Source organism: Manacus vitellinus, unplaced genomic scaffold (genome assembly GCF_001715985.3).
Source record: "Manacus vitellinus isolate BGI_N305 unplaced genomic scaffold, ASM171598v3 scaffold_16_pilon, whole genome shotgun sequence".
Taxonomy (NCBI): domain Eukaryota; kingdom Metazoa; phylum Chordata; class Aves; order Passeriformes; family Pipridae; genus Manacus; species Manacus vitellinus.
The window spans coordinates 8,133-115,040 of NW_021939189.1; the positions used below are offsets into that span (position 1 = coordinate 8,133).

General features: G+C 41.4%; 3 protein-coding genes across 3 annotated transcripts; 1 reads left to right on the top strand and 2 right to left on the bottom strand.

Moving 5' to 3' along the window:
* Positions 1-2,434: 2,434 nt before the first annotated feature.
* IQGAP1 (IQ motif containing GTPase activating protein 1) lies at positions 2,435-56,277 on the bottom strand. Its single transcript, XM_018069559.2, has 38 exons — positions 56,178-56,277; positions 53,936-54,035; positions 40,541-40,697; positions 40,095-40,172; positions 38,403-38,479; positions 36,972-37,039; positions 35,893-36,006; positions 35,330-35,508; positions 34,564-34,654; positions 33,881-34,044; positions 32,714-32,798; positions 31,496-31,659; positions 30,966-31,126; positions 30,297-30,421; positions 26,307-26,470; positions 23,523-23,613; positions 23,019-23,186; positions 22,510-22,652; positions 21,999-22,169; positions 20,865-20,948; positions 20,695-20,766; positions 20,533-20,602; positions 19,573-19,781; positions 18,748-18,903; positions 18,367-18,530; positions 17,365-17,589; positions 15,977-16,117; positions 15,802-15,886; positions 13,367-13,599; positions 12,486-12,618; positions 12,038-12,140; positions 10,928-11,063; positions 9,582-9,669; positions 8,940-9,152; positions 7,730-7,896; positions 5,992-6,114; positions 5,015-5,123; positions 2,435-3,468 (listed from the first exon to the last, which is right to left on the bottom strand). The coding sequence occupies exons 1-38, from the start codon at positions 56,227-56,229 to the stop codon at positions 3,355-3,357; spliced, it is 4,977 nt and encodes a 1,658-aa protein (XP_017925048.1). The 5' UTR covers positions 56,230-56,277; the 3' UTR covers positions 2,435-3,354.
* A 5,904-nt stretch (positions 56,278-62,181) lies between these two features.
* On the top strand, positions 62,182-75,780 carry TUBGCP4 (tubulin gamma complex associated protein 4; the record flags this gene model as incomplete). The annotated part of the gene is made up of 18 exons (XM_029958753.1): positions 62,182-62,249; positions 62,370-62,502; positions 63,102-63,224; positions 63,614-63,667; positions 64,119-64,175; positions 64,698-64,777; positions 65,468-65,669; positions 67,666-67,831; positions 68,952-69,076; positions 69,757-69,807; positions 70,184-70,289; positions 70,632-70,739; positions 70,980-71,118; positions 71,588-71,765; positions 72,670-72,804; positions 73,941-74,057; positions 74,482-74,621; positions 74,908-75,780. Coding segments are annotated over 18 exons (1,995 nt in total), but the record flags the coding sequence as incomplete, so codon positions are not given.
* A 1,262-nt stretch (positions 75,781-77,042) lies between these two features.
* On the bottom strand, positions 77,043-101,587 carry TP53BP1 (tumor protein p53 binding protein 1). Its single transcript, XM_025894815.1, has 21 exons — positions 101,450-101,587; positions 100,493-100,613; positions 100,075-100,166; positions 98,834-99,012; positions 96,530-97,784; positions 92,972-93,091; positions 92,117-92,353; positions 91,049-91,106; positions 89,748-89,840; positions 88,106-88,607; positions 86,970-87,122; positions 83,818-84,113; positions 83,321-83,497; positions 82,709-83,130; positions 82,387-82,578; positions 81,698-81,901; positions 80,924-81,136; positions 80,232-80,326; positions 79,044-79,243; positions 78,112-78,257; positions 77,043-77,383 (listed from the first exon to the last, which is right to left on the bottom strand). The coding sequence occupies exons 1-21, from the start codon at positions 101,472-101,474 to the stop codon at positions 77,196-77,198; spliced, it is 4,968 nt and encodes a 1,655-aa protein (XP_025750600.1). The 5' UTR covers positions 101,475-101,587; the 3' UTR covers positions 77,043-77,195.
* Positions 101,588-106,908: the final 5,321 nt, after the last annotated feature.

Sequence of the window (106,908 nt, forward strand, 5' to 3'; positions counted from 1 at the left end):
TGTTCCTCAACTGAAGAAATTCACGTATTTGTTCCTCAGCTGAAGAAATTACGTATCTGGAGCAATCTAAGTGCTTATTTTACCTCTTCAGAAGTCTGGCCAAAGTCCCATGGGCAAAAGAATACCAATTTTTCACAGTATACCAATAGAAACTTGAACAGATTTAATACATTACTCTTCAGACAACAGTTGAACAAATTAACCATTATGAACCGCTAGAGCTGCCCAGAGAGACCCTGCCCACCCCCAGGCCCCGAGAGCAAGTGCCCTCGGACTTCACCACGGTTTCCCCGCGGTTACCTGGCACTTGCTCCCAGCACGTTCCACAGAACAAGTTAAACTGCCCTGGACAGCAGCACGTTGCTTTAATAATACCGCTGGCATATGTACTTTCCCCCTCAAAAAAGAGGGCTCTGCTAGACAACCCCCCCAAAAGGTTGAAATCCCTTCCACCCTGCTCCTGTCCCGGAGGCCAGCGGCTGCCCCGTGGCACAAGGGCAGCGTACCCAAGGATGGCGCCTCGCCTCCCACTCAGGCTCTCCTCCGTTCCTGCACCCTAGCAGCGCCAGGAGATTTCTCCTCCCTTCCCCGGGGCGCTGCTGCAGGGACATCCCCCCGAAAGGCTGCAGGACAGGCTGTACCGGGATGAGAATCTGGGCTCCCAGACCCACGCAACAGCTCCGGCCCTCGTGCCACTGCTGCCCCTCCCGCTCGCTCAGCCAGTGGAGCTGAAAGAGTAACTGAAAAAACAACCCGTAATCTCAGTAACTCACTTTATAGTAAAAACGTGTGCCTCTGCTTACATACGTCTAGCCGACAGTAAAGCCACCGCGCATGCGCGAGTTTTTGCCATATTGCCAGAGCTTACCACATGATTGGTTGCTTCATCGCAAGCAACTGCGCATGCGCGGGTGCGGTGGGGTTAGGGTCTGAGCGTCTTTTTATTTGGGCTTTTTTTTAATATGCGGTGTCGCTCTCAGTGCGCAGGTGGCACCAGCGTGTCGTTAAACATGCACAGTACCTCACGTTCACCACCAGTTGGCAGCAGCGATTTCAGTTCCAGCCGAGATCCCAGACTCGGTGTGTGACAACAGTGAGAGCGGGCAGAAAAACCACTCCAAATACACAAAGCTGTTTCTATTTCCTTCATATCCATCACCTTTTGTCACATTTTCAAGCCCTTTATTTTCAAGAAAAGTTATTTATAAGAAAAGTTATATTTGCATTTTGAAACCCTATGAAATCTATATGCAAAATTTTTTATACTGTCTTGTATACATATTTTATTTTAAAATCTTTTTTATAGAAAATTATTTTTCAATATACAGAAACACGAGAAACATTACAGTTTTTAATATTTTTTGCACACACATCTCCATGAATCTTCAAGCATTTTTGGGCTGTAACCTCCCTTTTTTGGGAGAATCCTATATGAACCCCTCATCCCCCACTCACCTCACTCGTTTGGGGCATCATCTCCCGCTCAGGCTTCCGCTCCACCATGTTCATCCTCCATCCCCAGTCCCCGCTGACCCTGGGCTCTCCCCTCAGCCAGCCCTCACTGCTGCACCCACAGGACACCCACTTGGAGAAAGAGCCATAAGCCCTCAGACACAGGGGCTGCCTCTCATCCCTGCATGCTGAACGCCTCCAGGAATTGCCCTCCAGCTGCTCCTGCCCAGGAAAGGGCAGCAAGGAGAGCTCGGCCAGCAGGAAAACAGGGAGGAAAGAGGCAACCAAAACCAAACAAAAGCAAACAAACAAACAAAAAACCCTTCCCCCCCAAAACAAAGCAAGAACTTTATCCCATTTCAAACCTCTTTGTCAGATTTCAGTGGAAATACACTTCTGACCTATCTCTGTTTCAGATGATCTGGACCATAAAGATCTTTCTCGGGTATGGCAAGTAATTTTTGTTACAGGGTTGGACCACATATGCACCAACACCAGAATATGTTTAAATACAGTCTAAACACCATCAAATTGAAATAAATATTTCCTTCCCAGAGGACCGCAGAAGAATTATACTCAGTGATACAGCCATTCCAAACACTAGGAGTGTCTTTCGTGAGAAAAAAAAGATCTAAGCTGAAACAACTGGTTCAGTGTTACTAATCTGAACAAGTAACATAAGTGACCTATGAATAACTTTAAATTTGCAATTGAGAAATATGTCCCTTAAAAACAAAAGTTGAGAAATAAATTGGGGGAAGAGCTGAAGCAAATGATGAATTTAAAGATCAGATGATTTTTTTTTTTTAAGAGTCTCTGCATTTTTATTGGATATAGCAGAACAGCCAGCACCACCACCATGGTGAAAAAAAAACAAACAAAACCCCTGCAAAGTAATAAAAGAAACAGGAACTTCAGTACAGTTGGAAAAAATTAACTTTTTAAAAGGCTAATCTATTTGAGAGTCTTCCTTCGACAAGTCTGCAGGTAGAGCCTAATGTTTATTGCATCAGACACAGATATATAGAACATTGCTCTAAACTGGAAAACAAAAGTTATTTTTACATTTCAAATGCTTTGCAAGCAACATTAAAAGTTAACATGTCTCAAGAAACTTTTTAAGCTTCCTTCCCTTCCCCAAGAAGCTTCTTTTTATCTGTAAGCACTAGTAAATACATTCCACGATACCTCCACTTAAGCGGCCACTTGTAAATTATTACAGTGTGATAAACAGAAGCAAGTCAAGAAAAATGAGACACTGAAGCTGTTCTATGTGGCTGTAGTACATAATCAGGACTAGTTCAGTAACTATTTATGACACCTACTGATTCCCCCAGTCGCAGTAGTTCTATCTTGGCAAGTGGCCGCTGCCATCTCTACCAATGCCAGCTCACAAACAAATGGAGTAACCTGAACCTCAAGCATGTTTTATTTTGGTCATTGCTGCTTGAGAATAATTGGAACCCAAATACAACCTGCAACCCTTTTTTTGCCTTCAGGAAGAGGCAAACAGACCACTTTTGGTCTTAGTGCCAAACAGGCACTAAGAATTCAACTTTCACAAAGCACACAATTAGTCAAATAAAGCATACAAATGCCCTAAGTATATTCTAGTATTAGTTTAATCCCTAACCCCATGTAAAAATACATTCTAGAATAACCTCTTTAAAGGGATCTTCAAAGTTGAAGATAAAGATTATAAATAAAAAGGAAATCAACTCCCTGCAGACTCAATCAGGGCTGTCAATTCACAAGAGGTTCTTAGTCCTCCTTCATGATACATTTGATATATTTATAGCACAGCATGGGCATATACTGAATACATAGCTACATCATTAGAAGTTGTACGTGCAGGTTTCTATTCGTTTCCCCTTTCGCAGAGGAGTTGCCAGCAGAAGTTGGTTACTTCCCATAAAATTTCTTATTCAGAAGAAAGATCAGAAGATTGACATTCACTTTTGCTCTGTCGAACAACTTCATGACAGCAACACCTTCATACTGCAGCTGCAAAAGATCCTGCCAAAGGGAATATCTTAATGAGTGAGGAATCCTCAAGAGCTTGTAGAGAATACAAAAGACCCTGTAGTACTGTAGGATCTTGAGGAGTATCTATCAAAAACTACATGGCATAAAACAGAAAAACAAGAGATTCATTAAAGATCCACTCTTAGTGGGTGAAAAATAAAGTCATTCTAAGGCATTTAAGATCTTCATTTTTTTAAGCTGTGTTTGCTAAAAAAAAAAATTATGAAAGACAGCAGAAATAGAAGACCATTCTAAGAAAGCCAAACTTCACATATAGCCATCTCCAGCCTTTTCATTTGCACAGTAGCCATAAAGTTGTTGTAATATCTGGAAAGGGTGTGCCTAGTTGTGTCATGTACCCATGAAACATTACGACATTCCACAGTGTCACTTTCTAAAAGTTTTAGTTGTCAGACATCTCAGGAAGGTGGCTTAGAGCACTTCAGTCTAGGGCAGCAAAAGAAATGGCATCTCTGTCACTATGTATACGATGCCGATCCAATCTCTCGAGTGTTTATGTAGGCAGTATTTCCAGTTATACTTTGCTTTGTCAGCAATGCACCTGCACTGATTTATCTCAGCAATTAATTTCTTTCAGCAATCCCGATCTTGCAGGGAAACATGGTGGGTAGGGTGCGGATATGTGTGTGATGTCAAATCCCTCATTGCTGTCCTCTCGGAACATCAAATTTATCTGGAAAGCAGTGCTACAAAGGCACAGTGGTATAGTAAACCATGTGCCCCAAAGGCGAGTGACCTTAGGTAGGCAGCCCCATGAACCAAGAAGTTCATGACCAGCTCTGACAAATTAGGAACTGGAATGGACCAGGGGAATCCTCAAAGCACACAACAGGTGAGAGGCAGCTCTCTGTCCCAGCAGCCAGTTAGGTGACACAAACTAACTGCAATGCAAGGTGTTTCTGCACACAATCTGTTTCAAGACACCTGAGGTATACACAATTAATAAACCTAATGACAACCCAGATGGGTAGGGGATGGGTGAAGATAGAAATGCAAGAAGGGGACAAAGACATCAGGCATAACATACTGGCATGAGAGAAAGAATGAGGAACCATTTGGGAAAAGGTCAGTTGGCATACCTGTTCTAGTAGCCTGGCCTAAGTAACGGTTGAGGACACCTAAGAACTGTAAAGTATCTGATATGTGTAGGGTAGCCAGAAAGAATACCAATACATGATGACTGGCTGAAGCCATCACACCCAAGCCCAGCTGACCACTGCCAGAGACTCCCAATCTTTCTGCTGTAGCAGGAAAAAGTTGAAAATGAAAGTGTTTGTTTTGTGTGTGTACATGTAAATGTAACTAAGAATACAGTCTGACATCAGGTTTTCATTAGTGAAAGAAACAAAAAACAGCTTGAGTCCCCCATATGTGCTGCATCTGTTTCGCCTGCAACAAATGGGTTATTCTTGGAAGCATCTTTCAGACTGTTCAGGTTGAAACATGTCATTGCTATTTTCATGAAGAGTCTGGCAAGGGGAACTTACATGCTAGTATTAAATAGGACAGTTCTTACCTGATAATGTAACATAAAGGTTTCCATTTGTACCCCCATGAATTTTGCTTTTACCTCAAAATCTCCTACTTCTTCTGTCGGGCTTATTTCAAAGATCACATTTTTAAACCTATAAAATTTGAGAAATGAAAAATCACAGGGAGAGACTATATGAGATGAAACCTGAAGATAATTTTCTAACAATTCTACTCTTAACTCTTTATTCTATATTCCCATTTGGAATGAGACTGTAAAAGCCAACCAGACTCAATACAACAATGAATGGAAGCCTAACAGATTCTATGTCTGCTAGATCACAACTTCACACAAGCGTAGCAGGATTTAGTATTTAGCTTGTGTAGTCTAAACAGTCTACTTTAGTGCTGCATATATTCATGCCTCATTTAGTACACAGAGTACATTATAAAAAAATTGAAAAATTTTTCAATTTGGGTGGAAAAAATTCTAGTAACAGGCAGCTTCTCTATTTTCCATAGAAGATATACCAACTTCCAAAGGCTAGCAAAATACAGCTGGAGAAACTCAAGCTCGCATTTAAGCTGATTTTTGAACAGTGAAAGCTAGTAGCGATAGTAGCAATTCTCCTAAGAAGGTAATCTTCCATGACCGTGGGGGTGACTGAGAAGGGGTGGGTGGGAAGAGGATGTCATGTTTAAATCCCATTATATTTCTCAATCAACGAACTGCTTTGCTTCAGTCAGAAAAAGAAAACTAAAAAGTGATCATTATGCAAGGTTTCTTGGCCCTAGGATGCCAGCCTAGATCATCAGAACAATTTCTTCAGCAACAATGCTAAAATTCCAACAACAAAACTGCAAGACAGTCTGACACAATCTCAAACAGATCCCCGAATTTCTGTTTCTCAGCTATCAGCACCTAGACTAGTTCTAAGAAATAGATAAGAATTCAACATACCTATTTTCCTCTTCCTCCAAGAAAAGTTATTTAGCTCTAAAGAGTCTTAAAAAGATACTCACTGGTTACCTTGCAGGTCCTCAATCTCTAAAAGTACTCCCTTCTCATGAAGTCTAGCTGCTGTATATTTTAGAGAAATCTTTTTACTGTTTTTGCCTTTCATCTCATGAGGTTTCTTGGAGACTCTGGGGGAAAAAGAAAAAATAAAACAGCCAAATAAGAAGGTCAAACAAGTAAAGAGATTTTGAACAACAAACATTTAATCCTATTTGAAGGAAGGGATAGAATCAGTATAGCTAATGAACTGTGACTAATGCAGATGATAGATGATTATGTATTTATACTAGTGAATTTATTTACAAAGCACTTGTAGCACAGATCAGACCTTTGATTTTCCACTATTAACCAATAATATGCTACAGGAGACGAAAAATAATATTAAAAAAACCAAAATCCTTCAAAAACATAACCACATGGTAATTCATAAAAAGCAGTACCATCTATCATCAGGCAAAAGGGGATCTAGTGACAACTGACATGGAGAAAGCTGAGATTACTCAACAACTATCTTGCCTCAGTTGTCACTGGCAATTACTCTTTTCACATTCCCGCATTTCACAGCACTTTCCTTTTTTTCCCCCAGAAAATCTCAATTGTCTAGCACTATAACTGATTGCATTTGGCATAAAAGAGAGGACAATCTGTAATCAATGGTTTATTTGTATGTAACTACGTTATTTTCATTCCCTGTTCCTAAAACGGACAGGCTGGTCAAGCAGCATGTGCATTATCTGGGTAACCTGCTTCATAGCCACTGGACTCTCTACATTCTCTTCTCCCTGACGGACCAAAAAGTCTTTCAGGTTTGTCTTTTTGATGCCATTCATGGCATCGGCCTCTCCCTGTATTTTCCTACTGCTGCTGAGACCCTTTCCCTAAAACTATCACTGTGGTAAAAGAGTTTGGCTGATGACCTTTGAGCAGACGGCATTACGATTCTTCTTAGCAACACGTGCTTTCTGAAAGAAGCACTTCTAGGGCCATGGAACCACCCACTGTAAATCATCAGGTTCAAGACCATCTAAGGAACCTGGAGGCGCAAAAGTCCATGGGCCCTGATGAGATGTACCTTTGAGTCCTGAGGGAAGTGGCAGAGGAAGTGGATAAGCCACTGTGCATCATATTTGAGAAAACGTGGCAGTCCAGTGAAGTTCCCACTGACTGGAAAAGGCAAATAAGGAACACCTAGTGCACTACAGGCCAGTCTGCCTCACCTCTGTGACTGGTAGATTCTCCTGGAAACTATGCTAAGACACATGGAAAACGAGGAGGTGACTGATGACAGCCACTATGCCTTCACTCAGGTGCTTGGTAAATTTGGTGGCCTTCTATGACAGGTTACAGCATTTGTGGATGAGGGAAGAGTGACTGACACCATCTGTCTGGATTTGTGAAAAGCATTTGACACTCTGCCGCACGACATCCTTGTGTCTAGATTGGAGAGATGCGGATCTGATGGATGGACCACTTGATGGATAAGGACTCAACCAGATAGTTGCACTCAAAGAATTGCAGTCAACAACTTCTCTGTGAGGGTGGCGAGGCCTTGGCACAGGTTGCCCAGAGAAGCTGTGGCTGCCCCATCCTTGGAAGTGTTCAAGACCAGGTTGGACAGGGCTTGGGGCAACCTGGTCTAGTGGAAGTTGTCCCTGCTCATGGCAGGGGGATTAGAATGAGGTGGTCTTTAAGGTCCCTTCCAACCCAAACCATCCTGTGATTATATGGTTCCCAGATACTTACTTGCCCTTGCTGGCCAGGTTATCCAAGCAGGTTTTTATGTAACTTTTGTAATAATCTACTTGTTCCCCATAAAATGTAGCTTTGGAGTTCAAGGCACTGTATGTCTGCTGCAGCTTCACCAGCTCCGCCTTTCTTCTCTGCCGGTATCTACGCTGATTTCTGATGTCCTACACCACAGAGAAAGACAGGCAGAGACTTTAACAGTCATTTGAGCTCTCCAGTTGCTCAGGCCCAGAGCACAGAGTATTTGAAACACACCGTTTGATTTTGCTTAGTCTTGCTTCATGCTACAAGCCTCATTTTAGGAGTCAGAGCTGCTTCTCTGTGATGACTATTTGTGGAACTAACCAACTAGTAGTACAACACAGCAGTACATTTGAACCTTTTGTTGCTTGCTCAAACTTCAATGCTGTCCTAGTTGCAATGACTAGAGTGGGCACCGACAGCACATGATATAAAGGAAAGCAGCATTTTTGTCACCACTGGGTAGGGAAACTATCTTACAAATCATGACTATAACCATAGCAGCACACAGACTTGGTTTTTTTTGTTAGTCAGTCACTAAGCATCAGTTCTCTTAATATCTGAACAAAAAATACCATGTATTTGTCGACTCCTATTTTAATTTTTGATATGTATTATCCATAGTATGATTAATTCTAATCAGATCCCGAAAGGCAATTATTTAGTTGGTTTACTTACGTAACATTTCCCAAATAGTTTTCCAGTAAACATGTGATATAAAATACATTGTCACCGTAGCAATGTACAACAGTATTGGATTTTTCCTTAGCTCCCCCCTACTTAGCATTCAGGTATTCTTGAATGGGTACATTTAAATAAAAATAACAGATAAGATGTCTTAAAGTTATGGGCAAAACTTCCTTAGGTGAACAAGTTTGTAAAGGTACTACTTCAAATGGCAAAAAGGAGCAGAGAAAAAGACCATCCATCAGGACTTCCCCTCCGGGCTATTAAGCTTTTCCTTAAAGTACCTGAGAACCTGGCAAGACAGTCATTTAAGAGAACAGAAACGTCCTATAAAGGACTTCCCAGATGCCAAAGAGGTGGAAATGTTGCAACAAAAGGTAGGTTTGAACTAGCTACTACAAACTTTACTCCTCCTGAAAACTCAGGCCAGTTTCACAACACTGCAAGCTGTGGGGAAATTCCATTATGATTACTAGGAAACCACCAAATGGTATACTACCTTTGCAATGTCATTGATTAGTTCCTGGTATTTATTTTTGGCATTCACTGTCCCCAGTTCTGTCAACTTCTTCAGGCCCGCCTTGATTTTATCTTTTTTTTCTTGAAGATTCAAGTTGCCATCTTCCTTTACAGAGACAGATTTTTTCATCTTATCAGGAGTCTTAGCATCACGAATGGCGCGTTTCTGCATAGCTCTATGATGGTCCGCTTCCTAGAAGAAAAACCCAGAAAATTACAAAGTTCATAAGCAGATCGGTTTTAAGGTAACAAAGAAGCAGAAGCAGATTCTCTAACCTCAAGCAAAACATAGGACAAAGAGTTTTGCTCTGTGACTCCTGTACTGACCCCAATGAATGCATTTTGATGAACATATTCCACACATGGGAACCAGCAGAAGCCTACCTGCCTTCTAAAACGGTCTTCTAGATAAACACATTCTAGTAACTATCGGAGGAGTAAGATTCACATGTACAGTTTACTTCCATTATATACCCTCCTTATTGTTATTACACCCTACTCCACCATCAGTGGAGACAGCTTCACTGCAACACATAAATGGAGATTCCTATGTATACCCACATATATCTAGATAGATGGCAATTTTCTAGTCTAAAACTAATGCAGATAAACAACTTCATACTTGCTCTGAGGTAGCTGAAGTTTCCAAGATTTCAGTCAGCGTCTCCCCTGGTTGGAAGCGGATTACATCAACAATTAAACGTTTTGTGCTGCAAAGAAATCAAGAATAGGAGAAAAAACTTTAAATTGAAAGACCGTCAATACTGTTCTATTCTGCAACAATACCAATGTTATTGATTTACCTAAAGTCAGATTAACACTGGATGAGCACTCAGGTAGTCTTAGGCTAGATCAGACTTTTTTGACAGTGAATCACTGGAAACCGGTTCCCTGAAAGGTTCCTCTATGTAATACATAAAGGTTTGCTCTTAGGTACTCCCACATATTCCAAGGTAACCCCAGTACTGCCATGTGGACTGCAGAAGCTGCATCAAGGTGAAAGATAAAGGAGGTAGCAGTCACGGCGAATTTGTACAACCAGAAAAGGTCTATACTATTATCCAGGCAGAAGTGCACTTCAGTGCTTTATAATAGGTGTCAAAAAACACAAAAGGGTTATTTTCTTATATGCATGGTAACAGAGACAAAGCAGATCCCTGACTCCAATCTGGCGATAGACAGGGTCATTCCTTGATCTCAGCTGGTATATAATCACAGTCAGTGGATACTCTGAGGCACTTCTGTCCTTGAGCCACACAATGAAATCAAATAGCTTCTTCAGTACTTTGCCATCAGGTTGGAATTATTTCTGACATCACACAAAGTGCATCACACACACACCTTTCTCATCATCCACAACTTAATGACTACCAGTGCATCTGGTAAATCTTCACTTTTGAAATCAATGTCATCTTCTTCCAGTGGGTAGGAAAATACTGATGTATCTTTTAAGAAGCCCAGTTAAAGTTATTTTTGGAGACAAAATTTTCTTCTGGGAGATCATTATTCTGTCTAGGTCAAGGGCAAGCTGACCTGAAGAATTTTCAATTAAACTATCTAGCATCTGAGCAGGAATGCATCAGTGGGTAAATATGCATCTGAATGTCAGGTCACTGCTCTATACATCTCAGCAATAGGGATTTGCTTAAAATTTGCAAAGAGTCAATATTAGTACAAAGTTCTCCAGAATAAAGAGTCTGGCAATTATTAAGTCCCTGACAGTCCATTGCTCTCTTTCCATTAGACTAATAACATCAATATTTCTCAAAAAGGCCATTAGTCTTCATCTATTAAGTCATGCCACAGCATTGAAAAGGATATGGCTACAAGCTCGGTGTATTTGGAGTAACAGTCCCACTTTTGTTTAAATTATGCCTCATTTATCTTCTTTTCACGTGCAGATTAACTGTGAAAGTTCTGGTTCCTCGTTCTTTTGAGAAACATATCAGATAGTTAACCCTTACTTACTTCAACAGAATTGTCCTTGCATCCACCTCTGCATTCTCATCACCAGGAACATCAAATTTGTTAGTGAGTGTGAGAGAAACCTCAGTCTTTGCTAGCATTTCCCTGCTGGGGTCATTAACATTGCCAGACCCTTCCCCTGCCAAGCAGAAAGAGTTTACAGATTAAATCACATTCTTTACATTCTTGACTGCTAGGGCTTTGTAATTTTTCCCTATATTACAGATTAGAGAAAAACTAGACTGCTTCCTGTACTATCAAAAGGACACTATAAAAGCCAAAACTAACTTTTTAAGACATCATCTTGAACACGTTACAGACTTTTTCTTAACAAATCTGAAAGAACGTTACTGAGAAGAGTAGCTGAACTGCCAAGAATCTTTTCGAAATAAAAATATAGTGACACGCCTATGTCCATGTCCTCCTTAGAATGAATCTTCCAAGCTAAGAGCAAAGTCCTTGTTGGTAACTAAGCTTGTAATCTTCTACTAAACAAAGTAAGCTATCCTGTCAAAAAGAAATTTTCCTGCTCTAACTTGCACCAGAACAGTTATTAGGAAGTTTCCCCCTGTTTCTTACAAGGCTGCAGAAAGATTAAACTCTGACATATTAACAACAGCAATAGAATGCACACAGGAGAAATTAAATGAGAAAGGAGGGCAAGTTCTAGCTAAACCCAAGGTCTAGGTTTGCTCAGATAACACTTGTTATGTTCTGTTCTTTGCCAGTGCCTGGAAGAAAATGTGCTAGCAATGACTCCTTTAAAAGGTTCCAACCTTTTTCATCAAGCGACTTCAAGGTGTTTGCTGTCAAAGCATCCTCTCCAAAAACTATGCCTGTTTGCCTCCCTCCTCCCTACTAGATTTCAAACTTCAAATAGCTGCAACGTAGTAATCAAGGTGAGGTGAGGGGGGTGGGGAGAAGAGAAAGAACCCCTGGTTTTTTCAGGGTAATAAATTCTGCCGAGAGAATATGCTGCAACAAATCTGCTGCTGATTTTTAGAGCGCGTCCTCCCAAACGACCTGTGATGATTGCTTATACAGTTTCTTTACTGCACTTTAAGTCATTTAAGGTAATAACATGTATTTCTTAAGTAAAATAAACTAGACCACCTATTAAGGACTCAATTGTAGGAACCTCTCCGAGATCGTCCAGCAGCTCGTGAATCGGATCATTGTGCTCAGGAGCAATTGCATCTTGATGGTCTAAGAGCAACTAGATAAACAGAAAAAACAATTATGTTGTTAACAGTACATCCTTTTCTAGACAGTAAAATTTCATTACTCTAAGCTAATATCTTTTAGAAAAAAAATCTTATTTCACTAAACTCCAAAGCATCAACATTCAAAGCTGTGCCAATATCACACACTTAAATGATTTCAAAAGAAACTTAGTGAAGCCATAATAAATTACTTGATTCTATAAATCAACAAGCTCTCACCACTACAAATCGAGACAACTTTCAGCCTTATATTCAGTAACTTTGTGCTTCAGCCAGAAGTAGTATTTTCTTTGTAAGCACTGCTTATAAAGAGTAACTTGTGACTAATGTATACTTACAGTGTGTGTATTGATGATTTCACCAATAGAAATATAAATAACCGGTTTAGTGAGAGTCACCAGGTCAGAATATTCATCAATATTAAACTTATCCTGCAATTCAGGAACCTCACAGGCAGCCTGAAAAAAACGTCTTCAAAACAAAGGAGAGAAGAACAGCATGACACTAAGCGTGATGTGATGTATCAAGAGCATTAACTCCCCATGACCATCTCAAGTATAGTCTCTCCTCTTTAAACTATGGCACATTAGGACCCACTACAGTTTGTCACCTTTAGTTTAACACATTAGAACCAACCTAGCAAATTTAATTATTGATATTGGCCATGTTGACATTTGCGCATTTTCCGTATTGACAGGGCTGGTCTATAGCTTCAGTCACCTTGTTCACACATCCTCGTGCTCCCGTCGCATTATCACCCCTTGCCCCTAGCAACCTCTGGCTACTTCCAAAACATGAGAGGTATAAGATGACAACTCTTGAACAAAAGATCGCTTCAACTACATGAAGAGATAAATGCACCACTAGATTTTAATGTGGAACCAGGGTTCGCATGGGACATAAGAATGTATGTCCATGCTGGTTGTCCATGTCCAAAGTACCACAATAAGTAAGTGCAAAAGCAACCTTTATTCTGGAAGCTCTTAAATCGAAACACTGGACTTTGCAATCCCATTAACATACAAGGTATTGCTCATAAATTCCACGTACATGTTTTATCTGCCATTGTCAATGATGTTTATGGCAGTGAAATCTCTTATTTTCAACAGACATTTGACAGAGATAGAATCTATTATATTCAAAATTTATAATTTTCCCTTAATACTTCCAACGTTACCCTCTGCCAAACTTCCCAACTTAATTAGCTAAGGTCTAATACCTGAATTTCTGGTATGACTGCAACAGGTATTCATTAATGATGCTTAGATGAGCATTGTCTCCCATGAACATCTTATTGGATGCAGCATGCTGCAACATCTTTGCAATGGAACCAAGGTTTCTACGTTGATCTGTGGTCAGCTGACCTCCAGCTGAAAGGTCAATGATGTCAAATGCATCTGGTGCGACAATGGCTGGATTCATGTAGCGATAATAGAGTAAGTTGCCAACAATCTGGGAAAAGTTGAGTAGAGAAGAAATGCATCAATAAACAATAGTACAGGACGCAACTGGATTTTAGTGAAACTAATCTGTGCTTTGATAAAATTATTTTCTCATAAGCCAGAAGACCCTTTCCCATACAAAGGTTCTGCTGTGCTGCTGTATAGAAACACATACCATCCCAAAGAATCTACAGTGTAAAAAAAAATATCATTAAGATGCAATAGGACGGTCAACACAAAAAGGAAAGACTGAGCACTGCTAGTCGCAGGACAATACAGCAGCAGATATTCCTACGCGTAAAGGTCTAGAACTTAAACTTATAAAAATGTATGGATAGGAGATATTAAAAGTTACCAATGGACTACTGATAAGAGCATGAGACAGTCTGTCAGGAGAATTAAATGTAACTGAGTTAGTCAAAGAGAGGGCAGAATGATCACAGTATAGAGGAATCTGATAATGCAGTTTCAATATGGAGCAAGAGCTAATACTTAGAGGAGCGTGCAGCATTGGCTGCCATCTCTGACAAAGAAAAAAGGCTGAGGAAGAATGGTAGACCAAGAAGTTAAACTGAGGAAATTACTTTCCATTTGTTCTCCAAAGCCCTTTTCTCTTTCAGAATAATTCTTCTATAAGCCGCAACATATTCAGGGACAGACCCCCCAGTTAGTGAGTAACCAAGAAAACATTTTATCCAGAGATAAGGAACTCAGAAGTACAGAAGATGAATGGCATTTGACACTTCAAAAATCCAATTTACCTAGTCAAATGTGAGCAGCAATAAATTTCAAGGAACTGCAGATAAAGATTATCACATTATCCATATGCTCACAAAGATAATTCTAACCTGTATTTGATATTTAGCCAAAAGTAATTCCAGCAATGAAACAGGAATTAACCCAACATGCTGATTTACAGCGATAGTTCTCACATCACATGCTCATTTGCAGAAGAAGGTCACTGAATCTTGGCTTCACCTGCTTGCCATGTGACTTAAATGTACAGAAGAGATTGGGGTCTGAACAAACAGCTGAAAACACAGAAAAAAAATCCAGCTGTTGCTAAGCAGTCCCAGAAATTAACAACTGTTTTCAGTGAGGTCATGTTTTTCACAACTGTTTCATGCAAGCCTCTGCTGTACTCTCACAGATTATGCCATGGGACGGTAACAGTCAAAGCTGTTTACTACTAGTAATAAGAAAATACATCTGTGAAAGAAACTGAATTAATAACTTTCAAACTTGCAGGGCAAAAAGAACAGTATATCACATGGGTATCTTTGGTTGCCAAAAAAAATCTAAAAGTAGTTATTGCACAAAACTGCAGTTTTGACTTTCATATGGACAGTTACATTGTTTCCACGAGGATTAACAAAAACCGCAGTTTTCCACCTAAATTTACAGATGGAAGAAATTAATTCACCTGCATAGAAAGAACCGATGTCTCAAAATGGGAAAGCACAGAACTAGAAGAGAGAAGAAAACAGCATTCAGATTGGTAATTATTTTATAATGAAGTAAAGGCAGAGAAGTTTAAAGAGACGTTTCAAGTATTCTAAGAACCAAACTTTGTTTTATTAAAAAGTAAAGCATTCATGGGCACAAAGGCCTTCACAACTACTAAAAGTCATAAAACCAAAGAAATTTCAATGAAAATCCCAAAGCTATACCCATCTGAGAGCACCTTCTATTAGGATCCTTTTAGTTCTCAAAATTAACTGAAATGCAAAATACAAAACTGACTAGATATCACGGGAAGTGACTCTCTACATACTGCTGTCAAACTATCCTAGAGCGTTACAGAGGGGAATTAGGAATATCAGAATTTTGCATATAGACTTTTTGACTTGTCTCATTAAGGAAGGAGCAGCTGGCTGTGATCATACTAGTAAAGCCAAGGTTTACTTTCTAGGAGCAACAGTAACCCAAGTCAAGAAACCAAAAGGATCAAATGACCAAGATGTTTAAAGCAAAGCAAAAGCAACAGGATACCGCCTTCGAAACAATGTACTATATCTCGAGTGATGTATATGAAGCTAACATCAATATCCTGATGTGAAATATTTTCTGTCTGTAGAGGTAAATAAATGAGCTTTATACAGGTTTACATGCACTCCTCTCCACACATATAGCCAAGAAGAGAAAAGAATGGGATGCGTTTGCCACAGCCAATTTGGATGACAATTATTCACAAGGGTGTTCAGATCCTCACCTTCAGAAGCTCATCCTCGCCAGCATCAGGAAACTTCTCATGCAGGGAGTCTTTCAGGACCTTAGCAATGAAACGCATTCCATAACTTTGAGAGAAAGAAAAGGTCAAGTCAGACTGCTGCAAGCAGGAACCCGCCAACAACTCAAGGATAATACTGTGGGTACATCAGACTCACGGGATTTTGTCCACTGAACTAACTATGGCAGACAGGAACTTGTCTGTCACTGTCCTCATGTTTCTGATTGAGGCATCCAGGCGCGTCCTCACCTCTTCGTGACTTAGTGCTTGTTCAGACGTAACATCGTACGGCAGTTTGCTATTTGAAAAAGTCAAACATAAAGGTGAATATTACTCAGGCTAGCATGTTTCAAGAATTTATAGCCTGACACAGAAACAAGTTTATATTCACTGACAAGAGCTGCGCATTGCCCTTTTAGGCACTGTGAGAAACAAAATTTTTTCCTTTTACTCCCTTTACTTTCCCTTGCAATGGTCACTGCGACAAAAGGCCCAGCTAACTCAAAAGCGAATCTTTCTTACAGCACGCACACTAGGCAAAAAAAGCACCAACTGTAACACACAGTGGTACTTCAGACTGCAAACAGGTGAAAAAGAAAGCTACACATTTGAGTATTAAGATGATAAAAACCTGGACACAAGTAGAACCTAGAACAGCATCCATAAAATCAATATAACATGAGATTGGTGGGAAAGTGTACCAAATTAATCGTTATATTTTTTTCAATCAGTTGAAACTACCGCATAGAATTCCAGTGAACACAGATGGACAAAGCTGACAATTCATAAAAGCATATCCTAAATCTCATGTACAGAGAAGAATCTGAACACACATCTTCGCCTACATTTTTAACATGTCCAGAATTTTGCACAAAGTGTACAAAGATATATGACTGCAGATATGCTTCAAATGGAGAAATTCACTCATCTGTATGGTTTTTGCTTTTTTTTTTTTTAAAGTATGTTAAAAAAAAACAATAACACAATAGAAACCTCCAGTTCTAGCAAATCACAAGCATTGGAAGAAAAAGAAACCAAAATGACACAAAATCATGTAGCACAATGCAATTGTCATCAATGGCCAATATTAACTAGAAAGATTTCAGGACTAAGAGAATTGAAATGTCATGCTTTTTGCCAGCAAAAGAGGTTTTGTTGGTTTGAAAATAGTACCTGTTTGCAAAGGCTATATATATGACATGAACACAGACTGATGTGAAGAGATTCTCAAATACCTTTTCTTACTATGAATTCTTTTAGGTTAGAAGGCATCTCATAGCTAACTATCAAGTCAACATAGGAGAACACCAAAGAGCATTTCTTCTTCCATCTCCTAATGACATTCCCTTTCAATACTGTCGCAGCACCATCACCGCAGTATGATCTTTAGAATCCTTGGATGAAAGCCATCTTGAGGAGACTAAAAGCCAGTATCAGTTGGACAGATGCATGCAACGGAGCGAAGTATGGTTTTGAATGATTAACCAAGCAATGCAAAGCAGCTAAGCAATGTTTAGAAAAATACAGTATTAGCAGGTCCCATACCTGGCCTCTCCAGTTTGAGACTCCATCTGGTTAACCCACGACTTGTAAATATCCACCGGATCAGTTTTGATATTAAGTGATTTGTCATCAATTATTTCCTTCACAACCGGTCCCAGGATCTGCCTCAAGGCATTCTGACCGCGAGCACCACGGTTGAAACTTACCACCATCTTAATAACAGTAGGATTCCCAGTCACAATTTCATGTATCTGGTCTACTTTTGATCTGAAGAAGAAAGAATCTACGTGAAATATGAGGTATGCATAACTCTGTCAGTGCCTACATCTCCCTGGACTACTAATCCAAGCATGAATTTAAGGGCAAAAAAAAAAAAATCTTCTTTAGAAGTTGTTATTTGTTTCAGGGTATATACCATCTTCAAGCTTTAAAAGCATTCCCAAAAATACTTAAAGAGTAGTTCCTCAAAAATTTCATTGAGCATTCTTCCTCACAGCAAGTTATGCTGCTCTGCATTGTAAAGAACTGAAGTCATATAACACTGAGCTCCTAAGGCCTAACCAATCTAACAAAATATGTCTGAAGACAGCCTGAGTTTCTAACAATGACAGGAAATAGAAATGCCAAATATTAAAGCCTCTTGTTTTCAGACTCCTCATCAGCTTTTGGGAACCCAAAAAGCTTGGATTTAGCTCTCTCCCTAGCTTGTAAAGCCTGAGTTTGCAGTTTGTTGGAGGTGTTTATAATCAGACACCAGAGAATTGAGATTAGACTGAATTTTAGCATGACTGCATCAGATCAAAAGTAGCTGCCATGTTGAGCAGTGAAGTCTTGACTGAAGTAAAAAGCCCTCATCCTCAATGGACATACTCGATTCTTCTGATATAGACTACACTAAGAGATATGAAATGGGGAGAGGACAGTGAAAGGACAGATTAGCATTATCTGCATATTAGCACGAGACTTAACATGAAAACTGCCTCAATTTGAGAAATTGCCAAAACTGATTCAACAGCAAGAATGCGCTATATTGCTACCACATACTTGATCTCTTCCTGCAGTGCTGTTTGGAAAAGTCGTAACAACAAGTATTCCTCTCTTTGATTGGATGCGTAGTTATACAGCGTGAAGATGACAGAATCCATGAACTTTGTGGATTTGTTTTGAGGCATCTGAAAAATCAGCTTGGCCAAGTAGGTTGGGTTAGTCTACAACAACAAGAAAAATTACTTAGTATGCATGTCCCCATCAGTGTTGCCAAAAACTAAGGTAGTTCAAAACAGTTGCCAGTTGAACTTCATGACCTTAAAGGTATTTTCCAACCTTAACGGTTCTATGAAAACTACAGTGCATAAGCAAAGACTGTGCTAAGACACATAAGCCTCTATGACAAGAGGTTACTGAGTGGCGTACAAAGTTTCTTACCTGAAGTAGGTAGAACAGATGCTGATAGGCTTCCAGCTTTTCTCTCTTCTCTTTGCTCAATGCTTTCAAACCTCCTCTTTGTTTGTTCAGCATCATCATGTCAGAGAGCTGTTCCTTGTTCTTCTTGGTAAGTTTTTTGCTGTGAGAAACAACATCCTGGAAAGAAAGAATAGGTATAGATTCCACTCTAAGAAGTTTCTAACAGGCAATATTGGAAAACAGTTGCATCTGAGAGTCCACTTCTCTTGGATGTAGAAAGGCAGGGTCAAGGTATGCCTGGGGCTATTAAAGTGAAGCATTATTTGCTAAGGCAGCAGTTTCTCTGGGCTTACAACTTAAAACCCCTGTTCCATACTTAGTTGGTTCACTGCCTCTACATACTCAGACGGCAATGGCATTTTTCACTGCAAGCATCAGTCAAGCGCTGCAGCTTCCTTCCAAGATAAATTTTGGTACACCAATGGGGATTTTGCATAGGGAGAAGCCTACTGTAATGAAATCCAGGACCACACAAAGGAGCAACAAAACAGAGTTATCAAAGCGTTCAAACACAAAATCTGTTGCATTTATTAGATCAAGAAAGTCTGGTATTTGCCTTTTTTAGCTTCAGGTCTTGCTTCTTCTCCTCCTACAGTTTTTTTTCTAGGGATGCATACTAAATTAGTGGAATGGACTAAGAATCTATTGGGAGTAAAAACTGCAAGTCTGGGGCAATGTTTTCTACTGGGTTTGAGCAACTGACATCTGCAGCCAGAAGCTCTCCAGGCTAACTACCACTGGGCTCAATTCAATCTGTAGCTGGTCTCCCATAAGCACATTTCTTACCTGCAATGTAATTTTGTTTTTCACTAGCAGCCCAATTTTGATGTCCATGAGATTGAGGTCATTTTCCAATTGCTGATTGGATCGGATCAAGGTTACAACTTCCTCACGCAGTTTCATTAGCTCAAGCTCCTCCTGAAAATCTTGGTCACTCTGGTCGAGCAAATGGACAAATTTCCGAACCACAGTCATAGGTGGGTTTTCAGCATTAACTAAAAACAGGCAAAAAAAAAGAAACATCAAGGGATGGCAAACAGAAGTAAATATATGCCTTATCTATGTTCAAACAGCACATCAAGGAGCATCCAGAACTAAATTAGTACCAGTAAGTCTAAACAGCTTCTGACATTTTTTCATTTCTTGTTTAGGAAAATCATAAGAGAAGCAAAGAAGAACAAAGTCAGTATCAGCAGAGGCTAAGTCCACACTGTCAAAGCTAACTGCAAACCTATACTTCTAGATATCAGCAGAAAAAGCAACAGCTAGAATCAAGTTTTCCTTCAGCCTCAAGAACTACCTACTTTCTGCACTGCCCTACCAAAGGTTCATCCCAATCACTCCTCAAAACTGTCTTGATGTTATAGATCACACAACCAACATCATGTTAGTTGACGAGAAGTTTGACGTGACCCAGCAATGTGCACTTGCAGCCTAGAAAGCCAACTGCATCCTGGGCTGCATCAAAAGCAGCATGGCCAGCAAGTCAAGGCAGGTGATTCTCTCCCTCTACTCCGCTCTCGCAAGACCCAACCTGGAACACTGCGTTCAGCTCTGAGGCCCTCAACGTAAGAAGGATGTGGAGCTGCTGGAGTCCGGAGGAGAGCTACAAAGATGATCAGAGAGCTAGACCATCTCTCCTATGGAGACAGGCTGAGAAAGCTGAGGAATCTCTTTTATGATTCTATGATCCCTCGCAAACAGAGATTCGAGGCACATCAGTTTTATCCTCTTGACAATACTTACTGAGGGTTTTGTAGTCTTCTCGTGCTTTGTTCGCTCGGATGAAGGCCTGGATTTTTACAACATCATTTATCTAGGATTTAAAAAACAAAAAAGCACTTGACATCATTCTGGAAAGAGTACAAAAGTCAGGTGCAGAATACATTTAACAAGATAGCCTCTTACATGGTTTCTGAAATACTGCAGACGATCTCTGTAACGTCTTCTGGCTTGATACATCCTGGTCATTGATTGAATCTATTAAAGGGTAACCAAAACACTCAGATAGAAACTTTTCTTACAGAGTTCACTACCCAAAAGATTTACCAAAAAAGTCAGCAGGGTCCCCGCACTACCTTTACTACTTGGTCCTTTTGTGCTCGCAGGTAATCCAAACGGCTTTGATATGCCTTCCTTTGCTTGTAGCCGCGCCACTGAGACTGAAAACAAAACAGGTACGCTCACTTTACTTTTCTAATTAAGGAGAAGTAGTTACAAATCTGAGTTTCTTTCTGTTCCTCAGCTTCTGACTTCCCTTTTGGTTAAATAAAACATGAGGGAGACATGCTTGTCTTATCAAGAGATACATTCTGTGAGGCATTTAACTATTTTCCCAACTGCAATCATGAGAGACTTGAAACTACCCCATGAAGATTCTGGGCCTTCTGAAACACAGTTAGGGATCAAGGATATAACAAAACAGTCAATTTGACAGAAACTGTTCTATAAGAGGATCACGTGTTACATGTTGCAGCCGGTGAGAACAGGGATGTAACATTTTAAGCCTTCAGAGCAGATTACTGCTATCCACACTTGGAAGAGAAGTTAGGCAAAGGGTTGGACTACACTTAAAGGGACAGAGTGTTATTTTAATGAGCTAGGAGTGGGTTTGGAGGTTTTGTTAAACATACAGGCAGAGGATGTGTTACTTAGGCAGAAACAAACAAACATACACTGTTCAAATAATAAAATGGTAATAGGGTGCAAAGCAACTATTTCATTTGCGTGCATTTCAGTTACGACACCACAGAAAGGGGGTTTTTGTTGCTGTCCTGTAAATGAGCCCAATCTCATATGGAATTATCCCATTATATCTTTCAGGTCCCTCAGTCCTCCAAATCCCTGGACAAATTTGAAGAGAACAATCTTACTGAATACTGAAAACCACTGTTTCTCTTGAATTCGTGACGAATTACAACAGCAATGCATCTCATAGTATTATCACTATCAAGACATGCAACACACTTCATATTGCCCTATTTCCAAAACACTGAAATTTGTTAAAAAAAAATAGGTAAAGCTTCCTCAAGTAAGTTTTTATCTCTCCAATCCTGTGTGAGAAGATTTTACTGACTATATATGACACATAAAAGCAAATAATATACCAAAGCTCACTGGAAAAGGAAATGCCTTTAGATAATTTACAAAATGAGGCAAAGACAATTGTGTGCAGAGAACAAGTTTCAAACATAATTAAAGGATATCATTACCTGAATGCAAGTGATTGCTGGGACTTGTTTCTTCAAAAAATTCATTCTTGAGTTGAATTCCTGGCGAACAAGATACCCTCGACAGCAAGCCTGAAGTTTCATAATCAGGTTCTCATTGGCCAGCCACAACTGCTCTCGGTTGTATGCTGCAGTGACTCCAGATATGGTGCTCTGAATTCATGTTATGATAGGAAGAAGAGTTAGAAAAAGAAAACGGAGATACAAAAAGAAAGATGCTACATGAGCTTTCCACTTTGTGCTTACAAGAAACTTCAAAGCTGTCTTTCAAAAAAACAGTGACACTGTACTCTTTCAGTGACAGGATAAATTTTTCTGAAATGGGACAAGAAGTTCTGAACACACAATCTGACGATGCCCAGCAAATCAAATGAGTTACTAAGCTTGTTAACGTGACTATGGTATTGAAACATTCTATCTCAGAGCTGCATTAAGGGTGGGAATGATAAGAATGTCAACTTTTCAGAGAAAGGGCATTTGTTATCTACCCTACCTGTATTTCCTCTCGTGACAGCTGTATGTCATTTTGCAAAAATTCTGCTGGTTCATCCCATCCTCCCTCTTTGGTCCGCAGGTTATGATAGTAATGATAGCCTCCTCTCACCCAGTGTTTCACCCATTCACTGCCATTGCCTCCTAAGAGCAGAAACTGCAGTGTCAGTCTCAAAACTAGACAAGTGTCTTACCTCTCATGCATATAAATGTTACAACTAGGAAATCCACATTACAGATGCTTCTTTCTCCAAGCAAAAGAAGTGATGTTTCCAAGTCCCTAATGACCTCATATGAGAACTACCTAAACACAACACATTCTACAAGTGGAGAACATTATACTATCTATTCACACACTTTTTTGGAAAAAAAAAATTAGTTCACAAAGCATCCACAATTGCCACCTATTACACAAGACTTCTTCCCCAGGGGCTTTTTTACCTCCAGTTCCAATTCTGCATACAATAATCTTGAATTTATTTCGCTAACAGTAGGCTACTGAAGGTGTACCTGCTGCCATTTTTCTTCTCTTGACTTCTGACAGCTCTCGCTGGTACGTCTGAGCACATTCTGGAGTGACTCCATATAGTCCCACATCAGGTGAACGCAAGGTACTCAGGGTCTGGCTAACATCACCATGATCTACTGCTTCATTAATGGCCAGAATTCCTAAGGAGACTTGGATAACACCAGGAAGCAGGTTAGCTTGGCATTCATGGGCTCAGTGACTCACAGCAAACACACACTGGCAGAACAGAGTAAGGCAATGTGAACACACTCTTATAGTTGGGGTGCTTGTGTGCTACACAAATAAGTCTATATAAATACAAAATATAAATAAAAAACAATCAGACAACTTGCAGTATAGAGGCCTCTTCAGTACAGAGTGTCCAACCATATGGGGTACTGCACTTGAAAGTATGTAATTTGTGTGCCCCAAATTCCAGTATGGTGCTGATTTACCATCAGAATTTCTCAACACACAAAGTAACAATAGTGTGTGATAATACTTACATCTCTCAGACTCCTCTGTGTCCTTGTTAGCCTTATGAATCCCATCCTGAATTTCATCTAGCCAAAGTACAGCTGTTTCATCCTGTGTGTCCTGAAGAGAATAGAACAAGAAAAATATACACAGTGTGGGGAGAGAAGTATCACTATTTTTGCAAAGTAAAATACTCCATGCTCAACAATAGCCAATAGAGTAGTTACCCATATCAGAGGGAATAAGAAGTATTTCAGTCTTCCAATACAAGGATATCATGCACATTTCGTATCACAGGATATCTCTGTGACTAGCAGACTACTATGGCATTACCAAACTCAATACTTGCTCCCAGTCAAAAACTCTTTTCAGGAAATAGAATGAAGAAGAAATTCTATCAATGGAATCACTCTGATAAGCAGAGAGAACACAAGGCCAGGGACTCGGTACTGGTCAGTCCTAAAGCCATACTAGCTAGGAGGACATGATTTCCCAAGAAGTTAGTCCTTCAACAGAACATGACTACACAGAGCTGCCAATGCACATCTGTGTGCAGAAACTAAAAACTTTTTGGGTAAGTAATGTCATATCAGGCTGCTCTTGTCCCTGCCCACAAAAGTTCACAAGCTTGTACAAACTAGCAGAGCAAAAAAGCATTGCATGTATCGTAGGTGGGTGGACACACACAGCAGTCAAAGCCATGTTTTAAGTCTTTATTTTAACAGATTGCTTGTCAAGGAGCAGTGATCACACAGTATCCTGTATTTTTGGCTGGGAAATCCAATGAGCTCATGTTACATGAAGAAATTTGAGACGAGGAAAGAGACAAGTGTTTAGCAAGTCTCAAAATATATATAAAGAACAATGACCTAGCAGTTGCCAAGCATAAGCTTTTCTCCACCCACTGGTGTTTCCTGTAGGTAACTACTGAAAGAAATGCTAAGATGCAACTGCCACCCCTCTGATAGCTCTCCTCGTACAAACAGAACACAGGAAACATTTAGTTCTGGTGCGGAATAATAATCACTCTGCACAAAAGAACCACTACTTACAATGTTCAAGAGCTTTAAGGCCAGACTGAAAATGAACATTCCCTTACATGCCCTCCATATTTTTCCCACTGTTCTGGCAAGTTTGAAACTAACTTGTTTAAATGATACTTCATTCAAGAGCTTAACATGACTTTCACAGGCAGATTTCATCTGAAAGCCAGATAGTCCCACAAGAGTATCAGCAATAGCAAAAGTCCTGTCCAGGGAGTGGGGGAGAATAATCGCTGTAACTGTACTGTACTGTGTACCAGCAGAAGTCAACCCAAACACTACCAAAACCATCCAGTGCTTGTCTACAGTTTTACTGTTGCAAGGCTTTCTGCAAGGTACACAGAGTGTAACATACTACAAGGTCTACTGCATTTTTTCTCTCTCTCCTCATCACAAAAGAAACATGTATCATACAGCGCTCCCCATTCACCTAAACAATTGAACAATGTTGAGGTGAAGTACAATCCCTCTCAGCCCCGAGGTATAGAAATCACTAGTTCATAACAGTTGACATCAGATGATAATTACTTTCCCCACATTGTTACTTTATAATATGATCTTTCTATTTTGGAAATTTCTGCCATGCTGCTGGAACAAGCTCTTTACTTGTTTTATGTCTAAATAAGGTAATTTCACGCCAACTGAGAAGTTACCAGCACACCCTGGCACAAGTTTAAGCACACACTAAAAAGAGTTCATTATTTTATTCTGACTCAGCGGGAGGAAATGCTTCAGCACAAAATGGGTTCCTGAGAAACATTAACCCTGTCAAGGTCCTTGGGAGAGCTGCTTAATGATTTTCATTAGAAATGCATACAGTTTTCAGCTACTGCCATCACGTGGGTTTACCTGTAGTCAAAAACAAACAAACAAAAAGTGTTCAGGACAATCCAGATCTTAGTCTCTACACAAAATCGTGCATTGCTACTAGAGCGAAGAAGTCCACAGCAGAAAAAAGAAAACTAAACACTCTCAAGCCACTGAAACCACAGACGTCTGCTACTTCTTTGTAAATAGCGGAGAAAAAAAACTCAGTGTCCTATCCCTACTACTCAAAAATTAGTTGAGTACACACAGGCACACTCCTCATCACCTTTCTTAAACCTGTAAGATGAAACTTGCTCTTCCTCTCTTCATCTCCACCTTTCATTTAGTAAAAGCTGCAACTATGTACAAGCAGGTAGAAGTCCTTGGTTAATGACAACTACTGCTCAAAAAAATCATAAGCTATTAAGTGTCACAGGCATCAGCATACATTTTGCTAGTAGCATGTATGTTGCTTCACGTGTTTTTTCTAATTTATCACTTAACAGATTTTTCCACTTTCAGAAACTTTCTTTTTGCCATATATAACTATGCCTATGACATTTAATAAAGAACATTAGAAAAAAATACTTCAGCTTGCAGGAAACTTGCATTCAGAAGTTCAGTACTCCTGGAATGAACATGGTCTCCTTGCAGAAACACATGATACTAGTTTTCCACAAACAAAACAAATATCTCACTGAGGACCCAGGATTAGCTGTAATAAGCCACCACATGCACTTAATATCCTTACACCTATCTCCAGAGTTCATGAAGATTCATACTGTTAGCTGCAAATCTCTTTCTCTAATACAGAAAGATCCAAACTGATCAGGTAAGATCAGCTGAAGGTATGCAGAATGCCATCTCTCCACTGCCAGTTTTGATTCCTGATTTTCAAGACCAGTAAGAATCCCATTACACATATGTAAAGGTCTTTCAAGAGGTCCATTTAACTACACTCACCTGTGCTTTCTCTCGCTTGGCTCGAAGCAGCGTATCCTGATAATGCTGTGCTACCTTTGGGGCTACACCCTCCAATTTTGCTGCAGGAATCTGTAAGGCTTGAATAGTCTTCTTGCTGTCCCCTTCATCCAGAGCTTCATTGATAAGACCAATTGCCAAAATCCCTAGGGAGGAAGGCATAGGGAGAGAAAGACAAAGTTCCATTTTTGGTCAACAATAACTGCTTCAGAAGAAAAGTGCGGTTAGTTCTTCCTAAACCAAGTATCAGCCAAGAACCGCAATATTTTTAACAGAAAACATTATTTACTAGTAAAGAAAGCAAGACTATTTCTCCACCTTAAAGTAGTCATAATTCCTGGGCACGGCAATTAAAAAAATAAAGTTAAAAAGAAAAAAATCATTCAGGGAAACCACAGGCAGGGACAAAATTGAGTCCTCAGACACACAGTTCCGAGCCACTAGAAGAGAATTATCAAAGCCCGAATGGCCAGAGTTTACAATATTCCAAGGTTCTGGCTTATCCAGAAAGAAATTTTCACAGGAAGCTAAAGATTTGCATGGAATATCATTTAAAAACACGATAACTTCATATTTTAGAAAACTCTTTTATTAAGGATGTATATAGTATTAGCTGTATCATCAGAGATGTGGATGCATCTTACAGTTAGCTAAATGCAAACAGTACATCATACATGTCCTATCTACAGCAACAATCTCCTGCAAACCACAAAATAACTCAGGTTGAGATGGATCCTAGATTTATCTACTTCAATTCCCTGCTTAAAGAAGGATCCAATCATGGTTTGATCTCAGAACAGAGAGATCTTTTAGAAAAAAGAAAGGACTCAGTGTGAGGATTTCCAGCTTCGGTTATTGTATTCAAAGATTTGTGATTCTTCCGCAAAAGAAAGACTCACAAAACAGAAGATTATGCAAAAACTAGAACATCTTAGGAAAGTGATTACATTTGGACGGAGTAGAGATCAGAGAAAAATACATGTTGAGGACATCGCAAGAACCGTATCGCTAAAATGATAGCATCGTTCCTACCAAAAACCAGATATGATAACTTAGGAAAGGGCATAGAACCTCAGTAGTAAATCTCTTTGATTAGTTTGCTAATGTGGACATGGCATATTCCATGGAAGAGCAATATGTTACAGCTCTTCACTGGAAAGCATTTTTTAATTTGACACTATTTACAAGCATAGTGGAAATGAAAAATATATATGGTCACATATCTTGAGGACCTTCTCAGACTAATTTAACTTATTCATAGAGAGGGGATAAAAAGTATCTTTGCATAAGGGCATATATGAAACAGGCCAAGGAATTAAGAAATTCCCCAGAAGAAAAATTTATCTCATTATAGGATTTTCTGCACTTTTTTTTACAGCATAAGGAGTGTTAAAAGGAACAGGATGTTGGGACTGCATAAACTATTAGAACTGCACTGTGATCTCTTACATACTATGAACATAGCACCGGTGTGTGCATTCACAGTGTGGGTCCCTGTTTGTGTGGTTTTAACAAATCTGCTCATGTGACCGAAACAGGAAACCTAGTGTCTATCTGGGGAAGCAGCAAACAAGTTAACCAAGACAGGAGGCTTTTAATTTAAAATTTAACCCTCTCTAGAGTATAAGCTTTCCAAGGTGAAACACCAGTCACCAAGCATACAACAAGGAGTGGCAGAAGACACCTGCTTGTCTCAGTGCAAAACATAAACTTCAGCATCACCTCCACACTCACACTTGTGACAAATCTCTCCTGCCTTACAATGCAAGGCTTTGAGCTAAATATTACACAGATGGCTTGAAAACAAGTGATACCCAGGAGGTTTTCAGTACTGGTCATCAACAAAAGTTAAGATCCCTTAATGAAACTGAGAAAAAAACCAGAAAATTAAAACCATCTGAAACAGAACCTCAGAAGGATCTACCTAAGAATTGTTTAATTCTGCTATTTTTAAGGACTCCTTTATCTCTGCTCTGGATTTTAAATCAACTAATACTGCATTAGAAAAAGAAGAATTATTCATATTTTCTGTTTTGCTGAAATGTTCATAATTACACTAAGTTCCAGTCTTTTATCACTGCTAAAAGACATTTATTAACATAAATACTACTGAAAAATAGAAATTTAAAAAATGTAGGGCTAGAGGCATAGAAGTTAGGTTAACAGTCACAATTTTCAGCTTGCATCAGTAATTTCTTTCCTTCACGAGTACTTAAGTTTTGCTACTCGCACTTGCTGCATAGAACAGACATTAGAGATCATCTAGTTCCAAGCTCTTCTGCCATGGGCAGGGACACGTTCTGCTAGACTAGGTTGCTCCAAGCCCCGTCCAGCCTGGCACTGTACATGTATGTATACACTACACCTCTTCCTGTTCTCTTCAATATAGGGCTACTGACCAAATGCCTGTGAGTGCAATGCATTAGTGGTGATTCCTGGATCACACCTTTTACATAAATACAAAGAAACAGGTGTCCATGCTCCAGGTCAATAAGCCCTGCAGCGGAGTACTGGGCAGTGTGAATTGCAGTGCACGACACACACGGTAGATCTGAAAGATTAACTCTCCCGGTGAGAGCTCAAATGCTCCCCACACCCAGAGAGCTAGAGTCTCACCAGTGAGCTGTGTTGGACGCTTGTAACTTCTGAGGGATTTTGCACATCTTCCAGTAGGGGATTTTCTTTTGCACTTTACCAATATTTCATATCAAAAGGCAACAACTGTGCAAGCATACTCTTCTTTTACCAGTCAGAATGTCAGCTAGCAGTCATTTCAGCTTTTATAATACTGGTTTTAACAGCAAGAAGGCATACATACATAATGTTAAAACCAGTATTATAACAGCTTCTAATGTTCTGATGGAACTAACAGTAAGCAAAGTAACGAACCTACTAAAAGATCAGCATTTCCCATTACAACCCTAACTTGAGATTTAGGTCCCAGTATCTGGAACTTAGAATTTGAATGGCACCAAACTGATAATATGTTCTTTGAAAAAGCTGTATCAAATGTTTTAAGCAAAAACAATAAGTAGCTGTGGAACAGAATGCATTTCAGAATAAACTTTCTTGGGTATCTGTTGATTTATCACTGAATATAAGTAACTGAAAAAGCTTGTTTATTTGGTGCAGTATTTGTAATACTGATCTTCAAAGAAGCTGTAATTTGGAAGTAGTGTTACCACAGCCAGGAGTTAAAGGACTGAGAACAAGACCTGGAAATAAACTCATCTTTCTGTTGTTCATTCAAGCTTCTCATCCACTATAGAAATGCATCTAGTATCATTACAGACCTGAAAGTCATCAACAAAAGGTGAATAGCTTATCTTGCATATGCAGGTCAAACTATCCACAGATAAAGAGTAGAGGATCTTGGACTGAGGCTGTGGAACTTCCACTAAATACTGCGAAGGTAAAAAGGCCAAAGCACATTCAAAAGAAGGAATAAAAGGAAGAAGAGGAAAATCTGAACAGGGCAAAGTTGCAGTCAAAGAGAGAATAAGACTTCAAGAAAAATATCTTCTACTGAACGCAGCAAATTAGGAAGGAGGATTGAGCACTCCGAGTTGTAGCATGGGCTACAACTAACTGAGAGATTTTGGTAACACTAGCTTTCACTAAATTTGGGGGATTGAAACAAAATTAGAAGATTCTAGACAAATCCTAGACACTGACATCAGAAAACGCATTTTCAATCCAAAAAAGGGTTGAAATTTACACTGGAAGGATTAATAAACAGTTTTGAGATATTGACTTCAATACCACAAACACTCCTGATTGCCTGCAGTCCTGCAATCAAGACTTCTGTATCACAGACCACCAAGTCTTGTTCAGAAATAAGACCTTTCTAGACATCTAACATATTGACACAACTGTAAGTCAGTCAATAACTTTTTGTATTGACATGCACCTAATTTTAGCACTCCTTATAAGCTAGGATCAGTCTAGCATGAATTGAGCAGAAAAACTTACTTTCATGTTCTTCATGCACAACTTTGTTCACATGATCAACACATGACTGGATATCATTCCACGTGATAAATTCATTTCCTTTTGCATTTGTTTGAGCCTTCAGCTTCATCAAATCATCGATGTATCTGTCAAAAAACAAAACCCAAACCCAATAAACATCACATCACATCACAACAAGTTAGCCAGGGAACACATGACACAGCATGAGAATTGGTACACAAAGTGGGAGAGGTAACATGAGGGTTGAAACTAGAACAAATATGAAAAGGGGGAGAAAGAGGAAAGGCTGTGTGCAGGATGCTCAGCCCAAATGTGAAGTAGGTTCAAACAAACAAAATTGCCAAATAGAGAAAAGCACTAAAACACTGAATAACAGTCCAGGGCAAAGAAAATAGTGAGTGAGCTGGTGTAAGAATTAGTGACAACCTAATGGTATCACAATGGGGCTTTCATGTGAAATCCATGAGAAAGCATTGAGTGACAGCACAGAACTCAGACCAGTAAGAAATAGTAATTGCAAAAACAAGATGCAGGAGATAAGGGATTAAATCAATACTGTAATAAATAATGTAGAAACAATGTAAAATGTAAGAGAACAGAAGAAAAAATTCATGAAGTCACAGAATATAAGCAACATCAAGAACATATATGATTCCTTGAAATATCCACCTCTGTGAGTTCTCATCCTCAATGTTTGTAAGCCCTGTGACAGGACTGCTCAGTTGTTTCCACACTGTATTCACATCCCCTGAATCCAAAGCCCTATTAATCAGGGCCACAGAAGACAGCATCTCAACAGCAACAGACAGTTCTGGATGGGTGAGGTTACCCTGCATACAAAGAGGACAGCAAATTAATTCTCTGTGCCCTATACAAACTACTGCCGCAAATAGAAAACAACAGAGTAGCTGTCAAAACAGACATGTTACAAAGCAAAGGGACAACCTTTATGACAATGAAGCAGAAAGGTGAGTATCGTAAACAAAGCTAGAACACCAAGTAAGAGATTAAAGCGGAACCTTACAGGGCCAAGTAGCTCAAGATTTAGGGATTAAGCCACATCAGAATAGACTGAACACCAAAGCAGTTCCATGAAGACTCAAGACAAGTTTGTTCCAGAGAATGCATTTAACAGAACAGACAAGGTACACCCGGTGACCCATGCCAACTTCCAGAAATAAAGAGAAGGTGATACTTACTTCAGGGCTCTGTTGCTGTAAGGTAGCCAGCTCCCTTTGGTAAAGATCTGCAGCAAATGCATAAACCTCTGGTAACTGGGCCTCTGGATTCATCATTTCTGCCACAGTCTTCTCAGCATCACCCATTCGAATTGCTGAATTAATTCTGGCTACTGCTGCCAGTTCTAGAAGTTCAAAGAGCATACAGAATAAGGCAGGGAGATAGTTCAGACCCCCATAGTAACAGCATTTTCATCCTACTCAGATACTTAACTAGAAAAAGAATAATACCCCTAACTGTGGAGAAAGTGTCAAGCTTTCTGATCCATTAATCCCCGGTTAGTCTTCTGTTACTGAAGACAATTAAATACACAACGCTCACGTTTAACACTTGTTCACCTTTTTGTCTGGTTATCAAAGGACTGTTTTACCATTTCAGTACTGCGATAGTAAGAAGTCCCATTGCAAATTTTTGGATGGGTGAATAGTACCAACTTTCTCTTCCTGTTCACATCTACCCTGATCAAGGCAGTAAGAGGCACTCCATAGTGGGTACACCCTGTCTAACTTCAAATGGCACAGTAGGTAAACAAACACAGACCTCCATGCTGAACAAGTAAGGTACTTCAAAGGCAGACAGATACTTAATTCAGCATTCACTATTTTCCCTTTGTATTCTAAACCCTCTCTCCTCAAATCTCTAGTAGAGTCCTTTCTACCTATCACAGACTGAATTGCTCCTGCACAGCCAGAGTGCTGCATGGTCCCAGAACCATCAATCAAAAATAAGTCAGCCATCATGATCTGCATTTTCTTTGCATCCTGATATTCAGAAAAAAGTTGAAGGTTCTGCAGCTCAAATCAAGGAAGATTTATGTGAATGGTCAGCACATAATCTAGCTTTCACACCTCTTGGAGCAATCCAGATTTTCTTCACTGATCCGCAGCACAAAAATTCATGCAAGCATTCTCTAAAAAGCGGTTATTTAAGGTGGAAGCAAAAATTCCATGTTTCTTATATTTCAAATTATATGCTGTTATCTCCAGCCACATTGTAACAGCTGGATAAAAGATACTACAAATCATTAGGGCAACCATCTCTCTAATGTTCTTAGCAGCTGTAAAGTACTTAAAGAACATTTGTATTGACCACTCATAATAGACCCAAATACTGTGCTGTCTCATTCTTTTGATCACACCCATGGTCACTTTGCTGCAATAATTCCTGCTGATCCTCACTTTGCTGGTACTGTTGTGCTGCCCTGTTAGCAGCATCCACTCCCAACTGCAACTCTTCCTTCTGCAGAGGACCTGTAAGGCCAGCCTAAAGAAAAAAGAAATATAAACCATGAGGTTGAAATGATGTCACCTTATTCACTTCAAATACCTCAATAAAAATACTCTGCTTTAACTTAAAATATTCTAATGCAATATAGCTTCTGCAAACAAAGAATGCCACATATGTAAGGAAGCCAGAAATTACTCTCCAGATTCTCAATTAAGATGCTCAAAGACCCCATGTGTACAACCTGACCCCTCTTATATTAGAAGTGCAGTCTCATGAACATAACAATTAAAAGCAAGACCCAGCTTCCAAAATTATAAAATATTTAAAACAAAGGTCATAACTTTGTGGGAAAAGACTCCCCATACATGAGCTGCATGCTGATGTGAAATTTGTGTAGTTTGCCATGAAGAGACCTGTTAACTAAAATTCCGTTTTACCTCTGAGCAACTAAAGAGTTAGCAAGACATCAAAATGGACAACACGCAGCTTTGGCTTACACATACACGCTTCCTGGATTATATGGTACCACACAAGTACAAAAAGAACGTGAGACGGAGTCACCAGGGAGCAAGAGGGTTTGAATAACTTGGGCAGAATCATGAAATCATTTAGGTTGGAAAAGACCCCTAAAATCATTGAGTCCAACTGTACACCTAACACTGCCAAGTCCACCACTAAATCGTGTCCCCTAAGCGCCACGCCTACAAGTGGTGTATGGTCATATTCTCCACAGTGAAAGTAGCTTATGCTTATCTGATAGGTGTTTACAAAACACAAACATCCACATTATTTGGACACTGACAATAGTAAAATGAGGGAGGACACACCTTAATTATAACAGTTGTATACACACACAAGTTAGTATTTTAAGGTTTGGTCAAAGTATTTTAGTTATATATACACACACATACAAACATTATATTGGCCTTTCACATGCAGACATAAAACCTAAATGGAGATATGCTTACTGAATGCTTCCATCTCTCAGCACTAATTTTTTCTAACCAACACTAAACTGCAATGCAGGTATATAGCAAGTGATTAGTACACAGTGGTACAGTGAAAGGCAGAGGCAGGCAAAAACTTAACAAATCAGGGTAATCTACACTTTTCCATACCTCCTGTTTCTGTTGCCTATCACTCAAAAACTGCTTGAAATACCAGTCATAATTTTCTCGTAGCAATCCTCGGAGTCCCAGGGCTGGTGTTGCCAAAGCTTCATACAGTGCTAATGCATCTCCTCGTTCCAAAGCTAGGTCAATCTTTGATAAGGCTGCATGTGCTAGCAACAGTAAAAGAGTTTTGAGAGAAACGTGAAATGAGGAAGTCCCGTGGTTTATGTAACCTACTGCTCAGAAAGAAATACCCTTAGACTTGATAAGATAGCAAGCTAGGTATCAAATGGAAGACTTCCAGAGTCAATTACGAAGCAGGACTTGAAAAACGGTCTGATGGTTGGAAATAGCATGCATTATTCAAGATGAAGAACTGGAGGGGCCAGCAACATGGACGACCCATTTCCAAAAGGAAGGGTAACAGAAATCAGAGTAAATTAAACTTACAACTATGTACTAATAATGAGTAAAAACAAACAAAAATAAAAACACCCTCCCTCCCCCCCAAAAAAAACAAAACCAAAAACAACCACACAACCAACCAACCAACCAAAAAAAAAACTAAGTATCTCACAAAAACAGGGGAGCTGCCTTTAAATTTGGTCAGCATTACAGAAAAAGAGGAGCACAGATATAGTTTTGAAGTACTATTTTAATTAAGACTATTACTTTAACGTGATACCTACTGTTCACTTTATTGATGTTTCCCTGAATCTCAGCTTGAGTCAGAAGTTCTTCATACACATCTCTCTCTCTATCTGAACTTTCTGAGGCAATCTGAAGATGAAATAAAAACTAATCAGCGCTTCTACAGCTCCCATTGCCCTCACAGATATTCTAATTGAAAAAGTCAGGGAGGAAAACTATTTACCTATATAGAGCTTGTGATAGGTCACAGACAGGCTACCTCTACGCTTCCAAAAAAAAGCCCTATATGTAAACACATCTAAAGTAACTATAGTCAAACTCCGATACAAACAGCCCAGAAACACCTTATTTCAATGTTATGCCTCTATATGAACACACAGTAGAGCTCCAGAACATGGAAAGCAGTATACAGAGCTAGGCTTGCATTATACAGTGTTCTAAAACAACATGGTTCACTTCCAAGAGCATCAGTCAATTTTGCTCATTTCTTTGTTAGGAAAACACATCTATACTGTGTGAAAACAGAGGGATGCATCCCCAGCATAAAAAGGATTAAATGAAATCCGTATCTATGTGGCCCATATTTCAGACAGCTAAACAAACTAACACAGTCAACTGCTGCCTGTCTCCTATAATAAGAAGACAGGTTACTGGGGAACATACTAGAATACCACCAGGAGTAAGTCCACCTAACACTATACATACAGGACCGTAACACACATTCTGTGAATTCCCCCTATTTTACACTGCAATACAAAATAGCAATGCATGCAAATAGACGGCTTGAAAGAAGAACTGAGCTACCCTATTTTTAGCATTCTCCATCTTGTCTTGCTTTGCTCTGTAGAGTGTGTCTTGGTAAGTGGATTCCAGTTGATCATCGAGATTTATTAGCATGGCATTAGGGTTCTTCATTGCCATAAGAGTGTCAGCTGGAACCTGACGGTCAATTGCTTCATTAATGGCAATGACAGCAGCATGTACTGAAAAACAAGTCACAGTCTACCAGTTAGTACCAAACAAATCAGCTTTGTTAAAAATTGAGAACTTATTTGAAAAGAGCAGAAGAATTATCTGGAAACTAATTGGAAAGCAAAAGAATTAACAAAGTACCTCTCATTTCATCATGGCTTTGTGTTCCAGAAAAAAAACAACAGCCTGCTTTCTAGTTATGATACTTTAAGTAGTTGAATCATGTTTCAGAAAGAAGAAAAAAAAATACAGAAGAGAAAGAACAAAAAGATCTTCCCGGTCTTCCAAAAGGCCTATCAAAAGGACTGTACTAGACTTGAAACAGGGAGCATTAAAACCAACACTTAATTGATCTGCTGATTTGAATAATCAAACAAAACACTATTTTTCCTTACATGCTGCTTCATCCACAGAAAGCTCATTTGCTAGAATTCCTCCAATCTTGCTGAAGGCAGGCATCTGAATACCATACTTCTCCAGTTCAAGTCTCATATTACTGATTTCCTCCTCTGAAATATACATTAAAACAGTGTTACACAGGCTTAAATACATTAGCACTGCTATACTATTTGCTGCTAAAAAAAATTAAGATAACTACAACAGACTGCAATTACCATTTAAATAATACTTTGAATATCATTCAGTAAGTGAAACAAATAAATGAAAACTAGTAAGACACTTTGCACACTTTCCTAAAATCTACATTTTTTTCCCAGAGACTCATATGGGAATATTCTGTAGTCTTTCTCACTAGAAAACAACACAAGACTCTCATGAGGAGCTGGAAACAGACTCCATTCTGAGGTACCTCAGCTGTGGTTGCCAGCAGGAAAATGCACAGGCAGTAGTTTAGGATTTTCTTTTTCCCCACAGAGAGACTACAGTGAGAAAAGTGAATGGAGGGTACCAAGATACGCTAGGAAATAAAGTTTATATACCTTTTAAATCTGATGCGTGCCCTCAGGCAAGAACGTCACTAATGCAAGACACAGAATTTGACACTTTTGCAAAAATTAAGGAAGTGAAACCTTGAAGAGGCATGTGAACATGACACTTTGTGCTGGCATCTCCTGCAGCCGATCAGCTGGCAAATGCTTCTTCAGCTGATGGCACCTCTAGTTTAAACTGTCACAGGAGGTCAGAACTGCTTACCAAGTTCAAAACTGAAAACTCCCAAGAGGATGGATGCAAGGCTTAAGCATCTTACAACAGTGACATTGTCACAACAAAAAAAGTTACGACATTGTCATTTGCAAAAGTAGTGATTAGTGAACTGATGGCTATAGCTGCCTGGTTCAGAAGCATCCAAATCAAACCTTCTTCCTAAATTACTAGAAGTCCTCATAGCCATTAATGTTTAATTTAATTTGCATTTAGGGTATCAACAGTAACAATCAGTTCAACAACTGATCTAGTAGGGTATGAGATAAAGGCAGCACAGGAGTGTTGGGGGTTTTTTGTTTGTTTTTTTTACCTGTGAAGTCTACCTTGCCATATAAATCCTGAATCTGGGGGGCAAGACCCAGTTTGAAAAGGTACAGGCTAGAAAAGAAAATAAGCAAATAATTAGAACTAGTAATATTTCTGTGTGGTTCTGACAATGATACAACTTTAGAACAGATTCAAGGACAAGTAAGCCAATGTAACAGCTGGTAATCATCAAGTGGGTGAGCTGACTCCCCTCTTCCCCCCTCAGCTGAACATAACTGGCCCACCACTCTGAAGTCTTCAGGGAATTACAGAATGGTTGAGGCCAGAAAGGCACTCTCAAGTTTGTCTTGTTTGAGCTCCCTTTTCAAACCAGGTCATGTTGGATCAAGTTCCCCAGGATCATGTCCAGATGGCTTTTGAGTATTGCCAGCGGTGGAGACCCCCAAACATTCCAGGGCAATTTGTGCCCCTCCTTGGTCACCCTCACAGTAAACAAAGTGTTTCCTGATGTTGAGAGGAACTCTTCTGTGGTTCAGATTGTGCCAGCTGCCTCTTGTCATGTCATGGGACATCATCGAGAAGAGCCTGGCTTCACATCTTTGCATCCTCCCTTCAGATAGCTGCACACATTGCTGAGATTGCCACGGCCCCATCTGTTATCTACACTGAATAGTCCCAACTCTCCCAGCCTTTCCTGAAGGCGATCCTTCTTTCAACTCTCTGCAGCATGCTCCTGTCCCTCTTATGCTGGGGAGCCCAGAACTGGACACAGGATTGCAGGTGTGGTCTCATCAATAGCGAGTAAGGGGGAAGTATTCACTAAGCTGATCTGGTTTATTAAAATGAGGTTAATGTATTCACCTAGGCCTCACAAGAAACGTAACTGTTACAAAGAAGGGATGAATCCATACAGCTAAGTACAGATGGGACTGAGAAAAGTGAAGCAACTCCTCTAATTTTTGCCTGTCATGCCAGCTCAGCACGATCACAGAATCACATAAAGGCTTGGGTTGCAAGGGACCTTAGAGATCATCTAATTCCAACCCAGCCCCCTGCCATGGGCAGGGACACCTTCCACTATCCCAGGTTGCTCCAAACTCCATCCAACCTGGCCTTGAACACTTTCAGGGACGAGGCAGCCACAGCTTCTCTGGCAACCTGTGCCAGTGCCTCACTATCTTCTTGGTTAAAGAATGTCTAGCTCTAATTGAGAGGGTGAGAGGGTGAGAACTGGAATGGAAAGGCAGAAGTCACAACATACTTGACTGATTCTTTTTTCTTCGGCATCTCATTTGGCCACTGCCCAAGACAAAATACTGGCTTCATGGATCTTTGCTCTCACCTGGCAATATTGTTCTGTTAGAAAATTTGCCTTCATCTAGCCTTCAGTTCAGCTCTCTCTCCTCTCACCTTTCAGCTTTGCAGAAAGATTTCAGAAGCAATCAGATTTTCTGTCTGGTAAGGTATGCCTTACCTGAGTGCATGAATACAATAGATACAGCGTGGCATGTTCTTGCGATCATAGATATCTGTAGTTTCTGGGTAGAATATCTAAAGACAAAACAAGGTTAGCAGCCTGAATGATATTCACTCTACATAGCCAAATCATATCAGTCCAATTCTTCTGCACTACAGTAATGAAACAGCCCACGAAACAAAACTCTTCAAGCTTCTCTGCCCTGGACCAATGTTTCTCCTACCTGAAGTGCCAATCCTGCCTTTTGTTTCTAACACCCACACCCAAAACAGAGCTCCCCTTTTCCTGCCAAGTTCTACACATGTGAATAGGTAGACCCTTTCTTCTGTGTGTGCATCAAGATACTGGGTCGTGACTTTGGTGAAAGACAAGAGATGAAAAAAATAATTACAGCAGAAAAGAGATTGTTTGGATTAAATGGGATTGAAAAGCAAGAGAAGAGATAGTTTCAAAGGGAAACGCAGACCAGCACTGAGGTGCTCTGCATACTACATTTTCAGTTACCTGGACCCAAAAGCTTTCAGACGGTGTCAAACACAAACGTCTTCAAAGTTTAACAAAAGGGGTTAATACTGGAAGTCACAATTAATTCAGAAGTACTGAAAAGATACATTATTTTCTAGCTATTGGAAGGTTCCTTGCTGTTGCCTATGAGCACAAAATAGCATTGCTCTTTCTGTAAAGACAAGAGCAACTGGAGGACCCTCAATTCCACAGCATCAGTTCCCTGGCTCTTCTGCATGAGAAAATACTTAAAGCAATGGTAATTTTTGTAAATGTACTGGACCCCAGCACAGTTTCTTTAACATCTTCTCACACATTTATTTCAACCCAAAATCCACTTACATCTGATACTCTTACCTCATACCTGGCACTTAACATCTCTCTAACTCCTCCTCGTTTATTTTCACCTAACCACCCTAACAGCATATTTCAGTATTTCCTAATCCCAAATGCGTTTCTGTAAGATCGTCATAAATCCCATGAAGGCTCAACCAGTTAATCACAAGTTATTTAAGAAACTTTGCCAAAAATGAAGTGTTTAATTTTCAAGCACATATGCAAAGAAAACATACACCAGATTAAACTGCGCAATGCTGGTTTTGGTGAGATTAAGCATAACATGGTTTACGAAAAACCTTGGCTATAAGCCCAACACTACCACAGTCCCATATATATTTTCAGGTAACTGTGTTTATTATCTCAGGGAAGTTTATCTAGCCATTTCTCTAGTCAAGCCAACAATTCATATTTGATCAAGCTACACCAGGAACATTTCAACCTGATATGAAAATTTCACAGGGAAATCTGAAAAAATGAAGAATATAGTATTTTCTGTTGTGCTCCTATTTTTAGCATAGATTTCTAAAAAAACTTCCACAATCAAACTGTAGCTCAGATACTGTTCAAAAGAATGCAAGGCAAGAACAATGTAATGCAGATGTCATGCAAGATTAGTAATAATAAGAATACAGTACAGAAGGATTAATTATTTTACTCCTAATTGTTCTCACACACATAGCAGAATGAAATCTTCCAGCAAGTTTTAGGAGAGAGTTTCTACAGGGACATAAATCTAGAATTAACTAGATTCAGTGTGCTGATTTTTGTACAACAGCAAATGCTTCCACAGAACACAAAGCTTTTCTGAGATTATTTATTTATTTGCATGTACAACATAGAAGTTACCTTGGGGAGACCAATCTCAGACATGGCATTCAGCCACTGGATTACATTATCTGTGTGTCGGAAGTGGAGACCGGTTGCCTGAAATAAAAACAGGCAGAAACAAGAGGAAGAGCAGTAAGAAACAAAATATCACAGCTGCCAAGAACAGCAAGGAGGTTCATTAAGACTGATGGTGAAAACAGCACTTTTACAGAAGTCAAAAGTCTTCTATACACACTTATATTGACTGTTTACGACAAATTATTTCACCTAAGTGCAAGTTTAGATACAAAGCTAAGAGTCCGCCTAGTCCCTCACTTAATCATTATTCTAGAGTGAAAGCAGAGTTTTTAAGGTAAGACTAATATAAACTAACTTTCTGCTTATTTTCTCATACTACCTCCATGTGTACATATTCCTGTTTTAGATGTCTGTCTAAAGAAGTATCCATGGTCAATACCACTCACCTTATATCTAGTCTGTTCCCTATCATAGATTTTTTTCACAGAAACCACCTTAGGGGAGAAAAAGTTTCCAAGTTTGGCCAGGTAGACTCCATTTCTCAATCCTTCTTCCAGCTCTGTTGTGGCAGGCAGCTCCTCATTCAAACAGGCCTCCATCCATCTGGAAGTGCAAGAACAACAAAGCTGGTCACACGAGTGTATTTCCAATTTGTGAACACAACCCCATGCTAAACAAGCTTCATGCTGCTACTGCTGTCATACTCAAGCATACTATTCATTTAACAATAAGGGTTGAAAATGGATATAACACTACCACAGAATCTGTGTCATTAAAATGCTAGTCAATAACACTTCAAACAAAATATTAATGAGAAGTACGGAGTCCATCAGCCAGAGTTTCAAAAGTAATTAAGACACAATCTCATCTTCATGTTTCTCCTCCAGCCCATGATTTAGTTGGTACTGGTCTAGACATAGCAGCCATCTTGTCCTTTTAACTAACTTAAACCTTCCTCATGAGTACAGGTTTATCTCACAAGCATTTCTTTACTCTCATTAAGTATTTCCTAGTTATTTTATGACTTTGTGCCACTTACTCAAGCTCTTTTAACTGATGTCACAGAGAAGCCCTACAGCGTTCACAGAATCAAAGAACGGTTTGGACAGGACAGGACCTTAAAGTTCATCTCATTCCACCCCCTACCACAGGCAGGGATACCTTCCCTTAGACTAGATTACTCAGAGCTCCACCCAGCCTCGCCTTGAACACTTCCAGGGATGGGGCTTCTCTAGGCAACCTGTTCCAGTGCCTAACCCCCCTCACAGTAAAGAATTTTTTTCCTAATATCTAATCTAAACCTACACTCTTTCAGTTTGCTGATGTTGTCATCAAGTCTATCTTTCTATGTATTTTCTCCCACTCTATTATACATTTCAAAAACGGAAAAAAAATGGAACAGGTATTCCTCTCCTCATAACAACTCATTTTCCTTTATCTTCTTGCCTTCCATCTCATTTATGGTGTCACGGATCCTCATGACAAAAATAAAGAATACAGCAAATAATTTGAGAAATCACTGTCCTCAAAACAGAGGCGCACATTGGTATTTCTTCTGTACAAGCTATTGGAGGCTGTATACTGCAAGCTCAGCTACAGTTTCTTCTAAAGATGACCTGCTCCCTGGCTGCTGTGTTCTGTAAAAAAGGGAGCTGCACAACCACAGACCGCTTTCTAAAGCGTTTTACTTAGATGATGCCTCACTTGCAGCTGAACTCTAAAGCTCTTACAGGGCAGATGAGCCTTGGATCAGTTAAGATCACAGAAAAGCGGCTTTCAAGACAATAGTGGCCAAGAACGGCAACAGTCCGTACTATAAAACAGAGCTGACAGTGTAACATAAATGAAGTTAATAATTTGGCTCATGGGGATGATAAGCCCACATCACTGGGACTGATCTGAAACACAGGCAAGTAAACAATCCTGCTTGAAAACAAAGCACTTTAAATCCCAAAGGAGACATGATTACACTATGGACTGCAGCGTGAGCCCAAGAAAAGCAGCTTGCAACCCAGAGCAGGACCCAAAAAAAGCAAGAAGGAGTAGCGTTTATTAGGAAGAAAAAGGTTCTGGGAACACCTGGCCAAATTCTCTATATAAGCTACAAAAAACCCTCATTCTTCTGAAAACTACTATTTTCCCAGGTTTTGCTGCTTTCCTCTCAAAAAACTTAGTTGCTTTTGAACATGAAGTGCTAGAAAAATGCAGATAAGCAACTGAATACGTGATAGAGAAAGACACTGTCACTGGCATATCACAGACCATTATAACCAAAGACTCCTAAGAGGACACAGAGCTACTCAAACCCTGGAAGAGTCTTAATCATATTAACAGCTTTCATAGTACCTTCCCAACTACCTTACTGGGAAAACAAACAAAAAAAAAACCCACCACCCACTTTGTTCAGACTAGAAGGCCTCAAATGGAAGTAGAAGTGACATGTGACCAAACCATTAAATTAATGCCTTACAGAAGGACACAGAGACAGTGAGTTCTGTTTAAGCATTTTGATAAGATAAACAGCCCATAATTAGAACATAAGTTGTTTCAATGTACTCATATCTGTTTCAACAGGTTCCTAAATGGGTGTTAATATAAGTACAAAACTAGAGCAATTTACATACAATAACGCTCCCCTTTGGTGTAGCACTGCTTAACCATTTGCCAGGACAGAGGACAAAGCTATGTTTGCAGAAAACATTATCCAGTACCTTTCATATTTAAAAGCCCACATACTTGTATTAAAATTAACACCTGTCATTGTTAAAAGGCAGAAATAAATGTGGAATTTCCAGGTGAGCAAGAGGAATGTATTTCTCAATGAGGGGGGAACCTGGTTGATGGGCAACAACCTCTACTCCCTTTAGACATTAGGCATTAGAACAATATGCCACTGATAAGCTTTTCAGAGAAACCTGGAATTCTTTCTGCTACTTCAGCAGTTTCCACTACACTCCCTCCCTCTCACTAGCACAGAAAAGGTAGTGTTTAACCCAGAATGAATTCCTCAATCAAGTTTCATCACATGACAGCATAGGTAACACTGGATTCTACAATTTTACTGAAGCTAGCTCAAATAAAGTATTAATTGCACCTTTCCAATCTGTTAGTCCTACTGCTACAAAACGCCTCTCCTAAAAAAAGATTCTTGAATACCTACATGAAGCTACTACCCTCATTATCAATTTTAAAGCTAGGCCTTCCTTGAGAAGAGATGATAATAAAAATGTAACATGAGGTATTGTCAGGCAGCTAGTCTCTCAATTCATGCTATCTTCAAACTTTTAAAGGAAACTTGCTCCATTACCAAGGACTGGAAAAAAGTAACATCAGTTATCTCAGCTACCAACGTTTTTATTCTCCCCCAATACAGCATTATTGAGTGTTGTGACAAGTTACACAAACGTGTTCTATGTTTCAACAGTATTACAGGCAAATTTCAACCAGAACTGGAGTTTAGACACAGCAAAAACTTAACATTTGATCACAGGGCACACATTTTGCTCTTACACCTGTGAAACTGTCAACTGTGGCAAACCCTAAGACAATGGAAACGACGTGGAAAAGAAAGAAAACGTCATTCTCTTCCTCTCAGACTGATTACAGATAAGCTTGAGGAAGCAGAACTAGCAATCCATTTCTCTGGAATTCGTTACAAGAGTATCCAATATAATAAACAAAAATAGTAGAGCAGACAAAAAAAATGGACAAAACCTCTAAGGAACAGTGCTTATAACATGACAGGACTACCACGCAGTATGTCCCGGCACAAAAAGAAAACAGCACAGCACAGAAAACACAGAAGGCTTTAACAGTTGGAAAATAGTGATCTTCACCAACCAACAAAGCAAGCTCACTTCTTGGTCATTACTAAGTAGCAGTAATTTCCAGGAAAAACGAATTATCTGCAGGGTCAGAAATAAAATTTTTAACCTTCCATTATTCTAGAATGGTTTTTCCTTTTTCACACAGACCTACCCAGTGACATTTTTCAACTCTAAGATGACACTGTAGCCCAACCATCTGCATCCGCACCCTGTGGTCACTTTCACAGTGCTGGCCTCAAAGACATGCCCTTTCCGTGCTTCTAGCAATTAAGAACCCCAAGAAGATAAAGTATGTAACCCCGACACATCATGCTGAAGGATAGCCAGTACCACTAGTATCAGGGTCTGGTACCAGTGCTGTTAGTTGTCCACAGGACCACATCACATTCTGCTTACTGCACACCTCACCGATTTCATTAGCAGGAAAGCTGCAAACAGAACCTTCGCATAAACTTCCGAGCCCCTAGTTTGAGAGCACTGGCCACAAAGTTCTTGATCATCACACAGGATCGTTTGTCTTCTCTTTGTAAGCATATCAGTGCCACAACACTTCTTGGTTGCTTCTAGTGTCGCCCTATCAACTACATTTCAGAAGGTGGTTGTTGTTGTCTGCTTCTTCAAGAAGGGTGAATATGCTGTTTCCTTCTGATCGAGGTCTAGAAGTGGGCAGGAGGAGCATAAAGCTTGATTCTCTTTCCAGGTTCATATGACTTGTCAGCCTCCAGTCTCTGTAACACTGTCTGTATACTGCACCAGTGTATTTTAATTAGAAAAACAAGCCTGCCTAAACCTGTGCTCTACTTACACAGTCAGACTGCGTTACATATTTTCTTCTCATAAGCGTGAAAGAGGCAGGCTATTTGCCAAAAATCACGTTCTTCAAACAAATCTTCAAGATGTGACTTCCATGTACATACTCACACTGTGGGTACAATTTGAAACGTGGTAATCTTTTTGCACTTCCAAAATGCCTGGAGCATCAAGAAAATCAACACTGGATACCTTTATGTCAAATATCATAATGCTGATGCAAAAGTTTTGTCCATAAGAAAATAAATGGAAAATTTACTCTTCATCTGCCAAAGTCGACACATAAAACTGCAGCAGTAAAGACCCAAAAATATTTACATGCTTCGGTTTTTGGCAGTTAATTAGCTAGTTTCACAATTCCAGGACAACTTCATTTTGAAAAACAAGGACTTATAACATAATGAACCTGTCCCTGTGTTGAAAAGGACTTATATTTAGGTGGAAAGTAATTGTTTCACAGGATTTCTGACATACAGTAAATGATATAATCTTTCTCAAGTAATAAGTTGTGATAACATCTTCTTCATGTGGCTGCTGCAACTGGAAAATTTGTCAAGAATCTGGTAGATGGCAGAAAACAGGCAAGAAGAGGTCAGAACTCTCTGTCAAATGGAGTTTCAGCAATCACAGAATAACCACCAGTCAGAAGTTGGAAACCAGCCAGTGAGCAATGCTAACCTGCCATTCAATTCATATTACAAAAATGACAAATTATGTCACGCAAAGACTTTCAGAATACCTAGCATTCCACTCAGAACAACAATATGTCCAGAAAGAAAACTGTGTCCCTTTCCCTAACTCCCCACCAGGTTTGTTCACCCTCAGGGTCAGTATTTGCATAACACATCAATGTCTTTACTGCATCTTGCTAGTACCCTGCACTGACACACAGGATTTCAAATATTATCTTTTGCCTGAGAACTCATCCTACAGAAACAAAGCTCACAAAAGGAGACTAAAGGACACCAGCACATTCCAGACAGCAGGTGTCCAATCTAAAGGAAGGCACCAACAATACTTATTTAGAATTCCACTCTTCCAAGATCATATTCAAATCCTGGGGAGGGGCTGGGGTGGGGGGGGGAAGAGGAGCACAGGAAGGCTTTCACAGTGGTGTAACAATCAACATCCTGGGAAACATGATCACCACCAAGAGACATTGTGTTCAAGATCAGTCACTTACAGTCTTCCAAAGCAGATAAACCTGAAATCACACCTGTAAACGCACAGGGCTTTGCTGATATCAGTATAACATATTAAGTGAGGTACCTCCTAAACTATTAAAATTACACCAGTAATTACCATAAAACTATCAGGACTGTAATTTGAAATATTCTATTGAGCAAGATCTGTTTCCTAAAACACATTCTGACTGTTCACTGGTTTATAATTCTCTAGTTCTCTATGAAAAGCAGCATTCTTAGTTTCAATATCAACTCAAAATTTAAATATTTGTCACCTTCCCCAGAATAGAAATGCTCTTGTCTTCAACTAGGTCTAAAGCCAGTATCTATTGAACCTGTAATGTGGCAGATAAGCATGAAATGCAGTTACACCCTTGTATCAACAGCATAGCAAAATATGGCAGACCATGCAGAAGGGGGAAGCTGATTGTATTTGACATAAAAACTGGAAAAAAAACCCCAGGTTTCACTCAATCTTATACTCAAAAGCACCAGAAAGCATTTGGTGCCCAAGAAGTCTGTCCTGCAATCAGTCAAGCAGGAAAAGGATGTTCATGCTGTCAATCTAGCAGTGGGCCATTACACCCGGCCCAACAACAAGCATCAGGAGGTCCAGGACCTGTTGCCCTGACATGGAAGGCGAGAGATACCAGTCAGCAAGTTCTCCTCACATCTCCTGGGCACTTCCTCAGTCAGAAGCCACATGCAGAACTTACAGGTTACAGATAGGCCTTTTCATACCACTTGGTAACAAACAGTGATGATTATCTCTGCCTTGTACCAAGTCCATGACTTACCAGTATTTGTTCACTGTGCTGAACACAAACAAGTTGGGGTCTGGATGACCAGCTGCTAATCTGGGCATTTTTTAAAGACAGGTCATTCCACCTGTTGCCTGTGGTGCCTTCACATCCAGACACTTCCGTTCACATTCATTTAGCCCTTCTACCGCAATTCCCCACACATTTGCCAAGGAAAAGATGCATGGCCATTGCAGCATCATAGCAGAGGGAAAAATGGCCAGAGGGAAAGGGCAGCACCTTCTTTCCCCCTCCCCAACAGGGTCTGCATAAGCCATCAGAAAGAACGTACAAAGCTATGGCTTAAAGGTTTTTTCACCGCTCAGTATTGACAACATCACAGGTATTTTTTGGACAAATCATACTACTCATTTTATTGAAAGAAGAGGAATCTCATGCTCCAGCAGATCGTTCATATGTAGACGCTATCTCAAACCTCTTTAGTTCAGTTACAATTGCAGACTTAGCAGACATTCTCATAGAGCACGAAAAGAGAAAACTTGGGAGACAGCCTCAGCTCTTCATCCGGTTCACCTGAGCAAGGACGTTAGACACATGCGGAAAAATCCCCAACAAAAACTTCTCTTTAGAATAACTTATTCTATCAACTCTGAACAAATCAAGGAATCACCTCAGAAGATTAAAGATCTCTCAGAGAGGTAATAACAACCAAGTAAATAAATTTATCACATCAGGAGTGTTCTCTTCTAGAAAAGTAGGTGCCTATTTAAATGTCTTTCAGTAAGGTTTGTACAGGAAGAGTCACAATCTCTCAAATGGAGAGCTAAAAAAACAAGCACTGCCCACAGCTAAAAGGTCCCAGAACATTCTTATTATGCACACAGTTCAAAGATACTAAAAAGCAAAGAATTAATGAGTAACACAGGCCAGATTTTTTCCACGTATTGACGTACTCTCCCTGGCAACAATCAGCTGAACCAAAGACCGTATTAATACTCTAGCATTTAAATCTTTACCCTCAGCCCTCCCTCTTAAAAGTAAGTACCAGGTTCCTTTTCCTCCCTTGCAAACACTGCCAACAACCTGTAAAAATTGCCTTAGCTGCTCTTGCTGATGAGAATACTACCATGTTTGCCAAAAAGATTTGTCATTTGTCCTAGAGAGCTTTCAGATGAGTACTAAGCCAACAGTCATGAGGACCTTAATTATCATATACTCAAAACCATCTTTCAAGCTAATTGCCATCATCACTTTCCATTAGAAACTAAATAGGCCTAAATGCTTGGAAGTTACAGCATCAATGAAGTTACCACACCTTAAGACTAACTTAATTTCTTGTAAATAAGGGTTATTAAGGAGCACTCCATAGTACCAATACTCAAGAACTGTTAATGACAACTATTTGCTTTGGTTATTTGGGGCTGCTCTCTTCTTACATTACATACAATATTCCTTCAGAAACCACCCTCCAAACAGAAAAACCCCCGTCTCCAAACTGAATTCCGTACAGTTGTTTCTTTCCTCCTCGCCTGCCTTTCATTACTATTTCCAGTGAGTCATTAAAAAAGTATCTAAAGTAAAGCAAAGTGAAGCAAAGATCGTGGTATTCCACCACTGTCCTCTCCCTACCTCTCTCCACCCACTTCTCAGAAAAATACAGTTCTGAATGTGCATTCCAAGACACTTCCAGTCCAGACAGCCACTCCCTGCCAACTGCATGAGGTCATCAATGAAACAGTACAAGATCTGTAGAGAAATATCTCCTCAAGTGCAAACAGGAGCCGATAAAAGCACCAGATAAAGTGGTGAGAGTTAAACAGAAGGTACTTCAACTTATAACTACTGATAATAAAATATTATCTATGAATATTCATGGTTATTCAATCCAATAGGGGACTTGCATTGTATCTGACAAAAGCAGAAAACAAACAAAAAGAAATCCACCACGAAACCACACACGTGCAAAAAAACCCAATAACCAACCCAAAAACCATTACTTGACCCGACTTACAAGTGGAAACACGAAGAAATAAAGAAAAAAGTCTTGATTAATCTGGAATAAAAAGAGGAACTCTGTTATGCCAAACAAGAATAAGTTCTGCTATGTCAATTAGTGACCTTCTGACCCACTCACCTGATCTAGAGGGGTAACTTTTGGTGGGAATTATGTAAGTCATACTCAGTCAAATGCCAGTTTCTGGAATTCTGTGACTTGGATTATACGTGAAGATATCAGGACTCCTCACACACAAATACATTTACAAATACAAGCATTTATGAAGGAGCTCATTTGCCTCTTGACTCTGCAACCGTAGAAATCCAGTTGTACTTCAACACTATAAATGGTTCAAAAATTTAAAACAAAGTCCTCATTCTAAAGTTAGAAAATAAAAAAAAATATTTCTGAAAGGAGTCATAAGTTTAAATTAAATATCAGGAAACCAAACAGATAGAATTCAGAATACTCAGACTGTCTCCCTTCTAAATGTGAAGACATCATCAACAAGAGGAACACCTTCTTTGGCTTTACATTACAGGCTACTGACAAAATTACTGCAGATGTTTTCTAAACATAACTAATTCCATCTTTAGATCTTTTTCAGCATGCAATGCTAACCAGCAAATATTAAAGAGAGGATCATTGTGATCTGATAGATTAAATATAGACACAGGTCGTCCTGCAAAAAGCAAAATAGCTTTCACATATCACAACTACAGAATGTCTCATATCTAGTCTGTGAACAGTTCAAGATCCACCACATTATCTTTTTCTGTTATTTACAAAATTCTAGTAATTTCCTATGCTTCTGAGGTAATACAATTAATTGCTAATAAATTGCTGAAAGACACAAAACTGCAGCTGGACTGAACACACTCTGGACATTCAAATATGAATGCAAATGGAAATACCTTTAAAAGCTAAAAGAAATCCCATCCCAACAAGTCAGGTTTTCCTAAACTGGGGGCGGCGGGGAAGGAATGGGAAAAAAGAATGAGCTCAGAAATACCCAAAACAATCCCCACCTTTCTTTTTCTTTGAGGGACTCCTGAGTCACATTACAACTCTTGCTACCTTGAGATTTACAATAAAACAAAGCAGCAATAAAACCACAGCAGTGGTTCACACCACCAGGACTGTGGCCCTCTGGGCTATGTGGCACAGATTGCTCTACCACCTCATCCTCAGAATCCTCTGAGAGGTAGTGCCCTACAGCTTCAAAACCCATAGGAAACCTGTCTGTGTTTAATTTGCACAATAACTTAAGCAGGATTTAAATAAGATATTTTGCACACGACTTACTTACCTGAGGTACACTGAGAACCATACAAAAGTAAGTGAGAAAGCCTAATCCTGCTTTTCTCAAACTACCTTTCTAATACCTAGCGCTCTATCACAGCCCTGTTCTTAACCAAGGCTCATAAGACACATATTTTAACTAAACTACCTCAGTTCTTCCAAGTTCAGGTTAATAAGAGAAAAGAATCAGTGTAATTTATCCCCTTTTTGAAAAATCTGATTTGTAATGAAGAAGCCTCTTGAGACTAATCCTGTGTAAAAGAGCAACTATCACATTTCTTTCACAAAAAGATTTAAGCTGCACTATTTTAAGCATCTTCAAACAAGAGCTCCTACAGCAACTGATATCTACACCTTTACAGACCCTGATGAACCAGCTTTACAAGATTACTCACAGAATAAGCTTTGCAGAGCACTAACTCTAGATGTGTTTAATCTGTCTAGAAAGAGGTGTCCTCTGTAATTCTTCCTTTTCATTCTTCTGGGCACCCTACACCTCTGAAAATAAGAAACCTCTTGAAGCAAATATCGGATGACTATGCCAAATTCTGAGAGACAATGATATCCAAACACTTTCAAACTAAATGTGGGAAACCCAAAAAGATGAAGACCAGATTTTTTTTTCTTTAAACACTAGTTTTCTTGTAGGAAATCTAGCTCCCCGGTAAACAATTTAGGTTTATTTTTTGCTTCAAGACGGACAAGTCATCCCAGTCAAAAAAAAAAGAAGTGCTCCCTACCTTAAGAGAAAGCATGGATGAGGGGGAAGGGAAAGTAATTTACAGAAAAGCATCAATAGGAAAGGCTCTTCAGACTCTACTACACAAGCACAAAGTATTAATTTCTTTCCATGATTTCATCAGTTTACACTAAGCCATCTTCCAATCTGTCAGAAAAAAGGGGATTACCACAAGAACACAGACAGTACACTTCAATCCTGAACTGATTAGATCCACAATATAGAACAATCATCATCCTTTCCTTACTAAATAGGGAATATTTTCTACAAGAAAATCCCAAAATGAGAAAAAAACCCATAGGGACAGATTCCATCCTGACTCATTCTAGAAGAAACACACTGCTCAGGCAAGTTAAACAGTTACTGGAAGCAGCATAATCTGGGCACTAAAATGCTTACACTATGCTAGGACATAATCCAGAATGAAAATATTTCCTACTATCACAGTGGAAACACATGGTACCATCACCCACAAAGTCAGATGAGGAAACAAGAGCCAACAGTACTCTCGTTGCACTTGGAGAACTAAAATATTCCACTGTGAAAGACGAAGCTTGAAAAAGCCTTTGCCAGATTGCTAAGTTCTAATTTCATCATGAAAATGCCACAATACCCCAACAAGTACCCCACATAGGAAAAGAGGCTATCACACAACACTGATGAAGAATATTATAGTGCACCACCCTGACTTCTTGATAAGAACTACAAAAGAAGGTCTCTCGAGTTGCTTCTGTTCCAGATAAACATACCCTTACCCTTCTGCGAGCATGAGCTATCATGTCACAACAGAACAGAGTATAGTCTTTTATCTGCACTGCCACAGCTTTTCTATTGGACTACTGTGATTTGGAGACAAACAAAAAAAAGCAAACCAATCCAAACAAACAAATAAACAAAAATAGAATACAAATCATAAAACTTGAAGTATTAAACAACACTTATTAATGAAGCCATTTTATTCAAGAATGAGGCATCTAGTTGACACACAGTACAGGAATCCCTCTATTCACAATCTTCATTTTAGCTCCAAATTTCATTTCAATGTCTTTCACAATCTTGAGCAACTTAATTGCACTCTGCCTCCCTTTCTCCAACTAGCAAGAATAATTCCTGTTTCGCAAGACTGTTGCACATTAACTGAAGTCAAAAACTGCTAAGTAACAAGAGAACAACAGTGACAGTGAAATAAAAAACCAAGACAGCAGGGTGGAATACCACTAAATAAGAACAAGTTATTCCTCTGCTAATGCTTCTGATGTATGCTCCCTAGCAGACAGGTACTCCAAACAACTTCAAGAAATACTCAAAGTTACTGCACATTTGTTGTTACATCAGACAGTTCAGAAATCCAAACTTTTCTAAATTTTTCATTTCCGCATGAAATTAGGTGCTGTTGCTGTGTTAGGTATTTTTGCCTGAATTTTTTTGCAAATCTTGGCAAGGAATTTAACAGAGAATCAGCACCTCCTCGAGCATTTACTCTGAGGCCAATGACAGGAAGAGTCCACGAGGGATCTCCTCCTTGAAGAGGCTCCTTCAAGCTTGGACAGTGACCACAGTGCAACTCCTCTCTCCCGGTTTGCCCAGGACTTGCTCCTGATGATTTTGGATTCAAAGGGAAGAAGTTATTTTGAAATATAGATCTTTCTCACTACTTCAAACTTCATCCAAGTCCATACAGATGGAAAATTATTATCTGCTAGTAACTAAGCAGTCTCTCTGAATTTGTACTAGTGACAATTGTTACAAAGCACTTAAAAGACTACAGTATACACTGAGTGTTCCCTGCCCTTTCAAAAATATACTATACATTCTTGGCAAGGCAACATAAACTATTAAAAACTTGGAATGAGATCCTTCTTTATACTCTGCTAGAAGTGAACTTGTAAAAACTCAGCACTTCCTCCTCATTAAAATTGCTACAGCTGAACACGTCTGTCTTGCTGAGGAAGAACTACACAGATTTATATGAAATTCACCACCCAGCCAGTCAAAGTTTTCTAGCTCTTAATCCATATCATCTTTTGAAGGACAAAGGCAGACTGAAGTGTTTAGCGAGCCATAACAAAACATGGCTATTGTTTTGTTGGCTATTTCAAACACGCGTTTATGTATGTCTCATTCTATCTCCATGTACAGCATATATCATTTAATGTTAGCAGAAGATTTTTAAAAATACCAACAGTAAGACTTCAAGCACTCATTTTTAATATCAGTTCTTTTTCCTTTAACAGCAGATATACAGCATTGACTGTGTTCTGATCATACTTTCGATTAAGTCTCTGAATAAAGGTACGCAGCAGGCTTACATGCTTATTAAACATGGATTTGACACGAAAGCTACACACATGCTGGAAGACAGGAGTAAGATCAAAGTTCTTTCAATATTTTAAACAAAGATCAGGAAAGATCCAACTCAGCAGGATCAAGTGAAGGGTAACACACTCAGGAAAACATGATAGACCATATAAACACAAGATGAGGAAAAAATTCCACCAGCACGACTACAACAAAAGGTGGCAACTCAGCAAAACTGTATTACATCTTAATATCATGAAAACACAAGTGCCATGCAACAGTGTACAATACTAGCAAATCTACTGGGGTACACAAAATAATCCCTGCACTCTTTAAAAGTATGCATGCTAAGACCCTGTAGGAAAAGTTTTCTGTTTTGGAAGTGCACTTCCAGAAAGACACAGAGAGTGCATGGAGAGAAGTCAGAGCAATCCAGGGAAAAGTACTACAGACTTATTAAAAAAGACACAGAGAAATACACAAGAATTGTGTTGTCAGTCTAAGAGAAGATAAGTGCAAGGGAAATACACTGTTACAATTTAGTTTCAAAGAGGTTGCAGTTAAGAGGAAGGGAATAAGTGTTTTTGATGTCCAGTGCTAAGCAAGGAGATGATATTGCACTAAGATACAAGTTAGACAACAGGGAGAACCCATCCAGTGCTTGGAAAACTGGAGCAATAGAGCAACAGAGTTCTTGTCACAAAGTCTTCAGGAACATGTCAGACAAACGCATTAGGGGTTAGGGGTTTTTTTGGGGGGGGGGTAGGAGGGGTTCTCTGGTTTTGGTCGGTTGTTTTTTTTTATTGCAACTATATAACCACTAAGAAACAGAGACAAGAGGTAAGATGCATCCAAATTATTCCCTTTAGCAAATGTCACAACTTCTTTTAAAGCACCAGCAGTTTCAAAACCACTTATTCTTACCTCTTTGCTTCCTCCAGATGACAGAGGTATTCATAGGCTACATTCTGGCGTCGTCTTTCATCCATTTCCTCTGCTGTTAATCTCTCATTATCCAAGACAGCTGCAAATAGATAAAACATATTTCTCAGGTGGTTGAAGATTGAATATAATTGAACGGGCATATAAAAAAATCAGATCCAACCTCTCCCACAGAAACTCATCCATTTTTTTCTCTAATTCAGAAGAATTAAGAATCTGATGATCTGTTCTTTACTAGTATCAGAAGAAACCCTGTTTCCTTATCCTCGTCACATAAATTTGTCATCTTCCTTCTTTCTGATTTCACAATTTGACTGCTTCCATCTTCCAATTTCTTAGAAATGATCCTTCATTCTCTTATTTTCTTCTAGCTTTGCCTTTGTCTTCCTCAAAGGCACATCAGTGACCACATGTCCCATCTGTCCTCTGATTTTGACAGCAAAAGACTAAGGAAGGACAAAAATATATATTCACATTATATAATCCCTTCTGTATCTTCATAGTCCACCTCTAAAAGAAGACGGAAATGCTACTCATAGTCCTCATCTGGAAAGGAATCCTTCAGATCCACAACCTGGCATGTCATCTTTGGATCAAGCTGAGGACCTACATAGGGGTATATGCCTAAATCTTTCAGATTCTGTGTGTTTAAAGCCTCAGTGAAAAAGTGTACTCTTCCCATACTTACAGCTAAATATGTCTCACGTTAAAAAAAAAAAAAAATCAAGCACACAACTTCTTAGGTTCTATGGGCCAACTGGACAAATGGGAAATGTCTCATACTGTCATTAATTAAAGGTTAGCTTATACCTAAAATGCTTTCAACAACTATCTACTGTGCACTTATTGAGACCCCACCAGGAGAACTGTGTCCAGCTCTGGGGTCCTCAGCACAACACCTGTTACACCAGGTCAAGAGCAGGGCAATGAAGATGCTCAGGGGGCTGGAGCACCTCTCCCACAAAGACAGGCTGAGAGAGCTGGAGTTGTTCAGCCTGGAGAAGAGAAGGCTCCGTGGATACCTCATTGCAGCCTTTCGCTACTTAAAAGAGGGCTTATAAAAAAGGAGGGAGAAAGGCTTTTTACACAGGCAGATAGTGATAGGACAAAGGGGAACAGTTTTAAACTAAAAGTGGAGGGATTCAGATTACATGTTAGGAAGGAATTCTTTAACCAAGAAGATGGTGAGGCCCTGGCACAGGTTGCCCAGAGAAGCTGTGGCTGCCTCACCCCCAGAAGTGTCCAAGGCCAGGTCAGATGGGGCTTGGAGCAACCTGGGCTAGTGGAAGGTGTCCCTGCCCAGGGCAGGGAGTGGAACAAGATGATCTTTAAGGTCCCTTCCAATCCAAATCATCCTGTGATTCTGTGAACTACATGCAAGTGATGAGGTATCAACTACAGCACTTGGGATCAAACAAGATCGTGGTTCAAAGTGCAAAGGGGCTTTGGAAACCAGTACGGAGTACCGCAAAAGCATCATTCTGATTACTCCAACCTACCCAAAGTCACGTGAGCTGAAAAGTGTCACAATGCACAGGGCAATGCCTGACAGTAGGGAAAAGTTCCCTCCTCTCCCAAACCCTCAGACTACATCCTGCCTTCTTTAAACCGGCCCTCCCTGCCCGCCCCGGCTTCGGGCGGCACCGCACGGTCGGATCGACTGCCGCTTTGACGCGGTACCGTAACACCGGTGAGCCCTCGTCTCGGACGGCAAGAGCCAAAGCCTCCCTCTCCCACAGCAAGCCTATGACAAGGTGGTGGAGGTGTCGGATAGCAGCGGTGTTTCGCCCGGCAACTCGGGTGTGGTCGCCGAAATCGGCGGGAAGGCAGAAGGCAGGGCCGCCCCCTCCCCGCCCGCGGCGGACATCTTGGGCGAGGCTCGGGGCCCGCCCGCGGCAGACGACGGCGGGACAGCCGTAGGACGCCCCTGCGCTGTCCACCCACCGCCTTCTCCCAGAGTTCATCTCTAGCATCCGGGAGGGCCGTCGAACTTGGACGAGCTCCCGCGCCACAAGGCGCCCACCTCCGGGGCCCGCGAGGAGAGCCGGTGGGGCGCATCGCGCCCGCGGGACAGTCCCGGAGCCCGGGCCCCGCGGCTCCCCCCGTGCCTGCGGCGTCCCAGCCTCCCCTCCCAGCGTGGGACCCTGGAAGGTGCGGGCAACGTGGGCTCGGCGTCGCTTGGCGGCCACGCGGATTCCCGGACTCCGGGCGCCCCGGTACTCACAGCCATAGTGGGGCCGGGACACGGCCAGCCCGTCCACCTCCTCCGCCGCCATGGTGCTGCGCTGGGCCGAGGCTGGCGCGAGCTGGGCGCGGCTGTCCTCTTCCTGCCGCACCGGTGTGGCGGGGGCGGAGCTTGCCGCTCCGCGCTCTCTCCGTCTTCCCGACCCGGTCGCGCCCTGGTCGCCTCCGCCACCTTCGTCCGCTGCTGGAGCAAAGCGACGATTTGCCTTGCCCTGCCAGTCGGCCCCGACGGACCCCGGCCTGCCCACCCTGCCTCTCCCCGGAGTCTCTCTCACAGGGCCACCGCCCTGGCCCTGAGCCTTCCCGTCAGCCCCATTCGTAACACCCAGCTAAGCTCTGACCTAAACTCTGCGGAACACAGCCCGTGTCAACCTAGCCACGACCCACATCTTACCCTGTCAGCCTTTCCAGCCTCCTTACACACAGCTCGGCCATGCCAGCCCCACTGTGTGCAGTGCAGCCAGATCAGCTCAGCGTCGACAGTCTGTCTGCCTTCCACACGCTGCTGATACAGGCTTTTCTAGGCGCTCTGCTCCTGCCAGGCTCCCCAGCTGCATCACCCTTCTCGGCAGTAAAATCTGACCTTGCTGGATGCAGCTCTGCTCTTTCATCTAAACAGCTTTGCTGACCAAACCATGGTAACTCACCTGAAATGTCAGCCACAAGTTTAAGCAGGGTGCCCCAAAACAACAGCAACGTTCAGCAGCACTGCCATGGGAGAGACTCATGCCCTGAAAGTTTCCTTCCCTTCAACATGTATTACTGTTGCTTTGCCTGGTTCTTGTTCAAGAGTCAGAGCACTGAAGATGCCAGCCACCATGTGTCTGTTTTAATTGGCCCCATGAATTTCACTGCCAGGGCATAAGTTTACTACTTAAGCACAACTTAAATAATGTGGTAGACAAATAGCCTCTATTAGGAAAAGCATCACCAACAGGTAAGGGAGTTGATCGTTCCCTTCTTCCCAGTACTGGATTCAGTTCCAGCCTCCCCAGTACAAGGAAGACATGGAGAAAATTGAACAGTGAAACACAGAGCAACTGATGACGAGCTTGGAGCATCTGACATATGAGGAGAGCCTGAGAGATGACATGACAAGAAGCAATGGGCAATGGACTGAAAAATATGAAAGTCCCAAATAAACATAAGAAGAAATACTTGTATCCTGAAGGTGATCAAACACTGGAACAAGTTGCCCAGAGAAGTTGTGGAGTCTCTGCCCTTGGACGTACTTCAAACCTAACTAGGCATGGTCCTGGACAACCCGCTCAAGTTCACCCTGAGCTGAGGAAGCAGCGTTGGACTAGAGACTTCCAGAGGTCACTTCCAACCTCAATGATTCTGTGAGCCCATCAAAAAGTATATTTACTATATATACATAGACAACTAGCAATAGGACAGGAGGACATAGTCTTAAGCTGTGCCAGGGGAGGTTTAAGTTGGGCATTAGAAGGAATTTCTTCACAGAAAAGTGATTAGATATTGAAATGGGCTGCCCAGGGAGGTGGTGAAGTCACCGTTCCTGGAAGTATTTAAAGAAAGACTGGATATGGCACTTAGTACCATGGTCTAATTGACAAAGTGGCGTTCAGTCATATTGGACTCGATGATTAGGTCTTTTCCAACCTAACTGATTCTGTGATATTTAAAGAGTCTGTATGAAAGGAAGACACACTTCAACAGTTACAGAAATAACTAAATCGGTGAATGCCAGACATAAATTACAAAACAAAAGGTTTTATAGTGAAACAATAGGTCTAATTATTAACATTTGCATTACTTCACATGTGGCCACTTCGCAGTTATGCAATGAGAAGACATTTAAAATAATGTTTATATGTAGACTATGGAGTGCAGGACTGGCTTTGTTCCCCCTAAAAATGTCATAACATTTTTGTGCAGTCCCACAATCTTCCCTCGAAAAAATCTCATAAATTTACTCTTTCCTGTAAGACTCATTCTGATAAGAAAAATAAAACATGATTATTGCACATCATCAAAGAATCTGGCTGAACCTCTTCAAGATTATATTTAATGGTTCCCATAATAGCTTGCCTGACTTAAGATTTCTGGTCTTTTGTTATTGCCTTTAACTGGTTTCTGTTAGGATTTGTGTTTCTATGTCTTTAATTTATCGCCTCTCCTGTTTCTTTTTTTTCCTTAATGTTGAATAAGCACTAGCCAGATGGCCTTACAAATAATATTACAGAGGTACCTATTTTTATCTAGTTTTGAAATGGAGCAATCAATTCTATTAAAAAAAATTCTTTGGAAGTTCTTGGTCTTAGTGACTAATCACTAAGCTTCATAAGGGAAAAGAGTGCCAAAATTCAGTCCTTTGTCCTTCAGTCCTTCAGTCCTGTTCTTTTGATTTATTGTCTTTTGTATTTATTGGCCACTTCCTTTATGAGAAAAATTAGTTTTGTGAATGGTGCTGAAAAAAAGCATGTTTACAACATCTGAAGACTCTGAATCTGATTCTATAGTCACTTAAAGATACCCTACCTGCAGGCCTCCACTGAAACATAAGGAATCTCTTAACCTCTTCAAATCTTCCTTGAAACAGGATTGTATATACAGTTATCATACCTACCTTTCCAAAGTTCTAGAGTCTTGTAGTCCAAAAAAAGATTGTGAAATAATAGCATATTCATACAAATGTCCACTGAATAATTGTTCACATGTATCCTCATTTCTGGCAAAGCAAAGTCTGAAGATTGAGTAGGATCTGCCCTAGGTCCCATTTAGCATTAAGAATTTCAATCTATTTCTTACTCTTTCTTCAGCGCACATGAAGCTGACAGCTGGAATAACATAGGTCTAATGCCACTCCGCATCTTAGCATCCATCATTCTGATGATCCAGCTCATCATTATTAATAATTATTTTATTTTTTGTGTTTCTATCATGTACAGCCAATCATGACCTTTCCCTTTAGGGCCCATTAATTCTGAATAAGATTAGCTCTTACCTTCTATGTCTGGAATAACATTTAGATACCTGTAATTTTCTCTGTCTTCTCTAATGACCCAGTTCTGTTTCTACAGGGTCAGAATGCCCAGAATCCAGAAGGAGCTATCTTAAGTGAGTAGGTGTATACATTTAACATATATATTGGGGGGAAAAAACGTGTGTGTGTATGTGCATATATGTATATATGTATATACATGTTAAAGACACATACTTGTATGTGTCTCTCATATCCTATCTCTCATATACTTCGTGAGACTTTTTTGTATGTGGTTGCATGTTAGGCTATGGATTGCCAACAGGAAAAGTTGCCTTTTGGCTCCCAGCATCAGATCAGAATTATGGTGGTCAAATGAGACAAGTTACTGACCTGATCTTAAAAGAAAGAAACAGCAGGAATACATACATACAAATATCCCAACACACAATCCCCCAGTGCTAGTTCACAACTGTGCTCAGTGCCAGCCCAGATCACTCCCACAGCCCTGACCCGCCCATATATGCAGCAGGGAACTTGGCATGAAACTCTGGAGAAAATGCAAGGGACCAGCTGCACAGTTGGGGCAAGAGAATGCAGAGTGAACCCATCCCACATTTCCAGTGCACCAGACAAGCCAGGCAGGAAAAAAGGAAGTCTGGCTTTCAAAATGGGTATTGCTTCCAGACTCTGCTTTTGCATCCTGACCTCACTTCAAATGGCCCACAGCTTGCCTGGGATGCACACTATCTGCAGGATTCCCCAGGGAAGACTGAGAGCAAGTGACTCTAACCCAAATCCTGCCCAGTTCTGCTGATACTCACAATGCGATGCTAGGACACACCAACAGGCTGCTGGAATAGCAGAGGAGTCCTTACTCCTTAGAGGCAAGTTAGCAAGCTCCCCACTCTGCATGCTCATGATAAAATCCTCTCCTTCCCCCGTCATGATAGTGGAATATGGGCAAGTTCTGTACTGGTAAAAAGGCTTCTTGAACTGGAAAACAGTGCACTTGTCCCCATGCACCAGGTACAGTTTCTCTTGAAGGACCTGTAGAGTCCAAGAAAGTTCCACAGCTACCTGAAAAAACAGAAGAAATATGGGTAATTCAATATTCATTTTGTCTGTGATACACACTCCCTGTCTTTTTATCTGCTTTGTAAAGCTGATTTGTTGCCCTTGTATTTGTTCTCATGCAGGCTACCTAAAAAGACACTTGGGGAACCAATAAAGTAATTTAAGTCCTGAGCAGTCCACAACACTTAGCTGGAAGCAAGTGGGGATGAGCCAGATTTACAGATTGTAAAGCAAAGATGCAGTAAGACATCTATGACCAATTCTGCAATACTGGCCACATACCAAACACCCTGCACCAAATCCCTAATTTTCACCTCAAAGGACTCCTCCAATTATGAAAAAGCAATCAGATTTCTATTTAAATTGTTTTCATGTCAATTGTATTTTTATCCGTAGAATGATTCACTTCCAACAATTCACTACCTTCCACAAAAAATAGCTCCCCCCACATTTGATAAAGGGAAGTTCCTTCTACTCAAATAAATTTTAAACTGTTTATACTCCTGCTGTGTTCTCAAGGAAGACTCTTCAGATTTTCTACTTTTTGTGAACAATGCTGCTATAAGCTTAGTTTCTGGCTGCAGAAGATGACTGTATTTACATGCAAGATTTCTCGGATTAAATATGTATGTCAATCTATTTATGCTAATAAAAGCATTACATTAATAGTACCGTACAAAGATACCACTAAATTACGTAGTCTTTACAGACTAAACATTTTTGTCGGTTACTGAGCCATCACCACATATATAATTACCTATAAGGTGTCAACAGCCTGCTTAGCTTTATAATCTGCTGAAGATAGTATTTAAATTCAGCAATAATCAAAACCCACCTGTTAGCACAGAAATCTTGGTAAGCAGCATGGGATTGAACCAAGTCTTTTATGGATAAGGGAAGAACTGGCACTAACTCCAGCACTGCAGGATTGAAGCCAACAGTGCTCAATCTCACATAGTGCATCCTAAAAGCAGGAATGGCACGTAGCTTTTGTAACCCAATTGTATGCTGTGATATTTATGTCAATGATGCACAACCAACTGCCTAGCCAAACTCCTCAGTCTTTATTGTGATGATAGAAGTTTTGTTAATAGAAAGAGGGTAGTTTTATTATACATGATAAACAATACTGTTGCGGCTCCCATGTTACACCAAACGTTGTATAGCTGTAGAAAGCACGTGCCCGTGTATCAGAGACACTGCACGAACGAAACAACGTACTAGGACCTCGTTCATCTCTGTAAAAATGTAACAGAAGTTCTTACTGCGTTTCAGACCTTATTTTGGCAAGCTGATCATGAACCAAACGCAGATTAAATGGTATTTAACACTAAACACTAATTTCTTCTAAATGAACAAGAGTAAACAGGCACATGAAGAAAAACAGTACCAAAAAATAAGGGGGGGGGAATGAAAAACAGGTTGCTAAAAACCAGTTTATTAGATAACTCCACAACTTTGAAAATGGGCAGTTTTGATTAAAAGACTACCCGGGATGAGACAGGAAACTAAAGAAAGCAATACATAATAAATGGAGAAAGGTAAAACTGGTATGCACTCCTCTCGGCTCCGCTCAGCCGCTGCCAGTACCTCTTTCGGCAGCGCGGCGAGAGCGGCTCCCGATCCGACCGATCCCATCCCATCCGATCCCATCCGAAATCCATCCGATCCCATCCGATCCATTCCCATCCCCATTTCCCGTCCCCATCCGACGATCCCATCCCGATCCATCAGATCCGATCCCGTCCCATTACCGATCCGATTCCCATCCGATCCCATCCGATCCATCCCATTCCCATCCCATCCCATCCCACCCATCGATCATCCATCCTCATCCATCCCATCCCATCCCATCCATCCCATCCCATCCCATCCGTCCGGCCCGCCGCCACCGCCCCTTCGCCCCCCCGCCCTTTAACCGCGCCTCGCCGCGCTCCCGCGCGGCGCGGCCCGGCGGCCGAGGCGAGCCTGCTGCTTGGCGGAGACGGGTACCCGGGGCGGCCTTCACTGGAGCAAGCGCGGCGGCCTCAGGCACGGCACGGCACGGCCAGGGCCCCTGCCCCTGCCCCTGCCCTTGCCCTGCCCCTGCCCCCGGCCTCGCCCCGGCCAAAGCTCGCCCTCGCCCGCCCCTCACCGCTGTTGTCCCCCCCAGGTGTCTCAGGAGCTGCCATTCCTCCACCCCAGCGAGACCAGCGTCCTGAACCGGCTCTGCCGCCTCGGCACCGACTACATCCGCTTCGCCGAATTCGTGGAGCAGTACACGGGACACGTACAGCAGCAGGTGGGGCCGCCGGGCCGCGGTATTTCCCGGGAAGAGCGCAGCAGGTGTCAGTAAGGCCAGGCTGCCCCGGACACGTGAGTGTCCCGCGGCCCGTGGCCCGTGGCCCATACCCGCGCCAGCACTAACAAATGTGCTTTCCCGAGCGGCGCTCCAGAAAGCTCAGTGCGGTGCACTTATGGGAGGGTACAGAGCAGTGAAAGATGGACAAAATGTAAAATCTCATTCTTGAGGAAGTCTTGTAATAATTTGTGGCCACAGCAGACTGGCCAGGGTTTGTGAACTGAATAGGATGCTCATGTCTACCTTGTAGTGAGTCCTCATCATGGTTTGTGAAGAGCCTTGAGATCCAAGAGGCATGCTTAAGTGAAAAGAAGCACTGGTACCAGTGGTTCCCAGCACTTGCATAGGTCCACAAAACTTTGCTCAAGTAACTTTCCTTGTGACAAGGTTGTATTTGTGGTTTTGATCACTTTATGGTGGGATAAGGTGCGTTTCAACACGTTTGGAGCCCTGACTGCTGCTGTGACACTGCACAGATACTCTGTTACTCTTCAGACCTACACTAGGGTGCTGATGCAGTTTTTATTGTTTGGTTTCAGGACCATCATCCATCTCAGCAAAACCAGAGCGGATTACATGGCATTTATTTGCGAGCCTTCTGCACAGGTCTTGATTCAGTGCTGCAGCCATATCGACAGGCACTACTTGACCTAGAACAAGAGGTAAAGGAGAGAGATGTGGAACAAGAGGCGGTCATGCTGCTGACAGATGGTGGAAAGCTGCCATTTCTGCAATGCGTATGCTAAGTAGTAATACCTAAAATGAGACAAGGTATTTTCCTTTCCACATGAGGGTTGCCTTCCAAATTATTCCTGTGAGATGCCATTGTAAATTAGTCTTTATCCTAATAAGTGTTAAGTCCCCTCTTCCTTCAGTTCAGTAGGTGCTCCATCTGTGTCAGAGCCCAGTCTCGTCTCAGACTATTGTCTCCTGTTTTCAATTTTAAAGGTTTTGCTTAATCTCCTCTAGATTAATAGCTGTCATATCTTGGGTACTGTGACCATCCAGTGGTTGTCGTAATTACTTTTCATTAATTGCTTTATCCTTACAGTTTCTGACTGACCCGCATCTTTCCATCTCACATGTTAATTATTCCTTGGACCAGGTATGTCATGTTAATAAACAGGTAGTGTTCTTTGGTTACTCTTATCACTCATTGAGTCTAATAAGAAAACATATGGGATAAAGAAGGGTTAGTTTGTCATGTCATACCATTTCTGTCTAACACCTCTACATTTGTAGTCCCTTAATCATGCTCGAGGATCACCTGCACTTCAACACAAAGCTTAGGTCCTCCACCTTGACTCTCACACATTCCTCACTGCCTGTGTTTAACCTGAACTACTTCTGGAATATAACTTCATGCATCTTGCTCCAGTGGAGGGAGGACATGCTTCCGAGAGGTTTTCATGTCATGTTTCTCATTTGTGGGGAAAGCCATATAACAGTTTCATTAAATTGCTGTGTTTAGCTGCTGTCCAGACTTACTCAACTATAGTGTTTTCTCTCTGTCTTGCATAACAACCTAATTCAATATTTTGCTCCTTGTTCTGCAGTTTCAGTTACTCTTCCCCTCTGTAATGGTCATGGTGGAACAGATCAAAACTCAGAAGGTACAGTAGAATTGCAGCTAGTTTCTCTTAACAAGTTTCCTCTTTAACTGATAAAGTTATTGCTGCTTCCATCCCAGACTTTTAATACTAGCAAAGAATGTGGTTTGAGTAATGGATGCCCTATTACTAGTACTACTGTAAGTACTGAATAACTATTTTGCAAATCTGTTTACACTGGATTTGACTTTTTTCCATTGTCAGTATGATCTTTGATGACTTGCATTTTATAGTCACAATGCATTTTATAGGACAAGATGCTGTTGGTTGGAATTTCTTCTTTCCTGAATCGGTTTTCTCTGACTGTCACTGGAAAAAAAAAAGATGCTTACATTTTGTTAAGCAAAAGTTTTGACAGAAGCTTGGGTGTAGAGCACACATGGAGTATGTTACACCCTTTTTTCTGTAAGGCTTGTTCAGTTTGCTAAGGGATTTTCTTGTGAGCAGAAAGCGTAGAGTCTAAATGTATGAAAAGGTCAGTACAGATCCAAATAACAGACATAATGTAACCTTTAATTTCTGCAGATTCATGGATGTCAGATATTGGAGACAGTCCACAAACATAGCTGTGGGGGGTTGCCTCCTGTTCGCAGTGCTCTTGAAAAGTATGTAGATACAGTAAAACTATTATTTCATTCTTCTGTAGAAACTGGAGTTAGTGTCAAAGTATTTATCTTACTTGTTGAAACAGTACATGCAAAACAGCCTTGCATGATATAAAAGTAGGAGTAGCATGCAGGGAAAACTGTCACAGTCCCCATTATTTATCTAAAGCAGGCTTATGGTGGGAGTTAAAGTTTTTTCCATGCTTTGGGCTAAGGGCTCAGAAAAGTTTAGACCCAGTATTTTTTTTTTCGTTTAAAGTCTACAGGAACTGCTTTGCATATGATAGACTTGTTACTGATTTTGATCCTTCAAAATGATAAATGTGACTGGGTGAGCGTTGTGATGTTTGTATGTCCTTGTGGAGAAAGTCAGACTACTTAAAATATAAGTTGTGTTCACGCTGAAATGTAATTGAGTAGAAACAGCAGGAATGGGAAGCCACTGCAAACTTATACCTCTGGCTAGCAGATTTCTGTGGAGGAGAAATAATCAGAGGATATGTCAGTTTAGTTTTGCACCTTTTAGCTTTGTCCACTTTTCTATATTTGAAAAAAATTATAAAATTCCACATTAGCCATTTAGCACTTGCCATACCTCCAGGCTGACTGACTGGACTTTCCAGAATGATGTACAATAAGGTTTTGGTTACTGCATTCAAAGGTTCCATTGTCTGTTTGTCTTGACCTCAGGATTCTGGCTGTGTGTCATGGAGTCATGTATAAGCAGCTCTCTGCCTGGATGCTTCATGGATTGCTACTAGACCAACATGAAGAGTTCTTTATCAAACAGGGCCCCTCTTCTGGAAATGCCCCTAGCCAACCCGAAGAAGATGACGATGACTTAGGAATTGGGGGACTTACAGGAAAACAGCTACGAGAACTGCAGGACCTGGTAAGAACTACAAGTCATAGCTTGGCATGTTTTGGTCCTTAGGGAACTAAAGAAGAAATATATTGTCGTCTGCTTCAGTGTGAGCTATGATAGACTAGACATATATTGAGGCCTGGCAAGATGGTAAATCAGGGTAATGAGGTAATGTAGTAGCTTGCTGCTAGGCATAAGGGACAGAGACATCTTTTGGCACAGTTTATAATCTGAGGGCAGAAGGCCCTACAGATGGAATCTCTGTAGATGCTGATGTTAAGCGATTGGAACTGTTGCACACCCCTGCTCTTGACTGACTGGTTTCTCGTTCCTTATGGTCAAGGCTGTGATCTATAGTAGTGTGAGCAATTGCAAAGGAAAGGGTGTGGGGAGCTTTGCTGTTGACTTGATTCACACCCTTTCTCTGGGCAGCTGGGTCAAGTACCTTTCTTGCACATCCATTAGTTGTGCAAATGTTACCTAACACGTTAGTGCTACTGACAGTACTGGTGGAAAATGTGCTCTGGAGAGTCAAGAGGCTGCTAAGCCAGGGAGCGACCTGCCGGTACACTGGTGAAATGCAGTAACTCTTCCTGTAGATGCCATACCATTAGAGTGCCCTTGTGCAAAGCAGCTTTCTCAATGCAGTAATCTTCCATACTTTGAGCATTTGAGTGTCTGAATAGAGATCAGTGAGGAGCAACTGCAACTCTAATTCATGCTCTGGTTTACGGTGAGAAAACATTTCATGGACACCTACGGTGTTAGTGTGCTGCATGCAGCTTGGCTGTGAATGCACAGAAGATTCCCCTCAAAACAGCATGTTGCATACTAATTAAGTACCCTATGCAAATAGTCTCTGTTGAAAACAGATTACACACAGGCAAAACCAAGGGAAAACTTTAGAAGGCAGTTAGTGAAAAATCTGTTATTTCACTGTATCACATAAAGGAAGACTGTGAAAATTGGTGAGTCTTCTAGGGCCATGGTGGAAAATGTGGACATTAAGAAGATAACACCTAGACATCAGCCTTATTACCTCCTTTCTTCAGTATTATTAACTAATGGTGTTGGCAATTCCTCAGTCAAAGAGCAGAATAAGAAATCCTGAGTGTTGATGGGAGAGACCAATAAAATATTTGGGTATTGCCTCATCTAAAAGTGTCAGTAGAATCTATAGAAAAGAATTGCCTACCTCTTAATGTTGGCATTAACATATATATATAGATATATATATACACACACTTGTACTGAACTCTTCTGTTGAAAAGAAAAGTCTGTAGATGGCAAACGTTCTCAAAAATTTTTCAGGATGATGTTTTTTTGGATTATGGACTACTGAAACTAATTCTCCAATAACAAGAAAGCCAAATTAAATGATCAGCATTGCTTCTCTGAAAGAAAATCTTGCCTCTGTACTTGGAGTGCTTTATTAATACATCAGAAAAAAATTAATAACTTACTGTATTGTTTTAAACAGCTTTCACAGGAGCTGAGAAAATTGCCTTATTTTTGCTAGCAAGCCTTTGGATCTGTACTTGCTCACTAGTGGAGGCATTTACATTTGGCCTGTATCACAAGTGTTCTAGAAGTGTTAAAACACAGGAATGGGTGTAGGGGAGGATTATTTTTGGTAATGCTAGTTAACATTGTTATAGCAGCAAAAGGACTCGTGTAATGCAGTTTCAATAATAATTCCTTTTGCTGATGTAACTTCCTTTGGTACAGCCAATTTGCTGCTATTCCACAAAGGTTTAGCTTCTCCTTTTTCCACTTCTGCTCCACTCTCTGATGGAAGCAACATCTCTAGAGATATCTGCTAGCATACTAGAAGCATAAGGAAGTTTACTGGCTTACTTAAATGATACAAATCAGTTTTGCTGCCTTTCTGCTTACTTTCAACATTCTTGGATGCCCCCTCACACACACACACATACACACCACCCTTTATACACCTCTTCTACACCTCTGGTTTTCTCACACTGGTTTCCACTTGATTTCTTTTCCCTGGTGCCTCTGACAGCGCTTGATTGAGGAGGAGAACATGTTAGCTCCATCTCTAAAACAGTTTTCTCTGCGAGTAGAAATGCTGCCTTCATACATTCCTGTGCGGGTTGCTGAGAAAATCCTCTTCGTGGGAGAATCTGTACAGATGTTTGAGAATCAGAATGTTAACCTGACCAGAAAAGGTAATGAAAATCTTTCTTGCAACCTCTGCTCAGTTATGACTGACTGACAAGTAGTTTCCAAAATGCTTTCCAATATTAACAAATTCCTCAACAATCACTGATGATTGCCTGATATTCTTCAGACTATATGATGGTTGTGCCAGGACAGAGCAGTGGTCCCAGTGTTCTGCTTCTGATTCATTCCCAGGGAGCAGTATAAGAACGGGATGAGTAAATAACACCTTCCAAACACAGTCTCCAAATTTCCAGCAGCAAGTCACCATGTGATTTGCTCTGGATAAATAAAGCAATTGCAAAGGTCTTGTTTTCTTTTCTGTTTGCATCCCTGTCCCTAAATGCTGCAGATAGACACAATGGCACATCTTGCTGTGAGTGTATATGTTGCAGAATGGTGTCACAGTATTAACATGCATCCACAAACACAAGAAATTCATTTGCAAGGTGGTCCCAAAAGTTGCTGTGGAAGACAAATTATCAAGATGGAACCTTGAAGACAGCAAGGGAGAAGCAATTCCAGCTGATGGTTCTCTTTGAGAGCCCGATAAGTTTACATTGGAGCTGGTTTGGGAAATACATTCTTACAGCAACTGGGGAGGACTGCTGTGGTGGCTCTATCTTGAATTTGTCTAAGCAAAAGTACTTAAATTACTTGAGTGACATTACAGAGGACCAATTCAACTGGACTGTTTTCTTGCCTTAGCAGCAGCAAGGTGAAAAAAAATTGGTCTCCTAGCTCAGCTGGTTAAAAAAAATGTCCCCAAGTTCAAACAATAGGACAGATTTGAAAGAAGCAGGGATAGGGGGAGAACCAAACCAACTTTTGTTTTGTGTTCAAAGATCTAGCTCAGTCCTAGAAAAAGGGCTGTCAGCAACAACCATTTATGTAGAAAATATCTGGCGTTTTTACTGATACCACAGCACTGCCATGGCAAGTATCTATACTGTAACTGTATTAGTAATCTTGTACCTTGGTACTTTGAGACCTGCTCTTCACGTTCCTTGCCAGACCTGAGACAGTGCTGCCTGGACAGCCTTTCTGCCTCACTGTGCTGGAAGGGGTCTGCAGGTCTCCAAATGGCATTCCTTTTTACTCTCCAAAACACTTCTCATTGCTGCCCAGGCTCCATCCTAAAAAACCAGGAGGACACTTTTGCAGCAGAACTACATCGACTCAAGCAGCAACCACTCTTTAGTTTGGTGGACTTTGAATCAGTGGTTGACTGGATACGGAGCACTGTTGCTGAGGTAAGCCTCCTAGGAAGGGTAACTGCTATGCAGGCTGAGGAGCATTTAAGTTTTGTGAGTGACTGGGAGAAGGGGGCTAACAAGCATGTGAGCATGCAGGTAGCTTTCATGTTCTTACAGGTCTCAGAGCTTCATGTAACCCCAGCTTCTAATGACAAAAGGACATTAACAAATACCATGCACTTTCATGGGTGAAAGAAGGGAGGTTTTTGTATATTTTTTATTTCCCTTGAAACGGCTCCAGAACTTTTCATTGTGCTTTTAGTATAATAGATGGCATCTCACTGGATATATTCTTTGCTTTAGCAATTTTTAATCTTTTTTTTAAGTTGTGGTGGGGAGGAGAACCTGAGAAGATGGGGAGGTTAGAAAAGTGAGAACAAAGCTGAGGTGGAACCTCATAGGAATTCATAGGAATTTGCCTTTTTTTTTTTTTTTTTGTTCAAGGATCTTCATGTTTCTTAGGCAGAGTTTTTTGCTGGTACATATCAAGAGTTCTAACTAGTAGCACAGGCTGCTACACAGGACTCTGTGTTCTCTTGTGCTTTATATAGCATTGGCTATAGGTGCTTTTTTGTATGCATTGCAAGTGTTTCAAGACAGCTACTGTTCTCTCTGAGTGGGTAAGATAATTCTGAGGGGAGGTCTCTTTTTTTGTTTGGCTTTTGTTTCCTCACTAGCATCTTTGGAAACTGATGGTGGAGGAATCGGATTTACTGGGACAACTGAAGGTAATGTAACTGCTTGTTTTTGCTGAAGCAGCTTCTTTCTTTCTTTTTTAAATAGCTCTTTCCCATTAAATACTTTACTGCCTTCTACTCTGGGCTTTCTTCTTTTAGATAAAGTTGTTTTCATTTTTCAGGTCTCAAGAATGAGCACAGAGTGATAAAGAGTTAGAGGGGTATGTGTATGTAGTTTTGTGGTTTGCATCTTGAAGCAAAGGCAGTGTTGACTCTTTGGTCAGTGAATGAAATTCAGAACTCTCCAGCTGTGTTTTGAAATGGCAGAAATTGTCCAAGCAATAATAAAAATGGGTGCTATCAGCTAGGATGCTTAAAATTTCTGCTCATTTTGGTATGTTTAGATACAAAAAGTTTATCTTCACAGATTATAAAAGACTTTTATCTTTTGGGAAGAGGTGAGCTGTTTCAGGCTTTCATTGACACTGCACAGCACATGTTAAAGACGCCACCTACGGCTGTAACTGAACATGGTGAGTGTTGATTATTCACTTATCAAACTGTCCTCACTGGGGTATAGCAGGAAAATGGTGAGCCATGTCCAGTACAGGAGAGCTCTGTCTTACCTTCTAGATGATATCATTAGTTTTGAGACAACAGCATTTGTAAACTAGAATGTCTCACAGAGTGAAAACAACCTCTCAGAAACTTTCAGATGGCAGGTTTCTCCCCATATTTGAAGCTGGAATTAAAAGAAACCAGTGGCAATAGTGCATCACTGTTGTCTTTTACGGCTGGGCATAAATAACTAATGGGTGCAAAATTAGCACTAGCTGCATCATCTTGGGTTGATACGTGTGTTCTCTTGTTGTCAGATGTCAACGTTGCATTTCAGCAGTCTGCTCATAAGGTGCTGTTAGACGATGACAACCTTCTTCCTCTTCTTCACTTAACCATTGAGTATCACGGAAAGGAGCATAAAGGTATATATACTTGCATTTTTAGTAGTGAGTTAAGATGGGAGATGATGACCTTGTTTTCAAATCCTGTTGCTCTTCTCTAAAGTTAAAGAAATACTGATTTTGTTCCCTTTATACCCCAATGTGATGGCTCAGACTGCTTTGGCTCTTCTTAATTCTGTTCTCTCCCTTTCCCCTTTTCTTCCTTGCCATGGCTGTATTGACAAAGAAGATAATGTAATTCAGCACCTCATTTGTTTTCAGATACTTCTCAGACTCGTGAAGGGCCTTCCCGGGAGTTATCTCCTCGTGAAGCCCCCACATCCGGATGGGCAGCTCTGGGCCTTTCTTACAAAGTTCAGTGGCCACTGCACATTCTCTTTACCCCTGCTGTTCTTGAGAAGTAAGTACTAGATATGGTCTTTGTATATTCATCTATATGTTCCCTGAGCTCAGGCAATCACTAATGGGGTTTTTTTCTCACTGTGGAGAGAAAGGTAGAGTTATAATACTTCATCTTGCTCTCTGAACCTTAAAATGGCTCTTTTCACTTAAATATTGAGACTATTTATAATGATAGTAAGACCTACAAGATGCTGACAGATCTGCACTAATTTACAAACAGTGCTACTTTAACAATGTTTTCACTGGCAGCTCCCCTCCTTACACCAAAATTAACTCTGTATTTTTTAGGTCAGTAACCAATAAAAGCAGAAATCTTACTCTGAGATGGACCATCACCTGATCTGCCCTATCTATTGACAGGCAGCCACCTCCTGTTTCTTTTTCCAGTCTTTCATTATGTTCTCTAATACCTGCAGCCAAGGAAGATTTTAGCCTTAAACAACTTTGTATTTTTTTTTTCACTGTAGGTACAATGTTGTGTTCAAATACCTGCTGAGTGTGCGACGAGTCCAGGCTGAGCTACAGCACTGCTGGGCTCTCCAGATGCAACGCAAACACTTGAAATCGAACAGAACGGATGCCATCAAGTGGCGTCTGAGGGATCACATGGCTTTCCTTGTGGACAATCTTCAGTATTATCTGCAGGTCAGTATTTACAGAGTAAGACAAACTATCAGTTAGTCAGGAACTGGCAAAAATGCTTGGAGGGAGCACTGGAGACCTGTCTTTCAGGTTTCAGATTCTTTCTACTGTAAGGAAATCAGAATTTCCTTTACAAGTCTACACTTATTCCAAGATCCCAGACGTAGTGTTACAATTAAAAAGTTTTTGGACTTGTGATTCAGTGAGTGTTACTAGAAATGCAGGAGTTCTCTAGTGGCTCCAGTGCTACTAAACATTTGTGAGAAACCACAGACATCTCTGAAGGATCATCATTAAGATGCCATCCTGGTTTCTTCCCTTGCCTCTTATGTGAACTCCACTGTGAGTTAAGTTTTGGAGTTTTTTTGGTTGGTTGGTTGGTTTTTTAAAGAATTGAAAGAAGCCATATTCTGACCATTTGAAGTCAAAAAAGAGACTTTTCAAATGTAAACAGCAGTTACTAATAGCATGTCTCTGTGAGAATTATCTATCACTTTGTTAATAGCTGTAACAGCGAATTGATGGGGCCTGGCTTTCTAGCTTCTCCAGAGTATCTCAGCTCTGGCTGAGCTTTTGCACTGCAGCCTTTGCCCTAAGATTCCAGATAGCATCTCCCAGTATAAGATTCAGAGATTACTACTATCAAATATCTTTGTTTACATGCTGGTTATATACTTTTTTAATAGTTAATCTTAAAGAAAGTGACCATTTCCCTTTCTACATAGATATTACTTAGGCATCAAAAATGTCCCCCCCATTATGTACTGCTGTTGTCTATAATTCCCCATTCATCGGGTGGCGAGAAGGGGATCCTCAGCCTCTAACATATGAGTAGCAATAAGCAAGTTTCTTACGCAAAACTTCTGGGTGGTCTGATACTAATGAGATATCTTTACATATCCATCAGGTGGATGTACTGGAGTCTCAGTTCTCACAGCTTCTGCAGCAGATAAATGCCACACGAGATTTTGAGAGTATACGATTGGCTCATGATCATTTCTTAAGTAATTTGTTGGCTCAGTCTTTCATCCTCCTAAAACCTGTAAGTAGGTCTAGCTTTCACCTTTTTCTACAAATTCTCCAACTGCCCTGAGAAACACACCTTTTTGAACAGATACGACAAATCATATCTTTTAAAACAGATCAGTGATAATCTCCTGCAGAGCACAGACTACAATTCTAGGAATAAGGCAGGTTTAAACTGGAACAGATAATCAAATTAAGATCACTTAATTTACAGCTGGTGAGCGTGAATGCTGCATTCCTGGCAATTTAAAATCAAGATTATTTCAGTGTTCACTATTTTATCACTATATTTTTATCACAGGCCATTTTATTAAAGAAGTACTAATTAGCATAATTCTGGGAACTGTATTCCTGAGGGACTCGTGCTGAAATGCACTAGACTAGGAAAAATTCTCTCTCCTACTTCTACTCAAGAGAATAAAGACAGCTGAGATGTTCTGGAGTAGACTTTTAAGGGTCTTTTTTCTTTTAAGAAAAAATATGTTATAATGTTGCAATATTTTTATAAAGCTTTAACCTCACAGAAGCATTCCCAAAGAAAGTTAGTTTCAATGAAACAGTGTCTTTTTGCTCAGTCTATGAGACTATTATAGCATAAAGATGGCAGAATACCAACTATCCAGTCTGGAATTTTGATGTGTTCCAGTAGCTACATCTGTGAAGTATTTGGCCTTTCCTAACACTCCTGAATGCAAGTTACCTTGACCAACTGATACAAAAAAAAAAATTCCAAGTTTAGTGAACAGTGAAATCAAAGCCTTGAACCATAGCTCTTGCTGGTCTTTCTTCTTCCTTCTTCATCCTGAAGCTGCAGTGAATGACCTGCTGGTTGGACAGGAAAGCCAGTGTTCAACTACTCTGCATATGTGGATGGCTCGTGCCAATCCTGTTTCCCCAGTAATGTCTGCAGAAGGTTGGAGGGAGAGGGGAAGGGCAGGGGGGGAGATACAGCATAACATTTAAACCCTTTCTCGATAGAAAACCTTACAGAAATGCTACAGATACTTTAACATCTTCCTTACTGATTAAAAAATATAGTATCACAACATCTTGATTATGTTGCATATGCTGCAACTTTTTGGGTACCAAGAACTGCTTTCCTTGTGTTTGAATCTGTTTCAACTACTATCTTGTGTTTTTTATCCCATGCAGGTTTTCCACTGCTTAAATGAAATTCTGGATCTTTGTCATAGTTTTTGTTCTCTGGTCAGTCAGAATCTGGGCCCATTAGATGAACGGGGAGCTGCACAACTCAGTATTTTGGTGAAGGTGAATCTGTGTTTCTGTGGATCTGTTGTTCTTCCATGCAAACATTTGCCTAAGCAGTCATCTTGGCTTTAACAGTTGTAGTACAAGAGTGTAAGCTGAGATGTTCTATATGAGGACTTGTAATTATTTTAATCAATCAACCGTACTTAGGCTGGAAATTCTGTGTGCACAGAGAGGAGGAATGTGGCCAGATATTGGAACAGAACGAGGCAGGTATTTGTTGGTGTCTCTATCCCTCCTTTAGGATAACTAACACCTAGGAGTTCTTGTGGGTCACAGCTTACCTTATCCTGGACCACAAGGATCACTTCTCATGCAGTGCTTCTTTTCGTCAGGCTGTTAAAGGACTGGTTGGGCAGAAACAGAGATTAAAGGCTTGCTTGCTTTCTGAGAGGGCCCAGAACTGACTTCTTCTAATTTGTAGGGATTCAGTCGTCAGTCATCACTTCTCTTCAAGATTCTCTCTAGCGTTCGGAACCATCAGATAAACTCTGACTTAGCTCAACTGCTGCTACGCTTGGATTATAACAAATACTACACCCAGGCTGGAGGAACCTTGGGCAGGTAGGAATATCTTCAGGGTTGCTTGTAGCGTTATCCTGAGGTACTTGGAAATACAAAGCCATTTTTATTGATTGCTTCTAATTATTTTGGCTTACCCAAAGTGTTGCTAAATACCATGACAGAGAAGTAACAAACCAGCATGAATTAATTTTGGGGTTTCATATGCCTTCTCCCTTTTATTTTGGCAGGAAGTTGAACAAGCTCATATTGGCTGAAAAATGCCCATGTGGGTTGATAAAGGGAGTTACTTTCAACATGTAATTAATACTTTACCCTTCTCTTGCAGTTTTGGGGTCTAAGTACTAAGACCTTTCCTTCAGGATGTGACCAGTGATGCATCAAGCAGTGGAGACTGGTGCTCTTGGACAGCTGGGAGAGTTTGTGCTCAACTTCTTTGTAGCTGGCTCTTGCCTGGTGAACTACTGTTTCAGAAGGAATTGGCAAAGAAGTGTCACTTATGTGAGGCTGCCCAGTGATTGCGGGAAGCTACTCTGTTTTTTCTGAACTAGTAAAAACATGCTTTCTGCAGCTCCACATATTCTTAAAAATGCTTCTAAGGAGGCAGTCTGTGCCTCTTCAGAAAGTGAAAAAGCAACAAAAATTATAATGTCTTGACTCTTCAGCTGGACTATGCTCCGTTGCAAGTTGGAGTATGGAGAAAGTAATCTATTGTCCTTGACTATGAATGAAGTTTTAGCTGTATTCAGAAGTTCCACTTGTGCAGTAAACCGATTTACAATACACAATGTCTGCTGATCAAATACATACTACCTGGTAAATGAAACAAGCAATAGCAATTTTCAGTTGAGGTGAAGGGGGAGGGAAGAAGGAATAGATTTCAAGAATCTCTTCTCATGCAGTGCACTATTCTAGCATATCTGTGCAGGTGAAAGAGACACCAGTGATATCACATGCTTTCTCTATACAATTTAATACATTTTGTGTGCTGATACTACGTGTGCCTAGACAAAGCAGGAGCTTTGCCTTACTCGAGTACCAAGCACCCTGTGCCAGCAGAAAAGTGCACTCACACTGACCCTCATCAGACATTTCCCTGGGGTATCTGTCTGCTCCGCCTGGGCTGTTTTCATTCCAAACTAGTTAAGAGTGCTACTACTGACTACCCTACTGTACCGAAATAAAACCATTTTGTCATGCAACTGTATGGAATATTGTCAATATCTTCCCCCCAGTGCAAAGGGAACAGAGCGCCATAGCTATTCTCTGTCAGTGAAAAGCAGTATCTTGCAGAAACTTCTTGCCTGTTACTAAGATTTTGTAGCCTTGCTACAACAAACAGACTATCTTGCTGCAAGTCCATTTGAATGACTGGCAGAAGAGAGCCCTCCAGTCCATCACTGGGGCGTTGTATCAGGTTTCCAATTTGAACACAAAGACTGCCAGGAAACCAGCCTTCTCTTCAAAGGGTTTGTATTTGCACACAGCTGCAGCTCTACACTAAAGTTTCATGTCCTTGGGGGAGGGGGGGAAATCCTCTCTGCTCACTCAGAAAGACACAGGAACAACAGCCAGCAAGTATAAGACCTGGCACCTTCCATGCACTACAGCTGTTCATGGTAGGACTGTAGCTAATGCAAAGTTTAAAATCCTGTGACCGTGGAAAAAGCTAGAAAGCGTGTTGAAGTTTGGATGTGGGATTTACAGAGCAACACATTCAGGTGTCTGAGCTAGGAAATGATAGAAGAAAAAATACACATTAAGAAAAACTTTACACTTCTGAAGCAGGGGACTAAAGACTGAACATGGCTGGATGGAGGCCTGGGTGCACCTTCAGCCTATAGCAATGTTAGAGTGAAGAGCTTTTGCCTTTATGCCAGCTGAGCGCTAAGATGAAGTGCCTGGTTGTGAATGCAGAAGCTCAGAAGCAGATGATTTATCCCGTTACCATTTAAAGATACACAGCACTTACATGATCTTTGAACCTCAAGTCTCCCAGCAGTTTAGTTGTCCAAGGTTCTTGAGTCTCTATCTCTACTTAGGTAGTGCCAGTCTCCACTAAGGCAGGTTAATAGCTATATAGTCACTACAGGAAAAAAAGAGGTAGCCAAAACAAAATGACACTTTGTCCTAGAAATTCATAGCAGTCACTTAGCAACACCTTAATGAAATCAATTGAAAAGAACAACAGCGAACTGGAGAAGTACAGAACGTGGTATTCTTCCAACAAACAGAATTGCTGCTGCCCTGAGCTTTATGGTATTTACTTCTGTAAATACAGGCTGCCAATGGAATATGCCCCCTTCCTTTATAATCGACTTTGTGTTGAGGTCAGCCTTTACCCAAAGTAGAATATTAGTGCTATTCAGCTCAGAGAAATGTAAGCATTTCTTTTCTCTTTGTCCTCCTTTTCTGAAGACATTGCCCTGGAATAGGTTTAGATAAATGAGGAGTCCCAGCAGATACCACAAGAGATTGAACATTTATTTAATCATAAAAGTCCAGCAGATAAAACTATATACAATAATCCATGCATACTGCCCATTTCACAAATATTTGAAATCCAATTAAAACACAGTCTGCACAACAGTTGGGGCAGCAGGGCAAAGTTTTCATTTAGTTGGGGACATAGTCATGTTTATATTTTGGATGCTGCTTGTAGCCTACTCTCTCCCCAGCAATAAGGCTCTGGATCACCCACTCTTGCGAGACAACAGGCAGCCGTAAAGCTTCTGCACACTTCAAGACACCAGCTGGGCAGGACAAGTCAGTCACCACCACATCATAAACACCCAAAGCAATATCTGCACAGGAGGAAAGACAGGCATCTGTCAGGTGAAGAAAGAGGATCTGCTCTGCAGCAGCAGATCATAGAATCACTGAATCCTAAATGATTTGAGAGGGACATTAAAGCTCATCTCATTCCACCCCCCTGCCACGGGCAGGGACACCTTCCACGAGACCAGATTGCTCCAAGACCCGTCCAACCTGGCAGATCCACGTATTTTACCACTATGAATCTCTCTTATGTGTCTTTTCATTCCTAGGCAGTGAATTCTCTTCATACATGTTAATACAGCAACCCCGCACCTTGCAAGTAAAGTATTCCTTTTAGTCCAGGTAAGAGAAAACCAGTAACCAACATTACAGGCAGGACACTGAGTCCTGACCTCAGGCTGGGCATACTAAAACGTACATCCCGTATGGAGAAGGAGATACAGCTAAGTTGAAAAGGACAAGGAAGTACAATTTGAGAGGCCCACAAAAGGTCCAGGAGCAACTCTTGCCTATTTCCCCCTTTCAACATAGGCTGGAAGCTGACAGCTTGTGTTCTGAATTGCTGCAGCATCTTCTCTGCAAAGACAGGTCTCCCAGATGTAATCTATATAAAGATTACATTCAAGTAGAGAGTTAATATCTTGCACTTTGCCTTCCTTTCTGCTTATAGACAATCTTGTAAGACATTCTAAATGGTTTTAAACCATACTAGAGACCACTAGCATAGTTCCCTGAGAAACTAGCCAATGAGTACCTTTGTTGTGAGCATTTGAGTAATGCTGTTTAACAGATGCTGCTCCCCCTGTCATGAGAATTTCAGACCACAGATCCAGGAAGCTCTGTTGCTGGTCTGACACCAGGAGAACCTTTAGGTCATGAAACAGGTTTTCTCGTGGGCGCCTGTAAAGAGAAATGCAGACTACTAAGAATACCTAGTAGTCTAGTCACCTGATTGGCTCCCATATTGGTTCTTTGAATATTTTGTGTACAATGACCCGGTCTTTTACTACCCCTCCTGAATGGATTATCCTGTTTATAGAGAGTAAAACAGAGCTAGACAATAACGGTGGGGTGTGTTTGCAGCAGCCTAAATCTGAAGTTAGGCTAGGCTCTTTCTTAATCCAGAACCACCTTTCTTGTACAAATCCAAAATGCTTCCACTTCGACAGGTCTGAGCAGGAAGACATCAGTCTCCGGCCCAAAAGCCTACAGCAATTTACAAACTCTGTCTGCCCCTCAACTTGCCTGAGGAGTCTGACCTGGCAACTATTATCTCAGAACAGACCTACTGGATTAGCCTCCACAGAAAATGCAGAAGCTAGCTTCAAAACGTACCAAGGAAAAAATGAGTATTGCTCTCTTTTATCCATTTCTGAGCAATTAGAGAAGTTAGCCACATGTGTGGGAAGCCTTTCCTGAGTTCTGTCTTCCTCATGAGAAGACTGATTCCTTTCTTACTTCCCAGAAGACTGTCTTTTTTGTGTATATAGCACCCATATGTATTTGGCACTAGAGGTCACAGTAAATCCAAAGAAAGAGGTGGAAGTGCTGTTCCTATATGGAAGGAAAAATATGGGGAGCAGTACTAGGGTCACCTTCAGTACCTGTAGATATTCGAGAGCCTCCCAAGCGTAACACTTCTTTTGGAGATTCTGTGGACTCAGATCATGGTTATTTGGCACTTACCATTCTACCAATTTTTGCTCCTGGAGGCTATATCCAGCTGGTAAAAGGTAATTCCGATAATTTTGAAGCTCGTTAGCATGACAGCTATCATGGACCCAGATATGAGAGACACAAGGGATCCCGCTGGCAAGGCACAGCAAGTATTTCCGAGTTCGACAATGCTGGTCCGCAATTAAAAGACACTGATATGCTGCATTACACTTCAAGGGAGATAAAGAGATATGTAAAAAGGAGACAACGCTTGCAAAAAAACCCAGAAATTATCCTGCTGCTAAACACTTTAAAGAAGAAAACAACTGAAACCCTGATTTTTATAGCCTTGTTATGTGAAAGATGAATTAGATAAAGGTACTATTGATTTCGGAACCTGTTTAATAATCACCTATTCCAAGCTCTGCAGTTCACAGGGAAAAACTCTGCCTAATAGTTTTTGCATCATAACCCTCTTCCAGATGAGATCATTTATTTGTTTGATACTCAGTAAGTCACTAGAGAAGACTGCTTCCTCAGGCAAGACGCTCCAAGAACAATTTACCCTCTTTATTAAAACACTCTACATTTAAGTAAAAGCAACACCAAATTAAATTAGTTGTCCAAGGAGATCTGGTAAGTGAAGAGCTCTACCTCTAAGTGTTCTGAGGCACAGACCTGTGGTGAGACCACATCTGCACCCACTCCTAGGTTCTGCAGTACACCGAAAACACCAGACATGCTGGAGCAGGCTCAGCCAAAGACCACTTAGAGGTCTGGGCATTGGAACACCTGACACACAAGAAGAGGCTGAGAGAGCTGAACTTCTTAAAGCTCAAGAAGGGAAGGGTTGAGTGGTCTTATTAATGCACATTCATGACTGATAAGAGGGTGTACAAAAGATGGAGCCAGACTATTCTCAATTTATCTACTCAAAGGACGAGAAGCAACAGTTACAAATTGAAATAAAAAAATTAAATAGAATTTCCTCTAATTTTTTTTAAATTGGGGGTGATCAAACACAGGATTAAGGTGCCAGAGAGGCTGTGGTGTTTCCATCCTTGAGGATACTCAAAACACAACTGGACAAGGACCTAAGTGATCTGCTCTATTTGATCTTGCTTTCGGCAGAGAAGTTGGACAAGATAAGCTATAGAAATTCCTTCCAATCTCAACTATTCTGTGACTGTTATTCTAGATTAGTAAGTGAACCGTTACCTGGGTTTCATTGAAGTCTTCCAGGATGTAGCCAGCTCCCGCTTGCAGCTGTTGTGCTATGTAATGTTTGTCGTATGGAGTCACGTCTAAAAATTCTACGGCAGAAAGTTCAGTTTTTGACTATAATCTATCTGCTTATATTCCCACACCTCAGTCTACAGAGTCCTCATTGATTCCAGTAAGGGACCCCAGCCTTTCTCCCAACAATATCTAGATAAAACCCTTGGAAGAGTCAAAAAAAAAAAAAAAGGAGGCAAAAGAAAGGGTAGTACAGCACTCGCCAGGTGAGCACCTTGTGACTTTTTTCATGTTGCAGTTCACTGCATGGAACATAACACTAGCAAAGGCAAACTGGAGCAACCCATACATGCTTTCAAGTTCTGTGTTTCCCAGCACTATCCCTTAGCTCTCAAAACCTTCCTTCTTACACTATACTATTCTGACACCCCTGATCTCACTAATTTTCACACCTTTCTTAGCTTGCTGAACAGCCCCATGATCACCACTGAGGTTTGCCACATCTTAGGCCAAAGATCTAAAACAGAGACCAAGTCTTGGGTCCTTTCTACAAAGGATTAAAGAGCAAAAGGGTAAACAAGCACTTACACAAATGTCTGATCAGACAGCATCAGGCATTTTTCCTAAAGCCACAGCATTTCACTTGAAAATGCAACAGGTAAGATTTGCCTCACCTTCTTCCTCCTCGCTACTCCCTGTGGGACCATCTGATAGCTTCTGGTGACCGACCAATTTGTCACTTGGTGTTGCCATGGTGAGAAGAAAGGCATAGCCCAAAAAGAGGGTCTTATTGAGAGGCAAGGGTCCGCGATGGCCTTCCAGTACTGGGGGATCTACAGCATCTACACCTGCACAGGTGCTTACAAACTCTCCAGCTCTCACAGCCCCTGCAGAGAGACAGAAGCACTATAAGTCTTCAAAGTCAGATTCTGCACAAAGATCCTGGGTAAGATATCTCACCTGGCAGATATGTTCAACTCAGATATTTTACTGGAGGAGACAGGCAGGACTGGGCTAGGATTACACTAGAATAGGTAGGGATATCTTACCCTTCTGGCTGCAAAGAATCCTCAAATCAAAACCTGAATGACTAATGGGACAATGTTTGCCAGTCTTATCAACATCCTTAAACAACACTGACTGCTGTGAACACTGATTCCTTTAACAGCTAGGCATTTTGGGACTGATTAAAGAGATAAGAAAGGAGGGAGACAAATCACAACAATAAAGTCAGAACATTTCTAAAAGGCAGAACTGAAAAGATGGCAGGTAAGTACTCAGACTATGCTAAATACACCTCTGGCTGAATGCATCCAGGGAGAATGGAGGGCAAACAAGCATTCTCACCTACTTTTTGCTTATGAGAAGTGGAAAGATCAATTACAAAAACATCAGGGTGACAAAAAATAAATTAATGCAGGTTTAAGAGCAGAAAATAAGGTTCTCACCAGGCTTTACTGTTGCTGACTTGCGGCCACGTTTAGCTGGGGATCGCTCATCTTCAGATGCAACTAGTTTCCTTTTCCCAGACAGTGTGCCTGGTGGGATGCGTGGACTCTCCTGCCCTTTACGAGTGGGAGTTGTGCTGCTGCTGGAAGTGCTGGGAGAACCAAAGTTACTACGTCGCTTCCTCTTCCCCTCCACCAGATTATCTGCAATACAGTATGCAGAGATTAGTCACAGGCTGTCACCAAACTCCATGAGCTTTCACCCCACCTATCTATACAGAGGTGACTGAACGCAATAGTACTTAGAAGGTACATGCCACTGCCCTCAGACAGAAGAAAGCAAGAAAAAAAGGTATCTCGCTTGTGTATCTTTCTTCTCAAGCCCGGTCTCTCTTCCCCCTGGTACTGTTGGAGAGTTTGTATCAGAGCAGCCATCCACCAAGTGTACGTAAGTACGGCAAGCATCACTGTCTTAGAAGCAGTGTGCTTTCCACAAGCCAGTCAATACCACTAAGTCTCTGACCCCGAACAATAAAAGGATCTCAAAGATCCCACTATGAAGTACCAAAAGCATTACTGAATACCCAGAAATATTTAAACATTGGTAATTCAGAACAGGTACTAAAATTATCTCAAAGGCACAAAACACAGAAGAGCACAGCCAGCAGTTCAACAGCACCTCCCCTTACCAAGACTGATGTCAGCTGCTTTGGTCAGAGGGGTGACTGGTTCATAAGGACCTAGCCCAAATTGCTCACGGAGCTTATTTCCTTGTTCCAGAGACAGGATAACAGCCCTTCGTTTGTACCACTTCCTCTGGCCTTCCTTTTCAATGCAGTAGTATAGCTCTCCAGACACCTCCCGGTGTTGCTTCACTACACCTGACATGACAACAAATAACACCTGTTAACCAACCATACCCAGGATTCTCATCCTCCTGGAAAAGCATTCGTTTTCAATTGCATTCAGTGACTCAGAAAACCAAGGATAAAACTCAAGAACTGCTCTTACCTGCACTGAAGTACTCATCCTTGGAGAGTGCAGTCACCTCTGTCTCCCGTGGAATAGGATCACAGAGTAAAATATCTTTTCCTAGCACATCACATTCATGTCCATCATCAAACAGCAGCTTGTACTTTCCAGCCCCAACATCTTGGGTAATCCTCCCAGAATAAAAGTACCCATTTGAGGACCACTTTGCTACAACCCTGAGGCCCACAAAGCTGCTCCCAGAGGATGAGTCTGCACAGTCCAAAGGACTAGTCATCGCTTGTAATGGGATTTCTGGAGAGTCACTTCGACGTAATGCACAGAAGCCAGAAGTGTCAGATTTCTCCCCTCCACCTGGCAGGCGAACTGAATGTGTAAGTGATTTCTTCTCAGGTGATGCCATAGCTGAAACATCCTCCACACCTGGCAGTCCAGCTAAATCTCTGCAGAAAAGAGAAAAGCGTTCCCAGAAAGATCTGAAAAAAGTTACTACCTATAGAATAGTTGGGTGACATGCTTGCAGCTGCTACATGGTATCACTAAAAACTAACTCCTTTTCCTCTGTCTCATTAAGACAGGAGCTCCCCATTCTCCTTCTTGGCAATAATTTACAGCCTCCTTTTTCTAGGGTACCTTGTTCCTGTTGTTCGAGATGGTGGGCGGCCTCTTCTTCCTCGTCCACGAGGTGTCACAGGTGCCCTGCCACACTGACGATTGCCAGTCATAGAGTCCTCCTCTTCCTCACAAGGCAGTGCTCCCATCTGGCTAACTTTGAGTGGAGATGCAGGCTGCCCAGCTCCTTTCCTAGGGCTAGAGAATTTATGAGGTAACTTCTGAAACAGAAGCTAGCTCATCATGATCCTCACCTTTTCTCAATCATCTCTCAACACATCCAGAAGTTTGCCTCATTTCTGCTAAACTGTCAAGAGCTTAGGCAAAGCAATGCCTCACAAGGAAGCAAACTACTCCTTTAGGAAGAACAGATGTGAAAGTAAATGCTATCTCCTTATTTCTGCTCATCAAGCCAGATCTTTCCCATAAAGCTTTTGATTTAGGTCTACCCTGCTTCACACTCACAAGCCCACTTCTGCAAACTATCTGTTCTTCTTTTCCCAAGACTCTGCACATACCTTAATTTTCCTAAGATGCCTCTGCCAGTGGGTAAAGCAAATTCTCCAGTTTCTGTCCCACATGCTTTCCCTTTGACAGTTCTAGTTCCTCGTCCTGAGCTGCTGCTGCTGCCGTGTGTGGCAGAGTGACCACTGCTTGCTCCACTGGATGTTTGGGGGAGACTTGAGGCCTTAGATGAGAAGGAACTGACATCACCAAGATCCCCTGAGGTCAGCGACGAGCCCACTGCAGTTCTACAGGAGGAGGACACATCAGTCTCACATTCCTGGTACTCCACTACAGGCTCCTCAGTTTCCTTGAAAGGAACAAAAAGGTTCGTCAAAAGGGACGAGCATGCTAGATGGAAGCTACAACCACCGGTCCAAAGCGCAGACAAGCCGAGACCACATTCATGAAGCTGAGGACAACCACATAGACTTGATTCCGGACCGATCCATGGTAGTGCATCTCTCACTACAGGCCTGCAGCTGCTCTTTATCAAGAGGTCACATTAAGAATTCAGCCAACAGTGTTGTTCAGGAATACATTCAGTGTTGGTAGCTCATAGCTCAGGGTGCAGCTGCAGTTTGAGCCGCAGGTTAAACTCAAGACGGCGAGAGCCTCAGGCAAGAGGCCATGAACTGCATAACTAAGGGCACAGGGGCCTGGACACTTGTAGACACAGCAGGGGCCAATGACTCTGAGACTTTCCCACCTTGGACCATGAGGGTATAAAAGCCCAGGGGTTCCTTTGTTCAGGATTCCTCCTCAGAAGCACCAGCTTAAGCTGTTATTTTGTTATTTAGTTATTGCACCAAGATTAAATTATTTTAAGGATCTAGATGTATGAGACGCTGCCATGGGAAACGTGGGGTTGAGCTGGTGAGGAAACCTGTTTGATTGTGTGAGTATGGGGTGTTCACAGAGTCAAGCAAGGTCCCTGTTGGCTCACGGGAGCTGCCACGGCAAAGGGGCCTCAGTTCCAGCTCAGCAGTGCAGTTGTGACTGCCAGAGTGGCTCCTGGATAGTCAAGATAGGAAAGTTTCCTTAACTGCAGAACAGACTGGTCTGGCATTGAATAATTCCCACACTTCCAGACTGTGAGAGTGCAACAAATACACGAGACACTAGAAGCCTTTGGTTGCTCATAGAATCACAGAATATGCCAAGTTGGAAGGGACCCACAAGGACCATCAAGTCCAACTCCTGGCACAACACAAGATCATCCCCAAGAGTTACACACCACGTGCCCGAAAGTATCATCCAAACACTTCTTGAGCTCTGTCAGCCTCGGTGCTGTGACCACTGCCCTGGGGAGCCCGTTCAGTGCCCAACCACCCTCTAGGTGGAAAACCTCTTTCTAATATCCAACCTGTCACTGGTCACCAGAGAGAAGAGATCAGTGCCTGCCCCTCCTCCTCCTCTCACAAGGAAGTTGTAACTGCAGTGAGGTCTCCCCTCAGTCTCCTCTTCACCAGCTGAACACACCAAGTGCCCTCAGTGTCCTCACACAGCTTCCCTTCAAGGCCCTTCGCAATCTTCGTTCCCTCCTTTGGACACTCTCTAATGGCTCAATCTCTCCCTTCCATTGTGTCCCCCCAAACTGCCCCAATGTTGCAGGTAAGGCCGCCCCAGGGCAGAGCAGAGCGGGACAATCCCCTCCCTGGCCCAGCTGGCGATGCTGGGCCTGATGCCCCTCCAGGCAGGGCTGGCCCTCCTGGCTGCCAGGGCACTGCTGACTCATGGCCAACTGACCACCGACCAGGACCCCCAGGTCCCTTTCCTGGCACTGCTTTCCAGGATCTCATTCCCCAGTCTGCCCATACATCCGGGGTTGCCCCATCCCAGGGGAAGAATCTAGCACTTCCCCTTGTTGAACTTCCCATGGTTGGTGATTGCCAAGCCCTCTGACCTGTTGAGGCCTCTCTGCAGCACCTCTCTGACCTCGAGGGAGTGAACAGCTCCTCCCAGTTTTATGTTATCTGCAGACTTGCTCAGTGTCCCTTCCAGTCCTGCGTCCAAGTCATTTATGAAGATGTTGGAGAGCACAGGGCCCAAGATGGAGGCCTGCGGAACCCCACTAGCGACAGCTCACCAGTCTCATGTCACCCCAGTCACTATTACCCTTTGTGCTTGACTCGTGAGCCAATTGCTCACCCGCCGCCTGATGTGTTTATCCAGCTGTGGGTTGGACACTTAGTCCAGAAGGATCCTGTGAGAGACAGTATCAAAAGCTTTACTGAAATCCAAGATCATTTTCAACAGCTTGTCATTTGGAGCCATTTAAGCTTTATGCATACAAAATACGTATGTACAAAATAGCGATATCAAATGGTGGTAGATAAAACGGAAATGGATATATCATTGTGATTACATAACCTACATAAGCACATTTCAGGAAACTTAATTCTCCATTTTAATGTTGCGATAAGCAATTTCATGTATAGTATGAGGTGTAAAAGTATAAGCTTTGCACTGAACTAATTTATCCTTTTGTGTCATTACTCATTGTGACTACACAAGACTTATGGTATAGTAGAATAGCAGTAACATTTTATTCCCAGCAGGCTGATGTGATTACTGTACCCATCAAATCAGCATTTTTCAGCTATCTTTTGCGATTCCCTAAAGACTAACGAATGGACATTCTACAACACAAGTGTACTAAATATAGGCTAGTTTATTTCTTAATTTTAAGCTGATTTTGGTAGACCTCTTATAGAATCTGGCTCACAGGACGCAAAAGACTGCAGTTGAAAATAACACTGAGCTGTAAAACAGGATAAACTATCTTACACAGTTCAATTTTACAGGCAGAAGTGATTTTTGCTTACTAACAGAATTTTCGCCCATTCTGAAATATCTCTATTCTGACAAAACTCCAAGACTTCTAAAACAGTTGGATGCACATCTTTTGTTCAATTCTTTGGGAAGAAAAATCAGTGTGTCTTCAGAACACAGCAGCAGGCATGAAATACACCACCATCAAATACACAGCTTTTGCCACGCACTAAATGGTCTGCATGTTTGCTCATGAAGAAAACTTTGTCATCACAGCATGCAGACTTGTTCATTCAACTCATTTTCTGCAGCCATAATACATTTCCATTTTAATTACTTCTATTTTTCAGCCAACATATCATTCCATTTAGTCCCAAACCCAGGAACTTACCTCAACGGCTTTTCGTTCCACCTCTGCACCATTGACGTAGTAAACATCTGTTATAACACGTGTGACGGTGGTACGCACTTCTCGAGTGGTTCGCACGTGGCGACGGTGAACCTGACCCTTGGGTGGGTGAAGAAGGTTAAACTCCTCCTCTCCCTGTAATAAAGAGGACACAGTGAAACCAAAACAGATCTCAACAAAAAGCAAATGATTTCTGGATAGAGCTATCTCTGCAGTACAGTTTCTTCATACCATGTTTAACTGCTGGGGTAGGGAATCTTGCAGCATCTTGTTACAAATTAGAGGCTGGAGGTTACAAATTAGAGACTCCAAACAAAGGAGAACTGAACACATTTTGCTGACTTGCTGACAAGCAGAGGAAGGGAAATCACAGCAGTCCAAGAAGGAAACAGCAAACTTGTTTAGCATGACTTCTCATACTCTTTCATTCAATGAACTCTTAGACATATCACATCAATGTTGCACTGCATTTTTATAGCCCTCTTAATCTCCTATTTCCCACAGGATGCACTATTCTTAAATCAAGTTTAGAAAAAAATCATTTTTCTAGTCTTTCCGTTCACAAGAAAATATACAAACTGTAACAGCAAAGCAGTGTTTTTTCTTGAGTCTGCAATACTTTCTGAAATACTAATTCAAAGTTAGTCATCTTGTTAGAATGTTTTTGCGGAGGAGGTGTTCCCTTGACATTAGATGGAATGTCATTAGAACAAGCTGTCAGAAGTTGGTTGGAGCAAAACAGAAGGCATTAAACCACCCATTCAAAATTTCATGCAACTCCCATCTCCAGTTAACAAAAAGCGAAAAACTTTTTACAGTGTTAACTATATCTGCACCCAAAAAACTGAACCCCAAACAAAACCAACAAACCAACCAATCAAACCTGTCACACTTTTCCAGAAAATAAATATGGAGACAATAAGCTCCCAAACTTATGCTGCCCAGTGAGCACTGCTACCTTAGCAGTTGTGTACAGTTGATTCAGGAAAGCTTGCAACATTAACATTTTAAAGTGGTCCTTTGGCTTTTTCCAACAGAGAATGAATTTACTGGCTGAAGTATCGGATACTTTAGTGTCCTAAAGCAGTAAAACTAAATACAGGCAGCCTTCATCCCACCTGACTGTGCAAAGGGTCCGTGTCGTCTCCAGAGGCGTTCACAAGCTTTTCCCCACTCTTGTCAGTTTGGACACTCACATCTCGTCGCCCAGGCCTCTGCCCAGACATACTGGTTCCCATTTCCACCTGCTTAGAGATTTCATCTGATGTTTGTGTTGAAGCTGTAACAGTTGTTAGGGTAAAAAGACAGTCTGCTGTAGTCTGGATCCCTTTATTCTTGGTGTTTTGCCACCTCTCTTGACTTTGATCAGTTTTAACAGCCTTACTTTGTTTCCTCTGCATTCTTCTCCCTTCTTCTGCCTGAGTGCTCATGACATCAGTCTCCATAGACTCTCCATCCTCTGCACCAGAAGATTGTTGACAGCAGTCCTGCTGCGTTCTCTGAGGAATTAGGATCTGTCCACCACTGTCATCTGCCTCGTGTTGCTGGTACTGCCAATCATGGGGATTTGTATGTAATTCAGCATCTTCTTCTGTGCCAGGAAACATGAACAGATTTCCCCTACAAACCAGTAACACACAGATCAAAATTACTGATTAAGAAAACAAGACAAGCAATATGCTGCCACTCAAGTGAAAGCAATATTAAAAAAACCCCACCCTGGCAGTCATTCTATTGCAACTTACGATTGCACAGAACTCAGTGAGTCTCAAATTATAAAAAAGCCCTTTCAATACTTCTCAAGTGATACGCATGGTAGCAAAAAGTATGGCTGACACTGTACAGGACCAGGTGCTTTTTCAAATACTAATATAGCAATCTACACTCCACACGTCAGGCACCAACTACGCAACTTGCTTCCAGAAGCATGCCCTCTTGAAGTTACTACAGGCTGCTCCAGCACTTGTTGGAAACTGGTAATCACATCTAGCAAGAAGACCCAGCAGCATAAACACAACTGCTGTCTAAAGTTTTCATTAAAATTTGTCTACTCTGCCAAAAGTGTTACTAGGTACTATATGGGACTGACTATATGGGACTATACTGAGCCCTACTAGAAGTACATATCTGGCTTCCTTCGGGTACTTTGAGGAGTGTCTGTCTTCTCTTCCGTCTGTACCTCACCCAGCACCGGAACTCCCTATTCATTTTGGTCTTTAGTACAACTGTTCAGTACTCTTGAAACATAGGTTATTCTTTCTACATAGACCAAGACCTTGCTGCCCCATCAAAAGATAGAACGGAAAACACTGAAGAAGAAGATTTCTATCCTCCAGGAAGCACCCTTGTCATGCTAACATATGCAGCTGTACAGTCTTTTTCAAAGCAGAGACAGCAAAAGTTGATTGACTTGGAAGAGAGACAATAGCAGAAACAATAACAAACAAAATTGGTCAGAAGATCTTGGAAGAGGAGAAAGAAAAGGTATTTAAACAGTCTTAAGTATAACCTCAATTCTCTCAAACCCCAGGTTTTACCAAAGCATATAAGTTGTCTGGAATCACATTGCTGCTCAGTCAAAAGGTATGTCTGCTTACCATGTGAGATACAAACATACAGTATTTAGTATACTTACCCCCTTGTCCCCAACCTTCTAAGTCACCCAAAGACAACGACTTAGTGCAATTTCTTTGATGCAAAAAATGCACATGTGCATATAAATCCACCCAGGACTGGCAGGCAAAGACTGTGAGGAGTTACCTATATGGAGAGGTGGAAAGACCATGACCTCTGGCCTCATCCTCCCGACGAACTTCACAGATACGACTAAACACAGATGATGCTTTCTGGGAGCTAGCAGTGCAGATTTAAAACAAACAAACAAACAAACAAAAAAGCATCAGGGAGCGAGAAAATCCCTTAGCCAGCAAAACAAGAATTCTCTAGCCCCTTGGGAAAGCAGCAACTGTTGTATTGAGCTTGTTGACCTACACAGACACAGAATAAGTGACATGGTCTGTCTCAAAGGTCAAGAAACAAGCTGCAATTGCATAAGCATTTCTGTCATTTCTGCAGACACCCTAACAGCCAAGAGCTGTAACAATTCCAGGAAGTGCAGTGTGGAAAACTGCAGCACCATGTGGAGTTTCAGCATCTACTTCCTCTGTGTCCCACAAGGGGACACAGTTAGACCATTTATGGCTTACTTTTTTAGGAATTTCACGGCACCACAAAAATACTGGGAATGAAAGCAGACTTTGAGAGTTCATGTTCAACCTATACCTACAAAGGCAACCCATCCTCAACCAGTGAGAAATGATTACCACTCATCCTCAGCATTGAGGCATAATTACCATCCAGCATGCAACCCTGTGACAAGAGGTACTGAGTTTATTCAGAAGTTTTCTCACTACTTCAAACCACTATGCTTCACTCCGGTGACCACAGGTAACTGTCTTCCTAGTCAGATTCCTATTAGTACTTACAAATGATACCTCCCAAAAGCTAAAATAAAGCAATGCTAGGCATTAAATGTGAGATAGGATAGATATATACAAATCAAAAGACCAAGGGAGTAAACTTATGTTTTGGTCAACGTGTTAAATTGTGATTTCTACATATCCATGAACTGATTATGTGTTTATCAGCTTCACATCAAAAAGATAATACTCTTTAGGGACTTCTCAGAAATTCTTTGCAGAAAATTGCACAAGACAAGAAAGTAGAAAACCATATATTTGCAATTTAGGAGGTGGATAAGGCAGACTTGCATTCTGGACTGCACAAGATATGAATTTCTGGCTGACTACAATCACAAGGAGGCAAAATGCTGACATTATTAGGAAGCAAAAAGCCTGTAATGAACAAGTAGGTGGGGTTCCCACCTTGCCTATGTAATTAAAACCTGCTGCAAGAGCTAAAGAGTTCATGTCATGGCTACCCCTAAGAGCGTTCCTTGCTTCTGCATCTCCTGATTTTTTTTTCCCTCCTACTGGTAATGTGTGGAAACAGGATCTACCCAGACCTTTGTATTAACTCTACACAGCAAGAAGCCCAGTTACCTGGCAGCAGTCCTAGCAGCAGCAGAGGATCCATCTTTCCTGTCACTGGCTATGGGCTCTGAAACAAGAGGGAAGGTAAAGACAATTTTAAGGTAAGTCCAAAAAGACTCTTCTGCCCCTTTCCAGCTCCCCACATTCAGTGAAGAGAGGCAGAGTAACACTGGACAAAGGGCGCCCAGGCTTCCCCATCCAACTTCTCAGAACAGACCAGAGTTTCTACAAGTTTTAGACTATTAGACTGAACGTCACTGTTCTGACTAAAATACTGTCAAACTTCCTTTTTCATCTAGATTATGGACAGGTCCAAGGAGGCCACAAAGGTAATCAGAGGGCTCGAGCACCTCGGAGTCACCTACAGAGACAGGCTGAGAGAGCAGGGGTTGTTCAGCCTGGAGAAGAGAAGGGTTTAGGGAAACTCATTCCAGCCTCTCAGTACTTAAAAGGGGGCTTATAAAAAAGAGGGAGAGAGACTTTTTACACAGGCAGATAGTGATAGGACAAGGGGAAACAGTTTTAAACTAAAAGGCAAGAGATTCAGATTAGGTGCTAGAAAGGAATTCTTCCTTGTGAGGGTGATGAGGCCCTGGCACAGGTTGCCCAGAGAAACTGTGGCTGCCCCATCCCTAGAAGTATTCAAGGTCAGGTTGGATGGGTCTTAGAGCAACCTGGGCTAGCAGAAGGTGTCCCTGCCCATGGCAGGGAGGTCTAGATGGTCTCTAAGGTCCCTTCAGACCCAAACCATTCTATGATTATATATATACAAAAATAAAATCTTTTCCCTCCCAATACAATCAAACTCCACTTCCTGTCCAGTGACGTTGCCACTATACATAACAATTTTTAGTCTTCTGGAAGTACCTTTCCTCACAACAGAGGCCTCTCCTTTCAACTCCATCCTTGCTTAGAGCATTGCAGAAACAGAAAAACAAATTTAAGTGACACTGCCCAAAAAGAAAAATGAGAAAAATTACAGAGACTCAGAGACTGTCTTGGGGAATGCCAAAGAGAGGTTTTGAGTTAGGGCTGAGATCCAGCAGGACCTCTACATTTCAGGTTTCGTCCTCTTACTTTCCAAACTGAATGGCAAGGACTCCTCGCTCCCATCGTTCACAGGGGTAACAAGGTTCATTCGCAGAGAAAGTTTTGCATCCGACTCAGGAACCGCACCCAACTCTCCCTTCTCACACACTTCTGACACATCTGCTGATACCACCGCACTTTCCACAGTGACATTGTCGGTCCCCATTGTGCTTTCTGCTGTAACATCACTGGTTGCTATAGTGCTGTCTGGGCAACTACCATCCACTGAAAACAGGAATATAAAAACAAGAAAAACAAGAAGTAGCTACTGTCATTCACACTGCTGGGGTTCAGGTCCTAGTTCTTATTTGAAGACGCTTCACTGCATGTGTTATTAGTAATGAAATGGTGCAATAGTGGAAATTCCTTTCTAGATATGAAGCATGAAAAGTCTGTAGCATAGGTATCTTTAGCTTGTGACAGAATACTTTATCATTACCCAAGCAGAACACATTTCCTTTCATCCAGCATTAGCAGGATGTTTTTCGTGAGCTTAGCAAAGTCCTGATAAAAGATCATGAATACTGGGAGCAATCTTTTTTTAGTCTAAGTTCTTTTACCACTCAGAAGGTTCTTTCACATTTTTTAATGGAGTCGTATGCAGAATGCAGTGAGTGCAAGGACGATGTGCTCCATACTGTCCTGTACTCAGGGAGCAAACACCTTCACTAGAGATCCAGGAGAAAACATGGCAAGGAAACCGTGGGGAAGGGATGAGCCCTCCCCACAGAACAGCAATGCAGCAATGGTTTTTGCCAAGGTAGATTTGAGTTATCCTATCAGATTATGCAGAAAGAATCAAAAGCTTTCACTGCAGAACAAAGCCATTCAGGTCGAACTCACCAATTGGTGTGCTGTGTCTTCTGGGTCCCATTTTAAGGTGGCCAGTAAGAGGTGGTGTTATGCTGGTCAAGGGCTGAATGATGTCACCCTCCTTCGGCAAATTAAGATGAAATGTGGTTCCTAAAAGATACAGAGCATAAGGATTAGTAATTTCAGGGGAGTACTTTAGTTCAAATACCAAAAGCACAGGCTGTGAAAACAGGGAAAAGTGTAACACTGGTGCTGTACAAAACTCCCCTGAACAGTTACTGGTTTCAGGACAGCTGCTCTAACTGATCTTCCTCACATTTTGTGTGGAAAATCTGTCTCAGTGAAAATTTGGCTGTGCTCGACTTGATGCAGATGTTCCCAGGTGCCAGATAAAAGGGAGAGTAAATATCCTGACATGAATAGGACTTTTACAGAATGCAGGTTTGCTTAAGAAATGCTCAAGATTTTCCACAGAAAAGGGAGATGAGGCCAAAAACAGAAACAAATTGGCAAAGCTGTGTGATGCCTGAATTGATAACCTAAAATTTACACAGAATGATGGCTCAGATGGCCTATCCCATCAGAGAAACCACACCTTGGTGGATGTGCGGATCTTGTAGGATTTAAATAAATCAAAAACCTAGTAAAATGCTCCTTTCTTTTACCTCATCCCATGTCATTTATTTGTAAACTTTCAACAGCATACAGAAGTAATTTTCATAATCCTCTCACAAAAAAATGCCATATCAGCAAAAAGTTATCTATCATCTCTTTGAAAACTCTGAAAACCATCACCGACCTGTATACCACAGGCTTTAAAGATATGATGCAGCAACTGCAACATCCTGAAGATAACCCAAGAACTTCAGAGTATTTTTGCAGTGGGTAGGTACCTCGTAGTGCAGTGGTACTCACACATTGGAAAGCCAACCACCATTCCTCACAAACAGCTTATGAATGAGTGTCACATCATGGCCTAGAGTAGACCTCCATTTAAAAAGTGTTTTACTTAAAAACTGAAGTATTTACAAACCCCACTGAATATTAATTGATCTAGCTACCACAGTCCCTTCTACCCTATAAATCCACATTTGGCAGGTTAGTTACAAATGATCAAAAGAATTTATGAAGTGATCACCTGCATTTTAATAAGAGAGAACCTAATTACTAAATCAATGGATTCCTCTGGAGAGAACACAAACAAGCTTTCACAAGATCTGAAGAAAACGTGAATGCCTCAAAGCTTAAATGCTTTCGCATAACTGGCTCAGCTGTCGTGTCAATGAAAACAGTTTATTAACAGAAATAAACTTTTCTTATGTTCTTAAGACCATTGACCCGTCGATTTGGAATTAAATCTGCCAAGGGATGTCAAAGACAAGAATAAGGGTTTCTTCAAGAACATCAGTAGCTAAAGGAAGCCTAAGGAAAAGGTGGGCCTGCTGCTGAATGTGGTGGGTGCCGTGGTGATGAAGATGGAGTTACTGAATACCTGCTTTACTTCATCTTTACTACTAAGGCCAGCCCCCAGGAAACCCAGACCCTGGAGGCAAGAAAGTCTAGAGAAAGGAAGACTTTCCCTTGATCAAGGAGGACAAAGTTAGAGATCATTTGAACAAATTTGATACCCACAGATCCATGAGCCCTGATAAGATGCACCTACGAGTGCTGAGGGAGTTGGCAGATGTTACTGCTAAGCCGCTCTCCATCATCTTTGAAAGATCATGGAGAACAAATGAGGTGCCTGAGGACTGAAAAAAAACCAATGTCACTCCAGTCTTCAAAAAGGGCAAGAAGGACCCAGAGAACTACAGGTCAGTCCATTTCATCTCCATCCTCCACCTTCCCACCACCAAGATGATGGAAGAACTCATCCTGGGTGTCACCTCCAGGCACGTGGAGGAGAAGGTTATCAGTTGTCAGCATGGTTTGACCAAGGGGCTTGACCAATCTGGCAGTGCTAGGCAACAGCAGCCTTTGGTGATGGAATGACTGGCTGGGCAGATGAGGAGAGAGCAGTGCATGGTACCTATATTGACTTCAGTAAGGTTTTTGACACTGTCTCCTGGAACATCCTCATAGGTAAGCTCAGGAAGTGTGGGTTGGATGAATGGACAGCAAGGCGGATTGAGAACTGGCTGGCTGGAAGAGCTCAGAGGGCTGTGATCAGCAGCACAGATTAGTTAGAGGCCTGCAGCCAGGGTGTCCCCAGAGGTCGGTGCAGGGTCCAGTCCCGTTTGACTCATTCATCAGTGACTGGGATAAAGAGACAAAGCCTATCCCCAAGAAGCCTTCACCCAAAGTTTGTGCTCACTGATTTATGCTTCATAATCTGTCAATAAGGGATTAGACTCCTAAAATACTTATTATGAAATTAATTATTATGAGAATGAAGCTGCTTTAAGAGTAGAGGGATGCTCAGCAGGTCTTCATGCCTTAAGGACTGAGCGATGGTAAGAGAACAAACATCACTCTACATACTTTTCCATCATGCTGCATCAGTCTGAAGGCAGCAGGCAGAACATTTCAAAAACCGAACTCTCTCTTAACACTGATCAGTCCTTTAGTGTAATACAAAAGCACAAAACACAACCACCAGCATTAATTTGAGTTCATTTTCTCCAAACAGTGGCTTACAGTTTTCTTTGAAAAGTAAATGCAGCCAATTGTGATGTGTTTAAATTGCATATATAGATTTTCTATAATAAAGCTTTTTTCTTCTTTCAGTTAAAGGAAATTAAAAATAATAATAAAATTAATATAATAAATTAAGAATATTGTAGCTAAAACTTCATCATTTAACTAAGTAACATTTGAGGTCCTACAATCTTTCCTCTTCCCTAACAGACTTCCTAGAGGGGAAATACATTTTCTGACAGTAAAATCGAGTTCCCTTGTTCTTCGTTCATTCTCACTTAAGGACTACAGAACTGTGTTTTAAAATGAAGCCAGTTAAGAGGCAAAAGCTTCACAAAACACAGGCATAGCATCCCACATGTCTCGTATAATTACATACATCAGTCAAAGGGATTTCAATGAATCATAACTCCTGCTGAGCCACATCTTGCATGCGAGTGAAGATAAATTTGCTCTATTAGTTTCTAGCCCAGAGTTGCTCTGTACACCCCCACAAAGAAAATTCTCCTCTGAGAATGAAAAAAAAAAAAAAAAAAAGGTAAGGAGACCTACAAGAGGGAAAGTATTGATTACCACACACCGTTATTCCTTTCAAGGACACTGCCATTGCTGCTTCTTGAGTGGGGGAGAAGTTACAAAAATCCCTGAACATTTCCAAGATCGCAACATTCTGAGTTCTTAAAGCTCCTCTGTGTTTCTACTGTAAAACAGTTACAAGTCTTAGGAACAAGAATTACCTTATCACTCTTGCCCTGCACTAGTGTGGCACAGGCGAAAACAATAAGGGCACATTCTGCATATAACACAGTAACTTGTAGTGCTGCTCTTAAGAGAGACTCTTCAACTTGCATCCAGTATCAGTGCTCTCTAAAAACACTGAGAATTGTATACAGCTGTCCCTCACATTATTCAAAATACACACATGTGAACTACTAACCTAAATTCACTTACCACTGGAAGGACTGGGGGACTTAGCAGTTTTCTTCTTCTCTGGCTGCATCTGCTCTTCTTGCTCCAGATTCCTCATCATAACAGTATCCTCCTTACTCTTTGGCACCTGATTCTCGTGCTGAACCACCTGTGTTTTAATCCCTCTCTCTTGAAGTGGCGGCTGATTGCTTATTATCATTATCTGTCCCAATTCTGAACAGCCTGGATGTTTTTTGGCACTCAACGCCACTTCCGATTGAACATCACTCTTTATCTTAGGACACAAATTGTTGTGTTGCTCCAGTAACTCTCCTACAGAAGGCTCAGCTAAAACTTTATTGAGCTTTGGTATGTTTTCTGCAACAGCCTTAGAGGACAGTTTATCCAGGTTCTTTGCCTCGCCAGTGTCAAAAGTATAACCTTTCGAAGATTTTTTTCCCTGACCTTCTGGTCCAATCTCTTCCAAGTCCTGGGCCTGATCAAACAATTTTTTTCTCTTTTTACAAGAATCATCAGCAAATTCCACTTGCATATCTTCATGACATTGTCCTTCCCTTTCAAGAATAAACCTCTGAGAAAGTGTCATATTAACAAGAGACCCATCTTCATTTACTTTTTTCTCCTTTACTTGCATTTTTTCTTCTCGTTCTTCACATTGCGTCTCAGGAACTGCCTCAGGTTCATAAGTCTCTTCCAATGGAAAAACCTCAGACTGTACTTCTCTACCCTGAGCATCTGACAGAATCTCAGGCAGACCAGACTGATCTGCAGCAGCCTGCTTTCCAGAAACACACCTGATCTCCCGATGAGCTGCAGGGGCTAATGACCCATCTCCTGCAACACTTCCACGAACAAACTGCCCTACAGGCACTCCTGCAGCCCATACGTCCTCCGTTTTGGCTTTTTCACAGTTTTCAGAGAGTGCTTGATCACCTGCATTCACTTTCAGTTTTATTTTGTTATTCTCCACAGAACAGAGTCTCAAGTCTGAGGCCTTGCATTCAGAAATTCTCTCCACCTGTGCGGTTTCACTGTCTTGGCCTGTGTTCAGAGAACCTGAACTGATGTCTGTATTCGTGGGCTGGCTACATACACTTGCAGAAAGCATCAGCTTACAGGACTCAGAAGGCTTTGATGCAGAGTCACCTGTAGATATCTTTGACAAAGCACCTGTGGGTCCAGAGAGATCTCCTGGTAAGCATAAAGGGGTTAAAGCAGCAGTTTTTTCTTCTCCTTCATGCTTCTTCTCTGGGCTCTGAGTTGGAACAAAGATATCCTAAAAAGGAAGAAGTGGGACATGGAGTATTAGGGCACCGCAAGTAGGACTGTTTATTTATTATTCCTAAGCCATTACACTGGACTATGGGGCAGAGCAAGCTCAGCACAACACTACAGATAAAACATTAACCAACAAAACCAAAACCAACCAATCAAACGAAAATACAAAACTTTTTTTTTCACCAATTTACAAGTCATGATTGTCCTGTTTTTGCTGAGAAATATTATCACCACACATTACTATTTAGTATGTCTGTGGCAAAGTCAGACATAATTTTTGGTATACTTCTCACTACCAAATCACAAAAGACAGGGCAAGTATGGCAGATTAGTAGCTATTTCTCGTCAAACAGCTAAGGGTTCTGGAAATATTCTCTGCTATGGCTATTAACATGAATACTGTTTTCAGCTAAGGAAAAACCCTGCTTCAACTAGTGAAGTTTCTAGCACAACCTTTATTTTCTGTCTTAAGTTGATGAAACTTGTAATATTAAGCTATAAACCCAGCAACTGCCTGCTAAATCCCTTTGAACAGTTATAATTTCCAGAATCAAAAAGCACAAAGGAAACAACAGATAATAAGAATAAGCAACTTGAAAAATGCACTAAATGAATTCTAGCCTTGTAGGAGAATAGAAATGCTTTATTATAAAACAGCTTCCCTTTCTCCACGACAAACAATGCTAAGGTCTAGCCTGATAAAAGTCTAATTTATGATGCAGTTTGAGATGCAGGATGCCAAGTTCAGCATAAGAAAGGAGCAGCCTTCCTCCTTTAGAAGGAAAAAAAAAGCAACAAAAAAGGTTTCTAGCATAGTCTAAGATAACTTTTATGTTCAGTAACTCACTATGCCCTCTTAAGCTGTTCTGCATTTCTCTGCAGGTAAAACTGCTACAATCAATATATAACCGTGACTGGTGGGAACAGGGAAGTTCGTGAGAACCAGCTTAGTAGGGAAGCTCAACACAGAAGCAAAAGTTGACTCAAACACACTTTCTGCATCAGCCATATCAAAACCTCAGAAAAGATATCTATGTGAAGCCTTACATGAGAAAACTCTGGTTGTGATGGTATAGGCACAGATCCAGACTCAGGAAAGAAGGTTGGTGCGCTCTGGGACACTGGAGTTGAAGCCTGTGGCTGGGCAAGCGGTCTTGGAGGGATACATGGGATGGCCATCTCCACCAGCGTATCTCCTCTCTGCCTTTGCGTCAGTTCTCTTCCTTCTGCAGGGATAGATATATCCATCTGTTCATCTAGTTTGAAAGAGCAGAAGAGATATTACAACCAAATTCCTGCGTTGTTCCTAAAGTTTCCAACATGCTATTAAAAGATTCATCTTCAGTGGCATATTTAACTTTGTAGAATCTTCTCTCCAGGGAAACTCCTTCTGGAGGGAAAAAAAAAGATCAACAAAAACATCCATATCCTTACATTCAAAGGGGGGAAGCAAGTGTTTTGTTACAAATTCATACGACTATTTTGCTACATGTCTAGAACTTATACAACTAAAAAAGGTATCTGAAATTTATAAAAAGCATTTTCTTGAGGATTTTTTCCTTGTGCTATCTTTATTAAAATCCAACTAAATTCAGACCCCAGCTAATAAAATATCCACGCTAACAGTATGTCACATTCTGTGACAGGAATCTCACAGAAAGGAATAGTTGATTTTGTATCATACTAAAAGTCTGCATATCAGGGATATGCAGATATCTTATCCCTGATGGTGAACGGGTGCTTAGAGAAAATTTTTAAGAACCAATGTATCATATGGAACATATGGAACAATCTTTTGACATGAGGTTCTAGAATGCACACATAGAGCATATGAAAGCTTTTTAAAATATTGTGCAAGTCATCTATGTTAAGGTAAAATAACTGTTATGATGCAGTCCTTATCTGTCCTTCCTATTGCCCTAACACAATAGACTTAATACGAGTATCTGCCTATAGCAAGAATTGCTAGTCCCTAAGAAAGGAGGACAATTGCAAGCAGCAATGTGCATCCCATACAAAGTATTTCCCATCTTTCAAGTGAAGGGGAGCTAGCCAAAAGTACTAATTTTATTATGATAGCGATGCAGGACGTCTCGACAGAGAGAGAATACAAAGAATTATAGACAACAGTCACAGATACAGATCTCCCTTCATCTACCCCCCTCAGTGTTCTCAATCCTGCTTTACTCCTTAAATATAATTTTAGCAAGTTTTGAAAAGGCTGCAAGCTCAGACTAAACCATAGAGCACCGAAACACAAACTACAGACAGTACGCACAACATTTTACCTTTTCCTTGCTCTTGTTCAGTAGGACTGCTGGGGACAAGAGCACTGGGTCCAAAAGCAACAGGAGGCGGAATAACCAGGTCTGAAGAGAAACTGCAGACCAAGAAAAGGGAATATGGAAATGAAGACCATACCTCACTAAACAATGCATTAAGTTCTCCCCTTATCAAGCTCCGGTTTGTCACAGTAGGACTCTTCTCATGAAAGGAGTGTCAGGTGTTCACTAGCATAAGACCAGAAATGGTCAATGGACCACATGGGCACCATTAGTTCACTTCATCGCAAAATAACGCCATGCTCCCTTCATGGTGCAAAATTAACATACTGATTCAAGCACAAATCCTTGAATAAAGAAGAGAGTGATGGAAATGCACTACTGCAATAAAGTTATTGCAATAGTTTGGGGATTTTTTGCTTACATGGAATGACCCTCCTGTACAAGGACTGCCTGTCCAGAGAGCTGCAGGACTTGCAGACTGCGGGCAGGGGTACACACCAGAGAACTTCCCTCTTCCACCCTGGTTATTGGACAGCCACTCCCTGCAGTGATTTCAAACAAAAGGAAATAAAGTTAGAAATATGGCCAATAACCAAGGCGATCAGAAAATTCTGAGGAATTAAATTCACACTATTGCACAGTTATTTTTCAGATAGGCAAGGACAAGCTGATCTTCATAGAGTTTGTGAAGGACTACACATGGAAGTTCAGTATGCAAAATGTAAGGACAATATAGTTCAGATGAAAAAGATAAAATCTGAATAGATTTTAGATTGTACAAGTCTTCCTCCCATGGAAATTTAAAAAAAAATCCCCAATGGCCCCAATATCAGCACACTTGATCCAGCACTAGAATGCAAATACATGCAAGGTTCTAGTAAGAAAAGACATCTTGCATTGACCACATTGACTCAGTGTGAGGAGAAGGCTGTTATTGAACCTTCTGGATACAGAGGGTTCATGCACAAGGTCACACTGATATAGACATCACTGGACACAAATTTGCCTACACTACTTACCCACACTTTACATGGTGTGTCACTACCAAGGGTGAGAATTATTACTGCCAGTTTCAGAAGAGGGTAAAAGGCAGGCTTGGGTTTTGTTCTTCAAGGGGCACAGAAAGAAAGGAAATTAAATGTACTTAACAAGCCAGTGTAACTGTTCTAACAGGAAGTGACATTTAGACATTGCTCCATAATATAGTGAAAGAGGTTGGGGCCTTTCATTTCCAAAGTGTTCTCAATTTTAACAGAAATTATGTGAAAAATACAGCACTCTACACCCTAAAACACTACACGCCTATAAAGATCAAGTAGGTATGATGCTTACAACTATCCCTGGGATGGATATTTTGGCTCTGCTTGTCTATTGTTACCTGTTGCATTATTCTCAGGAAACATCTCTTCCTGAGTTGACAAAATATCTGACTCCTCATGACCAGAATTAAGGGATTTCTCGGTTTTACTGGGGTCACTGAGAGGCGTTTTCTTCCTGATATCCTCTTCTGCTTCCTGAAGAGTTCTAGAAAGGCAAGATACAGTCACTGACCTGAGAAAATGAAAGTATTAAGAAGGACTACAACATTGCAAAGAAAACCTATCAGGTATTCACTTGCGTATAACACAGGAAAAAAAAGAAGAAGGATGACCGACCTGTCCTGACAAAATAACATTTTCATCTTTGATGAGTTATACTTTTAGAATTGTTTTTTAAGTTTCCTACCAACCTCACTGATGCTTAAATGGAAAGAAGATTGTTCTACTGACTTCAATGTGGATTCTAGGAATTTTCTTTCACCTCCTTTTTAAGGTTATTTTGTGGCAGAATATGATAATACAAGATAAGATAAATATTATATAAATTTTATGCCAGATAAAAAGTATTCAACAAACTGAAGTTTCACACTTAAAAATAATTTAAACTATAAAGCTTACAATAGCAAATACTCAAAAATCATCCTGGAATACACACCACTTAGCCTCCAGATTTCTCCTGTGCAGCGAAGCCCACACTACAGTGATTAAATTATTTCAAGATAACTTCTGTGACTTAAAATGAATAAACGCTTCTAGTATATTCCAGTCATACAACTTTAAGAAAAGTATTAGTATATTTTATTATACAGTGCACTCTCCCTTAAAAACAAACCTACTGGTATCTTTGTGTATAGGAGGTTGACATCACCTCTTCTCTCTGCTATGAATGCTAAGAGCACTCCTTAGTCAGCACTGCTGCAAAAAGGTCTCAGCAGTACTTCATCTTTCCGTTCACCTTTCTCTTTTGCCCTGAACCCTCTCCTATGTCCAAAAATCTAGTAAAAAAGAAGTACACAAATCAGCTTCCAGAATGCCCATAAGAGACATACAAAGAAGACAGACAGACTGTTTTACCTTTCAGACTTCTCTGTCTGGCTTTTCAAAGCAGTATATGCTTCTGTGCTGGAGACAGTTTCCACGCTGTCCCTATGCAGTTCTACAAAGAGAGATATTAAAAAAAAAATAAAAAAATTGTTACTCTTGTTACAAACAAGAAAGCGTAGTTTTGTAATTTACACAAATACCAAGGCAAGCTTTATATGAAGGAAAAAAAATAAAATCTTGCATTGTCTATGATAACAAGAAAAAAAAAAAGACAAAAAAAAAGACAGGATGAGGTTCTTACCGGGGAGGGAATTCAATATCCACTTGTCTAAATGTTCAGGAAACAAATCGAGAAAGAGCGGTGCAAGAATGAATGATAACACTTGCACAGCTACAAGAAAACAAATTAACTAGAAAAGAGAAGGCAAAATTCTTTACAACTACCAGTGATCCGTGAACTCATTTCTGAAAACTACTAATACTGTATTTCCTGTCAAAGAAACATAACATTTATAATTTAAAGAGATCAGATAGAATCTACAGAGCAGCAAAAGGACACCTATAATCATTTCCACCTACCATCTTTAGACTCATTCTCCACAAGTCTGGAAGAAAGAACTGCAGCTCCAGGGTGAAGCTGATGACTAGCATCTCCTTCATTAGGCACAAAGTTGCTCTCAAAGTCCTGGCTCTGTGAGAGCTCTAGAGCTCCAAACTGCAGCTGTGACGTGCCTGTATCTAACACCAAACATCCATTACAAATATATATACAAAATCCCCAAAATTTTTAAGAGCCATCTATCACATTTACAAGGGCAAAAGATATACCCTCTAACGTGCAAAGTATTTAGGCTATTGCTGAAACTCTGAATAAACTAACAGCCTCTGACCTCAGCTGTGCAAATTAAAATACAGTCACAAAACAGGGACAGTGATCATTACCTCAGTAATCAGCATTAATCAGCAAGATCTTTTGTAACGCCACTAGGTACTGCAGCAGGTTTTCATACCATGATGGGGAAATAACTTTCATAACACAAAGCCTGTGTCTGAAAGTCCTCTGATGACAACAACCACTATGTCAGTTCATAATAAGGTTCCATTTCCTAGCTGTTGTGATGCATCCCTGCCTCTTTTAAACCATTTCCAGTCTCCAAGATCCAAGTTAACAATGATCAACACTTCTTATTTCAAACACCAAAGCATACATATCAACTTCCAGAAAAAGATGGCAATTCCTAAAGCCATTACTGCTGGCACAACTACTCCTGGTGAGACAAGCGAGGCAGCTCAAATGAAAAACTGCACAGATGGTGTATCTGATTCAAAATCCCAAGAACAGATCTGAAATGGAGAAGTTACCTTCTGCACAGGGCGAAACAGCACAGTCCTCGACATCACCTTCACCTCGTTCCCCGGCCTTTCCAAGGACACTGCAACAGAAAGACTCGCTCACGTCGCGCAGGGGTTCCTGCAGGACGCCTCCTCGCGGCTCGTGTTCCGAGGGGTCGCTCGGCACCCACCGGGCCCTCCCAGCCTTTCGCACCACACGCCCCGGCGGGGGCCGGGCGCGGCCGCAGCTGCACCGAGACCGCGTTCTTGGCCTGTCCTCAGGAGAGGCCCCAGAGGCGGCGGCCGAGAGCCTCGGGATGGCGGCTCCCGCGGCCTCGCCACGTACCTGCTCTCCCTGCCGGGCGGTGAACCTCCTCCGCGACGCAAGCCCCGCGGTCAGCAAGCGCCCAGGCGGGCGGGCTCTCCATGGGTTCTGCAAGCAGAGAGACGTCAGCGCCGCCGCGGCCCGCCGGGCCCAATCCCGCCGCACCCCCGCGCCCGCGCCCTTACCTGAGGGTCGTCTCCCGTCCGCCCGCCGCCCTGGGCGCTCGGCTCCCGATAGGATCTGGCAGACGATCTCCTGCAAGACAAAGCAAGGGCCGGCGTCAGAGCCGGCCCGGGGTGGGCCGGAGTGGGCGTGCGCCGCCGGGCGCGGGCACTCACGCAGGCACGGGGCTCGGGCTCCGGCCGGGCCGGCAGCCGGCGGGCCAAGAACGCCGAGCCAGGCCTGCTCCGCGTTCTCGCCTCCGCGCCCGCGCCTGGGGCTTGGCGAGTCCTCCACGATGAGGCGGGGTGTGTCCGTGGCTGCGAGAAGCCGGGGTCCCAGCTGGTTGCCGCTGCTGCTGCCGTCGCCCGCTGGCTGCCGCCGCCGCCGCCGCGCTCGCATGCAGGGCGCCGGCACAGGCGGGGGAGCCCGAGAAGCCCGTGGGGAGCCCAGCCCGACCCGGCCTAGCGCCCCGCTTCCCGCCGCCGCCATTTGCCGCGCGGCACGATTGGCGCGCGCGAACCTCGCCGCGCCCCGCCGTTACCGGGGGAAACGCGCGAGGGGCGGCGCGCGCTGGGGTTGACCAGCGGGCAGGCGGGACGACGGAGGCCGGGAGCGGGAACGGCGCTGGCTCGGCGCTGCCGCAGCCTCTCGCTCGTCACGAGCGCCCAGGAAAGACAAAAGAGCCTCGTGTCCTCCGCCCGGCCCGAGCCGGGGCTCGCTCGAGGGCGAAGGCAGCGGCCGCCCTCCTGGCGCACACGGCGGGCCAGGGGGTTCCTCACGGTGCCCTTCCGACCGCCTTTTCATCAAAGGTGCAAAATAGCTCCGTGCTCGGTCTCCGGCACAGACCGAGCACCGCGTATCCCGGACAGCCACCACCGGGTATCTCCTTTTCTGGATATCACCGGGCAGTGAAATCCCATTAATTTCCCTGTGTTTATATTACTAAACGGTTATCGAAGAAGCCTTGCGCACAAATTATGACACTGTTGTCTTGCAGCGTTCAACTTCTTGCCTAAAAAATAGCGAGTTTGAATATGTCACCAAAAATCACTGGGAAGAAATGAAACCCTCCCAATACTGCCTTGTGTTAGTGAGCCAGGCATTACTTTATTCTGGCCAAAGATATGTAGTGAATCATTCCAGCTACCTATATTCCTTTCAAGACTTTTAGCATATTTATACATTTTAGCAAATAAAGAAATTAACATGCATTGGTTCTAAGTTACACCATTCTCTTCATTTAATTAGTATTCTATCCCTTATAGGCTAATATTTGGTCCACATTCTTTGGTTCTCTTATAATTCTTCCTTAGTGTCATGGTTTGAGATTCTCCAAAATCTTAGTAATATTCCATTTGTGCTCATTTTTTATGCTTGTGCTTTGCCTGACCATTTCAGCTATTTTTTTGACTGGCTTTAGTTATGAGGAAAGATTAAACAAAAATGTAAGAATTCTGGCCACTTTGTATTTAATATTTAATTGATTAAAAATCACCTTGGCTTCAAAGAAGAATTGCCATTTAAGTATGATTTAGAACTTTTATTCATACGGATATTTTTGGCTGGTGAGGACAGGAAGTCATCGTCCCAGGCTACAGGACTGAGAAATTGAAATTGTGTAGATTGTTCTTCCCATGATATGAAAGTCCTTTTTATGCTATTTTGATCCTACTTTCTAAATCCATTTTTATAGATATCATTTACCTGTGATTCATCATCCTCCATTGTTTGAGGTAATCCTTTAGTCTTCTTTTGCCACTCTTCTTCTGTGATGTTTGTCAGGACCTCTAATATCTGCAATCAGCCCAGTCAGCTTTTGGTATTTCATGGGTGTGCCAGCTACTGCTGCAGTGCATGAAAGCAGAATTTTACACCATAATTGCGATACAGGTCTATTATATGGTTCCTGAGTGTGAATTTACAGAGAGAAGGAGGAACTTAATAGGCTGGAAATCCCTTACTTCACTGCCTTATGCAGCGCACACACACTAGGACTCAAGCCTATTCTACTGCAATTCTACCGTGACCACGGACAGCTCTGATCCACATCAGAAATCAACAGAAATACCATCGTTCTATGACCTGATGGTACAGTAGAAGAATGCAAATGGATCCCATCACCAGAAAGTCTTCCCCAGAGATTCTAGTCTCTGTGTTTGGATATTGTTTTTTTAAGCTTTCACTCCAATTTGCATGTCTCCTGTTTCATTTCTACTTGGCAGAAAGCCAGCTGGAGGAGTATCTCTGCACTGCAGTGAAAAGCTGCAGCTCTGGAAAGCTACCATGTCAAAAATAAGCAGCAAGGCTGAATCACCTGAAAACAGAAGGTACTTCTACTAGCTGGTATCAAAATATCTGAAAATCTTTCGTCTTTGTGTTTTGTTGTCATGTTTTCCTTCCATGATCTGCAATTCTACTTTCATAACAGAATTTAATGTATGCTGGTGTTTATTTGCAGGTTTATTGCTTTATTTACATATCTACCTGATCAGTGCAATCCCCAAGACAAACTAAATTGTTGCTGCTATGCAGGTTACAACACAGAGAAATAAATTAAACTCTTTTGATACATTAATTCTCTATTTCATAAAGATCATAGCCAGTGGTGTCACTACAATTTAATGTGAAAAAGACTTATTGCATCATCTTCTAATT

Excerpts from the sequence above, each read along its gene's own strand:
- IQGAP1 (XM_018069559.2), bottom strand. The coding sequence starts at position 56,229 with ATGGCGGCGGAGGAGGTGGACGGGCTGGCCGTGTCCCGGCCCCACTAT. Across the intron at positions 54,036-56,177 it reads GTCCCGGCCCCACTATGGCT|CTGTCTTGGATAATGAGAGA; the intron begins GTGAGTACCGGG and ends ATCTATTTGCAG. Across the intron at positions 12,619-13,366 it reads CAGTCATACCAGAAATTCAG|ACGTTTTTTTCAGGCTGCCT; the intron begins GTATTAGACCTT and ends TTTGTTTTGAAG.
- TP53BP1 (XM_025894815.1), bottom strand. The coding sequence starts at position 101,474 with ATGTTTCCTGAGAATAATGCAACAG. Across the intron at positions 97,785-98,833 it reads CACAACCAGAGTTTTCTCAT|GATATCTTTGTTCCAACTCA; the intron begins GTAAGGCTTCAC and ends CTTCCTTTTTAG. Across the intron at positions 81,137-81,697 it reads GTCAGCAACAGTAAAGCCTG|GGGCTGTGAGAGCTGGAGAG; the intron begins GTGAGAACCTTA and ends GTCTCTCTGCAG.